The sequence below is a fragment of the Haliotis cracherodii genome, unplaced genomic scaffold, assembly GCF_022045235.1.
Source record: "Haliotis cracherodii isolate W230 unplaced genomic scaffold, xgHalCrac1.p SCAF_1, whole genome shotgun sequence".
NCBI classification, from domain to species: domain Eukaryota; kingdom Metazoa; phylum Mollusca; class Gastropoda; order Lepetellida; family Haliotidae; genus Haliotis; species Haliotis cracherodii.
This window is the reverse complement of record NW_027266264.1, coordinates 24,781,995-24,906,412: the sequence shown is the minus strand read 5'-3', so window position 1 is coordinate 24,906,412 and position 124,418 is coordinate 24,781,995. Positions and strand designations below refer to the sequence as shown.

The 124,418-nt window shown below is 42.4% G+C and overlaps 7 protein-coding genes and 1 pseudogene across 8 annotated transcripts; 4 read left to right on the top strand and 4 right to left on the bottom strand.

Annotated features, from left to right (window-relative positions):
• The first annotated feature begins 6,236 nt into the window (after positions 1 to 6,236).
• Positions 6,237 to 40,513, top strand: LOC139462302 (uncharacterized). The gene is made up of 3 exons (XM_071243932.1): positions 6,237 to 6,774; positions 32,043 to 32,316; positions 38,638 to 40,513. The coding sequence occupies exons 1-3, from the start codon at positions 6,475 to 6,477 to the stop codon at positions 38,706 to 38,708; spliced, it is 645 nt and encodes a 214-aa protein (XP_071100033.1). The 5' UTR covers positions 6,237 to 6,474; the 3' UTR covers positions 38,709 to 40,513.
• Positions 40,514 to 43,110: 2,597 nt separating this feature from the next.
• On the bottom strand, positions 43,111 to 66,078 carry LOC139475016 (protocadherin Fat 4-like). Its single transcript, XM_071258235.1, has 19 exons — positions 65,882 to 66,078; positions 65,015 to 65,174; positions 63,873 to 64,031; positions 62,894 to 63,025; positions 62,512 to 62,634; positions 60,646 to 60,819; positions 59,452 to 59,639; positions 58,021 to 58,575; positions 56,417 to 56,600; positions 55,026 to 55,190; positions 53,111 to 53,242; positions 52,003 to 52,122; positions 50,796 to 50,984; positions 49,850 to 50,037; positions 48,791 to 49,039; positions 45,779 to 46,371; positions 44,592 to 44,677; positions 44,165 to 44,234; positions 43,111 to 43,439 (listed from the first exon to the last, which is right to left on the bottom strand). Exons 1-18 carry the CDS (start codon positions 65,936 to 65,938, stop codon positions 44,200 to 44,202), a joined length of 3,489 nt encoding a protein of 1,162 aa, XP_071114336.1. The 5' UTR covers positions 65,939 to 66,078; the 3' UTR covers positions 43,111 to 43,439; positions 44,165 to 44,199.
• Positions 66,079 to 70,159: 4,081 nt separating this feature from the next.
• On the top strand, positions 70,160 to 75,703 carry LOC139474991 (kelch-like protein 12). Its single transcript, XM_071258199.1, has 3 exons — positions 70,160 to 70,264; positions 71,893 to 73,604; positions 74,197 to 75,703. The coding sequence occupies exons 2-3, from the start codon at positions 71,906 to 71,908 to the stop codon at positions 74,547 to 74,549; spliced, it is 2,052 nt and encodes a 683-aa protein (XP_071114300.1). The 5' UTR covers positions 70,160 to 70,264; positions 71,893 to 71,905; the 3' UTR covers positions 74,550 to 75,703.
• Positions 75,704 to 77,721: 2,018 nt separating this feature from the next.
• On the top strand, positions 77,722 to 79,945 carry LOC139475001 (kelch-like protein 40). The gene is made up of 2 exons (XM_071258210.1): positions 77,722 to 77,798; positions 78,578 to 79,945. Exons 1-2 carry the CDS (start codon positions 77,795 to 77,797, stop codon positions 79,393 to 79,395), a joined length of 822 nt encoding a protein of 273 aa, XP_071114311.1. The 5' UTR covers positions 77,722 to 77,794; the 3' UTR covers positions 79,396 to 79,945.
• Positions 79,946 to 82,969: 3,024 nt separating this feature from the next.
• Positions 82,970 to 91,633, bottom strand: LOC139474975 (uncharacterized). Of its 2 annotated transcripts, none has more exons than XM_071258188.1 (5): positions 91,546 to 91,633; positions 88,020 to 88,452; positions 85,103 to 86,898; positions 84,446 to 84,663; positions 82,970 to 84,143 (listed from the first exon to the last, which is right to left on the bottom strand). In XM_071258188.1, exons 2-5 carry the CDS (start codon positions 88,432 to 88,434, stop codon positions 84,053 to 84,055), a joined length of 2,520 nt encoding a protein of 839 aa, XP_071114289.1. In that variant the 5' UTR covers positions 88,435 to 88,452; positions 91,546 to 91,633; the 3' UTR covers positions 82,970 to 84,052. The 2 variants fall into 2 exon arrangements, with proteins under 2 accessions (XP_071114289.1, XP_071114281.1); XM_071258180.1 differs by lacking the exon at positions 91,546 to 91,633 and adding an exon at positions 91,040 to 91,133.
• A 6,146-nt stretch (positions 91,634 to 97,779) lies between these two features.
• LOC139462293 (uncharacterized) lies at positions 97,780 to 102,762 on the top strand (annotated as a pseudogene).
• An 820-nt stretch (positions 102,763 to 103,582) lies between these two features.
• On the bottom strand, positions 103,583 to 106,807 carry LOC139462288 (probable E3 ubiquitin-protein ligase DTX3). Its single transcript, XM_071243908.1, has 3 exons — positions 106,652 to 106,807; positions 105,588 to 105,805; positions 103,583 to 104,020 (listed from the first exon to the last, which is right to left on the bottom strand). The coding sequence occupies exons 1-3, from the start codon at positions 106,805 to 106,807 to the stop codon at positions 103,648 to 103,650; spliced, it is 747 nt and encodes a 248-aa protein (XP_071100009.1). The 3' UTR covers positions 103,583 to 103,647.
• A 3,353-nt stretch (positions 106,808 to 110,160) lies between these two features.
• LOC139462281 (uncharacterized protein aq_987-like) lies at positions 110,161 to 118,231 on the bottom strand. The gene is made up of 2 exons (XM_071243896.1): positions 117,802 to 118,231; positions 110,161 to 110,981 (listed from the first exon to the last, which is right to left on the bottom strand). The coding sequence occupies exons 1-2, from the start codon at positions 118,229 to 118,231 to the stop codon at positions 110,809 to 110,811; spliced, it is 603 nt and encodes a 200-aa protein (XP_071099997.1). The 3' UTR covers positions 110,161 to 110,808.
• Between the last annotated feature and the right edge of the window lie 6,187 nt (positions 118,232 to 124,418).

Sequence of the window (124,418 nt, the reverse complement as noted above, 5' to 3'; positions counted from 1 at the left end):
GTGAAGTAATACAACTCCAGTTTGTTGTCCAATATGCCCGCCATTACCATGAGTCGGTTCAAGTTTTTCCATCCTGCACATAAAGTCAGGAATCAAGATCAGGAATCTGGGCATTCCAACAAGCACGTCAATGGCATACATCACACAAATGCGTATATCTTAATCCATGTTTTTTTACAGCTGTGTGGGTATCGTTTTGTTGCCAACTGCCTTCCAAACCTAGTCTTTAGGTTTCAGTCCGGCTGTTTTGCCTTGCCCTTTTCGGACTTGGAAGTACATTGTGATGAATGTGGTAGATTCTAGGGATGGACGTGGGCATGGCTTGAGGCAACCTTCAGTGTCTTAACATATCAAGGAGTTCACAATGTTGACTGTATAAAAGACAAACAGTTGCTTACTTTGAAACTGCATGGAGGAACAACAAATTCCAACACACAATATTGCCAGGCTTCTTCTTTGTTGCAGTGATGTTCCAGAACTTGATAGAACCCTTTATGTCCATTGATTGTAGGACGATATCTTTTCATTCGATATTGGCATGATAGCATAGCACCACAAGGAAACCGGTTTCATTGTTTAGAGAAGCACTGGTGACCCTGATGCCAATGAGACAGTTGTCTGGACTATCGAGCTGTCAGCATCTCCCGTTACATGGACTCGTCTTGAATGCCAATGTAGCTCCAAAACGTCCATTTTGGCCCTCTAAGATGTGTAACATATTTGGTGGATGTGCCACTTGAGCATGGTCTGGCCATAATGTTGTGAAACATATTTGCAACAGACAAATGAGAACATATGACTCCACGAGGTCAAAGCATTCGATGAAGCAGGTCTGGAGGTCCTGAGGTATCAGCATCCAATAAAGTTGAGATGAATGTCGATAATGCAGGTTTGGTTGGGTTCTTTTGAGAACACAACCGAGAGCGGGTAGAGAACTGCAAAGTTCAAACTCCAACAATGTTCTAAGTTCTATTGAATAATAGCATTATCAATTCTGAAATAATAACAGTGGGTACACATAACTGATCTCCTCTTGGTTATCATAGTGCTTGCATGCATTGCCACGACTTTATGAATGTGTACTCTGCAATGGTTTTGTCTGACAGTGTCATAGAGTTCAGCATGCGTACGCCAACATGATATGCATCATCGGTATTTACAGATTTACTTGCGGTGACATCATTTGAAATGTTCGGAGGTCAGGATCTGTCCAGAAGGAAGCTTAGGAGTTTAAATGTATCATTCTTGTTTTGTTTCTGTCTTGAATCTGACATGTCTTTTTGCAAAATTTCGGTTCTCCTATGACATTGCCGATCTCTATTAAATGAAGGCATTAACATGTGCCATACCAAGCTTTGAATTTCAGTGAGTGAGTGAGTATGGTTTTACGCCGCTTTTAGCAATATTCCAGAAATATCACGGCGGGGGACACCACAAATGGGCTTCACACATTGTACCCATGTCGGGAAATCGAACCCGGGTCTACTGCGTGACGAGCGAATGCTTTAACCACTAGGCTACCCGACCGCCCCTTTGAGTTTCAGACATATCCCTGTTCCTCTACTCAGGTCACTGCTTGTCTTGTTTTCCTTGCAGAGACGTCATCATTTGGACATAGATTTTCACTGACTTTGTGTACAGGTTGGAACGAGCTGCCGGAAATAATATTATGTTCGGATATATGCCGGTTTTATAGTGCTAGCCCACTGAGATACCATACACCACTCAGAAAACGAGTACTGACTCCCTGACGACAAGCCCTTGTTTTATCACCTTCTTTGCAGGGAAACAACAAGTACCATCATTCAACCCCGTTTGGTGTGACACGGACGTGGTTCGAACCAGCTACCTTCCTCTTTTAGGTCCGATGGTCTACGTACTAGACCACGGAGGCGGATCAGATCGATATACCTCACCTATCCGTCTGATAAAATGCTGGTGATTTTAACGGTTGTGCCAATCACGGATGTAGATAGTGTTTTCTCATAGCAGGAACTGTATGAATGTTGCGATTATTATTATTCAACTAAAGGATTTAGGTTTATTACTGTAATACGTTGTGCCGCTAGCACGGTTATGGTACGTGTGATAATGCCTTTATGATCAGGATTAGGCCATATTTCATTTGAAGATCGATAATAGTCCAAGGGCAAACGTGTTAAGAGAGACATACCCATTAGACTGGTAGATTCTAGATTCTCAATTACTAAACATAAACAGTATTTGCATTACAATGAAATCCGGAGAAGAAATTTTCTGTCGTCCAAATTCAGTCAGACATCGTTGCGTCGTTGTGTCGTTGTGTGAGGATCTGGAAAATAATCGAGTTATCCGAGGTTCGAGACAACCAGCAAACTGAGTTTCCGAAAATCATGAATTGTGTGTTTAGTTTGGATACTTGGAACTCCAAAATGAGTTCGAGACAACCGGGAATTCGACACATCTAGTTCCAACAGATCCGAGTATACATGATGATAATTATAAAAGGAATTAGCAGGGACCGGAAGTTGAGTTTGAAACAACCGTGAATTCGACACATCAAAGTTTGACACAACCGGTTTCGACATACGTGAAATATTAAGAACGAAAATATGATGTTCTGTGAAAGATTAAAAAAGCGATATTCATATCGATGTGTTATATGTTATGCAATATTACAATGTTTCAGTAGCAATACTTGTTTCACAGGACAAGCGGAACAAACCTATAGTCCTAGGCACTTGAATTAGATTCACGAAATATCGCGATTATTAATTAACGGAAATAGCTGCATGTCTGTCAATACTTAAAAACTGAAAAGAAAACTTTCCGCCGATATGGAATATTACTTACAGAAATGACAAAAAAAATGCAATAATTGCGTTTTTTAAGAAATTTCCATTGAGCTAGCGATAAACATCATCATTGAATTTTGATCACGTGGTTACAATCCGGGTAAGAATCGACGGTCAGGTGACTGCGAGCGGTTATATTTAGCAATGCCAGTATGTTAGCTACAGTCTGAAGGTCAAACGGGATTGACTAGATTATTTACAGACCACCCTAATAACAGATGGAATATTGCTGAGTGCAGCGTTAAACAACAAACTTGATCAGTACATGAAATAGTATGTATGTACATGTATTGTTTTTACATTATGGTTTGTAATCTTTGCAATATTTTCTTAACTGCTTTTTGTCCATCAAAATTCTGATTTAAAGTTTAATTTAATTTATTTAATAATTATGTGATGCCATTGTCGACTTATTGTGTACATCTGAAATAACATGTTAGTGAGAGGTGAAGGGATGAATAATGGTATCTCCCTCGACCTTTGATTGAGTGAGTGAGTGAGTGAGTGGGGTTTTACGCCGCTTTTAGCAATATTCCAGCAATATCACGGCCAGAAATGGGCTTCACACATTGTACCCATGTCGGGAATCGAGCCCGGGTCTTCGGCGTGACGAGCGAACGCTTTAACCACTAGGCCACCCGACCGCCCCCGACCTTTGAGGAGGATAGGCAGGTGTAATATGAAAGTCACTCGCGTTTGAAATACTGATGTTGATATTTATACAGAAATATTGTGATCTGAAATAGTATAAATAGTATGATGCAGATATGTCCATGCAGGACTAGGGTCGGTGGGGTAGCCTAGTGGTTAAAGCGTCAGCTCGTCACGCTGAAGGCCCGGGTTCGTTTCCCTATATGAATACAATGTGAAAAGCCCATTTCTAGAGTCCCCCGCCGTGATATTGCTGAATATTTCTAAAAGTGGCGTTAAACCATACACACTCATGCAGGAAGACTCGCAAGCCAGGGATTACTGTTGCTGAATAAGAAACGTCGAATAGGTCTAGAATACGGTGGAGAAAAGGAGGCTATTGTCACATAACATCTACCATTTTCCTTTGTCGGTTCAGAGGTATGGCTTTGATGAGCTGGTAAGCTGAAGGTGTGGCCCACACAAAGTAAGTTTCCTTGCGAAGTTGATTGCTTGCTTCTCACAGCCAAACAACATCTACAACGAATAATATACACATGGTTGAATTAGGAAATACATTATGAGGGGATTAACAGTTTCCCTGGTGTCGTCTATTTAATGTCCACAGCTGGGAGTCACGTTGAACGCACATCAAGTAATTATTTTTCCAATCTGATGTGTATCGATTAAAGCAAAGGTGATGTGCTACAGTGGGGTAGACTATCCCTCATGGGATGGTACGCTGGAATACAATACTTCATAAACATAAACAGTCCATTCGTAGTGTTATTGCTGTAATATTGCGAAAGGCGGGATAAAACTACGGTTATAACGAACTCAAATGGACCACCAATTTAAGTTCGTTATAACCGTAGTTCGTTATAAGCATACACACAACATCTATACAGCAAATGGCGGGGACCAAAAATTAAGTTCGTAATATCCGTGAGTTCCTTACAAACGTATTTTAACGTATTCTCACGTACACTCACTCATAAACACATAAGTAAGCCAGATATGTGTACGCGAAATCGGACTTAAGAATGTCTTTACGATCTCTAACCACTGCCAAACGGCGTACGATCACATTTATCCTTCTACACCGGGTTTTAACAAAGTAATAACTGATGTTATTAATGGTGATTGTGCTGCTTTAGTTTAAACTGTGCAAGATTCGTTGATTTTCTTTCTTGTAAAAATACGAAAATCAGGAAGAGGAAAAACTTAGACCACGCTAAGAAATGTTTCCTCTGTGTATTATATCAGTTTTAAATAACATTATTTCACAACAAGGACATTTTGGGTACCAATTATTTTATACAAATAGTTCGAGTGACAGAATTGTAATGTCCAAGGAAGAGCGAGAAATTTCATGATACCTTAAAACATTCACTAATGGGATCACTCACTTAAGGGATCACAAACTCATAGGACCACTCACTCACGGTATCATTCACCCACGGGATCACTCACTAACTCACTCAATAGAAATGGCGAGGATTACTGGATGTCGCGCCGTAATTCAATGTCAGGCTGTCTGAATCCAGACACAGCTTAATCGATCATCCCCATAAATAACATCAAGACAGTGATAACTGAAGATATTACGTTGGAAAAATATGTAAGAGCCTATGTAGCAATGTGTCTGCTAACACACCCGTTTTACAATTAAACCCATTTTAATGTCACCTGGATCAGTCATCATGCTGTGTAGTATTATAATCACAAATTGCGATCAGTACATGTCCCTTCAATGTCCATGTCAATCAGTATCAATCACAACTGTGCGCGATTACAGTGTGAGAATCGATACTTCTTAATGAAGTCCACTGTCTGTCTTCTTTGAAGCCAGGGATCTGTAAATATGACGTCTCATGAAATACTTAGATTCCACTTCGACTTTGAAACGCATGAAACAAACATAATTAGTTCTTGAAAGGATGAGTATATTTTACTCTGCCTTTATCCATATGCTCGCATTATAAGAACGGGTGAAACCAGAAATTGTCGTCACACATTGAACCATGTTGAAAATCGAACCCGGTCCTTAGACGTGACGAGCGAACGCATAAACCACACGGCTACCCAATCTCCCAGAATATATACCAAAGGATGTTGTTATGGCGATATAGAAAGTAAGTGCCATTCGAGTAAACGCGATCTCCCTATGCGTATAGGACCCGGGTGATAAAACCAATACAGCACAGCTGTGTACCAACAATACACTGCAGCAAGCGTTGAATCATCATTAATGACAGAACCTTATTTCAACACCAACTGGCGCATCATTACTCTTCATCTATCTAAAACGATAGCCAATTCAATCTCAGCTCCGATACAACCACAGCGCTGTCCAAACAATGTTTTCATTATGTATATTATTGATTACAGGTATCCTATAAACATTAGCGACAATAATATCGCTGCGATGTAGAGTAAACATGTGATGTCTAAACAGTGGTTACCGAAATCTACTGGTACCACGATCAACCTAAGTACATCTGCATGATGCTCTTCGTGAGCACGATCTATAGGATAAGGTAATAATGCTTGTCTGTCAGCACAATAGTGGCATCTGCTTGTGTAAGTGGTCAGCGTTTCGTCCTTACGTATGTCCTGACCGGGAACCCCGTTAATCATCACGCTCCCCAGCTTGTGATGGATGGTCCGTGCGTTTACCCATTACGGGAGGAAGCGACAGACTGTAGCGGCGGACCATTAGACAGCCAGAGCAGAAGCGACGAACATTGATCTGCAGTAGTCATTCACATGAGTAGCCTATAGCACATGCTTGAAAGAACGACTCGCAGGGTCGACCTGTGCTGGATTCGCCAAATGGAGCACGACAAAGGGTGTGTCTCGGCGTAACGATTTATGACTTAGATCCTTAAAGTAGGATGGTGTAGATTCGATTTCGCCTCGCCTATCTCAAGCTCTTTGATGAGCTTAATTATGGCAGGTATCTCGAAGCAAACCTAAAAGGGATGACAACAGCCTATTCCAACCTACCATGGCGGAAGCACCCCAGGCCGATGGGGAACAAGGGGGACGTCCTAAAGAACGACCAGCTACCGCCACAGAAAGCGAGGTTAATCCCGAAACCACGACATTAAACGGGACACCTCTCAAGAGTATACTCAAAGTTAAAAGTGAACCAGTTTTACATAATGGGGGTAACGACAATGGACGTCTTTCGGAAACTGGCACATCAGTAGAAATAACAGCGTCAACTACATTGGAGACGGTGACAGAGACGTCACTAAAAGAGAGACCAAAAGCTATTGCCAAGAAGAAAGTACGCGGCGTCAAGGTATGTAGCACTTTGTGTAATGGATTGAATGGCTCCTTTATTTCAGGTGTATTGTTCATTAATCCCGGCGTACTGTCCATTCGTCAAGTGTGGACTGATGATTCCTTGTACTAATACCAGTAAGGCTTGGTCATGTTAAAGGTTGGAAGTGCATGTAACGTTTGGTATTGTTTGTGTACAGGGTAATTTCCTTCCCAGAACAGGTAGTATGATTGTATTATTAGTGTAATGGGTTATTTCATTCAAAGAACACTTATTATTATTGTTCTGTTAGTGTATCTGGTTATTTCATCCATAGAACACGTATAATACTTGTATTGTTGGTGTACGTGGTTATTTCATTCATAGAACACGTATTGTACTTTTGGTGTTGGTGTATCTGGTTATTTCATTCTTAGAACACGTATTGTACTTGTATTGTTGGTGTATCTGGTTATTTCATCCATAGAACACGTATTATACTTGTATTGTTGGTGTATCGGGTTATTTCATCCATAGAACACGTATAATACTTGTATTGTTGGTGTATCGGGTTATTCCATCCATAGAACACGTATTATACTTGTATTGTTGGCGTACGTGGTTATTTCATTCCTAGAACAGGTATTGTACTTGTAGTGTTGGTGTATCGGGGTATTTCATTCATAGAACAGGTATTGTACTTGTATTGTTGATGTTGGGGGGATTTCATTCATAGAACACGTATCATATTTGTATTTTTGGTGTATCGGGTTATTTTATTCATAGAACACGTATAATACTTGTATTGTTGGTGTATCGGGTTATTTCATCCATAGAACACGTATCGTACTTGCATTGTTGGTGTATCTGGTTATTTCATTCATAGAACACGTATAATACTTGTATTGTTGGTGTATGGGGTTATTTCATTCATAGAACACGTATTGTACTTGTATTGTTGGTGTACGTGGTTATTTCATTCATAGAACACGTTTTATAGTTGTATTGTTGGTGTTGGGGGGATTTCATTCATAGAACACGTATTATACTTGTATTGTTGGTGTATCGGGTTATTTCATTCATAGAACACGTATTATACATGTATTGTTGGTATATCGGGTTATTTCATTCATAGGACACGTATTATCCTTGTATTGTTGGTGTACCGGGATATTTCTTTTCACAACATGTTTTAATGTAACACAAGTGTAATTAATTTGTTGGCGTGCCACAGAACATAGGACCGGGCGAGTGACGTCGCTTTGAATAGCATTCACGTTATATCACGGCGTAACAGGTTAATGTACGAGAAAAACTGTAGCTAATTCCCACGATCATGATATAGATCATAGTCGGAAACGGAATTCGAACCAAAGACTAAGGGACGCTACTCTGCACAGCAAATGCTGTGCTTTTGATGACTGGAACACCTGTGCTTCTGATCTACCGAGTTGTTTCACACACACACACACACACACACACACACACACACACACACACACACACACACACACACACACACACACACACACACACACACACACACTACGTTGTACACTAGAGCGCACCCATCTTACCCGTATGTCGACTTTACATTTCAAATATGACACATTCTCCCATTTTTGGAAAATTAAACTTTAAGTTATGCATTTGATTTCTGCTGGTTTCCATATTGACATTATAGTAACGGCCATAATGACGCACGAGCTGATTTATTGATAACGGTGATATGCTGGCAATCTATAATGCCGAACTGCGATAATGACAGGAGTTTGAGTATAATTGACAGGCGGGACGACGTATTTCTTTGAATCCATGCATTAGCGAAAGCCTTTGAAAATGGTTTTCTACTCAACAGTGATTTCTAGTGATATTTTATTGTGGTTAATTTACATAGCGACGAGGTATTGCATTATGCGTGTATGCATTTATGCAAGAAATCAGCATACGCTATGACTATAGTTATCATACCGTAATAATGCTAGCTATAATCAGAGGCACTTAACTCTATTTCCAGCTTGTATTGAAGCTTCCACTTTCAGAAGCAGGTGTTCCTGTAGCCCAGGGGAAAGCATACCCATGTCAAATATCTGAAATATTCAAAAATACGTTGGGGTTATTGAACAAATTGATTTCATATGTTGCAAATAATTGATAATGACAGACCGCATTGATGATTAATATGTGAACATTAATATTTTTACAACCGGTTGAATGAACATGGGTAAATTGAGTTTACGACTTATGTGCGATCGGTCCAGTGGGTGATGTCGAGTTTCAACCCTTGTTAATCTTCCCGGTCAGTGTTATTGCGTTTCGCCTACGCGGAAATGAAAGTCCTTTGTGCTCGGCACACATTATTACTGGCAATATCCGTGTAGAAGAAACTAGAGAGGTTGTTAAAAGCATTACCACTTTTGCTGCTTTGTAGTCTCACTTACTTCCGCACTTTTCATGACCTTTCAGATCAGACATCACAGATCACGTGATCCTTCATGTCAGATCAAATGAGGGGATATATATTTATTTATTCGTTCATTCATTTATTTATTGGGCCATTTGTTTTCGCGCGTTGTGTTTTATTCTCAAACATGCAAATCACCAGTGTATTATATTTCTATGTTTTTTTAATCCTGATTCCCTGGACCCATTCCCCAACAGCTTCGTTGTCTGTATTGTTCGAATGACAGACCCAACCCTTAACACAGCCGTCCACGCAAATGAGTCCCATGTGCTGTGTGAGAAAACGCTATGGATGGAAATGTGACGTCACTCATATGGAAAAATGGTAGCGAATGGATCCATGGATATATATGTATCCTAACAATGTGGAGATAATAATCCCATGATAATCGAGGATGATACACACAACGTAAATCTGGTACACCCAGAGATAGTGTAGCTGTGTTTATGTTAGTTCATGTGTGAATTCGACGGACACTCATTCAGTTATATTCGGAATCAAGGATTTCAAATCTCCGATCAGCGAATTCATTCTACGGATAGTTCGCTCGTCGCGCCGAGGACCCGGGTTCGATTCCCGACATGGGTACAATGTGTGAAGCCCATTTCTGGTGTCCCCGCGGTTATATTGCTGGAATATTGCTAAAAGCGGCGTTAAACCAAACTCACTCACTACGGATAGACGAACCCACCACCCCTGGTTTCAGTATGGGATTGATTTTAACCCCATCAATCTGCTTCAGGGAGCAATACCAGGTTTATGTGAATGAAAGCGAAAGATAAGTGACACATATAACTTCACATGTCCATCAGTGTTAGCGATTGAGATGGATCTTATGCCGCGTTAAGCATTATTGCAGCAATATCAGAGCGGGGAAACTAGAAATGGCCTTGACACATTGTACCCATGTGGGAACTCGGACTCATGTTGAGAATCGAACCCGGGTCTTCGGCGTGACGAGCGAGAACTTTAGCCTCTAGGCGCCGGCATAACCACAAGACATTTCTGCTATAAACAGGATCCGTTGTTTGAATTCGTCAAAATTGTAAGCATGTTTTTATGAATCACTAACAAATAGTGATGATACAAGGTGTCCGCGAAAGGTGAGAATATCCAACTCAATCTTTGGCAACTGTCACAAATACATGCATAGCAAGACAGTAACTGTTGTTCACCTTAAAAAGCGCGGTCACATATGGCGCAAACAAGGCATTTAACAAACGTGCGCCTCAATACAAGCTGTGAAAGACACAACAGCAGGTCACCGTGACCCAGAAATACTAAGCGAATGATGGGTGGTTCTTTCATGCAATATTTAAAGACGTACTTTTATTAGACATTCGCAATTAACATCTACACGTTATTGGGTGAATTCGGTTTAACCCCACATTAAACAGTATTTCGGTTACCAGTATTTAACCACAAGAAACCTACATGGGAGCAAAAAACCAATGCCACGGGTCGAAGGCGTTCCCAAGGGCGGTGGGGTAGCCTAGAGGTTAAGGTGCTCGCTCGTCACGCAAAATGACCGGGTTCGATTCCCGGTATCCGTACAATGCGTTAAACCAATTTCTGGAATATTGCCAAAAAACGCCGTAAAACCATACTCACTCACTGGTTGGAGTTTAGTCCTTTGTTGAAACCACGAGCTGGAATAAGGTGCTTATCTTGTCGGATCTCGTCCAAGGGTCATAACCTTCGAATGAGTTATTTGAATTGTGCTAGTACCCGACTGCTTGGCAACAACTGCACAGTGAATGACAGCAGTGGTTTTGGTTTCTGATTGGATTTGCGTGTAGGTGTAAATAAATGTACACGAGTTGTGTTTTTTTAGGGCAGTAAGCGCGTATATTTTTCGATAAACTGAGCTCAGTAACACTTTTATCCCTTATAAGTGTCTTATCGTTAGTATATCGTCCCATTTTGAATAGGATAACATCAAAACGTTATGACTGACTTTTAAATTGATTAGCTCCGGACGCGGCGCCTTTTAGTTATTAATGGAAGCAAGTCAAATCACATATGATATCGGTTGTAAGTTTTTTAACCATTATGATGATATCACGCTCTTGATCTTGTAGTTGATTCTGAGCCAAGGAATACTGAGCTATTCTGAACGTGCATTTTACCAACATGGTTGTAGTCAAAGAAATCACTCGAATATGATAAAAGATTAAAATCTCGTGGATTCCTTTCAGATGCTTTCAGGAGTTTCATAAGACAATTATAAAACCTCCGGCACCCGAAAAATGTGTGAAGCCCATTTCTGGTGGATCCCGCCGTGCTGGAATAATGCTCACTCACGAACTCACTAACTCTCGAACGCTTTAACCACGAGGCTACCCGATCACCCCCAATCAAATAGAAAGCCGGGAGCGACTTTGAAAATACACAGGGAGGTTTTACGAGGGGAGTTACCTACTTATAGCATGCCATACATACAAAGAACCATAGCACCTTAAATAAACAACATTGTGTTTGATCACCGTATTTTAAAATATATTCGAGAACTCAAGTGCTCAAGTGTGAGAACGCTGTGACTCGGCCCTGCGTGGTGCACGTGACATATCTTCCTTGTGCCTTTGGCACGTGCACCTCGCTCTTTGGCGACTCGGGTTATGGAATGCGTGTCCCGGGGCAAGTTGGTTGGTTTGTTGTTTAACGCCGCACTCAGCAATATTCCAGCTATATGATGGCGGTATGTAAATAATCCAGTCTGGACCAGACAATCCAGTGATTGATATCATGAGCATCGATCCTCGCAATGTGGGATCGATGACATGCTTCAACCAAGTCAGCGAGCCTGACCACCCGATCCCGTTAGTCGCCTTTTCCGACAAGCATAGTCGCCTTTACGGCAAGCATGTGTTGCTGAAGCCCTTTTCTACGCCGGATCTTCACGGGTCCTGGGGCGAGTATTAAGGCAAATCATACAGGACCAACTCGAACCTATTTATCAATTACCTAAACATTACTTGCCCATGTTGATGGGCCTGTTATGAGCAAACAGCTCTGATTAAGATATGAGTAATTTCTTTTCTGTCTGTTCGTTTCTTGGAATAAACAAAACTATCAAATCACACGTACGTGCAATGCAGAGAAAAACATAAAACGTACTGCATAAAACACGTATTTCACCGTTCATAAACTGATAAACAATTTCTAAGTAATTATTTCGTTAATTTTGAAATGTATTGGCCCTCTGTCTTACTGTGCGAGAAATCTCCCACAGGTCCCATCATCCTCCCGAAGTGGAGGTCTCTATCTGGAATTGTAGGGGGTGGTCGGGTAGCCTAGTGGTTAAAGCGTTCGCTCGTCACGCAGAAGACCCAGGTTCGATTTCCCGACATGGGTACAATGTGTGAAGCCCATTTGTGGTGTCCCTCGCCTTGATATTGCTAGAATATTGCGGCGTAAAACCATACTCACTCACTCACTCACTGGAATTGTAGAACATGACCACCATCACCAGGGAACACTATGTCGAGATGTGGCAGGAAATCATGTGATAGGGGGAAATGGCCAGTGTATGTTGCAACGTTATTATATCACACCATCAGCGAGTGGCATTAAAGATTTTTTGGGGTAATTCCAAACCATTTTTGTCATAAAAATGGAGAATAATTGTTGCCTCCTCCACTCCATCCCTCATTCACTCGATGCCTAAGGTCACGTCCTCGAAATTACTGACAAATGTTCGTTCACGATTCAACATCATGATATAAAGTTGGGTACATGTGTACTTACACGACTAATACAATGTCAACAGGCGCTGATATTCTCAACGGAACGGCGACAAGATGCATTATCGCTTAATGCCGGAAATGTGTGCATTTCAAAATGATATTTGCCACCCGACGCATAATCGTGTCTTTTGTTGGAAAAGCATTAGAAACAGCTAATGCATACCGGAAAGTAAATCGGCAACCACTCAACACATCAAATACTCTGGACATATAATCATACCTCTATTAAGGCACTAAGGGATTAATTACTACATGTAATAAAAAAGATTATAGACTGTCCTTGTGTCCTTGACACACCCACACCCACGGGGAATGATGATGTAGTCATACATGAGAGTCTCCGATGCCGCTCACGCACTCTTCTTCCTGTAGTGAATAAGTGAGTATAATTTTACGCCGCATTGAGCAGTAAGGGCGGAGGACACCCAAAATGGGCTTAACAAATTGTACCCATGTGGAGAATCGAACCCCTGTTCTACGGCGTGACGAGGGAAGGCTTTAACCACCAGCTTACCCAACCGCCTCTCTCGCCAAAGGACCAGGTGTGTGTGTGTGTATGTTGGGGGGGGGGAGGGGGGGATGTGATTGCTAGGCATTCACTATATTAGGGGAACACACTGACACGCGCAGGAAGTTACGTACTTGTTGTTATCGATTAGTTAAACCACAGCGTCAAAAATAATTCATATACATATGTTGATATGGTGAAAAATATTAAACAATATGATATCATAGCTTCATGTCTTTCTGTTGCAAATTGGTGAGTGGGTCCCTTCCGATTTCAATGACGAGGGGGGCGGTGGGGTAGTCTAGTGGTTAAAGCGTTCGCTCGTCACACCGAAAACCCGGGTTCGATTCCCAACATGGGTACAATGTTTGAAGCCCATTTGTGGTGTCCCACGCTGTGATATTGCTGGAATATTGCTAAAAGCGGCGTTAAACCATACTCACTCACTAAATGACGAGGGGTGGCTGAAAAATTCTGAGTTCCCTCCGAGATTCAGCTAAAGGGTGGGATCCAGCTGGAGTGCCTGGATCCCACAAGTGAAGCAAGCGTCTTCGTGTTGGTTTTATAAATCTTCCCCAGCAGAAATGACATCATCATCATTTCCACATTACCTGCGAGACCGTCTTTTCTTCATGTATGGAAAGAGGGGAAAACCTGACGGTGCCAAATCTAGTGAATTCAAAGCCACAGTCCTCCACAGCGGAAATGACATCATCATTATCTTGACAGTTCCTGCTTCAAGTTGAGGAAGAGATGGAATTCTGACGGTGCCAAATCTGTTGAATACGAAATATGTTCACTGAATTTAAAGCCACAATCTTGCATTGCATCCATGGCGACAACAGACTCCTTCCCACTCCACTGTCCCGGATGGAACAAAACACCGTTATTGAGGTTACCACGGCGTCTAGCCTTGTTAGGTTCACGTATTTGTCTTAGGTGGCAGTCGAAGGTCTTCCTAATGTTCAATCGTCTTCCAACCTCGCCGTTCCTTTCTTGAACTCCGCTGTCCACGTCTTCACATGGTCAAAGGAAGGCGCATCATCCCCAATGGTTGACAGCATTTCGGCAAAGATGGATGATAGCGTTAGCCCTTTCAGTTGGCGATACATGATGACATTTTCGTCAGCAGAGAATACCTTGTCAAGTTGCTGCCTGAAGACATATGCTGCCTGATTGTGTATGTGGTTTTAATGTAGCCTGGAAGCATAGAAGGTATTGTACCTAATGCGTGTAAATTGCTAAGGGTGTGCTATACATACTTTGTAGATTGACTCAGAACGTCTCAACGTATCACATGTGACCTTAATGTGGGAGGGAAGCCAAACTTGACGCAGTTGTTAGGCCTTTGCCACTTTAATGAAACCTACATATACACCGCACACCATCACTCCCTACATATACACCACAGACCATCACTACCTACATATACACCACAAACCATCGCTACCTACATATACACCACAAACCACCACTACTTACATATACACCACAAACCATCACTACCTACATATACACCGCACACCATCACTACCTACATATACACCACAGACCACCACTACCTACATATACACCGCACACCATCACTACCTACATATACACCACAAACCATCACTACCTACATATACACCACAAACCATCACTACCTACATATACACCACAGACCACCACTACCTACATATACACCACAAACCATCACTACCTACATATACACCACAAACCATCACTACCTACATATACACCACAGACCATCACTACCTACATATACACCACAGACCATCACTACCTACATATACACCGCACACCATCACTACCTACATATACACCACAAACCATCACTACCTACATATACACCACAGACCATCACTACCTACATATAAACCAAAGACCATCACTACCTACATATAAACCACAGACCATCACTACCTACATATACACCAAAGACCATCAACACCTACATATACACCTTAGATCATCACCATCTACATATTACTCACAGACCATCACTATCTACATATACACCACAGACCATCACTACCTACATATATACCACAGACCATAACCATATATGTGTACACCACAGATCGTCGACTACATATACACCACAGACCATCATCACCTACATATACACCACAGACCATCACTATCTACATATACACAGCAGACCATCACTATCTACATGTACACAACAGACCATCACTACCTAAATATACACAACAGTCCATCACTGCCTACACATACACCACAGACCATCACTACCTACATATACACAACAGACCTACACTACCTACATATACACCACAGACCATCACCATATACGTGTACATCACAGATCACCGACTACCTATACACCACAGACTATCATCATCCACATATACACCACAGACCATCATCACCTATATATACACCGCAGACCATCACTACCTACACATACACCATAGACCATCACTACCTACATATACACCACAGACCATCACCATATACGTGTACACCACAGACCATCACCAGCTACATATACACCACAGATCATCCCTACCTACATATACACCACAGACCATCACTACCTACATATACACCACAGATCATCACCAGCTACATATACACCACAGACTATCACCACCTACATATACACCACAGACCATCACTACCTACATAGACACCACAGACCATCACCACCTACATATACACCACAGACCATCACCACCTACATAGACACCACAGACCATCACCACCTACATATACACCACAGACCACCACCTACATATACACCACAGACTATCACCACCTACATATACACCACAGACCATCACTACCTACATATACACCACAGACTATCACCACCTACATATACACCACAGACCATCACCACCTACATATACACCACAGACTATCACTACCTACATATACACCACAGACCATCACCACCTACATATACACCACAGACTATCACCACCTACATATACACCACAGACCATCACCTACATATACACCACAGACCATCACCACCTACATATACACCACAGACCATCACCACCTGCATATACACCACAGACCCTCACTACCTTCATATACACCACAGACCATCACCGTCTACGTGTACGCCACCGACCACCACCTTCATATACACCACAGACCATCACCTACTTATACAGCACAGACCACGACCTACATATACACCACAGACCATCACTACCTACGTGTACAATCCATATGCATCTACATACATGTTCACCATGGACGATATACAATAGTTATTGAATATGTGTTTTTGTTGCCGTAATTTCACAAAGCTAATTGCAGATGGCATATGCTATCGAGCAGTCCCTGTGGATGACACGTTCCCGACATGAAGACTTGAGTGTCGCTGATCAATCCTGGACAAAAACAAATGAGAACATCGCGTGTGACATCTGTTAGTCTGATTAGTCACACAATCCCTTTATTGGCTCGGGAAATCACGTACCTCTCACTACCCTCTGTATAGCAGGCACACATATACAGTTATTCTTTGAAGGGGAGCTGCCCCTTTAAAAACAATACTTACCATAAAACACATTGATTAGTTTAAGGTGTGGTAACTGCAGTGTCTAGAACGAGGCAGAATATGGGCCCAGGTCATGGCGCATAATAATATATCGAATTTTGCTTTCCATATAATTAAAATGGGAAATCAAGGTAATAAGCAGTAAAAAGAATAACACTCGGCAATATTGTAAACAGAAAACTGTGCCACATTTCAGTGTGTTTACCGCGATCCACATAATTGATTTCTTTGCAGCTATCTGTCTCTCAGAATACATAAATAAACTAAATTTAATCGCAAGGTGTTCCTTCAGACATCGTTATAATAGAATATACATGTGGTACACACAGAAGCCGGACAGCAATCAATACGAGAGAAGTGAAATGGACGACATCTGCCGGTTCCCACCGAGACAGCACATTATGTACCTTCTTGGTGTCAGTTATTTTGACAAGGTCATTGTCAATCAATACCATTGGTGAAGTGACCATTGCTTCTGTGATGATTAGCAGAATACGTCCAATCGTATTTGAACAAGAGATTAGCTTGTTTGTTCCCCAGCCTGGGCACGAGGTATTGTTATATTGGGTTCTGAAGTGTGAGAACGGACACCTGTATGTGTGATGATTCAGATTCCCAGAACACGTTTACAGGTGACAATGTACTTACAGAACCAACAACACATGTGATGAGGTAATGAATGGCGTCTGTATGGGAAATATAATGCAGCATAGGGACAATGTAGTTTTGAGTGGCGGGTACTACCAGTAGGACAGGATAAAATATGCTTACCATTTTCACAAACACCTGTTGTGATCACTGATTCTTAATAATTCAGTTACATTATTTTCACGCCCAAAGAAACCTGTTTCGGCAGATAATGGAGACTGGTTGCTCTATGGTGTTGCGGTTTTATATTTAATCCAACATGGGCATGCATTTCATGATGGTTCGTGTCCCTGCGCACCGGTAATTGTACTACTCGTTCAATGATGTTATTATAATTATGTCCGCCATTGACTAGTATTTTGTGTGTCAAATACCCGTGGAAACATCCTCTCTTCAAACAATCACACATCTTGACAAAAATCAATGATATTTGATGTGTTTGCGTAACCTTACGTTGTTATCCTGTTTGAAGCAGATACAATAGCTAGCAGTTTACAATTCTAAACATAAATAATAACAGTATAGAACAGTTGATCCATATATCCCTTTTCTCTTTAGATATAAATGTACAATCCCGTTTGGAATGGTGTTCGATAAGCGATGTTGCTCGCATTTCGCACTTCCAAAGTTACGACCCTGAAGGCCTCTTTTACACAGGGCTGCGACCTTTGTGCCACCTTTGGGTGATCAAAAACTGGCCAGAACGCTCAATGGTCGCCTAAGCCCAGAAAATCATGTATCGGTGTAACTGTTCCAGCAGTAGTTATTCAGCAGTAACTGCTCGAGTTGTTCAGGCAACGAAAAGCTGCAGTTACAATCCCTCTATTTATGGGCAGGCTGAGGGGGCACTACAGGTAGCTCAAAGGAGGCAGAAAAGAGGCAGAAGCATTGCCATGGTGTCTCAAGGGTTGCCGTGGTCGCCAAATGGAGGCACGGCGGTCGCCACAGACATCGTTCAATGCACGCTGTTGGTCGCCCAAAGGAGGCACTAGGGAGGCAGAAGCATCGCCCAGAAGCATCGCCCAGATTGACGGGAAAATATTTCAGCAGAACGCATCTATTACCTGGCGACCATTGGGCGACCATTGTGCCTTCATTTTGCAACAACGGCAATGCTTGTGCCTCCCTTCTGCCTCCTTTGAGCAACCAACCTCCTCGGCAACCTTTGTGCGACTGTTTGGACATGTTCAGAAATTCACGGCGACTATGTCGTCCATGGCGATGTCTGAACCTCCTGTGTGCCACCTTGGAACGACCTAGGTAACCATTCTGCCTCCTTTGTGGCTCATTGTGGGTTCGTATTCAGTGATCACAAAGAAGCAATCGCCTCCGACCTGCGTCATCGTGGGCTGCATCACAATCGCCCCACGCCGTCCGGGTATCCTGGCACGCAACCAGCAATGTCACAGAGCCTGACAAGACGATCCATTTAGTGAACATGTCAGCCATGTAGTGCATCTAATGCCACCACGGCATTGCAGAAATTCATTGTAGTTAAGCACGACTGTGTGTTTACCGATGCTCTCCTAGCGACAGAACGTTTATATACAATTTTTTCCCCAGGCATCTTATAACTTTATACCCCAACGCCATGATCCATCCTGTCGCCCGCGCTCATATACAAATCCACTGTCAACTTAAAATCAACGAAAGAGTTTTTTTACAAAAGTGGAGGACATTTCAGTAACATTGAGACATCAGTAACTTTAAAAAATATTAATGATGTTCGATGCAACTCCATACGTCGAGGGGCGTCGGGTAGCCTAGTGGTTAAAGCGTTCGCACGTCACGCCGAAGACCCGGGTTCGATTCCCGACATGGGTACAATGTGTGAAGCCCATTTCTGGTGTCCCCCGCCGTGATATTGCTGGAATATTGCTTAAAGCGGCGTAAAACCATACTCACTCACTCATTATTAATCTACATGATTTGTTCTGATATATAGTTTGGGGGTAGTTCTCATTAAATACAGTCTCGCCAGAGACATCAAAGATGGCAACAGCCAATGCTGAACGAAACTTATTAGCGTGCGATCGATGAACATAACGACCTTAATGACGATGTAAATATTGCTAACCACAAACAAGTTCGAGAAGTCTGACCTTGACGAAGTCTATGTGTTTGTTACTCATAGTATGTACACTCAAGGGACGATAATGAATCCTAATCGTCCTTGCAGCGTAACATCGCGTCAATAACAATGCTTATATCTTGTTGTACACAATACGATGTGTTCTGTCAGTTCTGTCGGTGTTGTCAGGCGCTGATATGGGAAATCGATCATTGTTTGATGCTGCCAAAGTCCACCGATGCATATGTTGTCTGACGACGTATATCTCATCTTCAATCGCAATTATTGAGTTTGGATTTACGCCGCTTTTAGCAATATTCCAGCAATATCACGTCGGGGGACACCAGAAATGGGCTTCACACATTGTACCCATGTCGGGAATCGAACCCGGGTCTTCGGCGTGACGAACGAACGCTTTAACCACTAAGCTACCCGGCCGCCCCTTTACACCCAATGGGATCTGTTTCGACAGACAATCGAGAATGGTTATTCTCTGGATGCATCGGGATTACTTGGGATTAATGGTGATTGTGAAGCTGATGTTCTTTGATATTTTAACTCATGTCTCAGTCATCAGTTACAGAGAACCGATATTTCATCAGCTTGTGATCATTTTAACTGAAAGTCCTGACATGTAAAAGCAAGACTCGGTAAACCTGAGACACTGTGTCTGCATATCAGGTATTCTCCAACTGCTAGACTATTACACATTGCAACGTGCAACTATAGAATAGGCCAAACAATATACTGATTATTTCCCTCACGTTGGTACAAGTAACCTTGAACCAATTGCACCTGATAGTGCTTAGATAGTTGCAAGCTCGTGTCTGTTCTCTTTCATGAATAATACAGGTACAGTTTGTGACATTTAGTCTTGTTTGTGTGTGTATGGACGGGGCTTATTACCTATCCAGCAGTTGCATGCATCGTAAAACTTTGATAGTATTGATCGTGGGTTTATAGAAAATTTAGAAATACGTTCTCATTTGTATGTATTGTAAACAGTAGATAATAAAGCGACTTATCGCTTATTAGTTACCAAAGGCGTATTGAGTGCTATTATATTTTACAGTAAACCAGGGGGCAAGGGTGGCTCAGTCGTCTAAGGCGCCGCGATTCGCTGTGCAGAGTTGCGTCCCTTGGGCACGCCAGAAACCTGTGATTGAGGGTTCGAATCCCAGTTCGCCCCGATTATGTTTCTAGGTTTGTCAGCACCAATGAATGCCTTAACCATGTCCAAGTACTGAGACAAAGCTGTCCGCGAAGTATAAAGGCAGGGCGGGACAACTTCGGAATGGCCAGCAGTCCGAACTTGACCACACAGAGGGACAACTTTGGAATGGCCAGCAGTCCGAACTTTACCACAGAAGGAAGCAAGCCACGAAAACATGACTGTGATATTATTTATTAAATATCAAATCTAGTGATCACAAACTCCATAAACAGACAGACGATTTATTTGTATAAAGGTTAATTGACCCAATGTAAATACTCTATATTAGATATATATATTTATCAAAGAGTTACCTAATTAATACTTTCTTTTTTGGGAGAACACGCACAGAAAACAAAAGTTCATTAAAAGAATGTAAACTAGACGCCATAGAATAATCTGTCTCAAATTTGTATTCATAACAGCTTCATTGGGGCATAAAAGGCAATACAGGACCTGAGAAAATCAATGGCTGTCAGTGATGACACCAGATGTTCACGAAAAGGGTAACTTCCTGTCATACCGGAAGCACCCGTCAATCGCACAATTTTCGCAAAAGGTGCCAGGGAGTAAGGAGGTGTAAATAATCCATGTAAAGGTCATATCGTGAGATCAAATGAGTATGTTCCTTTGAATTGTTAAGATCTCCATGTGATTACTCCCCTTGTCACTCATATCACCTGACATGTCCACGGCCTATGAGCCCAGTTAAACTGTTATGGATAAAGATCAAATTATGGACAGAGCTGCGACCTTTGTGCCACCTTTGAACGATCAAAAACTGGCCAGGACGCTCATTGGTCGCCTAAACCTAAAATCTTATAGGGCCTTTACACGGGATGGCGACCTTTGTGACTCCCGTGTGCGACCATAGAATTTGCCAGGTCGTTGGTGGAGGCTCAAAGGAGGTAGAATGGTTGCCTAGGTCGTTCCAAGGTGGTACACAGGAGGTTCAGACATCGCCATGGACGCCATGGTCGCCGTGAAGTTTTGAACATGTTCAAAACAGTCGCACAAAGGTCGCCGAGGAGGTTGGTTGCTCCAAGGTGTCACAAAGGCGGCAGAAGGGAGGCACAAGCATTGCCGTTGTTGCAGACGTCGCACAGTGGTCGCCCAATGGTCGCCAGATAAAAGATGCGTTCTGCTGAAATATTTTCCCGTAAATCTGGGCCCTTCTTTGGGCGACCAACAGCATGCATTGAACGATGAGTATGGCGATCGCCGTGCCTCTATTCGGCGACCACGGCAACACTTGAGACACTATGGCAATGCTTCTGCCTCCTTTGAGCTACCTGTAGTGCATCCTCAGCCTGCCTATAATTAGAGGGCTTGTACCTGCAGTGTTTCATTGTGGTTGCAGACATTGAACAACTCGAGCAGTTACTGCTGAACAACTGCTGGAGCAGTTACATAGAAACATGATTTTCTGGGTTTAGGCGACCATTGAGCGTCCTGGCCAGTTTTTGATCGCTCGAGGTTAAGTGCTCCAGCAGTTACTCAGCAGTAACTGCTCGAGTTGTTCAGCGTCTGCAACCACAATGAAACACAGCAGGTACATGTACAAGCTCTCTCTTTAAAGAGAGGCTGATGGGGCACTACAGGTAGCTCAAAGCAGGCAGAAAAGAGGCAGAAGCATTGCCATGGTGTCTCAAGGGTTGCCGTGGTCGCCGAATGGAGGCACGGCGTTCGCCACAGCCAGCATTCAATGCACGCTGTTGGTCGCCCAAAGGAGGCACACGGGAGGCAGAAGCATTGCCCAGATTGACGGGAAAATATTTCAGCAGAACGCATCTATTACCTGGCGACCATTTGGCGATCACAGTGCCTTCATTCTGCAGCAACGGCAATGTTTGTGCCTCCCTTATGACTCTTTAGAGCCGCCTTAGAGCAACCAATCTCCTCAGCGACCTTTGTGCGACTATTTTGAACATGGTCAAAAATTCACGACGACCATGGCGTCCATGACGATGTCTGAACCTCCTGTGTACCACCTTGGAACGATCTAGGCAAGCATTCTACCTCCTTTCAGCCTCCAACGACGACCTTGAAATTTTTTTATAGTCACACACGGGGGGCACAAAGGTCGCCATCCTGTGTAACAAATCTACAATGCCACTCGTTGATAGTGCGATATAATAACGTTGTAACATACACTGGCCATTTCCACCAATCACACGATGTCCTGCCACATCTCGACATAGTGTTCCCTGGTGATGGTAGTCAATTTCTACACTCACTGACTTGGTTCATGCATGTCAGGGTATCCCAATTGCGTTGATCGATGCTCATGATGTCAATCACTGGATTGTCTGGTCCAGACTCGATTATTTACAATAGTATACTATAAGGTCATTTACATAGCGCTATATTCCAGTTGGCATATCACAGAGAACATGCTCAAAGCGCATACATACTCAGAGAGTCAGTAGCGTTGAAAAAGGTTTTCTTTCCAGATTAAAAAAAGCAGAAAGAGCGGGAGCAATTTTAGGGGTTAGGGGAAGATAATTCTACAGAGAGGCAGCCGATGAACTGATTTGTACGCGTGTTTAAAACTAATTTGTACAAGCAATCAGTGGTATTGTATCAGTTTTACATCCACTGATATTGTAATATTACTTTAACACCGCCCTGAATTGACGACGTACTAGATCTGGCCGGCGTGGTTACAACAATAGTATGTGTCTTTAGGATACGAACCATTGTCCCGCGTCTGTTGTTCTTGTTAATGATGTCCGACAGTGCTTTAGTAGTCAACATTTGCTCTGACAATTTATGATGATCGACAATCAGTTATTTGAACCTAATTACTTGCTTGTCTTATTGTCCCGATCTTTGAAGGTCTTTTGTTCCTGTTGGCACAAACAGAATGTTCCATGAGTCATTTTAGCGTAGGAGTTCAGGGACGTTCCGTGTCAACAAATACTTGTGTAGATGGAGGGAGTGGGTGAGTTTGAACCGTTGTTCAAATACTTCGTCGGGCAACAAACAAGACTTAGTTTTTTATGCAAATTGTGTGAGTGGGGGCATGCTTACATTTTTTCCGAACACTTGGTGTCAACATTGATTTTCAGTGATATATTAATATAATTTTCACCGCTGTTTTGCCTCTAAACGCCCAATGGAATGTGTTTCGTCAGATAATCGTGACTGGTTTATTCTCTGACGTTTTATATTTATATCAGGGCGTGTACATGTTGTATAAGACTGTTACAATCATAACATATCATCAACTCCATAAATTAGAACTGCTGCAACGCTACTTTGTCAGATCAATACAGAACGTTAACAAAAGACCCCCAAGTACTCAAACTGTTGGTCTCTGGACAATGGAAGCAGTGATTGATAAGACTAAACCTGCCTGCCTCGGTAGGCTGTTGATGCAAAGCAGATTATTTTGTTAGAACGCTATTTTACATCAGACCAGGACAGTACCTAAACAACTGTGTCTCATATACATCTGTTGTCCATGATCCACTAGGCATTACTCAAAAGTATAAGCTCTTCCATTTCATACAAAGGTATATCACTGAAGCACATACCTCCCAAAGACAATATGGAAAAGAATCGATAATAACGCGATAGCTCGACTGGAAAGACAGAAATGGGTAGAACTATATGGCACAAGTCAAAATAGGGAATTGCATCGGACATCATTGGCGCATCAATTTTGGAAATGTCCTCCACGTGTTTATCACAAAACATTTTTAAAAGCTGAACTAAGGCCTTGAGTGTTGTAACAATGCATGATCAAACAACTTCTGAGCAAGAGTCAAAGAAATAAGCTCATGGCAGCTGACGTCTATGCTCTATCTGTAACCTGACTATATGCATTACCAGTTATCATGCATGTACATACGGATTAATTAATGTCATCAGCATTGCATCAGGAGTGGTTGTTGTTGACCCATCAACAGATCCAACGTCTGACTGGAGGTATTAGAGGTGGCTAGGGTGGAATGCGTCATCCGGGCACGTGGCGGTTATACCCGCTACTGATCTGTTTCACGTATCAAGTTAAGGAACATTTTCACATGAAACATCAAACGTAACTCGTTTACTTAATCCATACTTTTTTTAGGTATTGTCTGAGGTCAAAAACAGTACCTGTATTACCATGATGTTTTTGCCAGTAAATTTCAATCACAACTCACCAATATCTTCTTTATTTGTTGTCAAATGTTTGTTCTCTTGGATGGCATTGGTATCCCCGAGCTCCTGTGGTCAGTCATCCGATGGCATGATTTTTGTCATTTGTCATGGTTCAGAAATATAGGGGTGTGCTTAACTTTTTTCTTTATGTACATGTTAATATGGACATTCACATGATGCTCTTCCGACGGTCTAGATATTATTCAATGTTCCCTGTGGAGATTTATTCATTATTGATTCCATGTGAATAAATATTCCTCCAAACGAAAGAGATAAATCTCGACCAGTAATTACATTAACTAAACATGATGGTCACTAAATCCTATTGCCCGACCGTGTCCAGTTACCCTGATTTATACAAGTCACATACTGGTATAGGGCCGTTGGCTTCAGCATATCGCTAGTCTCTATGAATAATATATAATAATAATATTGTGCATTTTACTGTTAATAGTTAAATAGATATATTTATCAACGCGTCAACATGGAAAAACATATACTGAAAAAGAAGTTGTCGCTGAGGCATAAAGGATCCACTCATCGTGCTAGTATCTTATTATAGAAATACGGTTACATACACGTTAACTGCATATTGATATAACCTGTATCTTTTGGAGTGAGTGGGTGGTGAGTTGGGTTTTTAACACCGCTTTAAATAGTATTCCAGTTAGTTTTAACAGCGTTTCATGCTTAATGTGTTATGAAAGCCCGAAGTGGTGGAGGTCTGAGACGTCTAAATTCTCGAGGAGCATGGGTATGGTGGTGACAAACCCACAAACATAGGATTTTGGAGTCTCAAAGGGACGCAACTATGCACAACGAGTTGCGGGGTCTTCGACGACTGGGTCACCCGGACCGCCTCCGTGGACTAATGGTAGAGCGTCCACCCGGAGAGCGGAAGGTCCGGGGTTCGATCCCCGACCGTGTCATGCCAAAAGACGTTAAAAGACGGTACTTGTTCTTATCCTGTCTGGCGCTCAGCATTAAGGGGCTAAAACAAGGACTGGTCGGCTCGGAGTCAGTATACTGTGTCTGAGTAACGTATTCATGTTAAATTACGGCATGTATCTCAGTGAGCTAGCACTATAAATCGGCAATAGTCCGGTTCAAACATCCACACACACACATACACGTACATGCACGTCGCTATATAAGTGCAATAATCTTGGACGCGACGTTAAACCCCATTTCACCTCACTTCACCTGGGCCACCCGTGACCATTTGTCTTTAAGAAAACATTTTGGTTCCATTAGATAGTTTCCTAAACATTTAGCAAAAGAATAAAAATTTCTCTATATATATTTTTGTATATTGATGATGTCAATGTGTTATGACGTCACACAACCATGTCACGATGCAGTGATAGCGTAGTTAGGAACGTTGCGATGTTAGTCGCATTCCTCTTTACCGTGACCAAAGAGCGACCTCTTGGTTAATCCACTAGAATTGGATCTCGATAAATCCTGTAATGTTGACACTGTTTGGATCCAGGAACAGGCACTATGGCCGACCTGTTAGACCTGCAAGACACATCAATGTCAAAAGTGCGTACTGGATTATAAGACAGATTGTTTTCCTTAAATAACCGTTGTTCATGTCAGAGTTATTGATGACGTTGATCGGAGTATTGATCTCTGATAGGGCCATCTATAACCCAATCTGGTTGTGTGAAGCAATGTGGCGGCCATATTTCATCCAGTCCTCATAAATAGGGAAGGTTATAGTTACAGTAGGGCTTTCATCACCTTGATACCCCACTAGCAAAACTATTGTAATCAGTCTTACACGATAGTCCTAAACTAATAAGACCGCCTCCGTGGTCTAGTGGTAGAGCGTCCGCCGGGAGAGCTGAAGGTCCAGGGTTCGATCCCCGGCTGCGTCATACCAAAAGACGTTAAAAGATGGTACTTGTTGTTACCCTGTCTGGCTCTCGGCATTAGCAAAAGGGGCTAGGGCTAAAACAAGGTACTGGTCGCCTCGGAGTCAGTATACTGTGTCTGAGCGGGGTATTCATGTTAAACTGCGGCATGGTATCTCAGTGAGCTAGCACTATATAATTCGGCATCAGTCCGGACTAGTACAAGCAGCCACACAAACACACACACGTACATGCACGTCGCTATATAAGTGCAATAATCTTGGACGCGACGTTAAACCCCATTTCACCTCACCTACACTAATAAACCCGCGTCACAATGGAAGGCACGAGGTCGAGTGGGCGACGTAGGGGATTAACATCATGTTCAACATTATTGCAATTATATCGCAAAGTGCATGTACATCTGTGTCTGTTTGTACTGGTCGCTTTTTATACTGAGATACAATGACGCGGTTTTAACATGGTAACCTCACGCAGACACAGCACGCTGGCTACGAGCCCGGCAGGCCTTGCTTAATACCTTTAATGCCGCGGCAGGGTAGCAACAAGTAGCATCTTTTAACGCCTTTAGGTATGACGTGGCCGGGGATCGAACCCCGACCTTCGGCTCTCCGGGCATACGCTCATAAGTTTCTTTACAAGCTTCGATCCTTGGTCATATTGTTCATGCGTGAGAAAATCTATGATTAACACCTCAGTTAGCAAATGTCCAACCCTTTCACGGTCGCGAATAGGTAATCCCCAGAGGTTGGAAATGACGTACAAATGAAAGAATATTTTTGCATATTGGTCTAAAAATATATTAACCTCGAACTGAATGATTGCACTGGAATACTTCCGCTAGTGGTGTAGTCTATGTGGCCTTGGAATTCAGCATGCAGTGTGTAGATCTGCTCAAACAGTCATGGAGCCGAGGAGAAGGTGCAGTCACCAAACACTTCATCTGCTGCACACAGGTGCTCAATGTTCTTGCTTATGGTGAAGATGAGAATGTCGTTGTCGATGCGATGAAGGCAGTGTTCTCCTGCTTCGGTCAATGTCCACTGTCCTTCAAGATGAATCTCAGGTCGGGTGGCAGGATGTTTGGGAAGGGTCTTGTGGCGTTGTCGGTACAGAATGGTCTTCAGGGATGCAAAGGAAGGAATTTCCTTAAGCAGGTCGTCTGGAACTACGTCGTGGTGGCGGCGAAGTCTGGAAATCTCTTCTCCGTATATGGTTGGAATCGGCGTTGTTTCCGTCTTAGCACGGTGGATGAGCTTGGACTTGAAAGATTCCACTTCCATCTCATATGGGATAGGTTGGTGGGTATGGTTCACCTGCAATTAAATAATCGCATTTTAACTAATATTAACTATAAACAAATACATACATGTGACAAATTCCTGTGGTATCTAAAAATAAGTAATAATAATAATAAAAATAAATAACTAAATAGTTTGTTAAGCAAAGTCTTTTGAGTCTATGTCTTTAAGATTATTATCATCATGATCATGTGCATTATTTTCTTACCTGCAAAGCCGCTTGAAGAATGCCGTTTTCAGTGATCACCGACGCTGTGCAGGCAGCAACAACGCAGTTCCAATACTTCTTCTCACAGACCGTTTACTTACAACGAAACTTGAATCCCTCATAAAACAAGTGCTGACCACCTCGCACGGTATCAACCGTGGTCACTCGAACTTGTGCGTTAGCCATTTTGACCACAGATAAATAAGTTGCACTTTTTATATATACCATCAAATACATTAGCACGGGCGCTTATCTAAACTACGGTAATCCAGTGTTTTTATAGCAATTACTCATTTCTTGCTTTCGTAGGACAAATACCCCAACTTGGGTTTTCGCTTTACTGTTACTAGGGAAAATTGGATTTTCGCTAACGAGGCACGACACCATTTCTGTGCTGCTAATTAAGAACGATCACTGAATCAACAAGGAAGGAATCACTGCAGGAAGGCTTAAGACTTTTGCGTGTTCATCGTCATTATCAGTGTTTTATTGACGCAGTTCGTACCAACATACTCGACGATTGTTTGACACGTCTTCTGACGGCATTACCAGAGAGTACAGACCTCTCGTCACTCTTCAAATAATTGTCTGGGCGGATCATCACATGGAACCAGACTGCATAGCCCAATATAGTAAATCGATCGATGTCATTATTTCCGGGTGTGTCCCGTGAGAATAATTTGCTGAATCAATTTGCGCTGTGATAGATAATGGTTATATGCCTGTCATTCTTTCTTCTGGATTAGAAATATACAAAGGCTACACTGAAAAATTAATCTGACTAATATTATTATATTTGACTTTTACAGCAGACCAACTATACAGGAAACTAGAGGATACTCCGTCGTTTGTCGTATAGAGGGTGGGTGAGGGGGTGGAAGGGAGGATTTAGGGCGTTTGTAATCTAGGCTGATTATTCTCTGGTTTTATATTAACTGTACATGTTAGCAAACGATGTGAACGAATATCTGTCGTGTCCATTTTTTACATCTTTGTTTATACGTTGTCATGGAAACAGTTTGTATGAACAGCCATGGCTCTGTGGAAGTTAATGCCTACTCAGTTATACAGAAGAATGAACAAACAAACTTGGTTTCTTTGCAAATACGCGGCCTTAGAGGAACAATTTGACAATATGTGTTTTAGGGGAATGAAATATTCAAAACAGGAAATGATTTAATTTCGAATATCTGCCGAATCAGATCTCCATGGGGCCTGAAACGTAAAATAGTGAAGCTATACTTTAATACAGGCTTGTGGACATTCTTGCAGAAGATTAACCTGAAGAGGAGTTGATTCACATTCCATAAGAAAGGGAACACAGCTTCCTCGTTGTCTTAGGCACAACCATTCGCCGTGTAGAGTTGCGTCCCTTGGGCTTGCCGGAAACATATGATTGTTGGGTTTGAATTCATGATTCGCTCCGTTTTACTTTCTAGGTTCGTCAGCACCACACCCCTGCTTGTGGCTTCATCAAAGTGGTAAACGTCTGCGACATGCATGACTTCGGCGTTACCTCCCACATTAAGTTGACACGCTGTGATATATATGCAATAATGTCATAAAACCGCGTTAAATCCGACTCACTCACACACTCACTCACTCACTCAAATACTAACACGAAACGAAATCATGAATGAACAATATTCCTCAGGGGTCTTTCATTGTCGTCAAAGCTGTTTGTTGTGTGACATGATTCAAAGAGACAGCCGCTACCCTCCGTGTTAATCTACATGGATCCCTGTGACGATTCCGATTAGGAATTGGTCCCAATTAACCTGTGCTGGTTGTAAGAGGCAGCGCCATGGATCTGGTGTTCAGGCCGCGGTGACTTGGTTGATAGCATACCATTGTACCTCGACGGTGAGTTTCGTTGCTCACAATATCGACCACTGGATTGTCTTGTCCAGGCTCAATTTCTTTTCAAGACCGCCGTCCTACGGCTGGAATATGGCTGAGTGCGTCGTTGAACAAATTAACAAAAAACATAAACTTGCGGGCATAGGAAAAAATACACCCATGTTTTATGGTTATTATGACGGAAACAAACAAGAAATGGTGATTCGAAGGTGATGTATTTGAATAATTTGATACCTTAAGTTTGCAGTGTTTCGGCGACTGTTTTCCGCCTAGTAATGTGTCGATAACATCGATAACGTTCACCATTCGTGTTGCTATTGTCACGGGGATCGTAAAACCAGTCTAGTCACGGTCTAGTGGCCGCTCCGCTTCCCTTTTCTCTCTCTTAATTGCCCAGCGTCGTTACCGTTCGGCAATGTCTGGCTGCCGCTGTGCTCCGGTGACTTTTAATTTCATTGTTAGAGAATGAGCGACCCGTTAGTTTTATTCTCTAGCGGTTTAATTGTACATTTTTATCACCTCAATTATTATACACGTCATTTGTGGTACCGTTGGATAGCTTATGGTCAGCGCTTTATTTTGGTACTTACATCTTCCGTATTGGTTAAGTACATAGTTTGCTATTCGGGTTTTCCCTATGGTAGGAAACAGATTTGCGTAACCTCGCCAGGTTATTGCAATCCCACGGCTGACCAGGACAGGTTGTTCTCTACGACGTCCGCGCACACGTTTATAACCCCTGGCAAAATCATGTATCTTTCCCTCCAGGTATCGTTAGACCGTTTACGGGTCATCTCGCTACTGGTTTGGTGAGGTCGAAACATAGGTTTTGTTAGTAAGTGGTTGTGGGGCAGTTTTGTACACTGGTGGTACAGAACTAAAACTCACTGAGTCGGTTTTCTAACAATACGTAGATAGCCAACTTTCCCACGATTGTCTAGTTTAGGTCAAATACCTATTTACTATTGGAAGTTAAATTACTGTCTCTATTGGTCACATACCTTTCTTAATTACTGTGAGTCTAGATACTCCTTAGGTCAAGTACCTTGTAATTTGGGGAAGTTTAGAATTCCCTTGCAAAGTCAAAATGACTGAGTCTTTAGTCTATAAAAGCAGTTTTCTATTCAGGCGTTTTCCGTCTATTTTATTGCCCAAGAGACGTCTGTGTTTATTTCTCGCTGTTAAACCCAGCCGAGGTTATTCACTCACTTGAAAGTTGAGATAATTAACTCTCACGTGTTAAGTGGTCGCAGCCGACTTAATTGGCTGTTTGTGTATCTTGTCAATTCTCTTGGCAAAGTGTTGATGTAGTTACATTCTTTTATTACTGGGGGCACGGGTGGCTCAGTCGTCTAGGGCGCCGCGATTCGCTTTGCAGAGAACGCCAGAAACCTATGATTGTGGGTTCGAATCCCGGTTCGCCCCGATTATGTTTCTAGGTTTGTCAGCACCATACCCGTGCTCGTGGGTTTCACCGAAGTGGTAAACGTCTGAGACCTGCATCACTTCGGGCCTTCCTCCCACATTAAGCTGACAGGCCGTGATATAACTGGAATACTGTTAAAAGCGGCGTTAAACCCAACTCACTCACTCTTCTATTACTGTTAAACAGTTTCTTAGCTTATCAGCCCGTATATTGTAACAACAACAGATCAACTGTTGGCCATTACTTCAAATTCCCATGCAGATAATGACGTCATCATACTTTGTCACAGGCGAAATCTACCCTCAGCTATGACAACCCAGCATTTGAATCCGACGGTTTGGGAGGTGCGTCGGAGAGCCACCTAGCGGACATCGTGGAGAAGGTGGTGGGTCTCCCAAACCAGGACGCGTCAGACTGGCACCCCTACGGCCGCACCAGCATGTACGAGGAACTACACTCCGACAAACAGAAGAATGGGCTATTTGAGTCGGAGAAGATCATGCTGTGGTTCGTGTTCACCGTTATGCTGGTGGGGATGGCAGGGGGGATAATCTTTCTTTCAGGTAAGTTATGGTCGATGTAGACAGGAAACAGTCGTTTTCCAAAAGAACTTTTTTTAATTTCATAAAGTGACACGTAAGGTAACCAAGTATTGATATTTCTTAGCTTTTCAAATCAAACTGCCGGGTTTGAAAAGTATACACCGTTGTTTGGCTAAAATAGATTAAACGAGAAAAGGATTTTCGATGGTGATGTATTTGATAAGGGTATCATAGTATCAAATGCTTTCTTTTGCCCGGCAGGTCAGCTTGTTTTGTTTTAATTTTCTTTGTTAGATTGTTTCAGATAATGTAATACATTATAATGAAGAGAGTGAGTGAGTGAGTATGGCTTTACGCCGCTTTTAGCAATAGTCCAGCAATATCACGGCGGGGGACACCACAAATGGGCTTCACACATTGTACCCATGTCGGGAATCGAACCCGGGTCTTCGGCGCGACGAGCGAACGCTTTAACTATTAGGCTGCCCGACCGCCCCTATAATGAAGAGACGGTCCATGTCATGTGAACCCGCGTTACGTACAGTGTGTTGTCATTTCCTTCTCGTTGACAGTACTTGTCGGGACAGTAAGATACTGTCAGTTTCCTTATTCTGGCAAAAATATATGTTTCAACTAAGACTGTTATGGAAATGTTGCATCTACCAGTTACTGAAGTTAATATCATCAACAAAACCTTTGCTAAATATATATTAAAATTATAACGCAAAGATAATTGTTTAAATCACATCAACTGCACAACGGTTGTTTTAAGACAATGTTGTCCATGACAAGAGTGTGAGTTCGACACAACTGGGTATTCCACACATCCAAATTCGAGATAACAGGGTCCGACAGTGTATTCAACCCCCAAACACCAACTTCAGTCTCATTATGAATCAAAATCAGATATCAATTCCGATACGCGAAGCTTATTGCAGAGAGCTATCGTATCAAAGTCAAAGGTTTGATTTTGATGAGGTTTGCACAGAATTCTTCTGTATTTAGGGACATTTCTCCGCGATGTGTACATTCAGCTATATTTGGCAAAATGCGGTGTGTTGTATAAATTTCAGTTCGACATTCAATAGTTGCACGGCATTAAGTGTGAATGATAACGAAGGCCACTGGAAATAACACCCAGTATTAAGCGCCAGCTGCAAGTTGGCAGGGCCCTAATCAATAGCAGAGGACAATGAGGCGATAACTGCCATCCAATTGCAAGCATGTCATTTCCCCGCATTGGTCCATCTCTTATGCTCACGAACAGATCACATCGTATTTCAAAGGCTGAACAGACAGGTTGTATGTCACGAAGGATGGTTTATCATACCACGTTCAGCATTCTGAGAGCAAATTTGAATTTAGCTGTTTGATTCTTTTACTTGATAAACATGGGATGGAGCGTAGCATAGTTGTTTAACCGTTCGCTCGTCAGTGGGTGAGTTTAGGGCCGACCATTTGGTATTCTGGGTGGGTGGGGTGGGTGGGTGGAAGGACGTGGGATTTTGTAGCGACATTAGATATTTTAAAGATATTATTTTATTAAAATAACATTGGCCTTGCAACAATGTCGTTCTTGTGACTGAAAATAAATTCAACATTATTTTTTCAAGAATCTGAGGCGACAATTTATTTTTTCGGTACAATTCCAGCCCCCCTTCCACATAAAGCTGCACGCTGAGATATAACTGAATATAATTGATCAATGGGCCGTTAAAACCCAACTCACGTTATCATAACAAGAACATACCATGTCGACTTTAATATCGCTTTGGACGTGATATTGTGGCAACAATTATTGAATATTTTGCCAAGCCTTGACATATATGATTATTGTTTACGTCGATCCTGTGACATTCGAGACAAATGAATCTCCTCCAACTAAAAACAGTGCGATTCTGTGTAAGTGAGTGAATGGGTGTAGTTTTTTGCCGTTTTAGCAATATCACGGCGAGGGACCCCAGAAATGGCCTTCACGCATTGTTCCCATGTGGCGTGACGATGGATCTATTTAACCACTATGCTACCTCACCTCCCCTTTCTGTTATAAAGATGCTAGGATTCCATGAGTCCAACAACTTCCCATGTAACAGGTACTGCACAGCAGCTACCATTGATATTGTCATGTATATGTCTGCAGTGGTGTAAAGTTCCCTGCTGCTGGTCTCCTTGTGGGAGTCTTCCCGAGTCATCTTCCCGAGTCATCTTCCCGAGGCAAAGGCGTTAACTAATTACAAGAGTCCAGTTCCCACCCTTACCATACTAGCCTCGAATTTTCAGGCTCGATCGTAACGCAACCAGTTGCTATTACGAGTTAGGTTTCTTCTATGTCCCTCCTAATGACTAATCAGATTCCAACACTCATATCACTTCCGTTTGCGGGGCCCGGTCAAAACGATATGATCTATAATCAAGTTCTGTTTTGTAACAAAACGGGTCCCACGACGCGAAGTGCATCTAATCACTTGAGACCCTGATTAAAAACGTGAAAAGATTTGCAAAATGTCTGTCGACGCCTTATTGACAGAACAGATGCTTTGCAAATTCTGCAGTCGACCGAAATCTGCACGTTGAAATCCTTTGGACTATGCATAGACTCGTTAGTCTAGCCGGATTACCAGCCTGGTTCGGCAAAGGTGTCAAACACGTTATTCGTGGGGTTCGGTGAGAACATATGTCGATGATGAACAAAAGAAAAATCACTCACAAATGTCATTAAATATCTCTACATCTTACATTTGCACACCACCCATCAGTCTCGATATAACCTTCATGTGCGTTTTACGTTCACAACAAGCGAAACACATGATTTCAGTACATGCCCTGTCTGGGTTAAAGATGCACTCAGTGACCTGACTGACCATCCTGACCCAGATTTTAAACACGTGATGGATATTTCTTGAAAAGCGCGCTCTATCTTTTTTCTTGTTTTCGCTATATAAGTATTAGCAAACATGCAGTTACAATCGTTTATTAATATTTGCGATATACCTTTATTCAATTTCGATTGGCGAGGACTATTGCTATAGATAACATGCTACATTCCGGTACGGAAACACCCTCGTGTTGACAAATACACCCGCAAAGTCATGATGATGATCAACACAAAGGTGTGCGTATATTGCTGGAAAGCACTGGCTTGACACTGCAGCGTTGAGCGCCATCATCTAGTACCATTATCACCACTTATGACATTAGAGCATTCGGCTTCGCATTGGTTTCTGCAGTTGATCACAAGCCGGAGGCACATTTGTCCACCTCAACTTGTTGTCCATGGCAACAAGCGGAATGTTAAAGTATTCATTTACATGTTCATCTACGCAATGGTTCTGTCATGTTGGTATGAATTAAGACCAAAACGTTATTCGCAGCAATGTCAGAGCTCAGCAAAATTGCATCAAATATCTTAATGTCATCAAAAACTATGGGTTCTCCTGGGAAATAACCCAAGTTCCTCTCAGTTCAGTTGGCTCTTGTAACGACGCGTTATCGATTGTCGCGCTTCCTTCCATCAAGCTGTTTTATTAATCTGAATATATTTGCTACATGGATTATTTTTCCTAACCATAGGAACCAGTTTTATCGAAAATTTTATTTTTTTTACTCAGTTCCTTTTACATTAATGTTTTTACTTCCATTCAGATCATAGGAGTTGTTATCGACAGTAACATAAATAACAGTTGTCGGATTTTACTTGTCATTGCTTTGTTATCTCGCGTTACAAATTCTTACATACAGCTTTCATCCTCTTTTAATTATTTAAATGAAGATAAATATAATATTGTTGTTTTCTGTTGTGCTGTAAAATATTGTCGCTTGAGGGAGAAAAAGAAAACGTATATTGTTCTACTTTGAAGTTTGTTTTCATTTATGAGATGAAGAAGATGCGGCGTGAAACAAAAAGGAGCGTTCTCAAAAAGCTAGTTTATTATTTATCGGCGGATCCTGCTGAGGTCCTATACACGAGGGGATGGACCCCACGGCATGCAATACGGGCAGGAAATCCACTTTACTTGACCATGATAAAAGAGACAAAAACACGGTTTTGTTCCTTAAAGGGATGTACTTGGAGGCCAAGGCCATTTCTCTATAGCTAGCAGACCGCGTGATCATGATATTGTGACTGAACTGAAAGGAGCTTTACTTACATCAGACCGCTAATAGCGTCATTAGAGGTACAATGACATTATATACATTATGTACAAGTTACATTCTGAGATTACAGATGTACAATTTCATGCCAATCAGTGTTACATTAATATTTGATTTGTTGTCATCAGTGATTTCCAGTGACCCAATCACGGCTATTTTGCGTTTTGGGCCCATTTGAATCTGTTTCGGCGGATAATTGAGTCTGCTTATTCTCTAGGCTGCAGCTGACATTGTATATTTAAACAATGACATAATGAGTTTGCAGAATTTAGATGTTATGACTTTTCATTGCAAAAATGTTTGGTTTGGTGTCGCAGAAACTGTTTATAGATATTTTCCTCTCGTTAACTATGGAAAAATAAACCGATACTTGTACTCCTCGTCAATGTCTGAGGACAAACATAGGAAACATTGGCTTTAAGTTCCAGGATTCTTTTTCCACCTGTTATCTGCATTGTGTAGAATATGATTCGGAGTATATACTTACTCCTTCGTCATATCAGTGCACCCGATGAAGGAGTAAGCATATACTCCAAAGCCTTGTGTTCATCATCATAAAAAAAAGTTGGCATCCATAAATTCTCTTCCCTAACCTAATACATGGTTTCTTTGGACGATTTATCTCTTTGAAATATCCAACATATTTTTCTAAATATCAACTTACCTACATCTATTAATAACTGACATCCTATACTAAGACGTCTAGGCGGTGACAATATATATAAACAAGGGTATATAAATATTGATCAAGTATATATAATATTACACACACACACACACACACACACACACACACACACACACACACACACACAGAGTTTTGTAAGGAAATGATTATGTTACACGTTTTGTGATTTCCAGATTTCGCAAAAAATGAGTTTTCAGAAAACGATCGTGCTGACGATCTGAATATCACACAAAGCCACACCCAAAAGTACTTGCTAATACGCTGAAGCATGTATCGTGTGGCCTAGTCCTATTAGTGCCAGTCAGTGTTCCCGTGAACCAGTTAGACGGTTAGACATGTACCAGCTTCCATGTACACTACTGTTCAAATAAAACTCCACTCGGTCGCGACCGGGCGCTAAAATTGCTTTTCAACAGTAGAGAACTATACAGCGGCCTTTTGTGTTTCTTGGTTTACGAATTCGTCATGGGATGGTTGAAATAGAAATAATATATATAATTACCCCCTTTCTGTTTGTTTTTGTAAGAAACATGTTTATTTAGCATCTTTTCAAGTGGCACAGGAAAGTTATAAACGTAAGCAGCGTCCACTTTCTCCATTTCGCGCTCTGAGTGAAAGTTTACGGGTCATTGAGCATGTGTCACTGGGTCAGTCAGTGAAAAGAATTTGTACTTTTAACAAATGTTATATTTGAGATGACACTTTCTTAGTAAAAAGGAAAAATTCTAGTACATTATAGATAAAGTGTTGTCCCAAATATAAGATGTGATTCATTTGACAACTTTATGAATGGCATTGTGTATTCATAATTTGTACTTTATTTTGTTCGTCTCAGCGGTAATAAATAGGGCGAAACAGTCGATTTTGTTTCTTTCTTTCGATTTTGCCATCGCTCTGTCGATACACCTCACCATCAAAATGTAATAGAGATTCAATAAATGAGTCAATCAATCTTTTTTCATGGTACTGATGAGGCCAAAGACCTATAGTACATTGTCTGGGGCGTGTTACAAATTCATACATTTTCTTATTTTCTAAGTTGAGATTCATTAAAAAAAACATGCTCGTAATGGAGTCGGAATCGTGCAACTGACACTTTTTTTAGCAGAGATTTCTTATGACTATGAAAGGGTTTTGTCGCTTTTATTTCCACATTCATAATTTTAAGGTCACCCCAGCGGTAAACTAAGTAATAAGAAAAAGGACTCCCGGTCGAAACAAATATCAACGACCACTAGGGTTGTTGGCGGTCCAGTCGCTATCGATGAGTGGTTAGGTTTGAATAGTAGTGTACACCTGACGAACTCATTAACTCACCTGATACGCTGATCGACAACAGTGGTCCACTATGTCTGAACGGGGTTGAGAGCGACGTAATTCCCAGCCCAGTCATTCCTTTTATTCATCGTACTGAATCAGTCAGCTTGTCAAAGGTCCTGACTGTCATGCGATACTCCATGGCGTGTATATATTTATTGATGAAGGGTTTCTTCTTGTTTCAGAAACGTACAATATGTCTCTGGCCGCATCAGAAGGAACAACGGAGAGTTTGCTTGTAAACCGGACCATGTGAAAGTGACATTACACTTCGGACATGACATGAACGAAAAGTTCAGAAACAGAGCGAACTACCATAGCGCCCGCAATCAGCGCTATGGCAGACGCTAACATGTGTCTTTCATTTGTATCATATATATGCACAATCTAAGGAATACATGGGCCAAGTTTTAAGTTCAGAGTTTAGGCTGAAACAAATGCCCAAATCATAATTGTTACGTTTGTGAATATGTATCAGGAGTACTGCAACGTCAGTAAATCTGACGATGTTTACGAATTTAATGTTTATACATTTCATGATGAAATATCCAAGTCATACATTTGTAAGTCTCCGGTGCCTTAGGTGATTTTTCTTGTTATACTGTTTATTTAATGGCCTTTATGCCATATTCAAGTATCCCAAACCAAAACCATATTCCGCCCTCATTTTAAATGTTTTGTGTACAGAAGTGCATCAACAAAACCAGCACAAGGGAAGCGAGTACAGTAATCACGTTGTTAAGCAATGGAACTAAATCAAGCCGCTCTTGACACGCTCTTGTGATGGTGAACTTCAACAGACTGTTGTATTTCCGGCCAGTATGTACGATGGGTGGCTGAAAGGTTCTCAGCCTATCATGGCCTGTCATGGACGTTCATGGGGTTGGTTGCTAATTATTTTTCAACATAATCCCTTCTGACATCCACACACTTCTGCAGACAATGCTGGAGTGCCTGGGATCTCACTGGTGTAGAAGGCGTCCTCCCGGAGGTGTGAAAAGTCCTGTATAGAAGAAATGACATCATCATCACTTGCATAGTGCTTGACAGTTCTTGCTTCATGTTTGGGAAGAGGTGGAAAACTGAAGGTGCACAATCTGTTGAATACGGACTATTTTCAATGAATTCAAAGTCACAGTAATGTATTGCCGCCATGGTGACAACATACTTGTGCATAGGTGCATTGACCTGGTGGGACAACACCTTTAGTGAGGTTTTCACGACGTTTAGCCTTCACAATATTGCCCAAACAGTTTATCAGACTTTGGCCATTATTGGTCTGATGTTATTGGGAGGCAGTCCTTTGCATTACGATTTCTTTGAAATCTAAGACACACGAATCCATCAACTTGCCAGCTCATGGAATAGACTTTGCCTACTTCTTCAACAAAATCAGCCGGTCGGCTTCAAAACGACATAATGTCTTACAAGAGCGAGTCAGAAGCATGAAACCCAGCCTGCTACAACCTTTGCCATTCCCAGTTCGTTATTCTGAATGTCCTCAACTCTTTCATGCCTGCTATACTGGCCATTTGACAAGTGGTGCGTCGTCGATCATTCTTGATCATGACATGTATTTTAACAACATTTTTCGGAATGGTAGAAGTTGAAGTTCTTCCCGATCTTAGATCATCTTCGAGGCTCTCTCTTCTCTTCTTGAACTCAGCTGCCCATGTCTTCACAGCGGTAGAGTAAAAGAAGGAGCATGGCCCCTCAAGTTGACACAATGTCAACATAAATGTCAACATTAGAGTTCGCCTTTTAAGTTGGATCCACCGTTGTCCATTTCCATCAACAGTGAAAACCCAGGCTCTTTGATGACCGCAGATACGAGTGTACTTAATACTACAAACCGTTAAAGGTGTACTATACACCCTTCGTAGTTAGGCTCAGAATTGTTCAGCCAGCCCATGTACATTTGCAAAGAGTACTGGGTCTCTAGTGCGATAGTTCCAGATCTTTAGAGGTAGTATTACTCCACGTCACGTTCAGGGCTAGGAATATCTGCCATCTTTAATCTGTTGTTCTCTGGTTCTTCCTCCAGCAGAAGTAAACCTTGCACCGTGGTCATGCAGACTCGCGTTGAGTGAGGGAGGGAGGGGGGGGGGGGGTTTAGCCGCTTTGACCCTTATTTCAGTTATTGCAAGGGGTGTCGTGCCGGGTTAGCGAAAATCCAATTTTCCCTAGTATCAGTAAAGCGAAAACCCAAGTTGGGGTATTTGACTTAATATCGGAAACAGGTTTTAAAAATCATAAGTCGTAGACGTTTACCAGGTAAGCTAAACCAACGAGTACGAACATGGTCGGGGCAAAATTTGAGTTTGAGATACTGTGGTTGAAATGTGGATGGCATGAGACTGTAAATACGATGGAAGGTTGTAAGTTCAAAACATCAACGCCAGGAGAAGAACCAGTCTCGATTACCTGCCGTAATAGATTCCATTGGGCGTAACATGCAAAAGAGCCATACAACTTATATGACTGGAATACTGAAAATCAGGGATGACACAAGGCATCAACTGGTTTACGCATTAAGGTATGTGTGGTATTGTCAAAAACATGACGTCAGGATATCGCCTTGTGAAGTGGAACATGGCGACAAAACTGTGATTGCTTCTACTGTTTTTGTGATTTAAATTCATTTAATTTGAAGACGCCTTTCTTTTTATACATTGCTAGGCAGCTCTGTTTGATCACATTTGTCACATTACCTGTATATATGTAAACCTTACATATGACACGTTAACCTCGGACCAGCATATATGTTTGTTTCTGTATATATGAAGGTTTTTTTAGATAAAATGTATTATACATTGTATATATGTATATGTTTATCAGATATCATGAAATATACACTATATAGGTTATATGGATAATATATGCGTGATGTATATATGTAAAATTTCATGTAAGGTATAATTTATGTATATATGTTACCGTCAATGTGTAACTTACTGGAGTTGGGATTACCTATGCAATTTACAATACGCCTGAATATTATTTTGATAACAAATTCCAAACATTTATACGTTGAATTTCAACACCCAGTGACTGAACATGATAGGATTAAGAGAAAACGAAAGTTAATGTATATATCTTTTATATTTTACCTTCTAATCCTATCAGGGGCGGTCAGGTAGCCTAGTGGTTAAAGCGTTCGCTCGTCACGCCGAACACCCGGGTTCGATTCCCGACAATGTACAAAGTGTGAAGCCCATTTCTGGTGTCACCCGCCGTGATATTTCTGGAATATTGCTCTAAAGCGGCGTAAAACCATACTCACTCACTCTAATCCTATATTAATAAGTATATTATGATGTTTTAAGCCCTTTTGAACTTTTCAATATTTTTCAGTCGATCTGTCAAATAAATGTACAGATTTTTCAGACAATTTGTCAAATGACTGAAATATTTAGGCATTCTGTAAATTCCCTGAGTGAATCCCATTTTACACATGTTTTTCTTAAATGCATGCAATATTTATCATATATATTTACATGTTTGTTGATTAGCATTACAATCTACTGTGTATATTTAGATGCTTAAAAAGCATCACCTCACACATTAGTGCTGTTGGTGTAAATCGTTCTTGTGTCCGACATGATCTTTCTCCCGTCGATTTTATTCATATGCAGTGGTTAGGTTAAATGGTGTTTAACTCTGTATTCAAGGTTATTGCACTCATAAAGCCAGGTATATACATGTGTGTGTGCGTGCGTGCGTGCGTACGTGCGTGCGTGTGTGCGTGCGTGCGTGTGTGTGTGCGCGTGCGTGCGTGCGTGCGTGTGGGTGTGGGTGTGTGTGCTCTTCCGGATTTATGACGGTTTTATAGTGCTAGCCAGATGCGACACCATCGTAGCATCAGGAATGGTACAAGAAGTACCATTTATTACGTCTTTGGGGGATCGAACCCCCGACCTCTCGCTCTCCGGACAGACGCTTCATCCACAAGGCCACGAAGACGGTCTCATATGCGGAAAGACAATACACGTCTCATCATGAAAGTGAATATTGCTTCACACCCCAAAGGTCGTGCAGCTAAAGGGTTCGAGCATACCGTTCATGAAGGTCCTTGAGAACCTGCCAAATGAAACCAAAGTACAATTGTTTTATTCATGGCTTTGTCACTCGCCACTTTCCGTAGCTTGGTAGAAGCCATTCGGCTTGCCCCGGAACGACACAAGGGATCACGGATGCACAAGATGAGGCGACATGGACGATATTTCTGCAGATGAACCGTAATTGTAGAGGTGAACTGTAATTGTCAACAACGTTTGTCTTTATCAATGCTCTTTATCAATGTCATCAATCTACAAAGCATAAACATGTCACAGTTTATTCAAAGACAAGTTCCAAACTATACAAATGATATATACATGCCTTAAAACACCTTTAATAAATAATCTTGCCGATGTTTCGTGTAAATTATATAATTGTTATCATGGTGTTTGAAAAATAAAACGACTTATTATCATCTTGGAATGTATTTGTTATTACTTTTGAAATGATATCCACGTGCCCATACCGAGGACAAATTTCAGCCAACGGGACTATCGTGGGAGGTGGTTATGATACAAGGGAGATAACTGCATAAGTGCAAAATTAACATGATATCGAAGCGCCACCACACACTGCTACACACACGAGTACAAACAACACTACAAAAATGTAGGTATTTGACAAAATATCTTCATAAAACTATAGGTATTTTGCATAATATCAGCATACACTTGTAAATGCATCGTTGTATAATATATAGCAATGTATAGATATTTAAAAGTAACGTTAATAGTAGCATCGGTAACTTAGGTATGAACGTCCATATTTGAAAGCGTGGAAGGAGGCAACAGAGGCGTGACGTCACAGTCTCTACATATATCACACATGTATACGGCGTTACAGACTAGTGGAGGGGACGTCACTCGAGTCGGACATATCGTGCTGGGGACTTGAACCATGGATCTACCTCAAGATGTCGCCTGTACATCTGGAAAGGTGAAGCATAGCTTGCAATTAATTCACATACAGTAAACTACGGTTATAACGAACTCAAAGGGACTACTATTTTTAGTTCGTTATAACCGTAGTTCGTTATAAGCATATATACAGCATAACTACAGCAAATAGTCGGGACTAAAAAGTAAGTTCGTTATATCCGTCAGTTCGTTATAAGCGTGTTCGTTATAACCGTAGTTTACTGTAATGTCAATCGTATCCTGTATTTATTTTCTGACACAATACATTTGATTGCTTGTTTGCAAAATGAGATTCTCTCATTGACAAAGAACCCGAAATCCATTATATGATGACTTGATTTATGGATGATGTTTGAACAGTTGTTTGAAATCAACATTTGCTTCCTCATCTTCTTTGCTCGACCGAGTACTTGACACAATAAATGTTTTTTGTACCACAGTAGTAGCAGGTATCGGTGGTATGTTAAACATTTATCAATATGAGTGAGTGAGTATGGTTTTACCCCGCTTTTGGCAATATTCCAGCAATATCACTGCGGGGGCACCAGGAATGGGCTTCACACATTGTACCCTTATCGGGAATCGAACCCGGGTGTTCGGCGTGACGAGTGAACGCTTTAACCACTAGGCTACCCGTCCGCCCTTATCAATATGAGATCAATGTAGCATGTAGGTATTTCTAATATTATACATGGAAATTCGGTATATACGACAGTAACGAGGATGCGGTGCTTACCTTTCCCATCTGTTTCCCGTTGAGCGTTGACTCTGTTACAGATATTTTAACGTTGTCGGGCCATCGTGCACTGCAATCAAAGTAGTATTTGTAGATTAAACGTCAATGCTATTGAGATGTTGCTAAACAAATACATGAGACACAGAGTGTACCTAAAAGAGACATATAAAGTGGTGAGTTAGATGGGGTTTTATGCAACTTTCAACCATGATTCCCTTTTATCAAGGTGTGATATTGTCAATTATCATTATCGGAGTGAAATTTGGATTCGAACCCATATCCTGTCACAACTAGGGGCCACAACTCCACATACAGCCACACGGTCAGGCAGATAATGTACGTATACTCCTTTCATGTTCTGAAATATGACAGCTAGTGATTGAGTAATTATATATGTGATTATGTGATAGTGATTATATATACGTACTGGCCGGGGTCACTTCGCTGACGGTGGTGACCCGGTTGGACTTCGGTGACCACCGACCTCTGCTGGACATGTGGTCACGCTTCATACTGTAAAGTGGAGAATATGTCACAAACTATCATTGTCATGACAGAAGAAACCTGAGGAAAGTCCAGTTATTGCCATTACCTGGCATTGGCCTGGTACAGTTCTTTTTATTACCAGGCAATGACCTGGTACAGTTCTTTTTATTACCAGGCAAGGGTCTGGTACAGTTCTATTTATTACCTGGCAAGGGCCTGGTACAGTTCTTTTTATTACCAGGCAAGGGCCTGGTACAGTTCTTTTTATTACCAGGCAAGGGCCTGGTACAGTTCTTTTTATTACCTGGCAAGGGCCTGGTACATTTCTTTTTATGACCAGGCAAGGGCCTGGTACAGTTCTTTTTATTACCAGGCAAGGGCCTGGTACAGTTCTTTTTATTACCAGGCAAGGACAATGTCAATGTCCAGTTTATGCCATTATCTGACAATGGCCTGGTTTAGTTCTTTTCATTACCAGGCAATGGCCTTGTCCAGTTCTTGCCATTACCTGGCAATGGCCTTGTCCAGTTCTTGCCATTAACCTGACAAAGGCCAGGTCCAGTTCTTGCATTTCCGAACAATGGAAATGTCCAGTTCTTGACATTACCTGGCAATTGCCTGGTTTTGTTCTTGCAAATCTGATACCGATAACTAGGACCACCACAACTATAACCATAGTCAGGACGACATTGTCCCTTCCCGACTAGGCCGTACATTAGCAGGTTTTCTAGAGCTAACACACTGAGATACTGTGCCACAGTTCAACATGGATGCACAATTCAAATATTCAAATATGGTATCCTGACTCTGTTCCGACCATTCCTACTTTTATCCCCTTAATGTCGAACTCCAGGCAACAAGTACCATCTTATAACGTATTTTGGTATGACACGGCCGGGAATCGAACCCCTGACCTTCCGCTCTCAAGCGGTCCTAGGTCCTCATAGTTCCTAACGACGTATCATGATTATGTGTTAGGAATCAAAGACACTGGTCATAACCAGTGAAATTCACTAGCACAGTTCTGGTACTGACAAACTAAGAATCATAATCAGTACGAAATTTGGTTTAAAGATTTGTCATAAAGATAAAAAATGACAAATAACAAATTACATTTCCAGAACTTACTCGTAATTATTTGAGCCCTTTCCTCCCGATCCCTGGCAGGCCTGACACTTACAGCACAGCAGTAGCGCCCCGATGATACCCAACAATAGCAAGGCTGCCAGAGCAGCAATCAAGCCCAGAATGACGGGGTTCTGCAACGCCGCATCCACCGGCGACAACGTTGTTGCCGTGCCAGTCCCCCCAGCGCCGCCAGTGCCCCCAGAGCCGCCAGTAGCCCCAGTCGCGCCAGTCACTGGTGGCATGGTAGGAGGGGTAGGGGGCGTTGTCGTGTAGACGTACTGGAGGTTCACTTTACAAGTGGACGACCGTGACGGAGTTCCTCCATCTGTTGCCTGGACGGTCAGGTCTACGAGGGCTCCTGGAGACAGCTTTCCTTCTGGGTCTCCAACCAACTTGACGGTACCGTCACTGGCAATGTCAAGGACACCGCTTCCGGAACTACCGCTGGCGAAACTGAAGGTAACCTGTCCGTTGACTGACTGATCTAAGTCGGATGCTGTTATTTTGCCCAATGTCCGTCCAATTGTGTCGCCGTTGAAGATGTTGCCAAAGGTGTATGCGGGTAGGTCGCAGATAGGGTCGTTATCGTTCACCTGTCAGGGAAATAAATGTGCCGTATTGAACTCTGATGAAATAGTTGAAATGTGATGGAGGTATTTATTTGGAATATATACTCACACGCAAAAGAAACGCAAGTGGTTTTAAGCAAATAGGTAACAAACACAAAACCATAAATTGATACGAGTTTTAGCATGCAGTGAAGCCTGATGGTGTTATCAATATTTTTGGTTGCATTTTGGAAGCCCCGAGTAAAAACGCAACATAAAAAACAAATCGCCAAAACGCACCATTTTAATGAATATGTTGGTATCATGCACCCATTTCTCGCGAAATCGAAAATGCACGAACTGTCACGAACTGTAGTGGGTATAAAACTGTGGCCGATTCTTGAACCTACCATTCCTTGGTCAACAATGCCACGCTTAACTAAAATTCAGAGAAACCAGGCTATCGGACGTTTGGAAGCTTGAGAGTCTGTCCAAGATGCTGCCCGTCATTTCAACGTTAACATAACCACAATTTACCGTCTCCTGCATCGATACAATGCTACACAGACCACAGATGACCTTCCTCGGAGCGGTCGTCCTAGGGTCAACACACCTCGACAAGATCGGCAGATTACCCGTCAACACCAGCAACATCCGTTCCTAACGACAGACCATAGGAACAGATAATTGACACATTAGCCGGGACACTGTGATCCGACGTCTCCGTTCCAACAACCTCAGATCTCGCCGACCAGCACGTCGTCCTGTTCTCCAACCACGGCATCGACAAGCACGACTTCAGTGGGCACAGGGTCATCACAATTGTGTCATCGTGAGTGGAGGCGTGTCATCTTCTCTGATGAAAGTCGCTTTTGTGCCTCTCATACAGACGGAAGAGTCAGAATTTGGCAGCTTCGAGCTGATCGTTTCGCTGACAGAAACGTTGTGGAAAGGGATCCATGGGGTGAACCTAGCGTCATATGGGCAGGGATTGGACTTCATGCGAGACTTGGACCCATGTGCTTTCTGAATGTTGGTCAAGGTCGGGGACACGGCGTCACTGCTCAGCGGTATATCGACCAAGTGATCAGACCCCGCGGTGTTCCATTTTTTGCACAACATCAACAACACATTTTCCAGCAGGACAACGCTCGTCCCCATGTTGCCAGAGCTACCATGGCCTTTCTGCAACACATCCGTGTTCTACCGTGGCCAGCCCTCAGCCCTGATATGAACCCCATCGAACACTTGTGGGATGAGGTTCAAAGGCGTCAGCACAATGTGCGCCCGGTCCCTACAACTACCGATGAACTACGCACAGCTGCTCTGGATGTGTGCAGGAGGATCCCTAGGGCCTTCACAAATCGTCTGATCCACTCAATGTACAGATGTGTGGCAGTGATCAATGCTAATGGTGGTCACACCAGGTATTGACTGACATTCTGGGTATTGACCCGAAACTGTGTAAGCCCTTAACATTTAAAAAAAACCAATTATGTCATCTGCCTTTTAATCCATTAAACTGTCTTTAGTCAATTTTTTGTCAATCTTGCCCTATTAGTATTTCTTGTCTTTACTGTTGAAAATAAATAACATGTATACTGCACACTCGACTTGCGTTTCTTTTGCGTATGAGTATATATCATACCAAACAGATTCTTTTCGAGTGGATTTCTGTACGTTAAACGTGACATTTGTCTGTATGTACGTGAACCTGGCACTGTACGTTGCAAATGGTAATTGTGTACTGAGCACTTGACAAATGTGCATCTATTCAACGTTGTATCTATCATAATGGCTTTTGAGCATGAAATGAGTGTACGTTGAACACGACATTTATGTTCGCTTAAAGCCGGACACACACGTGTTTGCGTATGCGTATGTTCGTACACGAGACGCTTGTACGTATTGCGTGTGCGTAATTCAAAACACAATATCTGCGTTTAAAATGCGCGATAAATACATTTACCGAGTAGTCATTTTGTTGTAAAACTTGCATGGTTTCCTGGACTAAAAATTCCCAAGATACTCTTTTAGTTTAGGATATGACAGTGAAGATGACTTTAATCACGTAACTGAATCACATGACTATTGCTGAATCATAAAAGGGGGTCACATAGAACAACATGAAGGATTGTTTCAAGGCCTTTGACATGGAGAATGTCAACGATACTCGTCCATATACTTTTTAAATATTGACCATCCTTGTGCTCTATCATAAAGAACCGGGATTGGAGTGCGGCTTTATGTATTGAAGCGGGGTATAAGGGATTTATTCGGCCTCTCAGATATCCACGTGCAGCCTGACTTGCTCGTGGCGGGGTATAAGAGATTTATTCCCCTCCAAGGCGGGATACACAGTATTTTATGAAGATCACATGGACCAATCAGATTTCATCATTCTGACATGGAGGTATGATAAAGAATTATACATCTATCAGAACACTATTGACGCGTAACGTACCTCTCTGACAAATACAGTGACCGTGGCCTCTGCAGACAACCCTGTCTTGTCTATCAGCTTCATGATGAGGTTGATCTGAGCCGGGCCGTTGTTGTCTCGGTCTAGCTCCAGCGCCTGGCCCAGAATGCACTGGGCCGTGTCCACGATCGTGAACTTGTTGGCGTCCGCCCCCTCCAGCACGAGGGTGTGGACGTCGCCGATGTCTGCGTCAATCCCGCCACAGTTCAGATTCGTCCCTGGGGAATTTACCTGAGGGTAGGTGACAGTTTTGGTTTTATTATGGCATCTTGTTCATAAACGTTGGGTCAAGTTTTCTTAATAACACATATTGAATGGATGGGGCCATCATCATCATCATCATCATCATCATCATCATCATTATTACTTCCACTGCTGCATCGGTACGATGGATACAGTAGTGCCAGTATGGTTGTGTCATAACAGTAGGAGATACAGAATTGACTCACATTATAACCATGTTGGGAATCGAACTCAGATCTTTAGCGTGACAAACATATAAGCTACCACACCGCCCCCGGTGCTACTACACGGGAATGGGGTGCTTAAAATGGATCCTTGGTACGTAAGGCGACTCTGAGTTGGGATTGGGCCTGTTCCTTAACTATCAGGATGAGGTATCCATGTTAAACTGCAGCATGGTGCCTCAGTGGGCGAGCACTATAAAACCGACAGAAGTCCAGACTGGTACAACCAGTCCCACACACTCAAGTGTATGCACGTCGCTCTAAAAATGCAATAATTCTCAACTCGGCGTTAAAGGCTATTTCACCTCACCTCAAGTGAGGACAATGCCGAAAAAGGTTACTGGCATGAGGTTCTTACAGTCAGAACGATACACAACGGACAGTTAGTATTTTCTTTTCTCATCTCCATTTTGTTGCAATATTGCAGATGAGATGGAATATTTTCACTCACTCACTCACACAAGCCCATTCTCGTCAACAGCCATGGCAGGTGCAATGTTTCCTGTCCATAGTAACCAGCCAGCTTGTCAAACGTATCATCATTTACACCAGCTTTGTAAGCACCATGATTTACCTCGTCGAAGTACGCAATGTAATTCTGACCATTGAGGAACTCTGGCTTCTCATTGACGTCGGTGACGTCGACGTAGAGAGGGTACAGCTGGGAGGGGAGACAGCCGTCGTTGGCGCGGAAGGAGAAGGTGTACTTCTCCACCTTCTCTCTGTCCAACTTCTGACCGTTGGCCACTGTCAAGGTCACGACTGTGGGTAGGAGAAAGGTTGTGAGAGTAATTGTAACGGTTTCGATTTTCAATATTATTTGTTGTAATTTTGTGGAGACATTGTCTAACCAGTTATGTGTATACACATTCCTTTTAGATCACCTGGCGCCCTGACATCCACAAAGCGATCTTAGTCCTGAGGCGATCGTAACTTTCATACTTTAAAGGCTTGAAATAAATGTAGAGCTATGATTGCTTTGTTGAAGTGGTCCTTGGTAAGATGCGATTAGCATGTGGAGACCATGGGAGTTAGTGTGATACTTGTAAACTGGACATAATCACATCCCAGGCAATTATTAACGGGTTGAACGCACTCGCATGAGACGGGCTGTCTCTTACCAATGACAGGAGGGATGAGGGTGAAATAGGGCTTCGTACTGTATCATAGTCTGCCGCCATCACCCCCACCGCCTATTCCATGTAACAGTGTTATTCCATCCCGTGGGGACGTAGGGGCTACATGTAAATCGTGGCTATATATCCGCAAATAAGAATTATACCCACCCCCAAATCTATGTGACCACCCCCCATTTAATTTCATTACCCACCCCTCATTTAATAAACGGCCAGTCCCTAAATAATGTTCATTTTTTTTAAATATTCGAAAATTAAGAACTGTCACTTTTCATGCCCCCCCCCCCAACACCCCTACCCACACACCCTATGATAAATTATCAGTCCCTAAGGTTTATGTACTGCAAGCAGCACGAGGTAACATCCTCAAGCAGTCTCACATACCTTTGTTGACTAAGGCAGCATTAAAGATCAGGCGTTCGCTAGCAGGGTCCACGTCCCAGGTGAAACTTAAAGAGGTGCACTGCTGGGCGTCACCAATCGTGACTTGCGCTATAACACCACCCGCGTTCAGATCCTCTGCTACCTCAACGGCTCGAGGTAGGTCTTCAAATACAGGGGCTTCGTTCGTGTCTGAAACGTTTAAACATCTTCTGTCTCTAAAGCAAAGGATGCTGTTGTGTGATTGAAATGTAGGATAAATCTCTCCCCGAAACAATGGGTACATTCGGTGAGGTAGTGGCACTATGCTAAACATGGGGTAGAGGCAATGCGTGGTACGTAAGGTAAATATATTCTTTTAAACGTGGGATAGAGGTATTGTGTGACACGTAAGGTAGGATGATGCTCTTAAACGTGGGAGGGGCGGTCGGGTAACCTTGTGGTTAGAGCGTTCGCTCGTCACGCCGATTCCCGATATGGGTACAATGTGTGAAGCCCATTTCTGGTGTCCCCCCGCCGTGATATTGCTGGAATATTGCTAAAAGCGGCGTAAAACCATACTCACTCACTCACTCACTCACTCACTCACTCACTTAAACGTGGGGTAGATGTTATATGTAAAATGTAAAATAGAACTATTCTATTAAACGGGAGAGAGGTATTCTGTGAATCTTTAGGTGGAACTATTCTGTGGGATGGAGGCAATATGTGATACGTAATGTAGAACTATTTTATTGAACGTAAGGTGGAGCCAGTACCTGGCACGTATGGTAGCACCATTTTATTAAACATAGGACAGGAGCAATGTGTGACCCACAAGGTAGGACTATTCTATTAAACATGCAATGGAGGCATTAACTTTTTTTTACCTTTGTTTACAAATCGACGACTCCAAAAAAATTAATTTTGAAAAAAATAAGAATAAATAAGTAGTGAAATGAACTTATTTTTCTATCGCAATTAATATAAATAAATTAGTTAAAAGACTATAATTAAAACATGTTGAACTTAATCTACAAAGCCCTCTTTTTTCCTACCTACTTAACGTATTGAGGACATATTTGAAATTGATTTTTTTTATTTTTTTATTCAAATTACTGATCGCGACGTGAATTTTAGGGCCGAACATCAGAAAACCAAAAAAGAGGTCTTGCCTTACTACAATGTCCCTCGGATTGTGGAGGAGAGTTTCATTTTAAGTACGACTTACTTGTCATGGTGAAGGTCACGGTGCAGGTGACGGTGTTGTAGGGGTCTGCCGCTGTCACCACGCCGATGTACTGACTGATCGTCTCTCGTATCATCAACTTCTGGCATTGTACTACACCAGCTGTAATACAGGCACATGTTTCAAGTCATCTGGACAGCATTGTTGTCATACCATAGACATTACTGTCAGCGTAATATCAGAGACTTTATATGGTCTCTGGTAATATAGACAGCATTGTTGACATACTATAGACATTACAGTTAGCGTAATATCATAGACGTTATATGGTCTCTAGTGATATAGACAACATAGTTGACATAATATAGACATTACTGTTAGCGTAATATCAGAGAGTTTATATGATATCTGGTAATATAGACAGCATTGTTGACATAATATAGACATTACTGTTAGCGTAATATCAGAGACTTTATATGATATCTGGTAATATAGACAGCCTTGTTGACATACTATAGACATTACTGTTAGCGTAATATCAGAGACTTTATATGATATCTGGTAATATAGACAGCTTTGTTGACATACTATAGACATTACTGTCAGCGTAATATCATAGACTTAATATGGTCTCCCGTAATCGGCAGCATCGTTGACAAAATGCAAACATCATTGTTGACGTAATACAGACGGCACTGTTGGCGAACTTATGACGTAACAATACACGGTAACGTCCAAGTCTATCGTTGTTAAACACGGTTCGGTTCGCGCCATGCAACATACGACCACTTCGCCCCAACTAATTAATAAAGATAGGCACTGACTGTACCAAACTCACGCCAGGGACCTTCTTTAGTATTGTCATCATACAGAGTGCAACAACTGTCACCGTCCGACCAACATACCGAGTGTATACAAAATACGTGCTGTGTGTATAGTCTACGTGGCCCTCGGTTTTGAAATAGACACCTTTTTAATAAAATCTGTTTGACACTCCCACAGATGTAGTAATCTCTGTTTCTATTACATATCAACATTAGTTCTCTGTAGCTATACAAAACATTACCTCCGTGCCGTAGGACATTACTTATAGATCGTATTGATACAATTCCAACATGCACGAATCAGCATAAATGTCTGGGTAACGTACTGTTTAGTATGGTGAATGTTCCAGGGTTCGGCTGCACAGCCATCTGAAACGTCAGAGTGTCGTCGTCGGTCGCAACCATGGTGTGGACAGTGTCTCCGATGTTGGCTACAGATGCGTCAACACCGATCAAATCTAGGCATAAAATCATGCATTAGCCCTGCTCAGGGACATTTATCGTCAAACATATAAAAATTGATAAAGTTATCGAAGTCATATAAACAGTCCAGTTAACATACTACTCAAAGTTTGCTTAGTTTTGATGATATCAAATAATCATCCAACAAATAAAGATGGAAATTTCCCGGTACACAATGAGTGGGTAACTCCTGTAAGACCTCGATTTCACGATGAACGGAAAGAGAGCACAACAACATTTGCTTCTGAGGATTGCAACACCTGAATCTACGCCCCTCAACGTCAAAGATGTCGATTGACGACCGACGAATTAGGCAGAACCAGAGGCGTCTTTGATCAACGTCAACACAACGTGACATTGCTAACGTCAGCCAAAGGGTGATCAGCAGAGCATGGAATCGATACCAGACGTTTGGACCAGCTGCTCAGCTACATGCAAGTGTTCGACAGCGTTAAACTACACAGCGGGAAGACAGGTTTCTCTTGATTGCAGCAAGATGTCATCAATTCGTGACTGCCATCATTCTCAGAAATTACCTGCGGAACGTGAATAGCGTTAACGTTTCTACTCAGACAGTGCGCAATCGTCTCCGTGAGGCTGGTCTATGGTCACGAAGGGCTTCGCCTCCCACTGACCCAACATCACAGGCAGGCACGTTTGGATTATGATAAGGATATCGTCAAATAGACAGACCAGGGCTGGGCTCCAGTACCTTCATCTGATAAGGTACTGTCTAGATTACACAGATCTTCGTGCACGAGAGTGGCATGGACAAGGAGATTCCAACGTTGCCGTTGACATGACTGCTTTAGAGGGGCCTTAATCGTGATTTAGGCTGGGAGCAGAAGATCTGAAAGAACCGATCTCAATGTCCTAAAGCGGAGCACGATGGCAGGTGTGCGATACAGGGATATTCTGGATGTGTAGCGTATGCTCAATCGGACCGGACTTCATCCTCATTGACGATTACGCACGACCTTGTCGTGACAGGGTCGTTGATGTCTTCTTGGAGCAGGAGACCAATGTCCGCATGGAGTGGCCAAGCCGGTCACCTGACCTCAACCCATTGGAATACATGTGGAACCACCTGCAGATCGCCCTCTCACGACACCCTGTCCCTCTGGTAACTCTACGGGTGTTACTTTTACTAAAGAGTGAAACAATCTTCCCCTGGCAACAGTAGTTACAGACACCTATTGGGAGCTCGAGAGTATGGGGCATCATATGGATCACAACGCGCCACTGAGAGTAGATTTTGTGGACAATGAATTTGTTTTCGTGATTTTCTCACGTTTCAGTTTTGGTCAGATACACTCATTTTCACGGATGATCCGATTGATTATTGTCACATGTTGTTTGTTGGCATGATAGGGCACGTTACAGCGGACTTTTGTTGTTTAACCATGTCTCCACGCAATGTTGTATTTGGCTATTTCAGATACACATTTAACGTATTAACTTTTAAAGTGTTGATCCTTAGCAAACTTTGAGTAGTATACTTTTCAAAATAGATTAGTGATATGGGTTCTACGCCGCTTCGACAAATATTCAAGCCATACCACGTCGTGTAGGAAAGATGTGGGGCGTTGGTGACTGAGATGTCAGGGTATGGAGCAGACAAACCAAGATTTGGCAACAGAACCCACGATCGGCAGATCCCGGCAGCACTCGGGGACGCAGCTACTCACAGCGGAGCGTAGTGGCTAAGACAACATGTCAGTCATCCCCTGTATGTCAATAAGATATTTCACACTGGTTTCCATGCGACATTGAACTTACTAGGGACACAGTTCAGGACCGGTGGCGTGTTCTGTCTGATGTTGACGGTGAGTGTGCTCTTGGTCGACTTGCCGTCGTGGGAGTCGGTACAGATGACATCTACGGTGAAGGACGGGGTTGTGGCAAACGATAACGCTTGCAGACCAGTGTAAAACACAAACCAGTCTGGAAATATATTGAATACGTTATTGTTAAATCATTCATTTGTCAAGTCAGGGTGATGGGAGATACATCATTCTCGGGGTGAAGCGAGGATTTACGCAGCGTTTAGCACTATTCCAGCAATATCACGACAGGGGACACCAGAAATGGGTTTCATACAGCCATGTGACGAGCGAATGCTTTAGCCACCAGGCTATCCAAAAGCCTCCGCGGGGTTGGGGTGAAGAGCATTGAACTTAAGCTGACGACGATGATTGGCAGTGCCATGGACACTCAGGGTTAAACGAATACACATTACGCTAAGTGTGAAAGGATTCATCCATGCCGTTTGTTTGTTGTTAAACACGGCACTCAGCAAATAATGGAATCTTGACCAGAAAATACAGATGATTGATAATAACGACGTACCGTCGGGGTACGATGACGCCGTCAACCAAGTCAACCAAGTCAACCAAGTCACGACCCTACCGGGGGCATGGGTGGCCCAGTAGTCTAAGGCGCCGCGATTCGCTGTGCAGAGTTGCGTCCCTTGGGCACGCCAGAAACCTATGATTGTGGGTTCGAATCCCGGTTCGCTCCGATTCTGTTTCCAGGTTTGTCAGTGCCATACCCGTGCTCGTGGGTTTCATCGAAGTGGTAAACGTCAGAGACCTGCATCACTTCGGGCTTTCCTCCCACATTAAGCTGACACGCCGCGATATAACTGGAATACTGTTAAAAGCGGCGTTTAACCCAACTCACTCACTCACACTCACTCACGACCCTACCACCCGGTCCATTGATACGGGGATGTATTTTAACCCGGAATCCCGATGCGGCCAGTCTGCTTGCGACTTATGTAGTCTGATTATGTATAAATGCATGTCCACTTGATATCAAATAGAGAATTTTGAAACTATAATATTTGTTGTCCTGTTGAAATGCATTTTATGCAAATCGTATCGTGAAGGAAGTATATCGCTTCAGGTTAATTCGTACGATAGCATATACCACCATGGCAACGTTATCTCGCTCATTCAAAAGGGGCGGTTGGGTAACCTCGTGCATAAAGCGTTTGGTCGTGCATAAAGCGTTTGGTCGTCTCGCGGAAGGCCGGCTGCGATTGGCCTTACGTGTACATTATGTGAAGCTCATTTCTGGTGAGTTTTCTCGATTAAATTAACTTTCGCTGATTTAAAATCAAAACAGAGTAACCTTGGTAATTAAACAGTTTGAAAACAAACACGTGCCTGGCCCTCCAGTCTTCTTCTCAACGACAAATGCGGTGTTGGTCGTGACGGGGAGGACTTTGTCGGCCTCGCACACGAAGGTGTCGGTTTCAGTCACCTCGATCTTGGACACTTCCGTCTTCACAGTGGTGTCCTCGCTGAGAAAGGCGGCGTTCGGCAAGTTTGTGATCACTGGCGGAATGTTCTGGACACACAGATAAGCAAAGAATATTTGCTAACAGGGCAAACGAAAGTATACACCCATGTATCATGATGGCTTAAAACAAAAAATGTTATTCGATGGCCATGTATTTGATACGGTTATCATGGTTCAACTTGTTTTTTTTTAAATATTCAGTGTTTCGGCGACTGTTTTCCACCGAGTAACGTTTTGATAATGTTTTGGTCAAATCCAGTTTTCACGTGTATACTTTCTTTTTCCTGGCAGTGTATATGGTTGTGTGGCAAATGTTAAAGATGAAGCGGTTATACAAGACTACACGCCCTCGCCAGGATTCACAAAGCATCTTGCGTTTACAAATATCTCAAACTTGACTGTAACACTTTGTCTTGTCCTTTGTTATGCTCTTTCCTGCGAGCGTTATTGTATTGGATGCCGCAAGTGAAGTGTGGACCGCCTCTTGTACAAACCCCTCACACTAACCAGAAGGGAAATAGTTCTTTTTCTTTTTCATTCAAATAATGTTACGAATAATATTAAGAAGAAGGAGTTCTTATATTGCTCTTCCTTATATTCACTCACTCCAAGGACGGCTGAACAATCAATTTATAAAGTGCATAGTTACAGCTAGATCTATTTTAGTATTTTAGTTGACTCTGACTGATACTTTTGGGAAAATCTTGTACCTGTATTTGAGTTACTTTTTTAATGAATTACATTATATATATTCACTGGTTTTGAAATACGTTTGACAGATTTGATGATATACATTACCATACACCACCTAGGGCCTAGTGGATGAATATGTCACAGCGTCGGATTGTCGGATTACACACAGTCTACCAATCTTATTAAAATCCGATCATCTTAGTTCTCGCTACCGCTAAACAAAGATCTGAGGACATCCCATTAGGGGTCACGTCAGAACGACCTTTCATCCGACCAATCAGAGCGTCGCTTACCAGGTAATGAAAGTGACAGTCGGAATGTGATTTCTCATCATGCAGCCTCGAAAATTTTAAAACGGGGTATTCCGAACGATAGTTACGGGCTTAACGACTAAATCTATACAATCTAGACCATATATTAGCCATTCGAGAATGTTCTTTTGTTCAGGTTTCAAATTTTTAAGCGAGAATTTGTCAAAATATGTTTCGAAGCGTAGTCGCCAATTTGAAATTAGTGCCGTAAAGCATGACAAAGCTGCCTTCTGACTGGCTAATGTCGACTTCTTGTCAGTAATCCATTGGTCGGTCAGAGTTTGCGAAAGGTCGGTCTGACGTGACCCGTAATGGGATGTCCTCAGTTCTTTGTTTAGCGGCAGCGAGAACTAAGATCTGATTTTAATGTGATTGCACAGTCGACTGTAATATAATGTAATATAATGTGTTCGGCAGTAATAGCGCTACTGTTCAGTCTATTGTACGCATGCCTGACTACTTACAAACTGGACAGTAACAGTAGTGTCGGCGTTCCTAGATGGTGTGCCACCGTCCGTGGCTCTGACGGTGAGGGTGTAGATGTCGTTCCGCTGGGCCTCCGTCACAACTGTCTGCAAATACACCGACCCGTCAGGTTGGACGAGGAACTTCCCCCCGGAGCTGTCCGCCTGGAGGGTGTAGGTCAGCGCTGCGTTCACCCCAGTGTCCTTATCAGTGCCCGCTACTTGACCAATAGTGCCCACCGGTGTCTTCGGACTGATGTACAAGTTCGTATTGGCGGTGGCAAACTCGGGATCGTTGTCGTTGTAGTCGGCAACGTTGACGTTGAGGGTTGTCGTCGCGGTGTCCCCTCCCTTGTCTGTAGCTATGACCGTGACAGTAACTTGTGTAAGGCCGGCATCAAAGTCGATTTCCTTGATGTTTTGCAGCGCACCCGTCCCGGGGTTGATTGTGAAGTAGGAGTCGTACGTGCCGGTGCCCATGGAGAAGGTGTGAGTTTCGGCGGCGTCCTCGTCGGTCACGGTGAACGCTGGCTGAATGGCTGGCGTGACGGGAAGCTGCAGTTTCATAGATATATTCGGACTTCAGTATTACAAAAGCAGGGTAACTGGAAACAATATATTATTCAATTCCTTGACACAGCTCGCACAATGATGACACAAGGTGTCAGCTAACAGTAACGTACAAGGACCTCATTGCAAAATCCAATGTAAAACGGGGCAGCATGAGACAATTGGAGAAACGGGTTTTTTTCCGCGAAGGCCTGGTGTCTTCACTGGTTTTAAGTGATCCATTCATATAAGTAGACCCCTGTGTTGGCATCTACGCCCAATGGAATCTCATTCGGCAGATAATCGAGACTGACTATTACCTGGCGTTGACGGTGTATATTTATCTAAGTCCATGGGATACGGATCGCAATGATGTCACCAGGTGCCGAGCCAGGTAACAAGGTCACGTACGAAGAGTGTTGGTGCTATACGTTGACATGTACAGATAACGCTTTACATCCGTTAAACACTAGACGGACATAGTCCCTGAAGTCGGAGAAATTTCTATATTTGCCAACAAGTGTTACAGTTGTGTGCTATAATAGAGAAATAACAGTCTGTGCAATCCTTTTGAAGGTAGTGGATGATTCTTCGCTGTTTAAAGCATCATACCCATTATCCGGGTTATATTGGGGGATATGGAACCGGGATGGGAAGCCTGGTACACACGTCAAGTCTCAACCAGCACACAACTAGGTATGAGAATTAAAGTCATTAAAATATTAGAATTCTCGCAATGATCCTCTCTTACTGATACACATACAATTAATTTATCAACAACATTTCTTGTGTGAAATGCGTCTTTGGCAAAAACCTGGGATGATATTCTGGTTTCGTCTTCAGCCTCATCATTATTCAACCAGCAGCTGTTGGTGTACTCACGGGTCCTTCAAAGATGTCCATGGTGTAGGTGGGGCTTGTAAAGGCCGGTGGGTCGTTCCGGTCAAGGACGTCTAGTTGAAATGTGAATGTCGAGCTGAAAACTCCATCATTCAAGGTCAAGGTCATACTCATGGAGTTCGTTCTCTCAAAGTCCAGCTTTTGTCCAGCTGCTACAGATATGGTACACGCTGGAACACGACACATGTGTGGAGATCAACTATTTGTTTATATGTACAGTGGAGATAAACTATTTGTTTATATGTACAGTGGATATCAACTATATATAGTGATGTACAGAGGCACGGATTGCGTCGGCACAGCATACCCGTCACGGCAAACACGGCACGGTACACACGTCACGGCTCACACATTACGACATACTCGTCACGGCTCACACGTGACGGCACACCTATCACGGCTTACACATCACGGCACACACGTCATGGCTCACACATCACTGCACACACGTCACGGCTCACACATCACGACACACGTCACGGCACAACTATCACGGCACACACGTCACGGCACTCACGTCACGGCACATCTATCAGGACATACACGTTACTGTGCACACGTCACGGCATACACGTCACGGCACTCACGTCACGGCACACACGTCACGACACAACTATCACGGTACACACGTCACGGCACAACTATCACGGCTCACACATCACGGCACACACGTCACGGCATACACATCACGGCACAACTGTCACGGCACACACATCACGGCAAACACGTCACGGCACTCATGTCACGGCACAACTGTCACGGCACACACATCACGGCACACACGTCACGGCACAACTATCACGGCACACACATCACGGCACACACGTCACGGCACAACTATCACGGCACACACATCACGGCACACACGTCACGGCACAACTATCACGGCATACACGTCACGGCACACACATCACGGCAAACACGTCACGACACTCATGTCACGGCACAACTGTCACGGCACACACGTCACGGTACACACGTCAAGGCACTCACGCCACGGCACATCTATCACGACATACACGTTACTGTGCACACGTCACGGCACACATGCACAGCGCACTCGTCACGGCACTCTCATCACGGCACGTAAACATCACGTCGATCGTCACCATTCACCACTACACTAGGAATATAGCAGCACTAATCGTATTACAATCACATCCACAATCCACCTACTTGCAGTGTTCAAGTCAAAGGTTGCTCTCTCGGTGACGGGGTTGACGTCAAGCGTTATAGCGACGGTACTGGGCTCGTCATGGGTACAGGTGTAAAGGGCAACGCCGGGAGCAACGTCTTCGGGATGCGACAGTGTCGTCGGCAAGTTCGTTATATTGGGCGCAGTGTTAAGATCTGAAGGTGACAACATGCATGTAAGTACACAAATTGTTAGTGCACGACCGTGTGTATGTAATAACCATTATAATCATGAAAACAAGTATTTAATTGTTGATGTCACATTAGACTATGGAACACATACCACGGGTACACGCTAGAGTTCTGGTTATAATAAAATTAAGTCGTTACAGCATATTTTACTGAAGGCACAGGTATGTCATGTTTTAAAGCAGGAGACACCTCACTGATACGTGTCACCTGGCCTCTTTACCTAATCAGTTGTGCAAGCACAACTGTACATATCCTCATTGAACATAATTATGTTCGCAAAATATACTACTCCCACAGGATTCTCCTGAAGCTACATGTCATTAATTCATTTCTCGGAACATTTGATTCAAGTCTGAATGCGCACGTCATTTGACTACAATAAAAATGTGGTCCTCTGCGACCAGTGAGAACTTCTACTACAATTATAATACTTACTGATGACCAATAAAAACATTACCTTCGCCCTAATACTACATTATGGCCAATGAGAATTTCTACCACCTCTCAAATACTAACTGATGACAGATGTCTACCACCCACTCAACCACCCCACACATCCCACCCCCACCCCCACCCCCACCCCTCCTCCTCCAATATTTACTGGTGACCAATGAGAATTTCTACCACACTTCTACTTTCGCTCCAAAGCTAACTGATGATCGATGAGAATATCTACCCCCACTCCAATATTTACTGATGACCAATGAGAATTTCTACCACCGCTCCAATAAGTACTGATGACCAATGAGATATTCTACCGCCACTCCAATATTTACTGATGACCAATGAGAATTTCTACCACCGCTCCAATAAGTACTGATGACCAATGAGATATTCTACCGCCACTCCAATATTTACTGATGACCAATGAGAATTTCTACCACCGCTCCAATAAGAACTGACGACCAATAAGATATTCTACCGCCACTCCAATACTTACTGATGACCAATGCGAATTTCTACCACCGCTCCAATACTTACTTACGACCAATTAGCTATTCTACCACCACTCCAATACTTGCTGACGACAAATGAGAATTTCCACCACCGTTCCAATACGTACTGACGACCAGTGAGCTATTATACCACCACTCCAATACTTTCTGATGACCACTGAGAATTTCTACCACCGCTCCAATACTTACTTACGACCAATGAGCTATTCTACCGCCACTCCAATACTAACTGATGACCACTGAGAATTTCTGCCACCGCTCCAATACTAACTGACGCCCAATGAGACGTTCAACCTCCACTCCAATACTTACTGACGCCCAATGAGACATTCAACCGCCACTCCAATACTTACTGACGCCCAATGAGACATTCAACCGCCGCTCCAATACTTACTGACGCCCAATGAGCTATTCTACCGCCACTCCAATACTTACTGACGCCCAATGAGACATTCAACCGCCGCTCCAATACTTACTGACGCCCAATGAGACATTCTACCGCCACACCAATGAGAGATGACCACTACCATTCCAGTACTTACTGATGGCCAATGAGAGATGGCTACCATCAATACTTACTGATGACCAATCAGAGATGACCACAACCATTCCAGTACTTACTGATGGCCAATCAGAGATGACTACCATCAATACTCACTGATGACCAATGAGAAATGATTACCACTATTCGAACACTCACTGTTCAGGTTGAGAGTGACCTGCTGCTCCACCACCGTCTGGCCGTCAGTGACTTTGATCTTGAAGGTGTAAGGTGATGTATTCAACGTGTCGAAATTTATTTTTGCGTTCACGTTACCAGTGGCTGGAAACAAAAAAAAAGCAAACTATCTTCCCCAAACACAACAAAACCAAGCTTAAATTGAGAATATTTTCATATCAAGTTAGGAAAGCAATAGTATGTTCTGTCACATATTACCGGGTGTACTTTATTTGTTTCCATAGTTTAAATACCTTTTCAGTCAGTACACATTTGTGATTTGATAATTAAAATATATTTAATCGTATCCTGTTCACTGACAACAATACATGCACATATATACAGATAAGAATTGGCTTCGTACGTGGATCTATCTCAAACTCTGTGAATGTTGGCTCCAGGCTGAAGACGAGGGCGTCTCCGTTCTGGTCGGTGACGAGCGCCTGGAACAGCGTGTTACCCACTTTCGTGGTCAGTGCGTCGGCGGCCTTCGATACTGGACATAAAAAACAACAGTAAACAGAGTTAGTCATACCTTAAAACAGTCAACAAAAATATTCTTCATCTAAACACCTCAGCAGTGATGACTATTTACAGCTTGTACACCTGACAGGTCAGTGTTCATAGTTAGAGTGGACCCGTGAAGATTCCGGGGTAGAATAGGTCTACAGCAACCCATGCTTGCCGTAAAAGGTGACTATGCTTGTCGTAAAAGGCGACTAACGGGATCGGGTGGTCAGGATCGCTGACTTGGTTGATCCAATTGCGTGGATCGATGCTCATGCTATTAATCACTGGATTGTCTGGCCCAGACTCGATTATTTACAGACCGCCGTCATAAAGCTGGAATATTGCTGAGTGCGGCGTTAAACAACCAACCAACCAACCATAGTTGGAGTGAATATGTAAATATTGCTTAATGCCGCATCAGCTATTTTGAACATTTCGCATTGTTGAAAACTCTTTAAAAGTTACGTTAAGCACATTATAAAAGAATACTAAAAGCAACATTAAAGAACATTAGGCTGGTATGTATGTCAAGTTTCTGCGTCTGCTCTAAGAGATTCGTACAGTTCAGAAATTTTGGTGAGTTGTTGTTTTACGCCGCACACAGCAATATTCCAGTTATAACCCACTCTGTAAAAAATCGTGTCTGGATCAGACAAACCAGTGACTGAATGAATGCGCTCTGTCTCATGAAATTGGATACGATGGCTTGTAATCACAGTGCCTGAATTCCAGATTCAGATGAGACGCCTCTTACGACAAGGAATTGAACGTTGTGTGCCTATTATGTCTCAGATCCACTGAAAGGTAGGAATACAGACGTAGTTGGTTCATACTTGCAGCACCCTCCGTGAACACAGGCGGAGAGTCGGGGATGATGTCAATTTGGACGGAGCTGTGGTCGATGTTGTTGCTGCTGTCGAGACATGAAAACTGCACCGTGTACGACGGTAACGTTAGGGGCCCATTGGCGATCAGGTAGTACACACAGTAATCTGGAAGTAGAGAATTATAGTTGCTTGCATTGCTTTAGGGTTCTACCGTAAAGAAACTATTACCATCATGTCTCATTTATTTCCGTGTTGCATAACCATTATAGCGCAAAGATAGATGTGTCGTCAATCAGTACACCAAGTTCCTCACAGTCGATAAATTACTCTGTCATACATTCATGTCAGAATGATGAGATCTGATTGGTAGCCTTGGAGGGTAATACATTTCTCAACGGTGGAATAAATATCTTATACCCCGCCACGAGCAATACAGGCTGCACGTGGATTTCTGAGATTACCCCGCCTCAGTGCAAAAAGTCGCACGCTTTTTTCGAGTCAATTTACGTGACAAAGCACAATTTAACCTCAGTTCAGTCGCACTGCTGTTTTCTATCAATTTTGAATTTGTGTTATTTTCTGTCACATTAAAACATGATATAAGATAAGATAAATTCGTTTTAGTAGGATCACTCGGTGTACAGGGGGTTTTATTTGTCCCTCGTTAGGTATAAAACCTTACGCGGGAAGCATAAAACCCCATATACCCCTCGCGATCCTGCTACAACTTATAGTATCCAGCGTCCATATCCATATATAAGATCTCTGCTGTATCCTTAACCCGGTGATTTTCAATGATCCATTCATATAAATTTCACCACTATTTTGCCTTTCAAGCCCAACGGAACCTGTTTCGACAGATAATCGAGACTAGTATTGATTATTTTCTGACGTCCACGTTTTATATTTATGCATGAACCTTTGTTCTTCAGATCAGTACAATACGGTTATAACGAGGGACCACTAATTTTAGTTCGTTATATCCATTGTTGTTATAAGCATGTTCGTTATAAACATAGTATAAAAGTGTGTATTACGACGTGATGTGTTATATCATAGACTTTTACCATTTTGGTGGAACCCCACGAGCACGGGTATGGTGCTGACAGAGAAGGGTTCATAATCAGGAGGGAATCTGAAGAACTCACCTGGGTCCCCGGTTCTCTGTTGGACGGCAAACATGGCGAATGTTGTGATGTTCTGTGAGCACGTGTGGGGGTCAGGGGTGACATTCAGCTGGTAGACACATCGGTCTGTTGGCTGTAGCTGGTTCAGGGTTGCCGAACCGGTCGGGTTTTGAATCTGTACCTAGACGAAGCAAATGATGTCTTTGCTCATGAACATTCGTTTTAAATACACGATTATTCATAATTTGGTTCCATTTTATAACTCACAGTATTTGTTAACTGTGTAAATTATAATTCGATTAGACCTAGAACATTCTTGTGCGTCTTCGTAGATTAAGGGTCGGAAGAGTAGTCTAATGGTTAAAAGCGTTTGCCTGCCAAGCCGAAAGGCCCGGGTTTAATATCTGGTGTCCCTTGATGTGTTAGGTCGGAATAATGCTAAACTCACTCACTCACTCACTCACTCACTCACTCACTCACTCACTCACTCACTCACTCACTCACGCACTCACTCGCTCACTCACTAGATTTATCACTGGATTCAGTTGTAATTGTTACAATGGGAATTAATGGTGTCTTATATAAAGAGTAATCATACCACATATAACCAGACAGACAGCTTGACAGATGTCAGACTTAAAACACGACTGATGTCCCCGATAGCAATCGTGCGAACATTCCGGATTAACAGGGTCTTTAAACGGTGCATCGTAGACAGACAGAACAAAGAGGCTTTGTAATTACAGATGGATATTTTCGAGATATAGATGCGTTTACTGAACGAGAGATAGCTTTCAGCAAAAGACTTAGAGAGGGATAGTTCTGCGTAATATATGGAAGCTGATCATAATCGGTAAGCGGTTGATTTTTTCCATGTTTCCAACTTACCTGCCCAAGACAGACACTGGACAATAAACACAGGCACAAAGACACATACAGATCCATGCTGGTCTCGTCAAATTCTTCCCAAAACAAGTCTAAATCCAACTGTCCACATATTTATCCGTAAGAATTATTCTTCAGGTAACTTCATTTCAGAGTCTGGCGAAACCTTGAAGTCCCGGTGGCAGAGTTCGACCAGTGTGTATGTGTAAACATGGAAAGGAAATGTTATGGTTGAATGATCATTAATAAAGGTACAAAGCGTCTCGTTCAGAATGTTGACGTGTATATTCGAGGAGATTTGCTTTTATGATAGGTTTTCTATAGCCCTCACTGTTCTGCTAACCGTCATAGCCTAACACTCACAATCCGGCTACTAACGCCCTTTGAATGAAAGCCCGCACAACCATGGAAGCAATTCAATCGTTCCTCGCGGTGGACGTACAACCATCAAAAACATGCGTTCCTATCCTAGGATATTAAAGGAGAGTATTCACGCTTGTTGTTCATTCTATGCCAGGGTCGTATATCGAATATTCTATACCCATGTCATATATCTATTTAGTTGTCAGGTCAGACTTCGTAAAGCATTAACGCAATGCTGATTTAATAACCATTGCTATCAAAATAATAAAATGATCGTTTATTGATCAGAATGAATGTTCGTATGTCACATTTATTTGCCTTGAAATTAATAAAATGCAAAACAAACATTTTGATGTAAACATACATGTATACGCCTGGGTAATATTTGATTGTATCAGTGATATATGACTTGTTTACTTACAAATTTTGAAAGGGGGCATTCAAACATTGTTGCCCATATATCAGGTCCTTGTGGCATATAACGGATTCTAACACGACTGTTCACATTATGATATCACGACTACAGACTGTTCTAATGGTAATTAACATTTTATTAATGTAACCGTACATCACTGTTGGTTTATACCCTAATTCTGTCCGGGTATTGTATGGGGTGTAGCTGAGGTAAGATCGTATTGCATGCATATACGTGGCCAGTGGAGCCTCATGTATGTAAATAGAGAATCTCACCCGAGTGTCTTTTGATGTCAAATATATCAACACGAGTTGATAAAAGACTTTTATCAAAGACACGAGGGTGAGATTTTATTTATCATCCAACATCATTCTTCCAACTTTTTCAATTTGTATACAGTAATCTTCAGTGTAAAAAAATCCTGCTATTAGTGATGTCATTTGATTGTGACGTCATGGTAACCAGTGACGTCACAATGGTCTGCAAAGCATTGTGATGTAATTTCATTGCAGCGATATCTACAGGGTAGATATCACTTGATCTAATCCAAGCGATATCTCCTGTGGGAACCAGTTTTGGATGATAATTGTAATTAATGTATCTGATTGCTGAAGCATTAATCTGGAAGACGAAATAACAGTAGATTTATTAATCTGATCATGCATGTGTTATAGCTTATCTTGCATAATGTGTGAGTCGGCTTAGCTGTAGCTTCGCTGTAGGCTATATGTAGCTTAGTTGTAGCGGCAGGGAATACATGATATATTTGTTGAAACTTGTAAGTATTGATTGATGCATTGATTGTATATTTGTTTAACGCCGCTCTCTGAAATACTCCAGCTATATGACGGTGGTCTGTAAACTATCGACAATCCAATGATTGTCGCTATGAGCCTTGACATCCATCAACAAAATCAGCGAACATTCGATCCCGTTTGTCACGTACGCCATGTATGGGTTGCTGAAGACCAAGACCAATCCGGAGTTTGACGGGATTGAAAATGGTGAGTACTATCTTTACAGTTATAAATAGTCGCTCCTAGAAGAGAGGGGTTTGTTCTCTTTATCATAGATTATATATTCAGTGGTCAGAGATTGCGCCGTGGACTTCATGTAGGTTACAGATATGTAAGCGGAACATGGATTTAACAGGGAGTCTATACGTCTGATCAATATACTCCCTGGGTTGTCCACAATTCCAGGGAAGAAATGTGACGTAAACCCTTTCTAAAATCATAAGTAATCATTCTGATTTAAGCGTAGATTTCGTATGATTGGGGAAATGGTTTTGCCGCTTTATTTCTGAGGCACTCACTCACTCACTCACTCACTCACTCACTTTTACGGCAAGCATGGATTGATGAAGTCCTATTCCACCCCGGATGTTCACGAAATCAAACGTTACTGAATTACAACAGGGTAAGTGATTGAGTTTGGAGTAACGCCGCTTTGAACAGTATTTCAGTTCTATCAAGGCTTGTCAGCTTAATGTTGGACAAAGCCCGTCGTGAAACGGGTCTTAGACGTTTACCACTTATGTGAAACGGATATGGTGCTGACAAACCTAGAAACAAAATCAGGGCGAATCTTGGATTCGAACCCACAATCATAGGTTTCTGGCGTGCCCAATGGCCGCAACTCTGCACAGCGAATTGTTGTGTGCCTTATCCAATGATAATAAGGATTATCTGCTCTTACTGAACGTGAAATGAACTTCTCTACATATTATCAAGCGTTGTTTGTTTGTTTGTTTTATTTGTTTCTTTAACGCCGCAATCACCAATATGACGGCAGCCTGAATATAATCGAGTCTGGACAGCGATATTGCGAGATACGAACCACTGCGTCTTTGTGCCTTGACACGCAATCAACAAAGTCACTTAACCTGACTATCCGATCCATTTGGGTCTTTGTATTACGCTGTGAAAAATGCAGTGGATTAAAAAGTGTTGTGTTCATAAATGTGTTATTGCTGTGTGACTAATAATATTTCTATCATCGAGGAAACAGAAGCTGTCAACATTATGGGATATGCGCTTATGTTTGTGGGTAGGATCTAAACACATATCTTAACAGTGTACTGGAATACACATGCTGCCCTTAGCCCCTCCATCAAAATTTAAACCCTGGGGTTTCAATTTGGGAATTACCTTGTAACAGATGTCAATTATTAATAATATAGTAATCTACTGGAAACTCGGATCTACGGATCATCTGTCTCTCGTAAATGGTGAGGTAGGGGGGAAATGGGGTTCAATAGTTTTGCACTATGTAGCGATGTGTGTGCCAACCTGAGCTTGTACTAGTTCGAACTAATGTTGGTTCATTTATGCCAGCCCCCTGAGATACCATGCCGCAGTTAAAAATTGATACAGTACGCAGACACAGTAAAATGACTCAGAGCTAACAAGTCCTTGTCTTATCCGAGAGGCAGGGAAACAACAAGTGCCATCTTAAACCGTCTTTTGATATGACTCAACCGAGGATCGATCCCCCGACCTTCCGCTCTCAATGTCAGGTGACAATGATGGGAATGTCATGCGATAGTGATGGGAATGTCATGTGATGGTGATGGGAATGTCAAGGGATGGCGATGGGAATGTCAAGGGATGGCGATGGGAATGTCATGTGATAGTGATGGGAAAGTCATGTGATGGTGATGAGAATGTCAAGGGATGGCGATGGGAATGTCATGTGATAGTGATGGGAATGTTATGTGTTAGTGATGAGAATGTCAAGGGAAGGCGATGGGAATGTCATGTGATGGTGATGGGAATGTCATGTGATGGTGATGAGAATGTCATGTGATGGTGATAGGAATGTCATGTGATGGTGATGGGAATGTCATGTGATGGTGATGGGAATGTCATGTGATTGTGATGGGAATGTCATGTGATAGTGATGGGAATGTCATATGATGATAATGATGGGAACGACTTGTGATGGTGATGGAAATGTCATGTGACGGTGATGAGGAGGCTTGTTCGATGGATGGACTGAGATAGTGGTGAGAAACTCGTTCATGTTTTGAAACTGAGTGTTGTTTTCATTTGCGCCCTACAAATCAGTGCATGTTGATATGTTGTTTGCTGACGTGCCCCTAAAGACAGACGCTATCAGACGATAATAAAACAACTGTCTTCGTTTACATGATTGTGTCGTGGCTCGTGGCTAGTGATATGATATTCATTCACCTTTACCTCCGAGCTCACAATGAAAAGGAAGACACACCCCTATACCGTGTGACTACTTTGTACAGTTGACCAACAATGTAGTGGCTGAAACAATCGGGGTAAAAAGCCTCGGCAATAAATGTAGATCAGATACATCTGTGATTGGATGAACTGTACCTTCTGGTGTTAGGTGACAATAGATGTGGCAATAGTGGGAGGTGTTGGGGTTAACGTCGCTTTGATCAGTGTGTACGTTATATCACGGCGTGTTACTGGAGGTCATCCCAAGGTGACGGAGAGTCTGTTGCCTTTAATCACAGATCACAACTAGTGATACTCTGGGACATCATTTCAGAACTGATAGGAATTGTCAATCTGTAAAAGTCCAACTCACAGACCTCGGTTAGGTGTACAGCACGTTCACCATAAATATAGGTAGGTCATCTTTGTTGTAGGATATGCAAATGACTGTGTGTATCGTAGTAGTGTCATCATGGGTATACCTGCAGATCTGCCCCGTGAAGATCTGGGTTGTAATAGTCTTCAGCAACCCGGGCTTGTCGTAAGAGGCGAATAACGGGATCGGGTGGTCAGGCTCGCTGACTTGGTTGATGCATGTCATCGTATACCAATTGCGTGGATCGGTGCTCATGATGTCAATCACTGCATTGTCTTGTCTAGACTCGATTATTTACAGACCGTCGTCATATAGCTGGAATATTGCTATGTACAGCGTTATACAACAAATAAACTAAAATAAAACTTGCAGATCTATGTTACAAAATGATGACATTTTGAATAACATCAATTCTGACATGACGAATGAACTCTGAAAAGCAATGTTTGATCCGCGACATTATTTCTGGGGCTAGCATGGGCTTGTGGGACATGGAGCATTGACTGGCGGGGCATGGAGCATGGGCTAGCGGGGCATGGAGCAGGGGCTTGCGGGGCCTGGAGCAGGGGCTACGACCAACTCGTTCGCAGTACGTCCTCATTTCGTCCCTATTCGCGTCCTGGCCCGTCCTGGCCCGATGGATACCCAGCGCGTTGTAGCCAGTCATCATTCAAGTTCAGGGCTCCCAGCTGTACACATCATGCTCCAAAGAGAAGTCGACCCGGTCGGTGTGCACACGTACTAAAATGTATGTCGGACCTCACCACGGCGTAACACATCCCCAGTAGGTTCGAAGTACGGCAATTCCGTTCGTAATACGTCTTTCTCGTTTTAAGTACGTTGTCTTGGACGGGATACAATTTTGAGCAGACTCAAAGTTCTGGAGCACCCGCCCCGTCCGAGCCCGTTCATGAAGTTCGTAAAAAGACTGTCAATAGTTGCTACTACGTCCACTACGTACATACACAGTTGGAGCCTGTTCGACATTTTCACTAGTTTGGTGTGATGGGGATATAAAGCATCATGTATATTCCAGAGGGGAAGGCTTTAATGTCGCCTGAATATTAGAAATATTTTAACCAACCTGTTCATAAAATGGAGGTCGGATTCTATTCAGGGAGTCATCATTATTTAAATACGGGTAAATATTCTTATATTAAGCTTATAAGCTTATTTTTTTAAGAAACAGCCTTAAAGAGGCTGTACATGATATTGATATCCCATATAAGAAATATTCGACTCGTGGTCGTTGTTTATTGTACAATAAAACACAACAGGGACAATAAACCACTCGGGTCTGAACCCTCTTGGTTTATTCTCCCTGCAGTGGTTTATTGTACGATATACTCCCACTCGTCGTTTATTGTTTAAATAAGGAAAAGTACTGCCAAAACTGCCAACACGAGCAATTCACAGATTTATAATTCATAAGTTAATTAAACTTACCCCCACCATATTTTAATAAACACTTGGATCAGGTGATTTATTCTTGGAGATAGTTTCACTTTGAGAAGTATAATGTTGGGCAATAGCACATAATCACATAATTACAACATATGTCTAAGGAATTGTGAGTAAGAACTACAGGTACATTTGACCCCGCGACTCGGATATCATGCAGATCCATTACATAATCATAATCTTAAGTAAATGTTTTTCTTTGAAGACAAACCATCACCATGGCCTATAAACAAGCGTTCACGGAAATGGTATATGACAAGTTACGTGAACAACTTTGGAAGGCTTTAAGACAGAATAAAGACTGTGACGTCACAATCAAGGTAGACGCTGATGTGTTCCATTGCCACAAGGTCATCCTGGCAATGACGTCACCTTATTTTGATGCCAAGTTTGCCTCGGGTTTCAAGGGCACCGACGAGAAGGTCATAGACGTACAGGGCATGAGCCCTGATACCTTCAGGAATGTGTTGGAGCACATATACCGTAGTAACGCAGCCTTGAAAGCATCCAATGTGCTTGATGTGTTGCACGCAAGTTCCATGTTTCAAATAGAATCCCTTACTAAGCGCTGTGAAAGGTTTCTTATAGATATGTATAGGATGAGTCAGTCGTGGGTGAAACAGTGGCGCGCTGCACGGAAGTATAACCTGGAGATATTGCTCGAAATGACAAATAGTTTCATGTTTACAAACTTCAAGACAATATCAGAAACGGCTCTGTTTACAAGTCTGACCGCGGTCGAGCTCTGTGAGATTGTTGCCAGTGATGAGCTGAGAGTGACTCATGAGGCAGATGTTTTGAAGGCTGTTCTCCTGTGGACAAAATCTCAAGAAAGTTTCTCAGATACAGATCTTACCCAATTGCTCTCTCACGTATCAATTAACCAGATTTCTGATGCTACATTCAAATCCACAATATTCCCTTTACTCCAAACTCTCGGAGAGAAGGCACGCGATATTGTGGAAGATGTAAAGAAAGAACAGCATATGTTGAAAAAACTGGTTGTGAGACACAACGACAAGCCTCGGAATACCCTATTTGGATATTTGGAAATCCATGGCAAAAAAGCACTAAAGATGTACTCTTTGGAGGATCACAAGACGTACGATGTCCCAGCACTTCCAGGTATACACAATGTGGCTGGAATACCAAGAGGCTTCGCGTTCAAAGGTGATCTGATGTTCACCAGCCTTAGCAGTGTCTATAGGCTCAATGAACAGACATGGTCGTGGGATAATATGAGCCTACCGCCAATTCATGTCATCCAGATACTGAGTGTACAGCATAAACTGTATGTGTTTGGTGTATCCGATGATGGTGTGCAGCTACTAAGGTATAAAGGAGATGAGGAGGTTGCGTGGGAGCTGGTTGATGCCATTGAAGGAGAAATGGCAAACTGTTCGGCAGCTGCTGTAGGGGACACGATCTATTTAGTTGGAGAAGATCTCACCGCTCACTCCCCATCACAGATTATGGAAAAGGTTTTCATCCTTAATGCATTTGGAGCTGATGCAGTGTCATGTCTGGGAAGATTTCAGCCTCCACTATCCCAGGGAAAGTTTTCTGTATCTATAGCTTCCAAGGACGACAAGATGTATTATTTGACGACAGAATCAGAATTCGGAGTGATTAATGATGCCAATTCCCCACAGGGTATCACACGATTTCATCAGCTTGACGGTGCCAGTGGGTGCTCTCTTAGTGGGAAGGGAAACGAGTTAATGATTCTTAAGACTGTTGAATCTAAAACCCACATTTACACCGTGGATTTGGAGGAGATGACTCTCCATCTACTTGAAGACGTTCCTGCACTAAATGATTGTCGTCTTGGTGTCATCAAAACCTCAATCATCGACAAATGCTCTGAAGGTACAAAGGTACAAAGGTCAAAAGAGACATCTAGACACCCCTATTCAGGTAGGGTCAAACATTCTTTATTTCACTCAGATCACTGTCCTATGTCATGTGTATAACATTTATGTAACCTAAGTTCCTTCACTATGTACAGCTGTTCTAGATAAAGAACGATGGTACGACTGCCATATTAGAAATGGGGGGCATGTGTTTGCCCAGTCGTCTAAGGCGCCGCGATTTGCTGTGCAGAGTTGCGTCCCTAGGGCACGCCAGAAACCTATGATTGTGGGTTCGAATCCCGGTTCGCCCTTATTATGTTTCTAGGTTTGTCAGCACCATACCCGTGCTCGTGGGTTTCACCGAAGTGGTAAACGCCCAAGACCTGCATCACTTCGGGCTTTCCTCCCAGAGTAAGCTGACACTGACGCGATATAACTGGAATACTGTTAAAAGCGGCGTTAAACCCAACTCACTCACTCACTATTAGAAATGTCATCAGGTCATAAAAGATTTCCTACTTTTGTGCCTTATGAATTGTACTTTAATAATGGCACATATGTACAGTGGGTGTTTTTTTTTAAATTTTAGCCCTGTGTCCGATACCCGGTTATTATAGAAACAGCAAGTTTGAATATACATTGTTCTTTATTTTCAGATTTGGAACTGGACAAACGATCACACTCTGATCTCACTCTGATCGTTGGCGATGCATCATTCCCGTGTCACAAGATCATTGTCAAGTTTATGTCACCATATATGGAGAAGCATTTATCAGCTGGGGATGGTGAAATGACGTTGGATGATATAGATGACAATGCCTTCAGAGATATCCTCAACTTTATGTACACTGGTGTTCTACCGCCGCTGTGTGAAGACAACATCGCTGCCGCCCTACAAGCAGCAACCGTGTTGCAAATGGACGATCTTCAGACAGATATTGAAAAGAAAATCAAGGTCATCAGCAAGGACAAGTCGCCGAATATCCAAACTTTCAAGGACTATCTGTAGTTAGGTGTGCCACCAGATGCCGTGCTTATGAACGTCCCCAGAACAACTAGTTATGAAGCCTATTTACACTTAAGGTTACTCTCAGAGTGACCAAATTCTGTATCCCCATGGTCTAACGTTTGAAAGTAGTTCTGAACAAAAGAACTCATATAATGAAGATATTAATTAAATCTGTTTCTTGTAGGGGAGGACCATTTGATATTTAGCTGGGGTCGGGTTTTTTGGGTAGAATCATGTTTTTTTCGTCATTGAGATATTTGTTTCCTTCTTAAAAGAGAGCTGAGATTTGTTTTTCACAACACATTTCAAATTCAACCTGGGGAAAGAATATTAAACTTTTTTTCTCACTCTTCACTAAAACATAATAACTGTATAGATGAAGGTGATTTTAAAACAGAACAATGGAAAAGCAGTATACTAAAGCATTTTCATGTAATAAAAGACCATTTTTACAACAAATTGACAGAAAATTGGTCAACTTGACACGTTTGTACTCACAACAACTGGAGGAATGTACTTTTCAATCGCGGATGATTGAAAGAAATAGCATCTCGGTGTAAATTGACGAACGAAAGATAAGATACCAGAATCAATTAGCGTGCAACAATACCAAGATCAGTGGAACTTGAGTTTGAAGTGAAACATTTGATGACTTGCAGGATGCCAACCTACAAAGTTATGGGTAAAAAAGAAATGATACAAATAAAATGCTAAGATCAATTGTACAATTAAAAGAGCAAGCCATTGGTATGATACATCAAAAAGCAAAACATGACGACGTTGCAAGGGCGTCCATATTGTGCCCTCGGTTGGTACTTCACGGTCCAGGGTGAACGACGGAAGACAAAACTCAGGGGTGAAGTTTAAGGAGACAGTGGCCATGTTTATTGTTGATGGGGAATAACGTCCGAAAAGGTACATGTTGATAGTAATGACATGACTGAACACACAACGGGACCGACTGGCCAGTGTTTCCGGTTCACAGACCCGCTATGCCCCTTACACAGGTGGTAAGTCAGACACCGATTCTTCATCGTCGACGAAGTGATTGCTGAGGCGGTGGCCTTGCCCGACACCACGACTAACTGTACATACCGTCCGCTTCTGTCGGTCTCAAAAATGCACATTTCAGGAAACCATTTCAAAGGCACTAAAAGAAAAGAATTGGCGTCATATTCTAATATGTGTAGATGATATCATATTGTTTTCGGAACATTTGAATTATCTGAAGACAGTATTCCAAAAGATCGAATAAGCCAGACTCACTCTTAAAGCAATCAAATGTTAAACCTTCTTGGGGCTTATCTTCAGCAAAGATGGCATCCAAGTTGATCCTTCAAAATTTGTCACCCAGGTTCCACCCTCTAAAATTGTCCAGGACGTGCCTCATATCTTAGGTTTTGCCTGGTATTAACATAAATTTGAAGCAAACTTTACTGGCATTGTTCCCCCTCCATACAACTTACGCATCTTTGGACAACGGACATTCGAAAAGCTAGAGCAAGCCGTTACAACATCCTTGCATCCGACCAAAACAAACCCTTTATCCTCACAACTGTAGCATCTCAATTGCAATAGGGTACACTTTATGATTCACATAGTATAAGACTGTACAGACTACTTACTACGCGGGGGACTGTCATCTCACATTACATCAAGATCAGCCTTTGTGTAAAGAAAACATTTCACCCTGGATATCCAGCCTAGGCTTATTTTGGAAGCTTGACCACTGTTGCTGCCAGGTGAATATTTTCATCACCGACTTTTACTGTAACCATTGCTCTGATATTTTAAACTGCCATTGTATTATGTACTGCCATTGTAAATGATGAATAGTAATTGTTTTGATTTGTAAACCTAGCTAATATTATAATACAATTGTTAATTGTATACCATTTGTTGGGTGTTTGTTGGCTTCACAATACGGATACTGAAGTACTACTACATTTACATGGTATGTGTAATGACATAATAAGAGGGGTGAATAAAAAACAATATCCCTATCAAAAGTTGAGTAGTATATAATGCTTATTTGCTTATTTATACATGTTGGTTTCACTAGTTCCAAGAAAGAAACGTTATACATTTCACCTTGCCTCAGAGATTCACCTCATTTACATGACCTGTAGTGTTGGGTATGTGCATATGTTGACACACCTCACACGCCCAAACACGTGACTGGTGACATTGTGTAATTCTGGCTATATGGATTTAGTAAATGGACTTTCGTGTCTCTGAACTTTCTGGGCCATCACTTGATTGTCTGGTATGTTTGTAGGACGCCGTCGCATGGCAGGAGTACTCTTGTGCAATTTAGTGTATATTGTATGCTGGGCGGTTGCGACCTGTAGGCTGGGACATGATTACTCTTTTCGAGAAAACCTGGTGTCATCACTTTTTTCAGTGATCCATTCATGTAACTTTCACCGCTATTTTTCTTATTCGCCCAATGGAATCGGCTTCAGCGGATAATCGAGACTGGTTATACACTCTCGTTGACGTTATATATTCATCATATTACGGATGGTCATGCCATGCAATATATAATAGAGACAGACCCGTGAAGATTCGAGGTAGAAAATGTCTTCAGCAACCCATGCTTGCCGTAAAAGGCGACTATGCTTGTCGTAAGAGGCGACAAACGGAACGGGTGGTCAGGTTCGCTGACTTGGGTGAAGCATTTCTTCATATCCCGATTGCGTTGATCGACGCTTTTGGTGTCAATCACTGGATTGTATGGTTCAGGCTCGATTATTTACAGACCGCCTCCATATAGATGGAACATTGCCGGGTGCTGCGTTAAACAACAAACAAACAAATAAACAACCATGAGACAGGTGTGAGCAGAGGTTTTTTCCATGAATAATTATGTTGACTTGATAGTTTCGCGTCTCTCAATGCCTTCTAATAGAGACACCTAATAAACTTCACCTTTACGTGTACCTCACAGTTCGCTGTGGAGAAGATGACACGATCCCTAAACCCAATGACAACCACGTACAGTTGGCCCGTAACGCAACGTCACATGAGATCGAAGTATGTTGGGCAAGTCATGGCAGGAAATGTAGGTCATTTTCATCTGAGCCTGGTGACACTGTGTCTGATGATATAAGGTGACACAGATAGGGAATAGAGGTTTAACCTCGTTATGAACAGTATTTCTCTGAGCAGGGTATCAACTCGGTGAGGACGGTCCGAAGAGGTGCAGGTGTAGAAGTTGAGATATATGACAGCTTGACCTCAGCATGGGTAGGTAACTTTTCTGTAGGACATACGCTTCACTGTTAGTGTTGTACAGGTAATAAGGATTGATAGACTAGAGTAAGGAGGAGCATAACTGCTCTCACATCAGTGTTACACGCTTTTCTTCCACGACGAAGTTTGCGTCAATGTTTTCTGTAATATAGACTTAACATAGCTGTAGAGCTGACACCCACTTGAGGTACACTGGTCTTATGCTAATATAGTAACATTATAGGTTATGAGGGTGAGCATGAATTTGCCAGAGGACAAAACTAAACCTAATTGTTTGTATTTGTTTCACACCTATTCATCTCTTCAATGTCTTCAATCAAAATAAACACAATATGCACGCAAGTTCCATGTTCCTTTTAGAACAACCATCACAACTCCACCTAGTCACTGACATGAATAGTTAGTCAAGGTTTTACTAATATACAGGTCCTGGAAATTTCATGTACTCATGCTGACCCACGAACAATTTTTTCAGCCTTTATTTAGTTTTATTCGGGTAATTTCGTGAAACATTATTTTCGCATTTTATTACACCTTTTTACCCCATTACATAAATAATCACATTTGATATGATGAAGACATATTTGATTTTTCATACGCTGGAGAGGACCTGGGATATATTGATTTTCTGGTGATGACCACGGATATATTTGAAACAAAACTGGTTCCAGAAAATACTGGAAAGATATATCTTTGCATAAGGACTTATAAAATGAGTATATTCGTTCGATAGAACAAATATGTTGTAAAAACAATTATTTTACTTCTTTCAGAAATGGAAATTTCCCACAAATCCCTATTCATGGCGGGTTTAAAGAAGTCCCTGGATGGAGGGTCATACTCGGATCTGACAGTGGTCGTTGGTGATGTATCATTCCCGTGTCACAAGGTCATTGTCAAGTCCATGTCGCCTTATATGGAACAGCGATTGTCAGCAGGGGATGGTGAAATAACGTTAGAGGATGTAGACGTCGATGCCTTCAGGAATATCCTCAATTTCATGTACACAGGTGTTGTACCGCCGCTACATGAAGAAAATATCGCCTTCCTCATAAACACAGCAACAGTACTTCAAATGGATGACTTCAAGCTGGCTATTGAAGAGGAGTTCAGGCATTGTGATCTCATAGGCGCGCATAATTATTTGATTTTGCAGGATCTAGCTATCAAAAATAAAGTTTCGACCATCAAGATGGATGTACATCACTTTATCCTTCGTCATTTTGAGTATATATGGAGGAAAGGGGAACTTAATGGCATGAGTTTCCGTCAGCTGTATGATGTCGTCCTTCACAAAGAACTTATAGTGTCAAGTGAGTTTGTGCTGCTGATAGCCATCGTTGACTGGGTTCTAGCTCAGAGTCAACTGTCATGGGATGAGACCAAACTGCTGATCTATGCAGCGAGGATGCCATTGATTACAGAGCAGAACATACAGGAACTGAGGTGCACGGAGCAGGTGGCAGCCAATCAGCGTCTCAGTTCTCTACTGCTGGAGATATGGGAGCGGGACCATACGGAGATTCCTTACAAGAGGGACAGAGACCCGTCTCCGGAAGCTCCAATCAAAACTTATATGGACTATCTGTAGTGACTGAGTGAGGCTTCACCGATCTAAGCAGTATAACCGCGGAGATAGGCAACCAATAATGAGGCACAAGTGTAGCTAGTGAAAGGGGATATTGTGTTTAGCAGTGATTGGACGTAACAAAGGTCGGTGAAACACAACTCTAACTCTGCATAACTGTCTTTGTTTGTATCCTATATTCTATGCCTTAAACCATTGTTCAGAAGTGCATTGTATGGCAAAATATCCTATAGTTACGTAAAGTTATCAACGTTTATACGGTAAGCCTATTTGTGCTTCACCCATGCAAAAACTCAAACCCGTGTCTTCGTAGTGACGATCAGATGCTAAAATCTTTTGGCTTACCAACGCACTATTCACTGGCTTGGAGGAGAGGGGGGTGGGGTACTCCAGTGGTTAGAGCGTTCGCTCGTCACGCCGAAGACCCGGGTTCGAATCCCGACATGGGTGCATTGTGTGAAGCCCATTTCAGGTGTCCCCCACCGTGATATTGCTGGAATACTGCTAAAAGCGGCGTAAAACCATACTCACTCACTCTAGTGTTAATCTTGAATTAACATGTTATATACACTAGAGATAGTAGCAAACATCCCTTGGAGGATTGTTTTGATTATGGGGCAGAATAAATCCCCTGCACTTAGTCACTCACTCACTCACTCACTCACTCATCAATGAGTATATTATGGCAAGCACAAGAGTGTGCATATTCTGTTACAAATCTTCTTTTTTGTAAATATATACAATAGATGCAGTAAATTATCACATTTACAAATTATATCTGTACTTTCATTGGTTGATAAATGGTTACATTACATGTACTTTCTATAAAACATAGCCTGGCCTGAGATCCTACTTGCCGTGCAGCGATCAGAAGTGGTATTGTCCTGTGCGGTTTAGCCAATGGAATCAGCGAGAATGTAACAGTGTAAGAATCTACATCGAAACTCAACCAGATGTTGTAATCCGTAAAGGTTTAGGTTTTCTTATTTCCTCACTGACTTCCAGAATGCCAATCAAACAGTTCGTAACGCTTGTTGTGAAGCAGTACCTCCAGCCACTGCCCTTGTCATCTGGAGTGATTGAATTATGGTTGAATTTTGATGGTTATAAATAACTCAAATTAAAATATTTTTCCTGTTTAGATTACGTAATAAAACAACTATTGACCACAATTCGGGCAATTCATGTTTTATGGGCCCAAGAAACCGATACTGAAAGGTCAATAATTGATAAGCATCTGATGATTAACATGTGTCAGGTATGTTTGTTTTATTTTGTTTGTTGTTGAACGCCGCACTCAGCAAATATTCAGCTATATGTCGGCGGTCTGTAAATAATGGAGTCTGAACCAGACAATCCAGTGATTGACATCATGAGCATCGATCCATGCAATTGGGATACGATGACATGCATCAGCCAAGTCAGCGAGCCTGAACACCCGATTCCGTTAGTCGCCTCTTATGGCAAGCATAATCGCCTTTTACGGATCTTCACGGGCCGCTAGGTTTTTTAATTATGTCGATAATGAAAACACATAAACACTGAATTGACATATACTACTCAAAGAAAGTAAAAGAATATCCGATTCTTTCATATAACTATAGTTAATCTATGACAGATTAATTATAGTAATATAAAATAATCGGATTTTCCTTAAATTCTTTTGAGTAGTATACTTCAAGAAGGTCTTTGAAAGGCATTCAGAAGTGATTCACATATGAGGCATTCACTCACCTGATGACGGAGTAAGCATATACTCCGAAACGTTGTGTTCCACATAATAAAGAAGTTGACATCGATATATTCTCTTCCTTATACTTCAATACTTGGATAGTTGCACCAAGGTGTGGGATTCATTTGGGAATAAGCCGAAAGTAGCGCTTATCATAGACGTTTACGGCTTTGGTGGAATGATCACGATATGATGTTCACAAACCAAAGATACAATCCAGGGCGGATGTGGGATTCGAACCGACGATCAGAACACATCCTGTCAATTAAAGGACGCGAGTCTTCACATTGAATTATTCCTGTTCCAGTGACCACCGTGCCCCCTCGAAGAAGAGATCAGAGAAGACAGGGACTGACAATGAGGATTAGTGAGTGTTTACCTGCGAAGTTTCACATGAGCAAACAAAAAACAACATCATACCGATGTTCTAATCAGAAATTGCCATGCCGATAGCGTAAAGTGAATTACGTAGAATATATAAGTAGTTAGCTAATATAATGTATGGCAACGTATATTGCATGTAGGGTTATGCACTTTAGTGCTTATAGGATGACGTGCATTGCTGAATGTAGGATGACGTATACTGTATGTAGGGTGACCTACATTGCTGCATGTAGGGTGACCTATATTGCTGCATGTAGGGTGACGTACATTGCTGCATGTACGGTGACCTACATTGCTGCATGTACGGTGACCTACATTGATGCATGTAGGGTGACCTACATTGTTGCATGTACGGTGACCTACATTGCTGCATGTACGGTGACCTACATTGATGCATGTGGGGTGACCTACATTGTTGCATGTAGGGTGACCTACATTGCTGCATGTAGGGTGACCTACATTGCTGCTTGTAGAGTGACGTACATTGCTGCATGTAGGGTGACGTACATTGCTGCATGTAGGGTGACGTACATTGCTGCATGTAGGGTGACGTACATTGCTGCATGTAGGGTGACGTACATTGCTGCATGTAGGTGACGTACATTGATGCATGTAGGGTGACGTATACTGTATGTAGGGTGACGTACATTGCTGCATGTAGGGTGACGTACATTGCTGCATGTAGGGTGACGTACATTGAAGTATGTAGGGTGACGTACATTGAAGTATGTAGAGTGACGTACATTGATGAATGTAGGGTGACGTACATTGATGCATGTAGGGTGACGTACATTGATGCATGTAGGGTGACGTACATTTTTGCATGTAGGGTGACGTACATTGATGAATGTAGGGTGACGTACATTGAAGCATGTAGAGTGGCGTACATTGCTGCATGTAGGGTGACGTACATTGAAGTATGTAGGGTGACGTACATTGAAGTATGTAGAGTGACGTACATTGAAGCATGTAGAGTGACGTACATTGAAGTATGTAGGGTGACGTACATTGAAGTATGTAGGGTGACGTACATTGAAGTATGTAGGGTGACGTACATTGAAACATGTAGAGTGACGTACATTGAAGTATGTAGGGTGACGTACATTGAAGCATGTAGAGTGACGTACATTGAAGTATGTAGGGTGACGTACATTGAAGTATGTAGAGTGACGTACATTGAAGCATGTAGAGTGACGTACATTGAAGTATGTAGGGTGACGTACATTGAAGCATGTAGAGTGACGTACATTGAAGCATGTAGAGTGACGTACATTGACGTATGTAGGGTGAAGTACATTGAAGTATGTAGGGTAACGTAATTGATGCATGTAGGGTGACGCTAAGGTACCAGCAACAACGGACAATCGTGAAATTGTTAAATAAGAAAACGTATCGTTTCAATAACATCAATAAACTACTTTATGATTTATTACTGACAACGTAATATTCAAAATCCTTAAATACATCACTGACAACCATGAATAAACAACCTGGAAAAAATCTGTGTAAACATGCAAAGGAATGTGCACAGGATTTACAAATATACACATAATATATTGCCTAACGACATCTGATTATAATTGTTCTTCCGTCCCTTCACTCTGCACTGCTTCCGTCAACAGTCAACCCCCATATAACGCAGGCATAGGGTCCTCCAAAATAGTCGAAGATTGTTATTTCTATATGTTCCCTCGTCTTTTCAGGCGATCAAACGACGTGCCTTCCCATGCGTTTGTGACGGGTTCCCCCATTCGGGCACGATACGCTCACATTGGATAGACTCGTCTTTCACCTAACACCTGGTATCATCACTATTTTAGAGTGATTCATAAAAACTTGGTTATGATATCGTAGGAATCGCACAATGGATTCTGCTTACAGCAGAGATTTCATATGTTGTTGAGAGGGTTTGGTCACATTTATATATAGGAACAATAACTATTCCTGGGGAATAGAACTGGGTTCGATTTTAGATCGATTTAGATCGATTTTATAGTAATAGGATATATAACACCTTCCTATCACACATGGAACACAAATACAGACATTCTCAAACAATGTTTGCAGTTAAAAGGACGAACATAAGAAATAACTATTTGTTCATTGAGGCCTGTACATTGTGGAATCAGGACGAGAAAAAAACATTGATTGATATAATGTACAAAGTCCGACACCATGGGGTAAGCTTACACGCAGTCAATTAAGTTATCCAGCGTGACCAACGATTCATTGGTCGCCTCGTACGAATGGGGCTCCATCGTAGTCCTAAACCCCCCTGTACCACATTAATGTCATCATATAGAATCGTACGTACATCGGGTATGTGAATTATTTATAAAACGTGGCTCATTCTTCATCACCTGGTTCAGGTGTCTCTGATCGAAATCATTCAGTATATAAGTCTTAACAGGTTTTTTTTTCATGTAACCTGGCTCATGCGTGGATTACAAGGAACATACAGCACTTCCGTATACGTGGTGTGGCTATGATGTCTATGCTTCTCTCGACACCTGAAGGTCCGTCATTCAGAGACGACGGAGTCTGCTAAAACGTCGTTTCTTTGTTTTCCGTCACACCCTTGCTGGCAAGCTCGTCCTGCACCCGCTCCAGATAGCCTGGGTCGGGGTAGCCGAATCTACGAACAGAATGTCAGTGTTACTACAACACGTCACTGACGTTACGCATAAACAACACGCCAAGACTAAATCAGAGCAATGTAGTGCCAGTTTTAATTAGTAAGATTCATGTAGGATGTGTTACTGTTTATGCTTATCCTATCTCTCGCAAGTATCTCGTAATATGTACTTGAGAATATGACAGCTTGCTGAATACTTGTATTGGTGCTACTGATCTGAACAGAAGTATTTCAATTGCTTCGAAACAAATAGTTCATATAACATTATAATTTCGACGTATAAACAAACACCATCGGTTTACCTCGTAGGTCCACCTTCCATGTTTGTCTTATGGTGGATGTCGTTCCACGTTACGACATTCTCTTGACCGGTAGTTGTAGAACGACCGATGGTAAAGGTTAACTTCCTGTCAAACGCCTTCCTCAGGAGGCGGAGAACATCTCTACCTTCTCGGCAGTCTGGCAGGAAAGCTCGTCTCGTTGTTCCCTTGTAGGGCTGTCCTGGGTTCGGGTGGTCTTCCTGCGAAACCATGTGGTATAGTTTAAGTTTTAATAACATCACACCCAAACATCAGGCTGCACATATATACATGTATATATAACGTCTACGCCAGATAATTACAAGTCTCTATTATCTGCCGAAAAAAATACCACTGGGCGGAAAAGACAAAAGAAAAAATATACGAATGGATCACTGAAATTCAGTGTTGACACGAGGTGTTTGCGAAAAGGGTAGGAAATGAAGAAAACTCCAAAATATCGTTTCAGACATATATATATATAAAATATCCAATTTCTTCATGCTTTTTATATTGTTATTTTGCTGTAAACAATGCATCGCTATTAAAATAGTTCACATTACTTCAACGTGTACCACTTTAAACTTGACGTTAGAGTCTGACACGTATATATTAATGTGTATAGACGCCATGCATTTTAGTAACTGCAATGACACTTACCCTCTGTATGCCACTAGGCAGATGGTATGTGATACTGATGGTGCCACAGGTCTCATACCCAGGCAGGTGCTCCCCGCTGAAGGCTACATCCATGGACCCCTCCGGCTGGTTCCCCGTCAGGACGCCATACACCATGTTGCAACTGGGACACACGGGTTTGAACTTCTGGAAGCTGTCATCTATGCACTCCCGGCAGAACACATGGCCGCATTTCTTCAGCCATTTTGGGTCTGTGATTGGACCAATACAAATAGGACAGCTTCTGGTTACACTCATATCAAGGAGCTTGACATCATTGCTACTTCCCTTCCTTGCTACCTTCCCACTGCTATTTCCAGGCGGGACTGTACTATCCCCACAGGGAACTCCATTGATTTCGGTCTTTATTCCGACTTCTGGTCTGGTGGAATGATCCATGCCACGTACCCTGTCTGTACTTGAAGTATGCCTTACATTCCTTGGCTCTCCGTCGACAGCATCAAGGTTGACGGTTAATGGATAGGGTGAGGGACTAGTGCCATGGTGGACACTGCCAATGTGATCAAATCCAGATGCGCTTTCATCCGAACATGTCTGACCGACGACAAGAGTTGCCTTGGTTGTCTTGGTTTGTTGCCTCTGTTGTTGTCGCCTACCATCATCGCCATGTTTATCAGTGTTGTATCCCTTATAACTCAAATGATGGCTGTCATGTGTGGTGTCCCGGTGGGGCGCGGTATAGGTGTTCCCCTGTAACATTGCACGAGAAGACCTGGAATGCCTTGGAAAAGTTTGTGATGGGATGTGACTTGAATGTACGTCAGCAACGTTCAGCGACCTGTTTCCAGATTCACCCCTTGTATCGCCATTGTGATGTCGATCCGGCAAAGAAAACATGGTCTCATTGTTTTCTTTGTTGTACCCAGAGTAGCCTCCCCTGTCCTGTCCATGCCCATCAACTCCTTCGTGATGTGCATTATTTCTGTGTGTCGTGTCACCCGGGTTTGTCTGCATGGTCTTTACTGGTCTTCCATAATCATCACCCTGTCCATCTACATGTCTGTGCCCTGTTTCTCGTGTGTCACATCTGTTTTCCCGGTCAGGCATGAAAGCAGTATCCCGTACCGCTGCCTTAGAAGATCCCGGCCAATCTTGGTCATTCGCAGTACGTGAACCTGGAAACGTTTCGGATCGCCTATCTCTGTGGCGTTTCTCACTTGTGTTCACCGGTCCTGTATGTATATCGGTTTCAGCCCTCTCATCTTCATACCCATAGGTAATTGGTCCGTACCCCTCATCCGGGTATCTGCGGTTCTGGTCTCTGTTGTGATGAGAACCTGAACGGTGGTCTGTTGATACCTTTCTATAGCTACCGTCATACTCACTTTCTGGTCTATATCTGTTGTGATTCTCATTTCGCTCGATCGATCCAGTATATTGATTTCGGTGAAAATTGGTTTCATCTCTCCTTTCATCTCCAATTTGAGTGTACTTCTCGACCGGACGGCTGTGATTCTTGTCTCTGTTGCGGTAAGAACGTGGACGGTTGTCCATTGGTGCCTTTCCATAGCTAGCCCTATCCTCATCCTCTGTTCTTGAAACTGCACAGGATATTAACTTCCGTAAGGAGTTTCGACGTTTTAAGTTTTTCTCACGACAGTTAGGACTTCCTTGGTATTCACACTGGGTTTCCAATATATCGCCGATGGATTTGTCGATTGTAACCAAAAACACCTTCTGCAGAGCCTGGTTGTCAAACTTAGCCAAGGCTTTCACAGCGGCCTGGGCAGCGTCTTCTGGAGATGCACCACCTCGACCTGACAAGCAAAGACATATACACGTTGAAAGGCAAACTTCAAACTGCATACAAGTATTTAGTTTTGTGATTGTTAACGAGGGTTCATATAGATAATACTGCCATAAAGGAAGGATGAAAGTCAAGCTTTTCAAGAAGTTCAATTTGGTGAAACACATTGCACGGGTGAGGCTCCGAGAGACAAAGGTTCATAATCAGGTAGACTCTGCTATTCGAACCCACGTTCAGCGTGTGTGTTGTTTGGGACATCATGTCGATCTTTGAGTAATGACACTACTGCAGTAGTAGTGTACGTGTGTGTTGTTTGGGACATCATGTCGATCTTTGAGTGATGACACTACTGCAGTAGTAGTGCACATGTGTGTTGTTTGGTACATCATGTCGATCATTGAGTGATTGGGGCGGTCGGGTAGCCCAGTGGCTAAGGCGTTCGCTCGTCACGCCGAAGAACCGGGTTCGATTCCCGACATGGGTACAATGTGTGAAGCCCATTTCTGGTGTCCCCTGCCGTGATATTGCTGGAATATTGCGGCATAAAACTATACTCACTCACTCATTGAGTGATGACATCCATTCAGATGTCATCGTTGGTGGCAACAAGCAAATTTTGTGGGGGACATCATGTGGATCCATGTACAAATGCTGACAAAACACATTTTGAAGTGTTGTTAGTTGGGCCAGCTGCCTGGAATAATCCGCTGCGAAGCTTTTTTACACTCTGTTTTACAGAGGCAGACGTTCTGCCTCACATACATATTACATATGAAATGTAAGGTTCCATGTTATCGTCAGTGTCAAACAGAGAAGTTCTGTCTTTATCAATGTACAGGGCTCCTATCTGAAAATACATCTACATCCCAAGCTACATCCACAACGACAGTTCATGTTAGCTTACATAACCATGCTAATATAATCAACAAACGCTGTGACGTAGCTGGAATATTGCTGACTGCGACGTTAAACAACATTCACTCACTCATTACGTTGCGGTCTGGTTGTTGCCGGTGCGCACGACAGAAGCTGCCAACGAACACGTGCACATCATTTCTGTGCAAAGAATACTTACATGAATACTTCTATAATAATCATCAATGAAATATAAGATGAGTACACATATCTTACCTGTACCAAGAAGAGGAATAGCCAACACTTTCACATCATACTTCTCTGCTTTCTTCATTATTGTCTTGTATAAGTGTTCCGTTTTCGTCACCCATCTGTTGGTATTGACAGGGCTTTTGATGACGGCGTGAAAGACATAACTAAATGGCGATGGTTCAGATAGTTTCGTGGTGTGAACTGACCACGACTTGAAACGTCTTGCTTTCCCCTTTAGTTCTTCTCTTTTCACAGCAAATTCACTCGAATTTTCTTTCAGAGCCCTTGTGACAAAACTCTCATGTTCAAACTCCAGCCCTTCCCCCGTCACAACGCCACTGGCGTCACTTATCGTTGTGATGTCCCCGACGTACGTGACCACCTTCATCTGGTTTATCTTAAATAGTTTCTGAGTGGGTTGTGGACGGGCACCTGCCATCCTCTCCTCTTCTCGAGCCTGAAACTTACAAACCCCAAAGTGTTGAATGTTGGCTGGTTCTGTGTGTTCATTTTATGTACTTTCTTCACAAATGCATCACCACACATGAAATGCAAGTCATGGCCTGATTCCGACCAACTTCAGAACTGCAGGAACGCATCAAATCATATCAAGTCATGTAACACGATTTAAGGACCTTGCAGTTTTATTTTAGGGCCCTTTACCTATTTTGAAATAACTGAAGATAAAACAATATCCACTTCTTCGAATTATTATTCCTTGCAAAAGGTTTTCAACGAAAGACCATCATAAAATACATTACCTGATTACACAATGTCATTATTCATAAATATCAACGTGAGATGACCCCGAAATTTATAAATAGAAAATATCTTGACGCGTTATCGTAATTGTTATGTGATTTCAGGAATGTTTGTGTTGAGTTGTAATTTGTGTAAATTGTGTCACGGTAGCGTTAACAGTTTACTATGTCAACAAAGGCAGCCACTCTAACAATTCACGATGTTTCTAAATGTGCAGGAATAAATGGATTAATGTTGAACTTTGTTGCAATACACAATAGTCAACTTTACTTTAAACAAAAGTTTCAATTCTGAGTCTTATCGTCCTTGTATCTTCTAAGAAGATCTTTTTTTTCAAAGGCATACAAATTTTCCCATTGTTTCACAAATAACACAGTAAAATCCTAAGGGTTTCCTTAATCTGGCATTGTCCAGGATGTTTACAGAATCAACAGTGTACCTTGAGAGAATTTAAAACCATTACTGCACATTTTGACCTAAACTGACTGAGCAGTCGCCATAAAGTGTCGATATGGCCGCCTCGGCTGTTGTTATAAAACTCCGATTCAAACCTCGGGAACAAATTCAGATATTCAGATGTCATCGTTGGGAACAAGCAAAGGAAGTTTCAGCTCCAGAGGAACACAGCTTGCTGATGAGATGATGTTTACGGTTCGAGGAAATGCATTTTGAAAGAAATTAAGATCACTGTCCAAAGTGTTAATGTCAAAATGTTCGTGAAGTAAGGAACACATATGTTGAGCCCCACCACTACTACAGGTTATACCCCATTAGTTAGACGTCCCATTAGTTAGACGTCCCATTAGTTAGACGTCCCAATTGTTAGACATTTTTCTTTAGGCAAAGAGGGAATATACCTACAGGTGTAATGGATCAGTCCTAATTAGATTAAAGTACTGAGTAGGGATAGGGGACTCACAGTTTAGGGAGTATATATGTTACAATTTCGTTTAATTAACCTAAATTACCTTACTCTCAGCACAGGTTCAATAGGCATGAAATTAACTATGTGAACTATGGAGTAGCTTAATTGTCTTACTGTATGATCAGTTTAAGGAGTTGAGTTTAGATTATCACATACCGTATTCGATGTAATAAGCGCCCACGGCGTTATGTGCTGATATATGTGCGTTATGCGCTGATATATTCCCAATTAGCACCCCTTCCGATTGATCAGTGTACACAAGACTTATTTATTCGTGCATAATACGCACTCGAGTGTTATATGCACCATTAATTATGGGCATTTAAATTCTGGAAAATATATATGTCGTGTAAAATACGCACAGACTTTTCTTTAGTATCATATAAGGCTGTCAACATAAACCAAAATATTACAGATCTTTCAACTCTGTTTTTTTTCTTACCAAAACTATATTCTAATAAGAGTCCCCTTTTTCTAATTTTGCGAGCGCCTTAGGCGCTTATTGCGTCGAATACGGTATACTAAATTTCATTACATTCCAAAACAAAATGTTTCAGTAATGGTCATAAAAAGTTTCAGCTTTCACTATGATTGAAGTGCAAAGGTCAAATAAAGGTCCAAGTTGAAACATCACAAAAAACAATTATCTTGAGTCCCACTACTAACTATACATGTACCAAAGAGCACTACGTATTTAACAAAAATGACAAAGTAATATATAACAATATCTGGACGACGACGGACGTCCCGCGACGACATTACCTCACTTGGCCTGAAAATATAATAAATAGCCGAATCAACCTGCAGTCACTGGGTAGCCCAACATAGCCTTTGTAAATATTAAGGGGAGATAACTCTACCGAAGGCATCTACATAAAACGAAAGCGAAAGTTCACCAATTAGCAATGAGCATGTCAATTGGTCAGATTCAATAAATGTTATACGTTGCATCATCACTTACACCCCTGTAACTTGAACATATTGAATAAATTAATAAATATGGGTGAACAACAAATCACATCACATGATAACACAATCTACGCATCCGTGCTGAAGGATTATGATATCCATTAGCCTAACACCACTCGATCTACAAACATGGAAATATAGCATCCTATCTACTTTCTGCTCTCGATATAACTACTGCAGTACCAGTTCACGATCGCCGAGCACAGCCATGTTGTTTACGGACGCGGGAACACCCACTTCCTGGTTCGACTGCTGGCTGTGCTTGACGAGTCCCTCTGGCTGTCTACCATGGCAGGCCTACAGGGCACGGGAGACACATATGATAGATACTAACCTACACAGGCTCAAATTACATATAATACGCGCCTGCCATTTCCTATGTACTCACCCTCGATGAACACGACAGGACTGCAGTCTTGGGCGACTGATTTCAAACCGAAACTAGGAAATTATGTCACGATTCAACGGGTCAAAGTGAACTAGACCCCATAGCTGTGTGTTGTATATGCTATCTAAGCATGTTGCAATAGATATAGATTTCGTCGGGAGATGATATATAGTCAAGATTACAGGCGAAAACACCGACCTTTGAGTTGATTAGAATCATCAATATTGCAAATGCATATTAATTTTAATATATGACAACTTAGGCTACGTATGATTTTCTGCATTGATTAGAATTTACAATGTCTTAAATAGATATAACATTTCATTCACAAATTCAAAATGATAGTTTCATACTCTTTTCATATTTATACCATTTATATTGCAATAGTTACACACAAACATATCAAAATACCATTGATTTATTGGGCATATGATAGCCAGTCGATGAAATGAGAAGTTTATTTAGAAATAGTAAGAGTATATTCTCCAAGGGAACATCGGTATTACCCTGAGTTGAGATCGGTGAGAGGTCTGCCTCGCCCGTCACATTATACCCAGTGAAACCAAGTGTCGTCTGCACTGGACTGTCACTGACACGCCGCGTCAAGTGTAGTCGCAAGGGAAGTAACTCCTCCTGGCATAGCATCGCCCGTCACATTATACCCAGAGAAACCAAGTGTCGTCTGCATTGGACTGTCACTGACACGCCGCGTCAAGTGTAGTCGCAAGGGAGGTAACTCCTCCTGGCATAGCATCGCCAGGGCTATAGTGACAAACTCGTGCGATTCCGCGACAAACCAATTACGGAAAGATGCGAGTCATGACGAATGTTGGCCACGATGGTCTGTGTTTGCGGGGCTCAACCACTTTTGGTACGATGGATGCCGATCCGTGAAAGTGGTATTCCGAATGCGGCATTGCATGCCATGACATGTTCATCTGTTACACGGACACCGATATGTAAACGTTAGAAATGTATTTTTCGTCTTTGGTTTCTTACAAATCAATCAAATATTAAGGTTTAAGCTTATGAGCACGCATGGTCACGCATTCTATGTGAAATTCCCATTCTAATATACTTGTACCAGCTGCGTAGACTAATATGACTCAAGAGTTCTTTAATTGGATGCGTAAAGATCCGGGGTAGAATAGGTCTCCAGCAACCCATGCTTGCCGTAAAAGGCGACTGTGCTTGTCGTAAGAGGCGACTAACGGGATCGGGTGGTCAGACTTGCTGACTTGGTTGATGCACGTCACCGTATACCAATTGCATGGATCGATTTTCATGATGAGAATCACTGGATTGTCTGGTCCAGACTCGATTATTTACAAACCACTGTCATATAGCTGGGATATTGTTGAGTGCAGCGTTAAACAACATAAAACAAACAAACAATAATTGGATGCCAGGAGGGTGGGGGTTTGCATTCTCTGTTTGGAAATGTACGGATTCCCCTGGCTGGTCGAAACACCTCTTCCCCTCACCTAAACGTGGCTATCATCTGACCAAGAACAAAGTTGTAACACATACATGATATTTGTAAACAGTGGCCATTTCGTGCGTTTCGGCAATTATAATTCTCGTTTCTCCGACAGAAGTTTATATGGGATGAATAAAGGTGAAGTGTGTTCCTCTATATTAGCTATGATGTATTAACAAGAGTGACGGTATTTGAGGAATGATTGTGTTTGTGTGGGTTTTTTTAAACGCTGCACTTAGCAGTATTCTAGCTATTTGACGGCGGTCTGTCAATAATCGAGTCTGGACCAGACAATCCAGTGATTGACATCATGAGCATCGATCCACGCAATTGGGATACGATGACATGCATCAACAAAGTCAGCGAGCCTGACCACCCGATCCCGTTAGTCGCCTCTTACGACAAGCATAGTCGCCTTTTACGGCAAGCATGGATTGCTAAAGACCTATTCTACCCCGGATCTTCACGGGTACTTTGAAGAATGAGATAGGGTATAACACTATATATATCTTTTCATTTCAACACATATTTGACATAAATTAAATACGTCATTCAGATGTGTATTTTCGAATTGAAACATAGACCAGATATCTTGGTAAGATAAGAATCCATGGTTATGAAAGCAACTAACTACACTGGTTTATAGTTGGCCGTCTTTGATCTTTCGCCGACTTGGCAAATAAGGGAAGTAACTCCTCCTTGCATAGCTTTCGTCAGAGAATCCTGGCTGTGGTTCATGTTTCAGTTCATGATGCGGCTCTGTTGTGTTTACATTAACTTATTCAATGTAAGTAACAGGATGTTTGAACTGTACAAAAGACTCGAGTAGACATATTTATATGTTACATTGCTATCCTCCAGTACATGCGCAATGTAATATGATTTGTTTGTTCGTTTCTTGTTTAACGACGCACTCCAGCTATATGACGGCGGTTCGTAAATAATCGAGTCTTGACCAGACAACCCAATGATTGACATCATGAGCATCGATCTGCGCAATTGGGATACGATGACGTGTACCAACCTAGTCAGCAAGCCTGACCACCCGATCTCGTCAGTCACCTCTAACGACAAGCATAGTCGCCTTTTTTGGCAAGCATGGATTGCTGAAGACCTATTCTACCCCGGATATTCACTGGTCGCAATGTGATATGAATATGATATTAAAAAACTGATGTGTCGCTGTAGTTTATGAATCTTACATTAATAGTTTAAGATGTTTCCAAATACAGGATGTGAGCACCAGTAACAATCTGCCACCGAAGTAAAGCGATATCACGGCGTGTCAGGGTCATAAGGAGGAAAGCCCATCATTACGCAGTTCGTAAACTATTACGACTGTGGTGAACCCACGTTTACGTAATCAGGGTGAAACTAAGCTTTGAACTCACGACCAGTGAATCCTGGCACTTATTATAAGGGACACAACTCTGTATGTGGAATGGCAGCACCGAACTCACTGGGCCATCTTCCCGAGGCAAGAGAGTTGACTGACTATAAAATTCCAGTTTCCACTCTTGTCGAACAAGGCTGGAATTATGGAGTTATAATTTGGCTGGGCTAAAGAGTCTATGTATAGTCCAATCAAAATCGCGTAACGCAATCAACACCCGGCTCGTATAATACTGCCGTGCAGATCCCGGTCGATTGCTGGATTTGCAAAGCATGTGTACCGTCAAATTAGCGTCAACACATATTTTCAAAATCAAGGTTTCTCACGTGATTTGATGCACTCCGCGAAGTAAGACCCGTTATATTACAATATGGATCTTGATACTGGACCATATGGTCTTCACTAGGCGCCTCCATTTGTTTGAAGCGAATGCAGGTGATATCAGAGGTGGAATTTGAATGGTAAATAGGATGGACATAGAAGTGACATAACTTGTAAAGGCCATGGGTTGCGCTACGTTCGAACCCTGAAATGCCAGCCTAGTTCCGCAAGGGTAGAAACTGGACTTTTACAGTCAGTTAACTCCCTTGCCTCGGGAAGATGCCACTGGTCTAGCCGACACCTTATCGCTGCTCGGTTATACCAATACAATATTACGTTTGTATTACACCCTAACAAAATTAATCATGATACCAATTTTTGATATACATTTATTATTTCTTTTTACATATACTTATATACATAAATGAATGCTTGCCCTACACAATATGCGGTGAGAACACTTCTGGTGAAAATGCAAGACGTTTCACAGCCAGGTTACAAACCTACTGATAAAGTCTGCAAGTCGCCAGCGTCCTGAATAAGTGAATGTTGACACCTTCAATCGCAGTCTCCAGCGGCACGGTGTGATCAGACGGGACCTCTACCCAAAACACATAGTCCTCCAAGACGCGCCTACTGTTCATGGTCATTTCAGTTATTCTCTTAACATGATTTTTGCCTAATCCAACCATGACATAGTGACACGGCCAACGTGACAAGGAAAGTTCAACAACCAGCCTCGGTTTAGCATCAGAAGATCAAGAGGAGTGAGTAAGTGTGAGTATAACGCCGCTTTTAACAGTATTCCAGTTATATTGCGGCGTGTCAGCATAACGTGGGAGGAAAGACCCCAAGTGATGCAGGCCTCTGACGATTACCACTTTGGTGAAACCCACGAGCACGGGTATGGTGCTGACATACCTAGAAACATAATCGGGGCGAACCGGAATTCGAACCCACAATCATAGGTTTCTGGCGCGCCCAAGGGACGCAACTCTGCACAGCGAATCGCGGCGCCTTAGACGACTGGGCCACCCGTGCCCCCAGATCAAGAGGAAATGCAGTGTTATTTCTAAAAAGGGTATATAATAGTGTAGCGAGTATTACAATTGAACACATTTCTCCCCATGAAGATCGGAGTTTGAACTGATCTTCAGCAACCCACGCTTGCCGTAAGGGGAGATAGGGTTCGCTGACTTCGTTGATATATCTCATTGTATCCCAATTGAATAGATTGATGATCATGTCAATTATTAGATTGTCTGGTCCAGACACGATTATTTACAGACTGTCGTCATATAGCTGGAATATTGCTGAGTACGGCGCCTGCACCAAACAAACATATTTCTCCGTGTTATGCAACCATGGCGACGTCATGGTGCCCAGCCTCCGGCAGGTGATCTCGTACAGCTTGTCCTGGTGGCCGCTTGTGATGCCCATAACTACAACACGCACGTGTTGTCAGGGCCTGTCGCCCGCCCCTGTCCCTACCTCCAGGTCTTCCACGTTCCTGCTGGAATATACAACACTGTCTGCTACATTCTGCACGGTCACCGTAGTGTTCATTGCACGTCATCGCCTTCTTGTTGTCATCTTTACCGTCAGGGTGGACTCTGTTGTCCCCAGGGAACAAGTTGGAAGAACCAGTTGTCCCGTTCTCAGTGACAGATTGTTACGCCACACTCAACAATATTCCAGCTATATGACGGCGGTTTGTAAATAAACGAGTCTGGACCACACATTCCAGTGATTGACATCATGAACATCGATCCATGCAATTGGTATACAATGACGTGCATCAACCAAGTCAGCAAGCCTGACCACCCGATCCCGTTAGTCGCCTCTTATGACAAGCATAGTCGCCTTTTACGGCAAACGTGGGTTGCTGGAGACCTATTCTACCCCGGATCTTTACGTATCCAATTATAGAACTCTTGAGTCATATTAGTCTACGCAGCTTGTACAAGTAAATTAGACTGGGAATTGCACATAGAATGCGTGACCATGCGTGCTCATAAGCTTAAACCTTAATATTTGATTGATTTGTAAGAAAAAAAGACGAAAAAAACATTTTAACGTTTTCATGTCGGTATCTGTGTAACAGATGAACATGTCATGGCATGCAATGCCGCATTCGGATTCAGGGATCGGCATCCATCGTACCAAAAGTGGTTGAGCCCCGCAAAACACAGACTATCGTGGCCGACATTCGTCATGACTCGCATCTTTCCGTAATTGGTTTGTCCCGGAATCGCACGAGTTTGTCACGATAGCCCTGGCGATGCTATGCCAGGAGGAGTTACCTCCCTTGCGACTACACTTGACGCGGCGTGTCAGTGACAGTCCAGTGCAGACGACACTTGGTTTCACTGGGTATAATGTGACGGGCGATGCTATGCCAGGAGGAGTTACTTCCCTTGCGACTACACTTGACGCGGCGTGTCAGTGACAGTCCAGTGCAGACGACACTTGGTTTCACTGTGATATATAATGTGACGGGCGATGCTATGCTAGGAGGAGTTACTTCCCTTGCGACTACACTTGACGCGGCGTGTCAGTGACAGTCCAGTGCAGACGACACTTGGTTTCACTGGGTATAATGTGACGGGCGATGCTATGCCAGGAGGAGTTACTTCCCTTGCGACTACACTTGACGCGGCGTGTCAGTGACAGTCCAGTGCAGACGACACTTGGTTTCACTGTGATATATAATGTGACGGGCGATGCTATGCCAGGAGGAGTAACTTCCCTTGCGACTACACTTTACGCGGCGTGTCAGTGACAGTCCAGTGCAGACGACACTTGGTTTCACTGGTTATAATGTGACGGGCGATACCGACCTCTCACCGATCTCAACTCAGGGTAATACCGATGTTCCCTAGGAGAATATACACTTACTATTTCAAAATCAACTTTTCATTTCATCGACTGGTTATCATATGCCCAATAAATCAATGGTATTTTGATGTGTTTGTGTGTATCTATTGCAATATAAATTGTATAAATATGAAAAGAGTATGAAACTATCATTTTGAATCTGTGAATGAAATGTTATATCTATTTAAGACATTGTAAATTCTAATCAATGCAGTAAATCATACGTAGCCTAAGTTGTCATATATTAAAATTAATATGCATTTGCAATATTGATGATTCTAATCAACTCAAAGGTCGGTGTTTTCGCATGTAATCTTCACTATCATCACCACACCGACGACATCTTTATCTGTTGCAACATGCTTAGATAGCATATACAAAAAACAGCTATGGGGTCTAGTTCACTTTGACCCTTTGAATCGTGACATAATTTCCTAGATTCGGTTTGAAATCAGTCGCCCAAGACTGCAGTCCTGTCGTGTTCATCGAGGGTGAGTACATAGGAAATGGCAGGCGCGTATTATATGTAATTTGAGCCTGTGTAGGTTAGTATCTATCATATGTGTCTCCCGTGCCCTGTAGGCCTGCCATGGTAGACAGCCAGAGGGACTCGTCAAGCACAGCCAACAGTCGAACCAGGAAGTGGGTGTCACCGCATCCGTAAACAACATGGTTGTGCTCGGCGATCGTGAACTGGTCCTGCAGTAGTTATATTGAGAGCAGAAAGTAGATAGGATGCTATATTTCCAGGGCGCTTATTACGTCGAATACGGTATGTGTAGTAGTGTAGGGGCTCAACATATGTGTTCCTTATTTCACCAACATTTTGAAATTTGCACTTTGGACAGTGATCTTGATTTCTTTCAAAATGCATTTCCTCACACCGTAAACATCATCTCATCAGCAAGCTGTGTTCCTCTGGAGCTGAAACTTCGTTTACTTGTTCCCAACGATGACATCTGAATATCTGAATTTGTTCTCGAGGTTTGAACCCGAGTTTTATAACAACAGCCGAGGCGGCCATATTGACACTTTATGGCGAATGCTCAGTCAGTTTAGGTCAAAATGTGCACTAATGGTTTTAAATTCTATCAAGGTACACTGTTGATTCTGTAAACCTCCTGGACTATGTCAAATTAAGAAAACTCTGAGGATTTTACTGTGTTATTTGTGAAACAATAGGAAAATGTGTATGCCTTTGAAAAAAAGATCTCCTTAAAAGATACAAGCATGATAAGACTCAGAATTGAAACTTTTGTTTAAAGTAAAGTTGACTATTGTGTATTGCAACAAAGTTCAACATTAATCCATTTATTCCTGCACATTAAGAAACATCGTGAATAATTAGAGTGGCTGCCTTTGTTGACATAGTAAACTGTTAACGCTACCGTGACACAATTTACACAAATTACCACTCAACTAAAACGTTCCTGAAATCACATAACAATTACGTTAACGCGTCAAGATATTTTCTATTTCTAAATTTCGGGGTCATCTCACGTTGATATTTATGAATAATGACATTGTGTAATCAGGTAATGTATTTTATGATGGTCTTTCGTTGAAAACCTTTTGCAAGGAATAATAATTCGAAGAAGTGGATATTGTTTTATCTTCAGTTATTTCAAAATAGGTAAAGGGTCTAAAATAAAACTGCAAGGTCCTTAAATCGTGTAACATGACTTGATATGATTTGATGCGTTCCTGCAGTTCTGAAGTTGGTTGGAATCAGGCCATGACTTGCATTTCATGTGTGGTGATGCATTTGTGAAGAAAGTACATAAAATGAACGCACAGAACCAGCCAACATTCAACACTTTGGGGTTTTATGTTGCAGGCTCGAGAAGAGGAGAGGATGGCAGGTGCCCGTCCACAACCCACTCAGAAACTATTTGAGATGGCAAACCAGATGAAGGTGGTCACGTACGTCGGGGACATCACAACGATAAGTGACGCCAGTGGCGTTGTGACGGGGGAAGGGCTGGAGTTTGAACATGAGAGTTTTGTCACAAGGGCTCTGAAAGAAAATTCGAGTGAATTTGCTGTGAAAAGAGAAGAACTAAAGGGGAAAGCAAGACGTTTCAAGTCGTGGTCAGTTCACACCACGAAACTATCTGAACCATCGCCATTTAGTTATGTCTTTCACGCCGTCATCAAAAGCCCTGTCAATACCAACAGATGGGTGAAGAAAACGGAACACTTATACAAGACAATAATGAAGAAAGCAGAGAAGTATGAAGTGAAAGTGTTGGCTATTCCTCTTCTTGGTACAGGTAAGATATGTGTACTCATCTTATATGTCATTGATGATTATTATAGAAGTATTCATGTAAGTATTCTTTGCACAGAAATGATGTGCACGTGTTCGTTGGCAGCTTCTGTCGTGCGCACAGGCAACAACCAGACCACAACGTAATGAGTGAGTGAATGTTGTTTAACGTCGCAGTCAGCAATATTCCAGCTACGTCATAGCGTTTGTTGATTATATTAGCATGATTATGTAAGCTAACATGAACTGTCGTTGTGGATGTAGTTTGGGATGTAGATGTATTTTCAGCTGGGAGCCCTGTACATTGATAAAGACAGAACTTCTCTGTTTGACACTGACGATAACACGGAACCTTACATTTCATATGTAATATGTATGTGAGGCAGAACGTCTGCCTCTGTAAAACAGAGTGTAAAAAAGCTTTGCAGCGGATTATTCAAGGCAGCTGGCCCAACTAACAACACTTCAAAATGTGTTTTGTCAGCATTTGTACATGGATCCACATGATGTCCCCCACAAAATTTGCTTGTTGCCACCAACGATGACATCTGAATGGATGTCATCACTCAATGAGTGAGTGAGTATGGTTTTATGCCGCAATATTCCAGCAATATCACGGCTGGGGACACCAGAAATGGGCTTCACACATTGTACCCATGTCGGGAATCGAACCCGGTTCTTCGGCGTGACGAGCGAACGCCTTAGCCACTGGGCTACCCGACCGCCCCAATCACTCAATGATCGACATGATGTCCCAAACAACACACACGTACACTACTACTGTAGTAGCGTCAATACTCAAAGATCGACATGATGTCACAAACAACACACATGTACACTACTAGTGTCATTACTCAAAGATCGACATGATGTCCCAAACAACACACATGTACACTACTAGTGTCATTACTCAAAGATCGACATGACGTCACAAACAACACACACGTACACTACTACTGTAGTAGTGTCATCACTCAAAGATCGACATGATGTCACAAACAACACACACGTACACTACTACTGTAGTAGTGTCATCACTCAAAGATCGACATGATAGCTCACACAACCTTTCTTACACTACTAGTGTCATTACTCAAAGATCGACATGATGTCCCAAACAACACACATGTACACTACTAGTGTCATTACTCAAAGATCGACATGACGTCACAAACAACACACACGTACACTACTACTGTAGTAGTGTCATCACTCAAAGATCGACATGATGTCACAAACAACACACACGTACACTACTACTGTAGTAGTGTCATCACTCAAAGATCGACATGATAGCTCACACAACCTTTGTACACTACTAGTGTCATTACTCAAAGATCGACATGATAACTCACACAACCTTTGTACACTACTGGTGTGATCACTCAAGGGTCGACATGATGTCCCAAACAACACACATGTACACTACTGGTGTCATTACTCAAAGATCGACTGGATAACTCACACAACCTTTGTACACTACTAGTGTGATCACTCAAGGATCGACATGATGTCCCCCCAAAAAAAATTATACAGCAGCAGTGTCATAACTCATCTATCATTATGTCCAACGCTAGTGTCATTATTTACAGACTCGTCCTGTATATCCTGTATTAGATATGTTCTGAGTCTTCGCAATTCAGAGTAGCGATCCTTAGCTGTGACAGGATCCGCTGAACGTGGGTTCGAATGGCAGAGTCTACCTGATTATGAACCTTTGTCTCTCGGAGCCTCACCCGTGCATCACCGTACATGTGTTTCACCAAATTGAATTTCTTGAAAAGCTTGACTTTCATCCTTCCTTTATGGCAGTATTATCTATATGAACTCTCGTTAACAATCACAAAACTAAATACTTGTATGCAGTTTGAAGTTTGCCTTTCAACGTGTATATGTCTTTGCTTGTCAGGTCGAGGTGGTGCATCTCCAGAAGACGCTGTCCGGGCCGCTGTGAAAGCCGTGGCTAAGTTTGACAACCAGTCTCTGCAGAAGGTGTTTTTGGTTACAATCGACAAATCCATCGGCGATATATTGTATACCCAGTGTGAATACCAAGGAAGTCCTCTCTGTCGTGAGAAAAACTTAAAAAGTCGAAACTCCTTACGGAAGTTAATATCATGTGCAGTTTCAAGAACAGAGGATGAGGATAGGGCTAGCTATGGAAAGGCACCAATGGACAGTCTACGTTCTTACCACAATAGAGACCAGAATCACAGCCGTCCGGTCGATGGGTATGAAGATGGTGAGAGGGCTGAAACCGATATACATACAGGACCGGTGAACACAAGTGAGAAACGCCACAGAGATAGGCGATCCGAAACGTTTCCAGGTTCACGTAATGCGAATGACCAAGGTTGGTCAATGGGACCGGGATCTTCTAAGGTAGCGGTACGGGATACTGCTTTCATGCCTGACCGGGAAAAACAGATGTGACACACGAGAAGCAGGGCACAGGCATGTAGATGGACAGGGTGATGATTATGGAAGACCAGTAAAGACCATGCAGACAAACCCGGGTGACACGACACAGAAATAATGCACATCACGAAGGAGTTGATGGGCATGGACAGGACAGGGGAGGCTACTCTGGGTACAACAAAGAAAACAATGAGACCATGTTTTCTTTGCCGGATCGACATCACAATGGCGATACAAGGTGTGAATCTGGAAACAGGTCGCTGAACGTTGCTGACGTACATTCAAGTCACATCCCATCACAAACTTTTCCAAGGCATTCCAGGTTAGATCCTGTATCTACTCGCGCAGTGTTACAGGGGAACACCTATACCGCGCCCCACCGGGACACCACACATGACAGCCATCATTTGAGTCATAAGGGATACCACACTGATAGACATGGCGATGATGGTAGGCGACAACAACTGAGGCAACAAACCAAGACAACCAAGGCAACTCTTGTCGTCGGTCAGACATGTTCGGATGAAAGCGCATATGGATTTGATCACAATGGCAGTGTCCACCATGGCACTAGTCCCTCACCCTATCCATTGACCGTCAACCTTGATGCTGTCGGCGGAGAGCCAAGGAATGTAAGGCATACTTCAAGTACAGACAGGGTACGTGGCATGGATAATTCCACCAGACCAGAAGTCGGAATAAAGACCGAAATCAATGGAGTTCCCTGTGGGGATAGTACAGTCCCGCCTGGAAATAGCAGTGGGAAGGTAGCAAGGAAGGGAAGTAGCAATGATGTCAAGCTCCTTGATATGAGTGTAACCAGAAGCTGTCCTATTTGTATTGGTCCAATCACAGACCCAAAATGGCTGAAGAAATGCGGCCATGTGTTCTGTCGGGAGTGCATAGATGACAGCTTCCAGAAGTTCAAACCCGTGTGTCCCAGTTGCAACATGGTGTATGGATAATTCCACCAGACCAGAAGTCGTAATAAAGACTGAAATCATTGGAGTTCCCTTGTTCCGCAAGGGTAGAAACTGGACTTTTACAGTCAGTTAACTCCCTTGCCTCGGGAAGATGCCACTGGTCTAGCCGACACCTTATCGCTGCTCGGTTATACCAATACAATATTACGTTTTTATTACACCCCTACAAAATTAATCATGATACCAATTTTTAATATACATTTATTATTTCTTTGTACATACACATATATACATAAATGAATGCTTGCCCTACACAATATCCGGTGAGAACACCTCTGGTGAAAATGCAAGACGTTTCACAGCCAGGTTACAAACCTAATGATAAAGTCTGCAAGTCGACAGCTTCCTTCAGAATAAGTGAATGTTGACACCTTCAATCCAGTCTCCAGCGGCACGGTGTGAACAGACGGGACCTCTACCCAAAACACGCGCCTACAGTTCATCTATGGCCATTTCAGTTCTTCTCTTAACATGGTTTTTGCCTAACCCAACCATGACATAGTGACACGGCCAACGTGACAAGGAAAGTTCAACCACCAGCCTCGGTTTAGCATCAGAAGATCAGGAGGAAATGCAGTGTTATTTCTAAAAAGGGTATATAATGGTGTAGCAAGTATTACAACTAAACACATTTCTTCCCATAAGGATTGGAGTTAGAACTGATATTCAGCAACCCACGCTTGTCGTAAGGGGAGATAGGGTTCGCTGACTTCGTTGATATATCTCATTGTATCCCAATTGAATAGATTGATGATCATGTCAATTATTAGATTGTCTGGTCCAGACACGATTATTTACAGACTGTCGTCATATAGCTGGAATATTGCTGAGTACGGTACCTACACCAAACAAACATATTTCTCCGTGTTATGCAACCATGGCGACGTCATGGTGCCCAGCCTCCGGCAGGTGATCTCGTACAGCTTGTCCTGGTGGCCGCTTGTGATGCCCATAACTACAACACGCACGTGTTGTCAGGGCCTGTCGCCCGCCCCTGTCCCTACCTCCAGGTCTTCCACGTTCCTGCTGGAATATACAACACTGTCTGCTACATTCTGCATGGTCACCGTAGTGTTCATTGCACGTCATCGCCTTCTTGTTGTCATCTTTACCGTCAGGGTGGACTCTGTTGTCCCCAGGGAACAAGTTGGAAGAACCAGTTGTCCCGTTCTCAGTGACTCCTTTCCTGGCCAGTTCCTTCCTCACCTGGACTAGATACGTTGGATCCGGGTAGCTCCACCTGAATAGAAACAAAATGTACTGAGTGAGTGAGTGAGTGGGTGGGTGGGTGGGTGGGCGAGTGAGTGAGTGAGTGAGTGAGTGAGTGAGTGAGTGAGTGAGTGAGTGAGTGAGTGAGTGGGTGGGTTGGTTGGTTGGTTGGTGATTGGGTGTGTTGGTGAAATTTGGGTGAGTGAGTGAGTGAGTGAGTGGGTGGGTGGGTATGTGATTGGATGGGTGGGTGGGTAGTTGGGTGAGTGAGTGAGTGAGTGAGTGGGTGGGTGGGTAGGTTGGGTGAGTGAGTGAGAGTGGGTGGGTGGGTGAGTGAGTGAGGTTTAGCGCCACTTTGTATTTTATGTGAGTTATATTAGCTTCATGAAGAACGTGATGCACTGTGTGAAGCATGTCTTAACATTTTTAACAACTTCAGTAGAACCCGCGATCACACGTTTAGGACTGACAAACCAAGAATCATAAGCAGGGAGAACCTGGGGTTTAAACCCACCATCATTGGATCTTTGCACGCATAAGGGACGCAACCTTGCACGGCGAATTGTGGTGCCGTTGGTCACGGGGCTTCTAGTGTACAGTACATTTACCAAACACGGTATCTTTCGATTCTACTCACCTAATTAGTGTACAGTGATTCTACAAGCCTTACCAGTGTTCAGGAATTCTACTCGCCTAACTAGTGTACATTGATTCTACTCGCCCTACCAGCATACAGTGATTTTACTAACCTTACCAGTGTCCAGGGATTCTACTCGGCGTACCAATATCAAGTGATTCTACACGCCTTACAAATATCTTGTAATTATACTCGCCTTACCATTGTACAGTTATTCTACTCGCCTTAGCAGTATCTTGTGATTCTACTCGCGTTACCTGTATCAAGTGATTATGCTCGACTAGCCAAAATGAAGTGATTGTACTCGCCTTTAGAATTCAGTGATTCTACTCGCGTTACCTGTATCCAGTGATTATGCTCGACTAGCCAAAATGAAGTGATTGTACTCGCCTTTAGAATTCAGTGATTCTACTCGCGTTACCTGTATCCAGTGATTATGCTCGACTAGCCAAAATGAAGTGATTGTACTCGCCTTTAGAATCCAGTGATTCTACTCCCCTAACCAGTATCCATTGATTCGAGTTGTAAGTTTTCAGAACTTTCAATAAAATATACATGATATGTTTTTCTAATGTTCACATCGACTGCTTTGTTACTGGTGATTAGGGGCGGTCGGGTAGCCTAGTGGTTAAAGCGTTCGCTCGTCACGCCGAAGACCCGGGCTCGATTCCCGACATGGGTACAATGTGGGAAGCCCATTTCTGGTGTCCCCCGCCGTGATATTGCTGGAATATTGCTAAAAGCGGCGTAAAACCGTACTCACTCACTACTGGTGATTAGTTTTGGAAATATAGGCGGATCCAGAGGGGGTCCAGGAGGTCCGAACCCCGGAGTATTTTGAAGGCAGTAAAATGGGCTGAGAGAAGATTTTGATATTTTGGACCCACTCCCTTTAAAAAAATGCTGAATCCACCTTTGGGAAACAATGGTTCAGAGTGCTGGTGTACCGGACTGTGTGTACCTGCTAGTTCCTGCTACCGCCAGTGTCTTATGGCTAACACCGTTCCACGTCACGACATTCTCTTCACTGGTAGTTGTAGAACGACCGATGGTAAACGTCAGCTTCCTGTCAAATGCAGTCCTCAAGAGCTGGAGAACACCTCTCCCTTCCCCACAGTCCGGCAGATAGGCTACACGTGTGGTACCCTTGTACTGGTCTCCCGGGCTGGGGTGGTCTCTCTGGCAACAGGGGGTACATGCGAATGTTTAGTGCACAGGCAACTCGAACTATTCAGTATACTGTGTAAGATACCCCATACTGTGTTGGGGATCAATGGTGAAGGGTTTCATGTGTTGTTCCGCCAGGAGGTGGTGATGGAGATGTGATACACAGCACTGTGTTGATGAACACTCCCCGTTGCCTACCTTTGGGACGTATAATTACCCTTGCACTCTGTAACTGCAAAGTGCAAAACTCGTAAGAGAATACCAGCGATATGCTTCCCCAAATGTTAACCATTTAAAACCAAGATCTACTCATCGAATTACCGCAATGTGTAACTGAGATAGTATCTTTTGGTATTGCAGGGTAATCAACTCTATACTGAATTGCATCACATCATTTGAGTCAGAAGAAAAACACAGACCTGCTTAGGGACATGACACAAATTTGCTAGCACTGACAATTACCCAAAGTTAAGCTCCTTTTTAACACAATTGACAGTTGTCTTGTTTCCTGAATTATTGATGCATATCAACATATACATTTTAGCATCAATGATTACTTCATATTCGATGTTTGGGCCATAAACATCACGTATTCTTCCTTTCAATAGGGTAGTATAACAATACCCGTATGATCCACTGTAGCCTGCGAGAACATTGATAACATTACAAAGTTACAGATTTTATCCAACTCATGAAACCACAGGCGACATATACTTCCCGGAGTCCCAGGAGGGTTGCCACATGTCACACACGAGGGACCCGTACATTGTGTCCCCATCATGCAGTGCGCATCACTATGGCGCAGTGGGTGGTCCCATACTGCCACCTAGCGGGCGTCTGTGCAGGTGGTGTACTCACCCCTTGTGTTCCATCGGGGAACTTGTATATGATGATAATGGTTCCATGTAAGTCATGCCCCGGCAGGCTGGTCTGACTCAGGGCAACATTCATACTTCCATCTGGCTGAGTCCCAGATGCTGCTCTCGCTAGGGGCTTTTCATGACGAGCTCCCATCGTTGACAAGGTCTCGAAGCTACAAAATATGTTAAAGGACTCGTTTATGGTCTGCTACTTAGTGAACACAGGTTTTACATGTCAATGTGCACTTTTGTTAAATTATGTTGACATCAGAATTTGTTGACTAAATCTAAATTTAACTAAAACATGGCCTTCCAAAACGTGAGATTGACCTTTGGTAGGTTGTCTCATTTTAACTTTTGGGTGTCTCAGGCATTTTCAGGGCGGTAGGGTAGCCTAGTGGTTAAAGTGTTCGCTCGTCACGCCGAAGACCCGGGTTCGATTCTCCACATGGGTACAGTATGTGAAGCCCATTTCCGTGTTTGGAATATTGCTAAAAGCGGCGTAAAACAATACTCATTCATAAGCAATGTGTTTGTCCAGCTTGACTAAAATGCCTAAACTTAAGCCTGACAATAAAAATGTTTGATGAGTCAGTAATCAAAGTTTGTAGTGAGCATCTGAACTTAGTTCTTAGTGAAAGGCCACACTCAGTTAAACAGCGACGGTTGATTTTAAAATGACGTAAATTAAATTAGTATGTATTTTGTTCATATACACTTCATAATCTTATACGAAAATAGGACGATATAATAGCACTATGCCCACATTTCATTCTTCGTAACATAGTGTCTATACGTGGTTGAGATAATAGTCTGTTACTTTGATCGGATATCAGTTAGGTCTCACAAAGTCTAACACAGCCGACAGACACAGCACCAAAAGAGGTGGTTTCCTTCCACTTGATACCTGTCGGACAACATCAGATACTTACTTACCCGAAAAGTCATGCGGCCACGCTCCCTTACTGGTGTGACAGGTGCTTTATTAGCTCTCACTGAACATACGGCAGGAGTCGGGTATATATCAGCTGATGCCCACCCCGATGCCACCAGCTGTGCAGTTACCACCCGTCTCCAACCCCTCCCCTCAGGGCTGCCGACGTGTGTTTATCGTAGTCATGAGGCTACTCACATGTATAGCAGTTAATCCACGCATGCTCAGACCAGGCAACCATCATCAAGGTTTGGTACTTTTCCAGCTACAGATAGTGTTTTTAATTGAAACTTTGAGGCTAAATATTATTTTTATTTCGGGAACATACATGTAGGTCATAGGTCATACAATTCCAGCAATGATATGGTGTTGTTTGTTCATTGTTTAACGCCACACTCAGCAATATTCCAGCTATATGACGGCGACCTGTAAACAATTAAGTTTGTACCAGACACTCCAGTGATTGACATCATGATCATCGATCTACGCAATTGGGATCGATGACATGCATCAGCGAGCCTGACCACTCGATCCCGTTTGTCGCCTTTAACGGCAAGCATGGGTTTCTAGCTGAAGACCTATTCTAACCAGGATCTTCACGGGTCGGTATGGTATGGTATGGTATGGTATGGTATGGTATGGTACGGTATGGTATGGTATGGTATGGCATCGCATGGTATGGTATGGCACGGTATGGTATGGCATGGTATGGTATGGTATGTGAGTTTTAGCACGACTTGGACCATTAAAAGGTCAACAGATATAGTTGCTTTAAACAAGAGAAAAGTGACAAATGAAAATGTGGGGATTAACCCATCTACGTTACGGTAAAATGTATCATAAAAAGCCGCAAGAAAACACTATTTCCTTTCTGAAAAGTAGTTACCCATTCTACATACAAGCCATTGACGGTCTGAAGTGGTCCTTCTCCCAAACAGACCCGGATCATGAAGCAAAGTTGCGCCTAAGCGCCTAATGTTAAATCTATTTTGATAGATTGGTTTCAAAGTCCTCGCTATCCTCAACCTGAAATATTCATGCATACGTAATAGCATTGATCTGTGAACAGTGAATCGATTTCTGTGTGCTTATGTGACACGTACTTCCCAAGTAAGGGATTTATGTTGTTATATAAAGTCAATATATCACTGTTATGCTACTGATATGGACTCGCGTCTTGACAGCTGCCTTTCCCCATTGAACATTGGTTAAAGCAGCCCACAACGTAACATTAATGTAAATGAAATACATTCGCATCACACAACTGTTTAATGACATTTATGACGTACGAAACGAGTGGAGTGGCACAACATTGGACAGGCGTTTAATGACATTTATGACGTACGAAACGAGTGGAGTGGCACAACATTGGACAGGCGTTTAATGACATTTATGACGTACGAAACGAGTGGAGTGGCACAACATTGGACAGGCGTTTAATGACATTTATGACGTACGAAACGAGTGGAGTGGCACAACATTGGACAGGCGTTTAATGACATTTATGACGTACGAAACGAGTGGAGTGGCACAACATTGGACAGGCGTTTAATGACATTTATGACGTACGAAACGAGTGGAGTGGCACAACATTGGACAGGCGTTTAATGACATTTATGACGTACAAAATGAGTGGAGTGGCACAACATTGGACAGGCGTTTAATGACATTTATGACGTACGAAACGAGTGGAGTGGTACAACATTGGACAGGCGTTTAATGACATTTATGACGTACGAAACGAGTGGAGTGGCACAACATTGGACAGGGCGTTTAATGACATTTATAACGTACGAAACGAGTGGAGTGGCACAACATTGGACAGGCGTTTAATGACATTTATGACGTACAAAACGAGTGGAGTGGCACAACATTGGCCTGGCGTGTGTGTGCGTTTTTCATCACCATGCTTGCGCTAATGGATGACCTATATCACTTCGGGTTTTCCTCCCACATCAAATTGACACACCGTAACATAACTGAAATCGGGTTCAAAGTTACATTTTAACTCAGCCGTTGCAGGAACTGTAGTTTTTACTGACAAGATAGTATTTAAAGTTTCAACAAACTTTGAAAAAGAACTTTTTTAACTATACAAAAGGAATATAAAATAAGTTTAATAAACGAATAAATAACATTCATGGTACCATATACAAGTATATGAAATACATTCTCTCACTGAATAAAGAATCATGGTGTTGAATTGCTGAGTGCGGCATTAAACAACACAACAACAACAACAACAACAACAACAACAACATGGTGTTAATGTCTCATTCATCCAAGCAATTCAGGTTGCAATCTACATCTTGGCGACTGGAGCCAATTACATCCGGCTGAGGGTGTTAAATAAACACCGTGAAACACCAATAACATTCTCACATTCTTCAACAGTTGCTAGAAGAATGACTTTGTGAATGTGTTTGTTTGTTTGTTTGTTTGTTTGCTGTTTAACACCGCAATCGGCAATATTCCAGCGGTCTGTAAATAATCGAGCCTGGACCAGACAATCCAGTGATTTACATCATGAGTATCGATCCCATGACGCAATTGGGATCGACGACATGCATCAACTAAGTCAACGAGTCTGACCACCCTGACCACCAAAACATAGACTGTTGTCGCGCAGTCAGTATACTGTGTCTGAGTGGGATGTCCATGTTAAACTGTGGCATGGTGTGTCAGTGGGCTACCACAATAGAACCTACAGAAAGAAAGGAATAGTACAAGCAGCCACACACACATGCATGGACGTGATATAATCCTGTAATCGACGATACCTTATTTTCACATCACCTCATAGTTCCAGGCAGATAGACTGGCAATGAAAGGAAATTCCTTCGTGGAAATGGTAAGTACAGCATATTAGAAGTTCTGATATCTCGTTAAAACATTTCATTTCTCACATGAGATTCCTCAAATAATGAATCCCCATCGGCAAAAGTTTTTACAAGAATGGGTGTACATCAAACGTACACCTCATCTTTCAGAGAACCCGCTGCATCCTCCTTGAAGTCCCCGCATGTCTCAATCCGGCACTGGACGCTCGTCTTAAAACAATATGTAATTGCTGTTTTGTTCATTAGCTTCATTAATCATCGTCGCAATTATCCTCGTCATTATCATCTTGGTCGTCGTCATCGTCATCATTGCTTGCACTTTGAACTTGCCTTACTGGTATGTCGTTTAGCACGATTTAAGTGTCCTGACTGAGATGATTATTATTTATTTGTGAAGAAGGGACTGAATACAAATTCACACTGGGATCCCGTTATTTCAGCGATGGATGTTTCCACTGTTACAAGAAACACCTTCTGCAGACACTTGGGGTTATAGTGAGCAATGGCTTCCACGGCGGCCTGCGCAGCTTCTTGGGGCTTCGCACCACCACGACCTGGAAACATTACCAGACAATAGACATTACTTTAAAACTGAAGTTTCAAGACAGGATTGTCAGCATCACAGACGGACATACATGTCAACACTAACATATACAGCGCTGGTGTCATTACTCAAAGGCCGACGTGATGTCCCTCACAACATGTATACAGCACTATAGTCTGAACTCACAGATCGACATGTCCCACATTCAACATTTAACCAGCACTAGTGTTATTACTCACGATTTGGCATGATGTTCCACACAGCATAACCATTAAACCACACTGGTATCTTTATAAACAGATGCACATGATGTTCCAAACAGCATAAAATATTAAACCACAATCGTGTCTTTATAAACAGATACACATGATGTTCCAAAAAGCATAACTATAAAACCACAATAGTGTCTTTATAAACATATGCACATGATGTTACACACAGCATAACTATTAAACCACACTGGTGTCTTTATAAACAGATGCACATGATGTTCCACATAGCAAACTTATAAAACCACAATAGTGTCTTTATAAACAGATGCACATGATGTTCCAAACAGCAAAACTATTAAACCACAATAGTGTCTTTATAAACATATGCACATGATGTTATACACAGCATAACTATTAAACCACACTGGTGTCTTTATAAACAGATACACATGATGTTCCACACAGCATAACTATTAAACCACACTGGTGTCTTTATAAACAGATGCACATGATGTCCCACATAGCATAACTATTAAACCACACTGGTGTCTTTATAAACAGATGCACATGATGTCCCACATAGCATAACTATTAAACCACAATAGTGTCTTTATAAACATATGCACATGATGTCCCACACAGCATAACTATTAAACCACAATAGTGTCTTTATAAACATATGCACATGATGTTACACACAGCATAACTATTAAACTACACTGGTATCTTTATAAACAGATGCACGTGATGTTCCAAACAGCATAAATATTAAACCACAATAGTGTCTTTATAAACAGATACACATGATGTTCCACATAGCATAACTATAAAACCACAATAGTGTCTTTATAAACATATGCACATGATGTTCCACATTGCATAACTATAAAACCACACTAGTGTCTTTATTCACGGATGCACATGAAGTTCCACATAGCATAACTATTAAACCACACTGGTGTCTTTATAAACAGATGCACATGATGTTCCACATAGCATAACTATTAAACCACAATAGTGTCTTTATAAACAGATGCACATGATGTCCCATACAGCATAACTATTAAACCACAATAGTGTCTTTATAAACATATGCACATGATGTCCAACACAGCATAACTATTAAACCACACTGGTGTCTTTATAAACAGATACACATGAGGTTCCACACAGCTTAACTATTAAACCCATTGGTGTCTTTATAAACAGATGCACATGATGTCCCACACAGCATAACTATTAAACCACAATAGGGTCTTTATAAACAGAAGCACATGATGTCCCACACAGCATAACTATTAAACCACACTGGTGTCTTTATAAACAGATACACATGATGTTCCACACAGCATAACTATTAAACCACAATAGTGTCTTTATAAACAGATGCACATGATGTCCCATACAGCATAACTATTAAACCACACTGGTGTCTTTATAAACATATGCACATGATGTCCCACACAGCATAACTATTAAACCACACTGGTGTCTTTATAAACAGATACACATGATGTTCCACACAGCATAACTATTAAACCACACTGGTGTCTTTATAAACAGATGCACATGATGTCCCACATAGCATAACTATTAAACCACACTGGTGTCTTTATAAACAGATGCACATGATGTCCCACATAGCATAACTATTAAACCACAATAGTGTCTTTATAAACATATGCACATGATGTCCCACACAGCATAACTATTAAACCACAATAGTGTCTTTATAAACATATGCACATGATGTTACACACAGCATAACTATTAAACCACACTGGTATCTTTATAAACAGATGCACGTGATGTTCCAAACAGCATAAATATTAAACCACAATAGTGTCTTTATAAACAGATACACATGATGTTCCACATAGCATAACTATTAAACCACAATAGTGTCTTTATAAACATATGCACATGATGTTACACACAGCATAACTATTAAACCACACTGGTGTCTTTATAAACAGATGCACATGATGTTCCACATAGCAAACTTATAAAACCACAATAGTGTCTTTATAAACAGATGCACATGATGTTCCAAACAGCAAAACTATAAAACCACAATAGTGTCTTTATAAACAGATGCACATGATGTTCCACATAGCATAACTATAACACCACAATAGTGTCTTTATAAACATATGCACATGATGTTACACACAGCATAACTATTAAACCACACGGGTGTCTTTATAAACAGATGCACATGATGTTCCACATAGCAAACTTATAAAACCACAATAGTGTCTTTATAAACAGATGCACATGATGTTCCAAACAGCAAAACTATAAAACCACAATAGTGTCTTTATAAACAGATGCACATGATGTTCCACATAGCATAACTATAAAACAACAATAGTGTCTTTATAAACATATGCACATGATGTTCCACATAGCATAACTATTAAACCACAATAGTGTCTTTATAAACATATGCACATGATGTTCCACATAGCATAACTATAAAACCACACTAGTGTCTTTATAAAAGGATGCACATGATGTTCCAAACAGCATAATTATTAACCCACAATAGTGTCTTTATAAACAGATGCACATGATGTTACACACAGCATAACTTTTAAACCACAATAGTGTCTCAACAAACAGAAGCACATGATGTTCCACACAGCATAACTTTAAAACCACACTAGTGTCTTTATAAACAGATGCACATGAAGTTCCACATAGTATAACTATTAAACCACACTGGTGTCTTTATAAACAGCTGCACATGATGTCCCACATAGCATAACTATTAAACCACAATAGTGTCTTTATAAACATATGCACATGATGTCCCACACAGCATAACTATTAAACCACACTGGTGTCTTTATAAACAGATGCACATGATGTTCCAAACAGCAAACTTATAAAACCACAATAGTGTCTTTATAAACATATGCACATGATGCCCCACACAGCATAACTATTAAACCACACTGGTGTCTTTATAAAACAGATGCACATGATGTCCCACACAATGTAAACTAACGGCCAAAAGAAACTTTACCATAGTTTGAAATGACCCTCGTTTTAAAATCACCAAAAATAATGCATGAAGTAAAATGTATTGAAAAGATCAACATTTTGACGAAATCAACATTTAAAATGTCATACTGTATCCGATATTGGCATGACAAGCTTTCAGCGTTTCAACGTAATGGACAAAGGGCACACATTGTCACTAAAATCGATCAAGTTTAATGAGTGAGTGAGTGAGTTGGGTTTAACGCCTCTTTTAACATTATTCCAGTAATATCACGGCGTGTTAGCTTAATGTGGGAGGAAAGCCCTAAGTGATGTAGGTCTAAGACGTTTACCACTTCGGTGAAACCCACGAGCACGGGTATGGTGCTGACAAACCTAGAAACATAATTGGGGCGAACCGGGATTCGAAACCACAATCATAGGTTTCTGGCGTTTCTGGCAACTCTGCACAGCGAATCGCGGCGCCTTAGACGACTGGGTCACCCGTGCCCCCTCAAGTTCAATGACACGTTGCATTAATAGCGTGTATTACCACCCCTGCTAAAAGACACGCAAAAACTCTCCCGCGCACAGAAAAACTCAGTCGTCTGACGACGTTACGTTGGATACGACGCCATTCGTCTTGGAGGGCCAGAATCAGCTCTTGCCGGTTGGCTGGAAGATGCAGTCGCTGTCGAACACGACGATCCATGACATCCCAGAGGTGTTCTATGGGGGTCGTGTCTTGGGAGCGTGCAAGCCACGGCAACACGTTGACTATGTTGGCTGCAAAGACGTTCTGTAACTATTCGAGATGTATGGGGCATAGCGTTGTCATGCTGATAAAGGACACCACGTGGCACCTGTTGAAGAAACGGTGGGGCAGCGGACGACTTACCATATCAAGGCATTCGTCGCTGATGTCACTGTAAGGAATCGATTTCGGAAATGCGCAAGTACGCAAGTGCCTGTCTTCACTGGGCGTAGTTACCCTGGGTCTGCCTGTTCTTGGCCTGTCTGATGTCTGCCTGGTCTGTCTCTAACGTTGCATCATGTTAGACACAGCAACATGGGGGGCAACCAAAAGTTCTTGCAATGTGGGCATTTCTGTGGTTGGTTGGGTTTTTTTATCAGATTGAGTGTCTGACAGAGTGAGTGTCCGAATTATTTATATATCTTTGTTTCACTTGTAGTTTCGGCTGCCCAAGCGGCACGTGTTTTTCACTTGTTCGCATTTTTTACACACGAAAATCGTGCCTTGGACATGTATCACTTACTGCATAGAGCATTGTTGTGTTTGGACGATGTGTTTTGCATTGATTTCGTTTGAATTTCTGTTTTTTTAATTTTTTGCAATTCCATTTTTAAAGCTGTAAAATTTCTTTTGGCCGTCAGTTCATGTACAACGCTACTGTCATTACATACAGAATCGTGGATCGATGCTCATGGCATGATTGTCTGGTCCATACTCGTTTATTTACAGACACCGTCATATAACTGGAATATTGCTCAGTGCGGCGTTAAACAACAAACAAACAAATACAGACCTTACACAATCACCAACTGTTATGATTTTTGGTATGTCAGCAGTATAACCGTGCTGGAAGGTTTAGCTTCCCCTTACACTGAGCGAGACTCAAAGGCTAGAAGAACAAAAGCAACACTGAAATTCCCTTTCTGCACAAGACACCGGTTTTACAACTTCAACATGGACTGATGTCACCAATGAGGCTAAAAATAGCATGATCATGTGAGCTTCGTTGGTTTATTAAGAAACGCGTGGAAGGAAAACTTCATGACTACCTTTAAGGTGACACGCGATAACTCCGACACGTCATAACTCCGACACGCCAAAACTTCGACACTCCATAAATCCGACACGTCATAACTCCGACACCCCATATCTCCGACACGTCATAACTCCGACACGCCATAACTCCGACACTTCATAACTCCGAAACGCCATAACTCCGACACGTCATAACTCCGACACGTCATAACTCCGACACGCCATAACTCCGACACGTCATAACTCCGACACGTCATAACTCCGACACACCATAACTCCGACACGCCATAACTCCGAAACGTCATAACTCCGACACGCCATGCCATAACTTCGACACGTCATAACTCCGACACATTATAACTCCGACACGTCATAACTCGGACACGTCATAACTCCGACACACCATAACTCCGACACGCCATAACTCCGAAACGTCATGACTCCGACACGCCATGCCATAACTCCGACACGTCATAACTCCGAAACGTCATAACTCCGACACGTCATAACTCGGACACGCCATAACTCCGACACGCCATACGCCATAACTCCGACACGTCATTACTCCGACACGTCATAACTCCGACACGCCATAACTCCGACACGCCATAACTCCGAAACGTCATAACTCCGACACGCCATGCCATAACTCCGGCACGTCATAACTCCGAAACGTCATAACTCCGACACGTCATAACTCGGACACGCCATAACTCTGACACGCCATGCCATAACTCCGACACGTCATAACTCCGAAACGTCATAACTCCGACACGTCATAACACCGACACGCCATAACTCCGACACGCCATACGCCATAACTCCGACACGTCATAACTCCGAAACGTCATAACTCCGACACGTCATAACTCGGACACGCCATAACTCCGACACGCCATGCCATAACTCCGACACGTCATAACTCCGAAACGTCATAACTCCGACACGTCATAACTCCGACACGCCATAACTCCGACACGCCATACGCCATAACTCCGACACGTCATTACTCCGACACGTCATAACTCCGACACGTCATAACTCCGACACGCCATAACTCCGACACGTCATAACTCCGACACGCCATAACTCCGACACGTCATAACTCAGGTACATTCAAAATGACGTTACCCTTTACTCACTAACTTGCACTCATGCATTCACTAAGCACCAAACACTTCACTGAACATAACACGCTTTACTTATCATCACGACCTTTAATAAATGGGCGGTGGGGTAGCCTAGTGGTTAAAGCGTTTGCTCGTCACGCCCGGGTTCGATTAATCCTCGCCAAAAACATCCACATTTCAACGTGCGTGTGACACCTGACAAAACCAGCTAATTAATGACAGGTTGCATTGAAAACAACAAAACTTTGAGCGAAATCTTACCAAATAAATCATATCTTATTTATAAAAGCTGTTGTGAAGCGACATTCCTAGTTTTAGAGGAGAGCACCCTTTCCCCCGCTGAAAATGGTATCCCTTAATTCATAATCCAAGACTGTAGCTTAAACATGTGTTTAGCCAGTAAATGTACTGCTAATATCGGATTAGATTTATCATATGAAGTACAGCAAACTACGGTTATAACGGACTCAAAGGGACCACAAATTTAGTTCGTAATAACTGTAGTTCGTTATAAGCATATTTACAGCATATATACAACAAATTGCCTGGACTAAGAAATAAGTTTGTTACATCGGTCAGTTCTTTATTAGCGTGTTCGTCATAAACGTAGTTTACTGTGTATGATAAGGGCGTAAGGAAGTATAAGTATGATAAGATTGAGTTCTGATCGGAAATACACTGTGAATTATAAACCATAAGACGCTACCCCACCTGTACCAAGAAGAGGAACGGCCAGGACTTGCACGCCATACTTCTCGGCCTTCTTCATGATCGTCTTGTATAACCTCCTCATTTTCATCACCCACCTATTGGTTTCGCCTGGACGTTTCGCGATGGCGTGGAATACAAATCTAAACGGCCATGGATTCAACAGATGGGTGGTGTGAACTGACCACGACTTGAAACGTCTCGTTGTTCTCTTCTTTTCATCCCTTTTCTCTGCAAATTCCTTGGAACTCTTTTTAAGTGTCGTTGTCACCTGGCTCTCCCGATCCAGGTCCTGTTTCTCACTCGTCACAACTGCATCAGCTGATATGGCCATGATGTCACCGACGTACGTGACGACTTTAAGGCTGTAGGGGGTCACGTAGACCTGTTGGGTAGGTCTTGAACATGACGTCGGGCGGGGAGCTGCCATCATACTCCCACCTACAATCAGGAACAGACACTAGGGTCACGTTCATTGTCTTCGTATGTCGAAATAAAACTATCACAGTTTGACAAAGGAGAATAACAAAAAGGTGCACATCGTTATTATTTCAAGATCAAACGACCAAATAGATGAAGGGCTCTTCCTTTCATGCCAACACATTGTTACTTGTTGCAGAACTTGGCAAAGAAAGATTTCATTTTAAATTCCAGCCCTTGTTCCGGTGTCTGGAAGGTCATGTCCCAAACCACTGGTACCCGTAAAGGGCAGGTAACTCTAAACACAGTTCACAGGCATAGCGATTGGTGAAAATAAGGGTGTCATAAAAGATGAAAATTTAAACTTTGTCCAAAGTCTTTGAAATGATAGAACAGTAGTTACAGTTCTAACAGTAAAACAGCGATTTGTATACCGCAAAATATATAAAATCATGTTTATCATAAGAAGTATTTTTTATTGATCTCCCTCCGCCATTTATAGATCTACCCGCGTTTAGTTTGTAAATGTCTAAACTACTACTACTACTACTACTACTACTACTGCTGCTGCTGCTGCTGCTGCTGATGCTGCTGATGATGCTGCTGCTGATGCTACAAATAGTTCTTCAAACAGCATGATGTATATCAATCAAGAAATGGTCAAAAAGAATCATGGCACCGACCACACCGACCTACTGGGTTTATTTTTGCAGCTGTAAATGAAAAGATATCTAGCATTCATACACAAAATCTCAGCCCCATACACATACCCCTCAAGAATATCAAATGGCTGCTTTTGTGTCAACGAGCACCCACGAAGTCTATGGTTCACTTTCCTAACTAGAGGGATTGTCAATGTACTCACCGCGTTTAAGGTACTGCTGATAGCTGTACCTCTGCCTCAACCAATGTCGACATCGTTTGGTGGGTCGATTGAAGTGTAAAATGTATGTTGTTCTAAATGCAGTAGGCTTTGCTAGACCTGTCTAGTCATTAAGTCAATATTATCAACCCCTTTATTGACAGCGCCGGGACCTATACGTTTGTGTTTATGTACTGTGACAACCAGTGGTTATCTGAGAATACAACGATAGACGATGACACACACACACATAAGGTACCTCCTTGTAGGAAATTTGTCAGCATTTTGAACTTTTATTTATGTTCATCAATAAAGGGAGGAGTTTGTGTGTTACATTATGGAATAATAAAGTGGGTCATGAGCAATATACCTGAACGTAGGGAACATGATACGGATTAGTGTTATCTAGCCCACATTGTCCTCTTCCTCTTACAAAGTGTGTGTATTATATTACAGAATATCTGATATAATTAGAGAGCACGGGCGACATAGTAATCTATGGCGCCGCTATTCCTATATACCGTGACCTCCCTTCGCCGCACCAGGATATGCTGGACGTTGTTTCGAATCCAAGATTTGTCAACTCAATACTCGTACGCGACGACGCACTGCGTCAAGTTTGGTATTCTTTCCTACTTACAGCTGACACCCGCGACATCACTGACATCGTATTCAAGCGTTAAACCATGTTCACGCACTCACTGAGATAAATGGTGAGGTGAGGTGAATGGGATTTAACGTCGCATCCAAGATTATTGCGCTTATACAGCCATGTACATGCACATGTGTGTGTGACTGCTTGTACTAATCCAGACTGATGCCGATTGATAGTGTCAGTCCACTGAGATACCATGCCGCAGTTCAACATGAATACCCCACTCAGACACAGTACCCTGACTTCGAGCCGACCAGTCCTTGTTTTAGCCCCTTAATGCCGAGCGCCAGACAGGGTAACAACAAGTACCATATTTTAACGTCTTTTGGTACTAGTATATTCTGCCCGAATATTGACTACACAAACTTACCTAAATTCCACCGTGTTTGAAAACGCTGTCAGGCTGTGATCTCGTAGACATCATTTTGAAAAGAAACTTGAGTGAACTTGCCCTCGCACCTACTTCCTGGTCTTATCTGTCTGGTGTGAAAACATGATCTCACGTTGCAGAATAGCAATATCCCGATGTATAGGCTACGCGTATGTAACATTTGATTGTTGTTTATTTTCACTATTTGGCAAAGGTCGTGATGATAAGTAAAGCGTGTTATGTTCACTGAAGTGTTTAGTGAGTAAAGGCTAACGCCATCTTGAATGTACCTTATGACGTGTCAGAGTTATGACGTGTCGTCTTAAAGGTAGTCATGGAGCATTCCTTCCACGTGTTTCTTAATAAACAAACGAGGCTTACATGATCATGCTATTTTTAGTCTCACTGGTGACATTAGTCCATGTTGAAGTTGTAACACCGGTGTCTTGTGCAGAAAGGGAATTTATTGTGACTTGTCTCGCTCAGTGTGGCCGCCTCCGTGGCCTAGTGGTAGAGCGTCCGCCCGGAGAGCGGAAGGTCCGGGGTTCGATCCCTGGCAGCCTCATACCAAAAGACGTTAAAAGATGGTACTTGTTGTTACCCTGCCTGGCGCTCGGCATTAAGGGTCTAAAGGTATTCATGTTAAACTGCGGCATGGTATCTCAGTGGGCTAGCACTATCAATCGGCATCAGTCCGGCTTAGCACACACACACACACACACACACACACACACACACACACACACACACACACACACACACACACACACACACACACACACACACACACCCAAGCACGCACGCACGCACGCACGCACACACACACACACAACACACACAAACACACGTGTATTGACGTCGCTATATATAAGTGCAATAATATTGGACCCGACGTTGAACCAAATTTCATCTCACCTCGCCTCGCTGAATATAGGGGGAAGCCTAATCCTGTGAGCAAGGTTATAGTGGGGGCAAACCAATCATCGTAACCGTAGGTGATTGTGTGAGTCGGTATGTTTGTTTGTTGTTGAACGCCGCACTCAGCAATATTCCAGCTATGTGACGGTGGTCTGTAAATAAACGAGTATGGACCAGACAATCCAGTGATTGATATGAGCATAGACCTACGCGATTAGGATACGATGACATGTATCAACCAAATCAGTGAGCCGGATCACCCAATCCCGTTAGTGGGATTTTGTATTGAGATTAGATATTTTTTTCAGCTACAGCTACAAACCAGATATATATTTAATTTAAAACTATTATACCGATTTTTTTTTTGTGGCGGTCAATTTCTCTATTTTTTCAACATCCTGAAGCTTTTTCAAGAGACAGAGATCGTTTAAGGCTTACTTTCTCAAAGAACATACACTACAGATTATATTGTTCTTGGTAAAAAGTACAGAAACTACAGACACGCAAGCACGCACGCACGCACGCACGCATACACATACATACATACATACACACACACACATCCATACATACATACATACATACATACATACATACATACATACACACACACACATACACACATACATACAGACACATACACACACACATACAAATATACATACATACATACATACACACACACACACACACACGCACGCACGCACGCACGCACGCACATACATACATACATACATACATACATGCATAAAAAAAGACCAAGGCAAGAACGCGCGCAAAAGATCAAGGCAATATGTGTGCACCCGCAGTCATACCAGTGTTTGCACTTTCACGAAGAGGATCTTATGGTGCAACATTCTGAGATAACAGAGCCGGGCTCCCTATGCGTTTTACTTTGTTGTTAATCATCTTATTGTCACCATGGCCGTGTGTCTGCATAAATACATTAAGGTGAATTAATTCATACCATGGACAGTTTGAATTACAGTGACGTTATGAATAAGCTCTTCCCTATTCATATCAATGTATTAGGTATACCCGTGAAAATCCGGGTTACAATAGGTCTTCAGCAACACCTGCTTTTCGTAAGAGGCGACTACCGGGATCAGCCTGTCAGGCTCGCTGACTTGGTTCATGCATGTCATCGTATCCCAATTGCGTGGATTGACGCTCATGATGTCAATCACTGGTTTGTCTGGTCCTAAATGTAAAACGTAGGTAGAACATATAAAGAGCTGATACATCTCAACTCAACACTTAGACTGTTTAACATGAGGTATAATTGTATTGTATCGGTTCCACTCTAGCCATGTGTTTATCAATCAGACTTTATATTCACTTCAATGGTTTTGGTACCGGTTGCTGGGAAAAATGTGCAAGTTACCTGTTGTGTAAATACAATACGCCAACGCCAGAGAATAACCAGTCTCGATTATCTGCCGAAACAGATTCCATTGGGCGTCAAAGACAAAATAGTGGCGACAATGGATCACTGAAAATCAGTGATGATCCCTGGTGGTCGCGAAAAGTTTGGATCAACCGCTAGCACCCACCACTCGCACAATTTGCAACAGTCTGCCTGGCAGGAGTTAACGCTGATAGGTGGCGTTGGCGCGAGTGAGAAAGGGCGATAACCATGTAATGACGTTACACGTGGAGGGCTTCCGTTTCTTGGGCGATCATGCGCACTAGGCCATGGGCGGATACAGGGGGTGCACAATTAAGATCTATTTATTGTCTTTGGTGGTAATTTATACAGAAATAAAAAAAAAACTCGGAATAAAAAGGGGGGGGGGGGGGGGCGCACCCCCGCAACCCCCCTCTGTTTCCACCCATGCAAGGCTATGCATAACCTAGTGCGGTGACCCTCGTGTTGTCGTCATAGCAGTTTCAATCATGCCGAATGCTCGATGACGATCGTTAATGCCTAATATGGGCATTGTGCATTCCGTGCCACTCAACTGACGGACGTTTTCTGGCACGGGTACCTGCAACACTCAACGGTCCATCTTGCTAACTGAATTTGTAGATGTTGTACTTAGCACGTGTTCAGAAAGACACGATCTGGCTGGTCTGTCACATCCGTATGAACAATGGTACACTTGATGTTCAGTGTTCGAATCCAAAAACGATGTATTGAACCAGAGACCATATAATAGAGGGACGGCCCTCCCCATCAGCGCTACGGTCTGGCATGTAACTGATACACCCCGACACCCTGCTGTTAAACTCCCTGTACCGCTGCAGATGCGCAGACATTCACGACTGACCATTCTGGTAACCACGTTAACAACATCACATAATATCCGGGGCAAGAGTTATTTCCCTCAGCCGAGATTTCTCCGACTACGACCAGCGACAATCCAATAAAAGGACGTCTCTTAGCGGACTACAAATGATTTTGGACATGTCAGTTGGCTGCAAATTATTTGCTGAACATGTGTGTCTTCCGGGACATTTATATCTATTTCCTTCTATTATATGGTCTCTGATTGAACCGTTTTTATACAAGACAGGTATGTAGATACGGTTATACGGAATTGCCGTTGCTCTTATCTACCAGACATTGAATCTATCAGAGCTATCAGATAACGATAACAGTGACATCTGTGCAACAACGCTATGAATAGCAGTTCAGTTGTACCACGTCTCGTCACCTTCATGTAAGAGGAAAAACCAAAAGGAAGTAAGATGAATGTTAATAGTTAATAACCGCTATTCTCTTCATGGAGATTACAAGCTCGCGACATAACAACTATCTACTGCACGTATATCCTCATACGAGGAAGTCAAAAAGTCCGCACGTGGTTCCACCAAAGTTTTGTTTGTCCGTTTTGTTTGCTTGTTGTTTAACGCCGAACTCAGCAATATTCCAGCTATATGACGGCGGTCTGTAAATAATCGAGCCTGGACAAGACAATTCAGTGCTTGATATCATGAGCATCGATCCACGCAATTGGGATCGATGGCATGCATCAACCAAGTCAGCGAGCCTGACGACCCGATCCCGTTAGTCGCCTCTTACGACAAACATATTCGCCTTTTACGGCAAGCATAGGTTGCTGAAGACCTATTCCAACCCGGATCTTCACAGGTCTCAATCCAAGTCAGCGAGTGAGAGTGAATGCTGTTATACGCCAATGCCAGTCAATATTCTGGCCATATCACGTCTGTTGCTGGTAGCAGTAGCTACGACCCAGGGCACCCCTTCCACAAAATATAAAACGTCAACGTTTATACGAGGATATTAGTCTCGGTTATCTGTCCACTGGACATAAAAGGCAAATATTCTCATTTCTGGAGTCTCCCGCCGTGATATTGCTGGAATATTGCTAAAAGCGGCGTAAAACCATACTCACTCACTCACTCACTGGACATAAAAGGCAAATATTTGT

Excerpts from the sequence above, each read along its gene's own strand:
- LOC139462302 (XM_071243932.1), top strand. The coding sequence starts at position 6,475 with ATGGCGGAAGCACCCCAGGCCGATGGGGAACAAGGGGGACGTCCTAAA. Across the intron at positions 6,775-32,042 it reads AGAAAGTACGCGGCGTCAAG|GCGAAATCTACCCTCAGCTA; the intron begins GTATGTAGCACT and ends ACTTTGTCACAG. Across the intron at positions 32,317-38,637 it reads GGGGATAATCTTTCTTTCAG|AAACGTACAATATGTCTCTG; the intron begins GTAAGTTATGGT and ends TTCTTGTTTCAG.
- LOC139474975 (XM_071258188.1), bottom strand. The coding sequence starts at position 88,434 with ATGGCAGGTGCCCGTCCACAACCCACTCAGAAACTATTTAAGATAAAC. Across the intron at positions 84,664-85,102 it reads TGCCTAGTGGCATACAGAGG|GAAGACCACCCGAACCCAGG; the intron begins GTAAGTGTCATT and ends ATGGTTTCGCAG. Across the intron at positions 84,144-84,445 it reads ATGGAAGGTGGACCTACGAG|ATTCGGCTACCCCGACCCAG; the intron begins GTAAACCGATGG and ends TTCTGTTCGTAG.
- LOC139462288 (XM_071243908.1), bottom strand. The coding sequence starts at position 106,807 with ATGGGAGCTCGTCATGAAAAGCCCCTAGCGAGAGCAGCATCTGGGACT. Across the intron at positions 105,806-106,651 it reads TCCCCGATGGAACACAAGGG|AGAGACCACCCCAGCCCGGG; the intron begins GTGAGTACACCA and ends CCCTGTTGCCAG. Across the intron at positions 104,021-105,587 it reads GCGGTAGCAGGAACTAGCAG|GTGGAGCTACCCGGATCCAA; the intron begins GTACACACAGTC and ends GTTTCTATTCAG.
- LOC139474991 (XM_071258199.1), top strand. The coding sequence starts at position 71,906 with ATGGCCTATAAACAAGCGTTCACGGAAATGGTATATGACAAGTTACGT. Across the intron at positions 73,605-74,196 it reads ATCTAGACACCCCTATTCAG|ATTTGGAACTGGACAAACGA; the intron begins GTAGGGTCAAAC and ends CTTTATTTTCAG.
- LOC139475016 (XM_071258235.1), bottom strand. The coding sequence starts at position 65,938 with ATGGATCTGTATGTGTCTTTGTGCCTGTGTTTATTGTCCAGTGTCTGT. Across the intron at positions 65,175-65,881 it reads CCAGTGTCTGTCTTGGGCAG|GTACAGATTCAAAACCCGAC; the intron begins GTAAGTTGGAAA and ends TGCTTCGTCTAG. Across the intron at positions 44,678-45,778 it reads AAGGGCTCAAATAATTACGA|TATGAAGCGTGACCACATGT; the intron begins GTAAGTTCTGGA and ends TCCACTTTACAG.
- LOC139462281 (XM_071243896.1), bottom strand. The coding sequence starts at position 118,231 with ATGATGGCAGCTCCCCGCCCGACGTCATGTTCAAGACCTACCCAACAG. Across the intron at positions 110,982-117,801 it reads CGTTCCTCTTCTTGGTACAG|GTCGTGGTGGTGCGAAGCCC; the intron begins GTGGGGTAGCGT and ends TAATGTTTCCAG.